Here is a 144,179-nt window from a genome sequence, read left to right as displayed (position 1 = left end):
GCAATGCATGCTGCGTTGTCTTCATATAAAACTGTTGGTCCCTCGTCTGCAGAAGAAATACCACAAGATCCACGAATGTGTTGTATTATAGTTCTCAACCAAACACATTCTCGACTAGCTTCATGGATTGCTAATAATTCTGCATGGTTAGATGAAGTGGCTGTGATTTTTTGCTTCACTGAACGCCATGAAATTGCAGTGCCTGCGTGTGTGAATAAATATCCTGTTTGGGATCGGCCAGTATGAGGATCAGACAAATACCCTGCATCTGCAAAACCAACCAAGCTTGTTTTTGATCGGTTAGTAAAATACAATCCCATATCTTTAGTTCCTTGGAGATATCGAAATATTTGTTTTACCCCATTCCAATGTCTCCTTGTTGGGCATGAACTATACCTTGCCAACAAATTTAATGAAAATGATATATCTGGTCGTGTATGGCTCGCAAGGAACATTAATGCACCAATTGCACTTAGATACGGTACTTCTGGACCAAGAATTTCTTCTTCGTCTCCTGGTGGTCGGAATGGGTCCTTTTCTACATCAAGCGACCTTACAACCATTGGAGTGCTCAGTGGATGTGATTTGTCCATGTAAAACTTTTTGAGTAATTTTTTTATGTAAGTTTCTTGATGCATAAGTATCCCACCTTTAAGATGTTCTATTTGTAACCCAAGACAAAACTTTGTCTTTCCAAGGTCTTTCATCTCAAACTCTTTTTTCAAATACTCGATTGCCGTTTGGAGCTCCCTAGGAGGTCCAATTATATTCAAATCATCAACATATACAGCAATTATAACAAATTCAGATTCTGATCTTTTTGTAAAAATGCATGGACAAACAGAATCATTTTTGTAACCTTCTTTCAACAAATACTCACTAAGGCGATTATACCACATACGCCCAGATTGTTTTAGCCCATATAATGATTTGTTTAGTTAAATTGAAAGATGTTCTCGAGAACTTGATTTACATGATTCTGGTAGTTTGAATCCTGCAGGTAGTTTCATGTAAATTTCTGTATCAGTGGGCCATAAAGGTAAGCTGTCACAACATCCATTAGACGCATATCAATCCCTTGTTGTGTGTGGACATGAGGTACAGGATGCTCCACGCTTATCCCAATAGACATGCAATAATCATTAAATGTTTGGGATGTAAATTCACCAGCATTGTCTAACCGAATTTTCTTAATGGGGTAATCGGGGAAATGTGCTCTTAACCTTATTAATTGAGCAAGTAGTCGTGCAAATGCCATATTATGACTTGATAATAAGCACACATGAGACCATCTAGTTGATGCATCAATTAGGACCATAAAGTATCTAAATGGTCCACTATGGGGATTGATAGGCCCACATATATCACCATGTATTCTTTCTAAAAAACTAAGAGATTCGGTCCCCACCTTAGCCGGTGATGGACGAGTAATTAATTTTCCTTGCGAGCATGCAGCACATGTAATGTCCTTAGTCTGAAGAACCTTTTGTGTTTTCAAAGGATTCCCGCATGTATTTTCAATAATTTTTCGCATCATAATTGATCCGGGATGGCCTAACCGATCATGCCAAATAATAAAATTTTCCCGATCCATAAACTTCTGGTTTATGACCATGTTTGATTCAATTATATTAATTTTAGTATAGTACAAACCGGAGGCAAGTGCGGGAAACTTTTCCAATACATGTTTCTCACCCGAAATCGTACTTGTGATTTGAAGATACTCATAATGTTCCTCACATGTTGTCTCAAGATGATATCCATTTTGACGAATATCTTTAAAACTTATTAAATTTCTTTGAGACAATGGGGCAAACAATGCATTATTAAATTTGAAATGTGTTCCACCCGGAAATACAACATTTGTTTCTCCAAAGCCTTCAATTAATTTTGAACTACCCGATATAGTACCAACGTTTGCCTCTTTTATAATTAAATTGGAGAAAAAATGTCTTTTCTTGAAAATTGTATGCGTGGTTGCACTATCGATTAGACATATGTCTTCATCATTAATAGGACGTTTTAAATGCTCCATACACTTCAAAACAATAACAAAAAAAATCACATAAATTAAATGGCTTATGCGTTTCAAACACAACAAGTCCAAAATATCCCATATTCTTAAAACGAAAATATTATTATAAAATAAATGTCCAGACATAACATAAAGAAAATCAAAACATCCAGACATAACATAGACATAACATAAAGAAAAACATTTATTAAAGTCCAATCATTCATATGTAATGGAAATTTGAAGCATCAAACTTGGGTGTATCATCCATGATATCACCGGAATTCATATCGATTGGATCAATAATGAAATCATCCACATCAAGAGCAGTTGTATTAGTATGCTCATTGTGACCATTGGGGATATCAATGTTGCCATATGCAAAGTTTGTTTCCATTCCTTTTCCTTTATTTTTGACTGATTGTTGGTAGAGTGTCACCAAGTGTTTTGGTGTACGACAAGTATGTGCCCAATGGTTATTACTTCCACATCGGTGACATGCATTTGATGTGGTTACATTTGTCTTTTTATCACTTTCATACTTGAGCTTCTTTCCATGTTCTTGCCCTTTATGATGGGATCTTGTGTTCTTAAATTGAACACCATGATAACTTCCCCGGTTATATCCATGTCCACGACCGCAACCACGACCACGATCCCGACCCCGATGGTAACCACGACCACGACTTCCACTTTTATCGTTATATGATGCCACATTCGCTTCAAGGAATGGGGCGGTGCCAACCGGTCGGGTCTCATGATTTTTCATCAAGAGTTCGTTGTTTTGTTCGGCCACAAGTAAATATGAAATAAGGTCACAATATTTTGTAAAACCCCTTTCACGATATTGCTGCTGCAATATCACATTCGGTGCGTGAAATGTGGAGAAGTTTTTTCCATCATATCCTCATCAGTAATATTTTGCCCACATAAAATCAATTGTGAGGTTATTCTAAACATAGCCGAGTTATACTCGCTTATTGATTGAAAGTCTTGAAACCTTAAGTTGACCCAATCATAACAAGCTCTTGGTAATATTACTGTTTTTTGGTGGTCATATCTTTCTGTTAATTTGGTCTACAAGTCAAGTGGATCCTTAACCGTTAAGTACTCGGTTTTTAAGTCGGCGTGGATATGATGGCGAAGAAAAATCATCGCCTTTGCCTTATCTTGGGTGGATGTTGTATTACCTTCTTTAATTGTGTCACCAAGATTGTTGGCATTTAAATGTATTTCAGCATCCAACACCCATATTCTTTCTGGTAATGTCCAAAGCTAAAAATTCAAGCTTTGCTAGGTTTGACATGTTGAACTATTATATCAAAACACATGAATTAATATATGTCACTCAAGTTATATTCACGTCAATGTCGGAACATCATTGGTTACAATTTTGATTATTATGAAAGAGAAACATAGCAATATGATGACAATATATACCATCGGTTTTGTGTAAAAAACACAAATGGGTCACGTAAAAATAATAATAATGCATCATTCTAACAAAATTATTCTAGCATGTATGATGACAATGAGATTTTGTCAAAAAAAATTGACATAGATCAAATTCAAACATGTACGTAAAATTCGAAATCAACTAAGTGAATGCGAATTATTTAAGAAAGAATTGAAAAAAAAACATTCAAAAATCTATTGTAAGCTAATTAACGAATGGATATAATGTTATCTAAATCATCCATAAAAATATTCAAAAGTATCTTTCGTTAGACATTTCATGGGGTTTATAAACAATGATCATTAACTACGATTTAATTAATTAATATAAAAGATGTTATGAAATTATGTATTTGATCAATTGAATCTAGATAAATATTGAAACAGTTTATAGTGGTTTCACCAATTATCATTCACCAAACTAAAATTATTATCACACGTATCAAAATCATTTAGTTAAATTGTTAACTTATCTAAATAATATCATTATATAACATATTATATGGAAACAATAAAATCTCTAACACGTCTCAAGATATGCATACTCACCGTATGATAATGTGGATTAAACTTTTAAGAGTCGTGCTGATAACGTATTATAAACCTATTAGCAATATAGAGAAGATTGGAGAATGAGTTCTTATTGATATCTTAATATGGAGTATGAGCTCTCTATTTATAGGCTCATTACATTGATTACATAATAAACACATAGATAAGTTAAGTACATAGAGAGTCACAATATAATAGTGGAGAGTCACCATAAATACATAATTCATAATAGAAATGAGTTTTACATATATTATCAAAATATTTATATTCTCTTTAGTTTTTATCATATTAATGAAATAAACCCCGAATTAAATGAAATAATTAGGACATGGTTTAAAGATTGGCCGACACGAATACGAATAAAAATCAGTCAAAAACATAAGTTGATTGTTGATTTATTGACTTTTTGTGTAAGAAGTCATCACTCATCTATTGATTACGATTAAAAAAAGCATAACGCGAGTTGTGGATTTGTTGACCAAGTCACTTTTTGAACCAATTTGTTGTGTCGATTAAGACTCATGGCATTAGAAGAAACAGACACATAAATGAATCGACGTATTCCCAACCCTAGTTTTTTTAAAGGAAAAAAGACAAAAGGATCTAGACGTAGAGGTTTACAACAAGTTATTCCAATAAAGGGTACGACTAGTACTGAGTTATTCAATTCATGAGTCAAATTGTCAGGACAATTAGCCAAGAAGAATTAAACTATGCATAAACTTTAATAACACTCGTAATGATATGTGAAATTCAACTAGATATAAGGAGAACGAAGAACAATTATATATGAGTCTTATCAAAATATTTTTATCCTCTTCACCTCATTATTGAAATAACTATAGCGCGGTCTTATGATTGCATCATTGTTAAGAACAACAAGCAGTCAAAAGTAGAAATGGGTTATTGACTTGTTTTTTAGCAACAAAATCATCAATCGTCAATTGATTACAATACAAAGAACACGTGTTATTGGCTTGTTGACCGAAGTATATCCACGAGATTTAGAACTAGTTTGTTGGGTTTATTGAAACTAACGGCTCAAGCAGAAACGGACAGGTATATGAATTGATGAATTCCTAACCTTAGTTACGTAGACGGAAAAAAAATGGACCCTACACGTCAAGGTATAAAGCAATGAGTTAGTTCAATAAAGAGTATAGTTGACCCTGAATTGTTGTAGAATTTAAATAGATTCACACAAATTTATAAGTATATTATAAATATCCAAATCAACACATTTGCCCGATTATTGGGCCGTTGACGAATTTCTAACCCTAATTTCTTAGAGAGAAAAAATGAGGACCTAGACATAGAGATCTAAAGCAATAAGTTTTTTCAATATAGACTAGAGCCGATACTGATTTGTGATGTAATTTAAGTGTGTAAAGTCACAAAAACTCACAGTATCTTAGAAATATCATACTCAACATCTTTACCCGATTAATGGGTTGATGACGAATTCCTAACCCTAGTTTCTTAAAAGAAAACTTTGTGGACCTAGACGTATAGGTCTGTCTAATTGAGTTGTTCCAATAAAGACTAGAGTTGATGTTGATTTGTTGTGTAATTTAAGTAAACTCACACAAACTTATAAATATATTAAAATTATCTAAATCACTTTTTTAATTAATGAGACAAATTGTCAGAATAATTAACCAAAAAAATTTGAACAATGTACAAAGTTTATAAACATTTAAAATGATATGTAAAATAAAACTAGATAGAAAGAGAACCGAGAACAATAAAAATGAGTATTACATATATTATCAAACTATTTACACTACTTGTTTGATTAATATGAAATAAACCCAATGAAATAGTTAGCACATGTTTTTAAGACTGCGACACAAACAAGTACAATAATTAGTCAAAGGCGAAATTTATTGACTTGTTGATTTTTTGGTAAGAAGTCATCACTCATTCATTGATTACGATATAAAGAACACGGGTTACTGATTTGTTAATTGAGATGCATCTACGAGATTTTGAACAAATCTGTAGTGTCAATTGAAACTAATGGCTCTAGCACAAACGGATATGGATATGAATTGAAGAATTCGTAACATTAGTTTGTTAGAGGAAAAAAAATTATGGACCCTAGACAATATGGTCTAACGCAATGAGTTATTCCAATAAAGTATAGTTTTGACCCGACTTGTGTAATTTAAATAAACTCACACAAACTCATAAGTACATTAAAAATATCTAAATCAACATCTTTGCCCGATTAATGGATTGTTGACGAATTCCTAACCCTATTTTCTTATAGTAATTTTTTTAGGACCTAGACATGGGTGGAGGTCTAAACAATTAGTTTTTCCAATAAAGACTAGAGCTAATACTAATTTGTTTTGTAATTTAAGGAAACTCATACAACAAACTCATAAGTACATTAGAAATATCCAAATAAATATCTTTGCCTAGTTAATGGGTTGTTGAAAGAATTCCTATCCCTAAATTCTTTAAAAAAAAGGTTTTTGAGAACCTAGACGTAGAGGTCTAAAGGAATGAATTGTTCCAATAAAGGCTATAGTTGATACTGATTTGTTATGTAATTTAAGTAAACTCTCACAAACTCATAAATATATTATTAAATTATACGAATCAACTTTTTATTAACTCCCGAGTTAAATTGTCAGGGCAATTAGCTAAAAATATTTGATCGATGCACAAAGTTTAGAAAAGGTCAAATGATATGTAAAATAAAACTAGATATAAAGAGAACCGAGAACAATCAAAATGAGTTTTACATATATTATCAAACTATTTTTACACTCTTTGCTCGAATAACGAAATAAACCCAATGAAATAGTTAGCATAAGTTTTTAAGATTGTGTCACACGAATAAGAACAATAAAGCGGAAATTATTGACTTGATAATTTTGTTGGTAAGAAGTCATCACTCGTCCATTAAATACAATAAAAACAAAATGGGTTATCGGTTTGTTAATTGAGATATATCTACTAGATTTTGAACTAATTTGGTGTGTCGATTAAAACTCAAGGATCTAGCAGAAATGAATAGGCATATGAATCAGCAAATTCCTAACCCTAAGTTGTTAAAGGAAAAAAACCTGTGGACCCTAGACGTCAAGGTCTAAGACTCTAAGGCTTCCAATATAAAATAGAGCTGACACAACGTGTTATGTACATCGTTATTCCAAAATTCAATGATCTTTAGGCTTAGTGGCATAATGTGTTTATTCTCATTGAAGTGGTGCGAGATTGATTTACACAAAATAGATTTTATGAGTAGTTTAATTAGAGTGTGTGTATCGTTGATCCAAAATTCAATGATCTTTAGGCTTAGTGGCATAATGTGTTTATTCTCATTGAAGTGGTGCGAGATTGATTTACACAGAATGGATTTTACGAATTGTAAATAGAGTATGTGTGTCCGCTGTTAAAAAATTTATTCCATAAAAAAGTATTTAATATAAACGTTTTTCTTTTTATGATTTTAAAATTAAAAGATCAGTTTAGTTTTTATTATTTGTCATTAAGTTACATTAACTCTTAAAAATATACATTTCTTTTTAGGAGAGAAAAGGGGGGGGGGGGAGATTTATTAGTTGATAGGGTTCGGCTAAATATAATAGACTGTGTCTCTATAACTGATAGAGATCGATTCAAGATGGTCAGTCTCCCGATAGTCCGTAGAGTGGGTTAGACTCCAAGAACAAAAGAGAAGAAGAGTAACCAAAGTTGAAACAATTTTCTTGATTATTTTTTTATTATTTTTCTCAGACAATATTACAATATACAAGAAAACCAAAGACATAACAGTAGAAAAAAATAAAAAAAATAACGAAACCTAATTATAATACAATAAGTATTATAAACGAATAATGTAAAACAATCCCGTAATACGAGGATAAAAGCTATATATATATATATATATATATATATATATATAGGTATTGGATCATTTCAGAAGTTTTTTTTACAACGAGAAGTGAATGTGTAACTCCATTAATCCCTAATTTTACTCTCTTTCTTATGTGTAGGTGCGTTGTGTTGGTGCATATGTATGTGTGTAGGTACATAGGTTTGAATGTGGCTCGGTGCATTTATATGTTTGTAGGTAGGTTTGAATGTGTAATTAAGACATAAATGCAACCAACCTACATATATGTATGTAACATCATATGAAAGAGAGTGAAATTAGGAATTAATGGAGTTATACATTCACTTATCGCACTTCTCGCAAGATCCATCCATGCAAGATCCATATATATATATATATATATATATATATATATATATATATATATATATATATATATATATATATTCAGGATACATAGCTATATATATCTACCAATACTTATAAAATAAAAGAAAATAATTCAGGATACATGGCATTCTGAGGTTAATTCTCACTATCGAATTCCCGTCAAAATCAGTTCTCTTCTATTGATGGAAAAGAAAAAAAAATGGTTTCAAATATAGTATTGATTATAAATTCAGTATACCGTATTAATTGGTCAATCTCCATTGATTGAATTATTAATGTCATAAATTATATTATAAACAAACTTAATATAAAAAAATATTAATAGAATAATTACATGTCATAAATATATTTTTCTTTAAAATTGATATGTATATATAAAAGAGTTTATGTTTAAAAAGTACATTAATATTCAACTTTTGAGACATATTCATATTGAAGAAAACTATAATAATTTTTTTATATTTTTTTACAACTATTCAGTCTTAAAAATCATAGACAAATTTTTCATTTTTTATATTTATTATAAGACTATTGAAATAGTTGAACAAGAGTGTGTTTATAGGGGACAAAATGAAAGTTGTTCAAAAAGGAAAATTTGATGTCTCTTTTGTCTATGGCTGGGTATGAAAAGTAAAACAGTTTTGTGAAAGACTTTAGCTTCAACTTTCACGCCTCGTTGTTTTAAATGTTGCTTTCAGTAGCATTGTTTCATTATTGTAAACCGATGGTAGAACAACTCATTCTCGATTTAAAATTCAAATATATTTGATGATATAAAACAACTATATTTGTAATACATTTTCTTACATAATATATAAAGAGACTTAATTATCTTTTTTTTTATTTGTATTAAATTATTCATTGTTATTTATATATTAATTTATCCCGTGTAATACACAGGTTTCTAAAGCTAGTATATATATATATATCGGAATTTTTTTTAAAAAATTATGCCTCCGGAAAAAACATGCCCTAGCCGGATGCCTACATAACACACCCTTAGAGCCGGTCATGCCGATTACATACATGACAGCGACATGATATGAGATGTAACATGTAAGTTTGTAACACACTAACACCAGCCTTGGGACCTTGATGTACACACATGCATCATTGCATCGTACTACACGTTTCCAGTAAGCCGTTAAAACATAAAACTTAGAAAAACCATGGTCACAAAATCCCATGGTTTCCTTAAAACAACCCGACAAGACCCCTGTTTTTTATTCCATATGCCAACCCCACCCTCTTCATCTCCTATAAATAACTTCACCTTCAAATGTTTCATTTCATCTATAACCAACATCATCATAATAATAACAACCAAATATCACAACTAATATCCACTCCTTAATAATATCAACAAAGGGTTTTCATAATGTGTGGTGGCGGTAACCACGGCGGATGCGTGTATGAGGCCGCTTTTAACGCCGCTCAGAAGCGAAATCAGCTAGCGAAAGGCGGAGATGGGACCGGACGAATTAACGGTGAGATGAAACCGGAGAAGAGGGACCAGAAGAGAATTAGGGAGTTAGAGAAGACTGAGAATGTACTTCACTTGATTTTGTGGGGACCTAAGTGATAATAATAATAGTAATAATAATAATAATAATAATAATAATAATAATAATAATAATAATATTTTAGTATCTTATGTGTTTGGTTAATTGGTTGTAGTTCGTGTTGTGTAATATATAAAATTAAGTTGCATACAAATTGCTATGAAGTACTTTTTTTTTATTTTATGTATTGTTATTGCATGCTAGTAAGTAGTAACTTATAAAACAATTGTTAGCTTGGTTTAGGGCTAAAAGTTTATAGCTTTCAACTAAAAATTGGTGAGTTTTAAACTCATATGGAGTAGAATAGGAATAAAAAAATAGATTAATTTCATATATGCCCTTACAAATAAAATAAATATCATACATATACAAGCAAAACTTGAAATATTATATATGTCCTTATAAAATAACTAAAATATCATATATGTCCTTATAAAACAGTTAAAGTATCATATATAACCCTATTCATTAATAATAATTTTATAAATAACTATTTTATCGTTATTTTTCAAAAAAATTAACTTTCATATATACTCATTTTTAACGAATATACCATTCTACTCCTTCCAATTACATAATATGTTTATACCCTATGCTATTATTTTAATTTTAATCGACTTTTTTCACAGTTAACGACAACCAAATCGTTTCTCGTCACTTCTTCAAATTGCAAACTATTTGAAGATTTATCACATCGAATGGTCTACATTATAAACCTTTTATTGCATCTACTCAAACTAGAGCAATATGGTCATTTTTTTAAATTTTTAATTAATTGGATATATATGATATATTAATAACTTTGCAATGACATATATGATATTTTTGTTTTACGTGGATATATATAATATTTTCAATATTTGTAAGGGTATATATGAAATTGCCCCTAAAAATATATGTTAGCCCTTAAAAAAAGTAAATCAGTATCCGATGGCTTTAACTGAAATTATAAATGGAAAAGTATTGATGTTTTAAGTGTGAAAAGAGGAATATTGGTTAAATGGTTATAAAATAACTTTTTAACCAATATTCCTCTTTTCACACTTAAAATAACTTTTTAACCAATATTCCTATTTTCACACTTAAAACATCAATATTTCTTTACGCTTAAAGGTGTGATCTGGACGAATCATGACTAGTAATGTTATAACCTAAGATCTATAAATTTTATTATAAATAAATTTTATTTTGAAACAACTTAGTTTCACTGTTTGAAGCGAAAAAAAAATAAATAAATTATAGAATTAGTGGTCAATACTAAAAAAAAGTTTGGTAAAATGAGGTCTCTCTAGTCTCTTCTAGTCCAAACCAACTTGATAGATATTTTTATATATTTTATTGATTATTATGGCATTTGTATCAATGATTAAACTATTGTCTTTTATTTCTACCTCATCTTCTTTCACTGTCCAATATAAAACATGTTTAAATTTTATATTATAGTTTAACGTAGTTAGCGCATTGCGGGGATAGCTCAGTTGGGAGAGCGTCAGACTGAAGATCTTAAGGTCACATGTTCGATCCACGTTCACCGCATTCAAATTTTTTTTGTATCGAATTTGTGATCAACAATAATTTGTGTAACAATAATTGTGGTAAAGGAAATGACTTGTGGTATAGACCATACCAAGTGAAGTAATCCGGATCCTTTTTCGGCTCACGCAAGTGTACATCAAAATTTTGCAGACCTAAGATATGAAATGACAAAAATACCTAGGACTTTAAACAACTTATAATAAAATTAAACTTATCTTTCAAACAACAATCACATAATAACCTTAAAAAATTCCAAACCCCCTTAAAACCAATCACATAGAACAACAATCGGGTTCGTATCACACAACAATCACATAGTAAAAACTTATATGGTGATCGTTTAATACCTAGGACCCTTGTCGTAATGCAATACGAACCAACGCACTAAACTTATCTTTCAAACTTCTTTCGGTTCAGCCACATTCTTGATTTTTCACATGTGAACTAATTAGAATTATCACAAGCACGCTTTTGTAGCAACTTCATTTGTTTATGTTCTTGAGTTGGCGAAAAAAAGTCGTTCTAAAAGAACTTAACAAATGAATCAAGTATCTAGCGATTTACAACTAAACTCGTTTTAAGAAAACTTAACAAATGAATCGATCATGATTTACAAACACAATGATTTGACATAAACGATTTCTAGTTATTTTAGATTTACGAACAAAATGATAGAAACTGGAAATTCAAAAGTAATAAACAATAGAACCGAATGATATTGTAATCTAATTCGAGAAGGATTAGACCTCCAATTTACAATGATTGAAACTAATAACATAAACACCGACAAACCAATAAAAATTAAAAACGGGATTGATTACCAATACTACTGCTAACTACGGTTACTGACTAAATAGACGACCGCGTACATATCACACAACAATCACATAATAACCTTAAAAATTCCAGACACCCTCTAAAATATAGAAGGTAACATGTTTTTACTATGTAACACAACATGTCCAACTTAAGTTCCCATAACTTTAAAAAAACAAACACCATATAAGTCTCTTCCATATAATACAAAACTTTTGACAACAAAACAACAAATCGCACACGCTCCCGACCCTACTCTTATACACAGCACGGGCCCGCACCCGCACACTACGAGCCGTAGCCACATGCAAATAATCCACCCCTCGACCAATGCCACAAAAATGTTCCCCAACACAACCCGCCAACGTTTAACGAATCTTGAAAATTATACATAGGGGTAAATCCGTAATTTCACACTACTCTCTCTTTCCCTCTCTTACTTCTTAACTTCCCCCACCATGTCCTCCCCCGCCTATCACCACCGCCGCCGCCGCCACCTCCACCTCCGCCGCCGCCAGTTTCAGCATGTACAAGTGTCGTTTTGGCCTCTCGTAACCGATGCTTGTATTCTTTTTTCCATATCTCGAATTTCTTTTTTAAACTTTTAAATTCTTCTATTTGTTTCGAAGAAGGCGGGCGACCGGGGTTCACATTGATAACGGATTTAACGTCGTTATCGAAACTTTGTTTTCTTTGCTCGAATTCTCTAGATAAGTTGTCGATCGCGTTGGAATGAACACCGTTGGTTTTATGTCCCGATCTGAGAGGTGTCATTAGCACAGGAGTTGGGATTCCTGATATGTTGTCTTCGGAATCATAATAAGGTGACACCGACCCTTCTGGTCTTCCGGTTGGACCATCGGATATGCCTGAACCGAGAAGAGTCTTCTTGGCTGCAGCAAGACTCATCTGCAAAAAGAAAACCAAATAAAAGTTATTATTTTATAAAAAAAAATTTATAAAGTTTGAATCTTTATGAAATTAACTAGTTAACCCACCAAAAAAACATTTTTTTAAAGGAAAGATTTTATTGTTAATTTGGAGTAAAATCTTTTAAAAGTAAAAAATAGTCAAGAGTTAATTACATGATGCATCTTTTATGAAATTATATAGCAGAAAGCCACCAATAAGATTTTTTTTTTTTTCAGAAAAAGGAGAGGTGTAAAATGTTTTAGAAAGTACAAAATAGTGAGTTAATATGAATGTTAATATATTACATAGTAAAAAAGCCACTAAAAAGAACACTTTTTGCTTTTTTTTGTTAATTTGAATTAAATCTTTTAAAAGTCAAGGACAAATTGCATAATGAATATTTACAATTAGTAAGTAAAAAGCCACCAACAAGAACTATTTTTGCAGAAAAAGTAAAGATTTTTTGTTAATTTTGAGTAAAATCTTTTAGAAAAGTCAAAAAAATAGTCAAAGTTAATTACACAAATAGTCTGTGTGTTCATGAAAAGTAACTATGATATCTAGCTTTAAAAAGTCGCATGTTTGAGATATGTAGTTGTCATTTTATAACATCTTCCGGTCTAACGCTAACTTTGTCAAAAACTATTTAAATTTTTTGAAATGACAGTTTTACCCTTTTAACAAGTCACATGAACTGTTTAAGACTTACACAAAGTACTTGGCGTGAAAGTAATATAAAGAAATGAAGTAAAACTCACTTGTAAAGACGCCATCTGACTGTGCCACATCTCCTCAACCGCCTTCGTTTTACTTTCGTATTCCGACAACCGTGTTTCAAATTCTCGTACTTGTTCCCGTAAAGCCGTGTTTTCAAGATCTCTTTCTCTCAACAACGCTTCCGCCTTCGCTACTCGTTTCTGCAACTCTTCCACACTTTCATGTGAAGAATCCTACGAAAAAAGAAAAAAAACCTAAATTAATAACAATAACCACATTCGCATGTTTTTATTAAAAAAAAAAAGGTTTAACAAAGCATGAATACCTTCGACTCGTTTTTACTTTGAGACTTTTGCTTGTTTCTTGAACTATTAATGGCTGACTTTTTCCATCTTTGTATGTGTTTAAAATACTTTCGAGCCAACCACCCACGAACCACTGTTGAAGGTTACGACCAAAGGTCAAAAAAGTCAACTGTAACAGTTTTAACCGAAAAAGGTTAAAGCTTTACATAACATGTACCTGATTGTATATGTACAATTATCGGCAAATGTCGATCGTACGAACTTAATGCAGCCCACTGATTCTGTTTCTTTGAAGCATTATACTCTCTTCTTGCATTTTCACCACGAATAACTGCAGCAAAACAAATTTATATAATTTAAACCGAAATCAACCGTCTTTTTGCGGTTTAACTGATCAAACGAATATATTCTTACATGATTGCAATGTCACAATTCCAGACTGTAATTCTTTAGGATCAGGAACGTTTGCCACGTCAAGCGAACCTTCTGGAATTTGTTGTTTCAAATTTTCCAATATATCAACTTGTGCCTATCAATAAAAACAAACATATAACATTTCTAAAAAAATTAATTACACGAATGGTCCTTGTGGTTTGGCCATATTACAACTTTAGTCCCCAAGTTTCAAAAGCTGCAACTTTAGGCTAACTGTTCGCACTTTGCACAAACATAACACACGTCCAAAAAATGGCAAAGGTTAACTTGTTCGGTTAAGCAGATGTGAAATGACCAAAATACCCCTTGACATGAAAAAACTATAAAAATGAATAACCTATTATTCATCGAAGAAACATAATTGGGCAAGTTTTTGAAGTAGTCATTATTTTTTGACTTTTGTAATATATACATATATATATATATATAAAAGTAGTGTTTACATCGATGCAGAAGGCAACCAGGCAATAAGTTGCGCCGCTAGCCCTTTTTGGATAGAAAAACTAAGTCGTTTATCGGTTAAAAAATAACATTCATATTACGTGGGGTCAAAACATCACTAGATTATGATTATTGAATAACACAAAATTGCATTCAAAACACACTAAAAGCCTCACCTGCCCTTGAAAAAACAAGTTTGTAGATCCAACTTGATATGTTAAAATGGGGAGACGATGCCTCCGAAGAATGGCAACCGATCTACTCAACGGGTCCATAGAAACAACATTGTCTGACAAAAGGCAGCCAAACCTGAAAATTTATCAAAATATATTTGAATAACTCGATAACCATTATAAGATAATGATAAACTGATAATAAATCAATGAGCTTTATTATTCTTTACCGAGTAGCAAAATCTTGATGTGTGAAGCTTATTGGATATCTTGATTTTGATATTTGAACTATATCCATAACTTGGCTACGTTTAATCTGTTCCCAAATGATATCATTTTCATAATTTCCAGGAAGTTGTTTGGTATTTGGTTTGATGCATCGAATGAAATGTTGCTTTGAGTTCTCCAATTGTTGAATTAATTTAAATAATTGATCCTGCACACATCAATAATATACTTATCATATTAAGAAAATTACAATAAGCACTTACATTATTAGAGGGGGCAAATTCGGTAATATTTTGTTGATTACTAAATAGTTTTTTGTAGTTATGTTTAATAAAATACTAATACTAATAATAATAATAATAATATATGAAATTCATAAACTTAAAACAAATAAATAGGGGTAAATCGAAAAATTCGTATTATATCCTTATTAAAGTTCAAATTTTCAATAGAGTAAACTGCGATTTTCATCCCTGTGATTTGTCAAAATTTGCGGTTTTAGTTCAATAGTTTCAAATTTGCAATTTTCGTCCCTGTGGTTTCATTTCACTTGCAGTTAAACCCGAGCCAACTAACCCCGTTAAGTCTGGTTTGTTAAACTCATCATCGTGCCCTTCACGTGAGGGGTGGTTTTGTCCTTTTTTTCCCCGAAATACACCCCAGCCCGGCATCCCCTCACGTGAGGGGGCTTGCGAATTAGGGTTGGGGTTTATTTGGAGACAAAAAGGACAAAGATGCCCCTCACGTGAGGTGCATGCTAATGGGTTTAACGACCAGACTTAACGGGTTAGTTGGCTTGGGTTTAATTGAAAGTGAAATGAAACCACAGGGACGAAAATCGCAAATTTGAAACTATTGGACTAAAACCGCATATTTGGACAAACCACGGGAACGAAAACCGTAGTTTACTATTTTCAATAATTTTCATATTTTATTGATAACAAGTCACATTTCGAATTTGCCTAAAGTAGATTCAAGTGTTTAAAACCTCCTAAATTTATAAAAACATCGGACCATTATTTTACTAAGTACTTTTTGTAATTATGTTTAATAGAATAATAATATATGAAATATATTCTTTAAAAAGTTCAAATATTTGCATATAACATGGTTCAAAAGAACTTTACCTTAAACTTTGCCATAACACTTTGACTGGATGTTTGATCCTGGTTGATCAGACTGGACACCAAATGGTTCAAGGGTTTTTTACAAGATGACAAAAGTTGGATAATATCAAATTGTAAATAATCACTGTTCTGTTCCAACAACCTTGAAGCATCATATTGGACCTGCACGCATTCCATTACTTAAATCACAAAAACATGAAACGCACAAGACTGTAGGGGTGGCAATTGTGACCCATTGGGTTGAATGGGTTGTATTAAAATGTATATAATGGGTCAGACTAAAAAAAGAATTTGATTGAAACGAGTCAAAAACGGTTGACATTTCTCGAGGGTTTTTTTTTAATGGAACGAGAAATACGGAGGAAACTTTTGAGTACTTTTACTTTTTTAGTTTTTGATTTATATTTCGAGTTACGTTTTTATTAATTATATTTTTTGAATTTTTTACTAAGGGGTTTCTGAAATCTCAACCCATTTTGACCCATTTCAAAAGCCCCTTATTAAAAAATTCAAAAATAATAATTAAAAAATCATAACTCAAAATATAAATCAAAAACTAAAAAAGTAAAAGTACTGAAAAGTTTCCTCCGTTCTTCTCGTTCCATAAAAAAAAGCCCTCGAGAAATGTCAACCCGTTTCAATCAAATTCTTTTTTTAGTTTGACCCATTATATACATTTTAATACAACTCATTCAACCCAATGGGTCACATTTGTCACCCTTACACGGGAGTAATAATCAAATGTATGCGCATGACAATGGTAACAATGGTGAACCTCTCCAGCATAATGCCGAACCCTAAGCATTCCTTTTTCGAAGCTAAACCGTAAATTAGAACTCAGGTGTTGTTTAATTTTATCGGTAAATGTCTCATCTGTGGTTTTGGAGGAATTTGAACCCTCATCGAGTAGTGATATTAGCCCCATGGGTTTCTGCAAATATCAAATTATGTAAAATTAAAAAAAAAAAAACACATGAAATTGTAATGGCAAATATAAATAAAATTAGATTACCTTCTCGAAAAGATCCAAACACTCTTCATTGTCTTCAGACTCTACCTTTTTCCAGTGAATTCCGTCCAACTCGTATTGCTGATAATTAGACAAGCCACAATTAATATCTTTGCATGACTAACATGAACTCAATATTATTTTAGTTAGTAATTTTGTGTGTAAAACTTGTATAGAAATGATAAATTTATATGTACAATCAATTTTATAAAAAAAATGATAATTGAAAGATAAAAGAAACTAACATAAATGATTATTGATAAAAATAAGCTAATATTACAATTTTTTAACATGATTCGCCCTTTTAATGAAAATAATAAACATAAAATTGCATGAAATAAATTAGGATACAGCCTTCTAGACTAACATGAACTCAATATTATCTAAACTAATAACTTCTCATGTGATACTTGAATGGAGTACAAAGATTAACTTTATATTAAGAAAATGTTAAACAAATTTATAATAATAAAAAAACAACATAAGTGCTCACTTATAAAATAAATTAAAATTATAAATTTTTAAAAAATCATTCACCCTTTTAAAGAAAATAATAACCTCTTGTATGACATAAAATAGGATACAAGTTATATCATTTATATATATACCTCTTGTTCAAGCTTACAAAGATGCTGAATGAAATGGCGTTGCAATCTCTCATTAGCATAGTTTATAAACAACTGCGAAAAGCTATTTTTCTGGATAAAAAACAAAGAGGAAACTTTAATATTACAAGATACGATTTTAACAAAGATGACTGTTTTCTAATTATAATTAAAATAAAAAGGTGTACCGGAAATGACTCAAATCCATAAATATCGACAATGCTGATTGTGTGTCGAGCATGTTGTGTGTCTCCTTTGAGCGAAGTATTAATTTCTTCCACGAGCCAATTAAACAAGCTCTCGTAAATAAACTTAGCCAATGCGTCTCTTTTAACAGTTGCCTAAACAATAAAGAAAATAAACTTTTAAATTAACTATTAATTATTTATATTCTAAAAATGTGATCTTGATGTACCTGTTGTAATGTCAACCGTGTGGTCGTATCGTGGATTTTGTTGGTGGATAAGAGCTCTATGAGATCATCTGTCTTGCAGCCCATTAACCTTGCAGCGGTTCGACTGGCTTCAAATACACAAAAGGCAAAAAAAGGAGGAAACAAAATTTAAAAAATGATAACAAGAAACACCATCTAAATCAAATTTCAAAGTGAAAACATTTTAAAAAAAAGTTGGTGTTAAAACGAAAAATTGGTGAAACTTTGAAAGTTAAAACAATAATATACTAAAAAAAGATAACCAAAATAACATGCGAGTGACAAGAGTTTTCGGAATTCCGGTTATATACTCAAAAAAATGGATATGCACACCATCATTACAATATTTTCTTTTATTTTTTATTTATACAAACACAAAAAAAATGTAAAAGACTGCAACCAAAATGGTACCAAGCACTCAAATAATTATAAAATCTACACTGATTAAAGAATTTTGTTTACCTTCATCAGCGACAGGCACAACATGTTCTTCTTTATCGATCACTCCAAACGAGATATTCCCGAGCCATAAAATCGCAGCAACCATATCAAATACAGTTCTTTGAACCTCGTGAGGAATCCCAAACGTATCAAAGGCATCCTGCTTAAACAATATATCTTATCATATTTCTTGTTCAAAAGTTAATAAATATTAAACTTTTAAAATTACCACTAGTGTTATAAAGTTGTTGGCATCATCGACACCGTTGATTTTCAAGCACCCACTCTGATTAAGAAACTTGTACTCGCTCGCCATTTTTAAACTCAACATATCTGTAAATGTTTAAAAAAAATAATAGTGAGTATAATGTGTGTACACATTGAACACAAAACAATAATAATATTAAAAATAAAAATAAAAACCTTTAAGAACAGGTGGGGCCCCCGCACAAATCTGATAGAATACATGATACGATCGTTCTCCTCGACGAAATTGAGATACTCTCGACTGCACAAACCAATATTTTACTTCAAATTTTAAATTTCTAAAAAATGTGATTTAACACAACAAAATCACTAATAAAACATTACAAAAGCAAATACCTTTTCAAGAAGAACTGTTGATGTTTGACATGAAAATATGAAAACGATAAGCAAGTCAGCAAGTTGAATAAAACTATTTTATAAATGAACATAAAATTAAATTGTCTTGTATATATGCTTACGTGTTTGAATACAAGCACCGGTTATTATCCCATCTTCATTATAATTAATCTCAATTAATTTCCCCTGCATCAAGAAAACTCCATATTAATAACAGCAATAACAAAAATAATAATAATAATAATAATAATAATAATACTAATAATAATAATAATAATAATAAAAGAACTCACAAATCGGCTAGAATTTTTATTTCTGGTTGTCTTTGCATTCCCAAAGGCTTCAAGTATACAATTGGCTTGAATTAATTTGTTTTTTATATCATTATTCTTGCTTCCAACTGATGCCAGATATTGCATTGCATATTTTGCTGTTTCGGTCTTCCCGGATCCACTTTCGCCACTATACAAATATATGCTAATCAGTAAAAGTGACACACAAAGGAGAGTGTTTGGATTTGCGGTTTAAAACTAATAATCTGAATAATACTATTAGCTGCAACGGAACCAATTATCCGATATAATCTGTTAGCTCCTAAGGAATGAACTAACCTGATAATAATAGATTGATTTCCACCATCTGCAATGATTATTATTAGGAAAAAAAATGTATTAACATTTACACTAAACAAAAAAACTCACTTAAAAAAATCATTAATATATTCTGCAAGCAGCACACCTTTCATCATATCATGGTATGCAGCATCAGCCATAGCATATACATGAGGCTTATTCAAAGTCTGATCTTTATAACCCGTCACGTAATCATTCCCAAATATTTTTACATCTTTGAACGGATTTACCGCCAATAAAACATGCCCTGCTTTACTCTACAAAAACAAACCACATAATTAATTATATGAACAAGATAACTATATGAACATACATCATCATATAATAAGATATCAATGATGACATGAAACACGTACATAAATTACATCACGGTTGTATCTACACTTAAGATTGTGAAGAACCGATGGCTCGTTTATATAACAAAGATCAATAACATCATCGACGTCAGTTCTTTCTGTATTTGCAGGTAAGAGCTTTCCTCTCGGTATTGTAATAGCCTAAAAATAATAATCAAAAGTAAATTAGCATTAAACATTCAAACTTGTGAGATTTTTATATAAATACTAAAAACATAATTAAACTCACACTTCCATCCGAAAGCATAACCGAGGCTTCTTCACCCGCAGTCGACTTAATCTTCGCTAATTCCCAAAGATCCTTCCGGGGATGCTTACACCATACTCCAAGTTTCTAAAACCAACAAAAAATTGATTAAAAATATAAAAAAAATGCAAACTTTAATATAATGTGATGAGATCAAGATTTTACATTTTTAACAAAATGTTGAATAATGTGATCCCACTCGGCTTCCGGGGACGTGGCGAGCGTGGCCCCACCGTTCTCCAACAATCTTTGCTCCGTCACCGGTTCCCCGGGATTCCCACCGGAGCCAACAACGCTTCTAAATTCTTGTTTTTTCGGTTTGTTCAAATCACGAGACCCCGCGTGCTGCATCGCAAGCTTCGCCTGGATCAACCGCTTAGGTAAACGTGCTTTGGATGTCGGCCGTGCCGGCAGCGCGGGCGGGAGGTCCTTCGGGTGCTCACCGTCGTCTCGCCGGCGAAGCGAATCCAGCATTTCCTCTAAAGAACTCCGAGCTATGGAATGTGGGGAAGCTGTCATCTTTAAAGAATCAAATACCCAACTCGTTAATTGGATCGAAAAACCCCTAATTTAACGAATCTTGATCAACTCATCAAAACCCTAATTCGTTGCGGAATCAAAATTAGGTTAAATTGAAGGTACAATTGAACAATTGGAATCAAACCAAGTGAAACCCATGATCGGAAGAGCTGTAAAACCCGGTTAATTGATCGAATTTGATGAAATTGAAATCGAATCAAGGTTTCAAGAATATGTAAATTATTGAAATTGAAGTGGGTTTAACGCGAAAATCGAAAGTGGGTGTGTTTGTAGTGATGATTTTGATGGAATTGAATTGAATTTGAAATTGGAATTGGTGGAATTGAAAACAGAGGAATTGAAATTGAAAAAAGAAAGAAGCTTTTAAGAAAAGGGTGTCTGTGACTGTGGATTCAGAAATGAAAATAATAATAAGAATAATAATAATAATAATAATAATAATAATAATAATAATAATTGTTATTGTTATTATTATTATTAATATTATGAATTTGTTGGTTTGATTGAAGAGAGATTTTGAATTGTTTCAAGGAGGAAGTGGTGGCGGGTGGTGCCGTACAAGAAAAACCGTGCGACTGCAAATAATAATATTATTATTATTTATTTATTTGGTGGTTGGTTTGGTAATAAGGTGAAAGTGGTGGGGTAAAGTGTAAGTTTTAGGTAATAATATGCGGAAATTACAAAAACAGCCTTGGCGTTCTGCTTGTGTGCCAATCCCTACACCGTAATTTTCCTTCTCATGAGCCATATGCCGCAACACATCACCTCCTGTGTCAACGGTTTTTCGGGTGCTAGGATGTTTGTTACCTTCACGTCTGAAGTTTCGAGTTCGGGTCATGTCATATGAATGATGATGATTTGTCATTACAATCACTACAACTAAGAGGTAGGTATAGGTTAGGAAATAGTTATGATTATGAAGAAAGTAATACATTGTTTGATAACTATTAAAAAATAAACAAGAAAAGCATTAATTTAATTGAATACTCTTTTTTTCATTTTGTTTTTAAATGCAACGCGTATAGATTGATGCTTTCTAATTATGGTCGAAATTACCGAGGGTTGACGTGCAAAAATCTTAATGGTTTGTCAACAAAGTGTGATTTTTGTTACATGTACTATGTATGTTCATACCTAAATGGTTGAGTATGTTTAAACGTCAGTTCCGAGTTTCTTGTCACATCCTTTCACTAGCAAACCATCAAACCAAACCTGATAATCTGACTAGCAAACCATCAAATCAAACTGCATCATTCTCAAAAGTCAAACCTATCGATTTATGTTGATTCAAATGGCTTGTTAAGTTTTAACGGTTTATAAACAACATATTAAAACTAAATGAGCATATTCATATTAAAATTTATTTTTTAAAATATGAAAGAGGAATGAACGAAAAGAAATTAGCGGGTAAGAATAAATGATTTTGATTGAATGTGATTAATTGTGTAATCGATGATTCTATTACATTGGCCAACCAATCAAACATTTTTTCATTACCTCATAATGACTTATTTTATTCCCTCTGTCATTGCATACCAAACATTATCTTAACTATACACATGTAAGGATTTAAACCTATCAATTTACTAGACGAACATCATTTTAAAAAAAATTAATGAATTGTCAAAACTAAAATAAAAGTTTGTGTTCACTTTTTCTTGTCCACTTACTACATTTTGAATATGCGTCTGGACTTATATTTGAAAAAAGTATACTATTTAATTTAATAATAATACTAAATAATTAAGCATGTATTTGAATCTGAAATGGATGTGAAAAAGACACGTTAATTTTGAATTTTGAGGCAATCATGTATGCACACACAATGGATTGTCAACAACTAAATTGAATTTGGCAATTAAAAATAATTTTTCAAAAAATCAAAACATAGTTTTAATCCTATTGACTTTCAAAGGAAGACGTGGTGAGATCCGTGTGTATTTTTATTTGACGGACATGTGAAATAATTAATTTAATATGTTATTATCGGTTGTGCTATTAATAGCTTATTTATTAAAATTTATTTATTTATTTATTTATTTAGAAGATATTATAACATGAAAGGATTATAATCCTACCATTGAACGATGCATCTACGCGATACGAATTTAATTAGATTATTTTTTCTTATAATATTATATACAAGTTCAGCTGAAATTACACATGATTCATGAACTAACCTGTTTAACCCATTTTTATAATCTACCATTATCAAAATAATAAATATTTGGATGAATGGTATATTCGAGTTTAGATCAAATACAAATGAAATTAATGTGCTAATTGTGGGAATCAAGTATATTAAGTATATATACAAGGAGAGTAATTATGTAATTTATATAATTACTCTACTTGTATATATACTTAATCTACTTGATTCTCACAATTAGTACGTTAATTTCATTTGTACGTTATTTCTCCCCCATCTTCACAAGGTTCTCTTTTATTTCCAACTGAGTGTAAAATTCATGTTTTATTTAATAAAACCCGGTCTTTTATTTCCAACTGAGTGTAAAATTCATTAATGTATTTCAAGTTTTATACGTTCATTTCTTGTATTTATACTCATTTTATTTTCATGTATTTCTAAGCAACAAGTTCGTGTTAAATTTTGAGCAGGCGAATCAAGAACACGAACACGAGATTTGATCAACACGCGATCGACTCTTTTATTAAGAAAACGACTAACGAGAAAAACTTAATAATTATGATACAATATATGGCTTATATAGAGCCCATACATGACTAATCCCATACTAACTTAAATACACAATTTGAATCTAAAACAAATAGGATTAAATAAAATAAGAATAACTTATCTTATAATAATAAACTAATTATTATATTAAATATTCTCCACGATTCTAGAAGCCTTAAATCTGGTTTGGTGTTGGACACGTTTAACACTCCCTCTCAACACCAAACTTCTACTAATTATGACACACACGAAGCACCTCGACTCGAAACAACCCGTGACTCAACACAGTCACGTCTTTCAACTTTGACTCAAGTGTCAAATTCAACACTCCCTCTATATTCATACTTGTTCCTTTAAGGTCTTTCACAACCCGCAACACTCATCTCTTTGAACTTAATTTTTCAGACTCGTCACACGCTTTCACACGAAGTTGCGTCTTGATGGGTTACTTCTTAATTCACAACAGATATATGACCTATGATAGATTCAACTCACCACCAAATAGCAATATCGCATGCCTTGATCATCTTCGGTGGTCTCCTTCAAACCCACGGTTCATACACATCGGTTTAGCCTCGAAACGGAAACCGAAACCATCGAGCCCGTTGTCTTCTATTTTGACAACCCCAAAACCATAACTACGTGGCCACTTTTAGCCACCGGTTCCTGCTCCAAAATTCATCCCTTGTTGTCGTCAACATTCTGAACCACTGCTACCCTGTACGTTACGATTTGGTCCCGAAACCAAACCCCGAACATATGATGATGTTGTCTCGTTTAGACAGCCCGATAACGCTACCGCTCGGACTGTTGGGTCATCGATTCAGCCCACTAAACTACCCCGACACATGGAGATTTTATCATCGACACACAACGATTTAACCATATCGACACACGATCATGGCACAACATCAATGCTCGACGCACAGAGATTTAACCATCCCGACACACGGTGATGACACATCATCACTGCCCCAACACACAAAGATCTGACCATCCTGACAGACGGTGATGACACACCATCAGTGAAACCTTCAACTCAACGAACACCAAAAACAAAGCTGACACACAACCTTGTTACACTTCGTTATACTAGCGGACCGAACCACCTTGTAACCGCTTGTAACACTTAGCGACGACCCTCACCATCATTGGTTTGTTCTCCAAGTCAAACCCAAACATTCACGGCTATTGTCCCGATATGACAGCCCGTTTCCGCTGTTATTCAAATTTATTTTTTTTATCTTCAAGGCAGGCCCGAAACAAACTCCGATCCACTGTCAACTACTACCGGAACCTGGGTACGTTTGATCAGAAACTCAACGCGGAACCTGGACACACCTTTCCGGCCCTCGCTTCCTTCGACTTCAATCGGTTCAATCACTAACCTGACAAACAGGTTGCAACTTTTTTCACGATCGGAACCCGGACACACCTTCGATCGGAAACTAAGTCACCTCGACCATAACCGGGACACGCCTTTGTGCGATAAGGAACTTACCGCGATCAAAACACGGACACACCTTCAATAAAAAAAACTTACAGCAATCGGTTACGTTCAGATAAATCAAACAGGGAACGAGAACACACAGTTGCAATTATTCTCTTTTTCTTTCAATCGAACAGAAAGAAAATCAAATAAAACTTGTTCGAATTTATATTCAAACTAATTATGATCTTTCTTTTTTAATTAATTAGAGGTGTATGGTAGCATGCTTGCTTCTAATATTCTTTCTTTCAATTTACAACCGTGGAACTTTTGAGGTGCCTGGTTGCTACTTGGCTCATGTTGTCTTTTCGATCCTACAGACTTCTTCTTGACGAACAGAAAGGATCTGGCTCCAAGCAATTTTGAACACACAATAATTGCTTCATGAAAAACTTTATTTTTTTTAACATGTGCCATTAGCCAACTATATCTTCTCTAACAACCACGGAACTAGATATTCATTACCGATCACTTGTTGTCCCAAACGGCACTCCCGCACGACAATGGCTCCGTCCACTACTGATGTTAGTCTTCTGTAGCGACCCAGACCCTTTCTTTAGCACCTGTTCTGCACCGACGGACACACCCGCTGATGTACATAGAAATATACATCTTTTCAGCATCAAATAATCTCTAAAAACTGCAATTTCTATCTAATAACATGGCATAAAAGGCTACTTATCATAATAAAACGTAATTTCAGGTGAATCCAAACCTCAAACGAAGAAACAAGCAAAAAGACGAAGAAAAACAGAAGAAAACACAAGAAAACAAAGAAACACGCCCCCATGTCTCAAGAAACACGCCCCCATGCTTATGGAACAAGAAAAGATAAAATCTGAGAACAAAAGCACAGGGTCGTGCTCAGCATGCATGAGGCCGTGGACGGAAATGCAGAAAAGACAAAGAAGAATTGAACACATGTCACTAAAAAGCACGGGACCGTGTCTGCTAACCACGGGGCCGTTGCCAGCTCACACAAAAGACAAAACAAATCTGGCACATGTCATAAAAATACACGGGGCCGTGCTCATCAAGCACGGGGTCGTGCCTCACCATCCAGATTGCCTATAAATAGTGGCTCATGTTGCATTCATCAAGTGTGCCTTGAAAAGATTTCTATCCGATTCTCTCTTATAAAAACACACACTAACACTCACCTTGAAGATCTAGTGAAGAGTTTGAAGGTTTGGAGGTCATCACCACTAATCATCATCATCAACCATCATCCCCATCATTAAGAAGAAGGATTCATCTACATTTGGTTAGATTGTTCCAAGTTTAATCATGTATTTGTTATTATCAATCATCTTAATGTTCAACATAATGCTCATTATGAGCTAAACTCTTTTTACCATCTAAAATCTATGAAGAAGCTTTGTTTACTTGATAATTAATCAAGACATGTGATGTAGTCTAGTTAAGTACATGGTTATATTACAATTATCTTTTGATGGGAAATGTTTCACCATCTTAAATCACTAATTCAAAGTTGGTGGTTGTCAATCTCTTTGGCAATCGTTCATGATCGATTCATGTGCTTGAAAGATAGAAATACTTTGATACATTATCGAAACATGGATCCTTATATTGTAATTAGAAATGATGAGATATAAGTTATGGTGTATTTTTCTAAACCTTGATAATCCGAAAATGGCTTTGCTTAGGATATCAAATTAGCTAAAGAAACCATATGTTAATGGAATGTGTAATCATAACCTACTTAAATCAACCAAGGGGAGGTTGTGTGATGAACTACAATCACCCGAAGTTGTTAGAATTGATATTCGAGAAATTGAAGTCAATCCTAATCTTTTTACTTAACGAAACTACTTGCCAACTTAAATTGACATCATTGAGATGGTATGACATTAGGAAAGGGTGGACTTTAAAATGCGCATATCATCTCCTTAGTGCCAAAGATGCTCACTTTGGGTTAAGGAGTTATCTATCATATATTGCTACGGTAAGTTTATCACATGTCTACATATTAATTATCAATGCTAAAATGGAGTGGATTCTTGATCTTAGATGGTAACCTTCGTATAATTGAACAACTCGTTTAGAATTTCTTATCTTGGTCACCTATATATTATATATATATATAATTATTTATATTTTATAAAAAGTTCAAAAATTAACCTCAAAATGATTAAAACCTCCGATTGAAGTAAAACAACGATTTATTATTAGAAACCTTTGTGTCCACGGATCGATACTTGGTTCTTACCAATACTATTCTACATATACGATAGGTACACTTGCCTATTTTGTGTGTGTTTAGTCTTTGTAGAAATCACTTTTATAAATTTAAAACACATTATTGTGCAAAAGCTAAATATCCAATCTATCATATTTTATACAAGCTACACAGCACGCATCACCCGCCGGCGGAGGCTGCCTCCGATCTTCAAACCGCTTCCCGGTATGAGCCCTAGGCTCTGATACCACTTGTTCTTGATCACTGCCCCAACGAACTGGTGCAGTTCTTGATCACTGCCCCCAACGAACTGGTGCAGCAACCTAGAGGTTGTTGCCTTCTTTGCTCCACGTTACGACTCTCAAAACGGCTCTATTCCACCAAGCTCTGATACCACTTGTTAAACTTTGAGCAGGCGAATCAAGAACACGAACACGAGATTTGATCAACACACGATCGACTCTTTTATTAAGAAAACGACTAACGAGAAAAACTTAATAATTATGATACAATGTATGGCTTTTATAGAGCCCATACATGACTAATCCTATACTAACTCAAATACACAATGTCAATCTAAAACAAATAGGATTAAATAAAATAAGACTAACTTATCTTATAATAATAAACTAATTATTATATTAAATATTCTTCAAGATTCTAGAAGCCTTCAATCTGGTTTGGTGTTTGACACGTTTAACCGTTCGTTGGCTCATATTGTTAACTTTAAAATTATAGTCCAAGTTTGGTTTTGATTATTAACTAATTAGTTAGTCAAACCAAACCAAATTGAAAAACCAACATACCAACCAAAATAGCATAACCGGTTTCAATTATAGGTCTCTCAAAAACAAATTACCGATTATCGTTTGTTGGTTACGTATAAAACCAAACCGAACCAATATTTGGTCACATAGCCCACCATGGAATTGTTGTTTTAGCCGTAACATACTATATTATTTTAATTTTAGATCTTGTAACCAAACACCCTCTTTATTTTATTTATTTTTTAAATAGGTGACTACATGCACACATAATTTGATGGTTACAAAAGAAGCAACATTCATTTACATTGGCATTAGCATTGGCATGTGGGTAAAAATCATGATCCACAAGAAAATGGAAAAAGAATTGGACACCACAAACTCATCATTCCATTTTATAAGTCCACCATGTGGAACTGCCAAGGAAGCATGATCACAAGGGCATTAAGGTAATTTCAATTCCATCATCACATTAGGACAAATTAAACACACACATAATCAAACACTCAAATTGCATGAAATAAACGAACACAAGACACAAGGATTTACGTGGTTTGGTCATAATATACATTCATTGGCTCCAACCATGAATTTCTTATTATTTTATGCTCTCAACACTTCTGATAAAAGATTAAAAGTATAAAAATTACAATAAACAGATACTAGTTCATAGTTTTTAGTTTAAAGAACAAGAAAGCGAAAACATGCCCAAGTATCCAATAAAGCCAACATCATCACCAGCCTTTGCATGTCGTCTACACCACCACTATCATCAACGTTGTCGACTCCGCTAACACCACAACCCTTAATGATCATGTTTAACTCTAAACTAACTTATGACAGACCAAATGAACTAAAATCGTGTCTAACTCTAAATTAAATTTATGGATTAAGGTCTTTAAACACTTAAGTAATAATATATCTATATAAAACTATTAATATATTTTAAAACGACTTTTTTCCCGTCAACATCTTTTTACCCACCACGAGTTTGAATCCTCACTACTTTCGAGATAGACACCTTTATTCTATGCATTTATACTACTAAGCCATAGTCCCTTATAGTTTTTTCAATAGACAAATAATAATGAAAATCGTCAAAGAAGAGAGTAACTTGTAAGTAGACATTCACAATCAATAATGCTTGAAAAATCGATACTTTTTACAAAAATGTTATTTGCTTTAACTAATCAGTGACTTAAGCATATAAATAATTCAATTATGAACTGATTAAGAGTTATTTTATTCATTAATAAGTAATAAACCTTTACCTAATACATTAATCATTATGGGGTCAACCCATCAAGCCCACTCAACATGGCCACATACCCCTATGGGGTCACTGTTTGGGCTAAATGGATGAGGTTAGGTTCCTAAACGTGCATTCTTGACTTAAAATACAAAGGTTAAAAACAAGACTAAAAAGATGGTTCTGGTTGGAAACTATTAACCACACACAACCAGTATTTTGGTTGTTTATTTTTGTTTGATAACTTTTTGTTGACAAATGCAGACCTTTATTTGACATTTTGTTTTGTTGTTCCATGTTTTTTTAAGAATTAGACTGGTCATCACACTGGTTAGACACTTAGACCAGTCAACCTTGTTGGAATCGTTAAAAAACATATATTCGGGTGTTCAAATTCAGATATTTGGAGTTTGTAATCTTAGATAAGTCAGATTTGATTTTGAACTCTCTTTTTTTTTTCGCAATAAAGTTTCATATTACGTTAAGACTTAAGACAAAACTATTGCGAACATATATTGAACCGTAAATTTGGTTTTTGAAAAGACTATAAACAAGACCATTAGTTTTAAGTTGAGTCCAATTATATTGTTTATTTTGGTTATGAGTTCATCTCACTTTAATGCACACATAAAATTTGATTAGAATGTGTCGAAAATAACTAAAGCCAATAATGTTTACAATTGTTTTAGAGCATGCGACTCATGTAGCATCAATGACTAAATGAAAAATACATAATCTATCTACATCTATAACTTTTAATAAAAGTATACAAACTTTTGTCTCTTGTCACTCTCTCATTTACCCTCACTTTTCTTAACCCGTTTTTCATAATATGGAGCCCGTGTAAAATTTTTGTCTAGTTGACTCGACCTGCTTAACTTATTATGAATTGTATTTATATGTTATAACCCAGAAATATCCTCATTCAACAAGTCCTAAGCGACATTTTTCAATACCATCGCCGCCTCTCGGTGACATTTACATCATGAATTTATATCTCAAACCCTAACTGCTTACAAATCCTCCTCGATTGATTTGTTTTTGTGAAAGATTTTTTATTCCATTGTTTGACTCTGAGCCAAACTCAACGGTTTGAATTTAAAGAAACGAACGATATGTTTATGCTTGAACTTAGTTTGGTTTAAAATCGAGCAACTTGGTTTCATACAAAGTTCACAATTTAGAATTTATAAAACCCCCAAATGTCATTAATGCAAGGCTTCAAACTCCAACATGTCTAATACTTTCAAGTTCAAAATGTTTAAAACTCAAAGTTAATAAGTTAACATACATAAAACGAGCGTTAGGGTTTAAAATTGAACTTTACAGTCAACACGAACAAGGGCAAATTTTAAAAAGTTTAAAAGTTATTTATTTTTACACACACACACACATATATATACGCGCACACACACAGATTGAACTGAACCTAATGCTAATGAATTTCCAAAACGAGCCAAAATTGAACGAGCATTTTTGAGCGAGTGGTGAGCAAACTAATTCTTCAAAACTTAATGCCTTGAAGATGGTTATTATATTTCAAAGCTTAATGCATCGGGTTTAGAGGTGCAAAAACTAGGTATTTTTAGGAACCAGAACAGGGTAGGAGCATGGTCAACAAAAGTCAAGACCGAGTTGGGTAGGAATCGGATTCGGGTATAGCCAGACTTGACCAGGTTTTCCGGGGTTCTTTTCGGGTTTCGGGTAGCGTAGGGTCGAGTTTTGACCGAGTATTTTTTATTCAGGTTTCGGCGTGTCCACATCAGTTCTGGTTTTGGGTATGGATCTAGGGAGAAGTCCTATATCAAGTTGTACCTGTTTCACATACGAGTAGAAATCGGTTCCGGGTCAGATCTGAAACAAGGTATTTTATGCACCTATTACTCATGCTTGCAAATTAAAACATAACAAAAAAAGCCCATTCCATTAAGCCCAACCCACTAACCACTTATTCCACATAGAACCCCAAAACTCAAAGATCAAAAGCTAGGGTTTCAAACTTCAAACCAAGCCCTCATTCAATATTATTATTATTATTATTATTATTATTATTATTAATCATGGCGAAGAACAGAAACAAGAATAAGCGAAACAATGCTTCAACGGCCATGGCCACAGACGAAGCCGCCGTTGCTTCACCTCAAGGTATACTTACTACACTTCATACATATATATAGACACCAGTGCTTACGTGGCATGTTTGCTCAAATTTGATATTATTATAATTATTATTTTGTAGCTACAGCAATGGATACGTCGGAGACTGTAGCGTTTATTCGACCGCAAGTTACCAGGTACTGATTTGATTATAAATTGTTTATGACGTCAGCACTGGTGTGTAAATGAGCTTGTTTAGAGCCTTTGTTTTAATGATTGAGCTCGAGATTGGCTTGTCAGTAGTTTTGTTGAAGCTCGAGCTCGGCTAGTTTGTTTATTGAGTATTTAATTATTTTATTTGTATAGTTTTTTAATTAACAGGTGCAAACGAGCCGAGCCGACTAGGCTTGAGCTTGGCTCGTTTAACTTACACAGAGATCGAGTGCGAGCTCGGCTTGTTTTGATCTCTATTTCTAAAGCTCGAGCTCGGCTCATGAGTAGATTTTGAAGCTCATTTCTTTGTTAATTTTTATATATTTATAATTATATATATATATATATATTGCAATTATAATTTTATATAAAAAATAATATATAGTATTTTGTTATTTTTTAGTAATATTATATTGATTATCATTAACTGTTAAATATATATTTATATATATTATAAAAATTATATTGATGACATGCTTGTTTAGGCTCGTGAGTTGGCTCGAGCTCGATAACTGAAGCTTGGGCTTGGGCTTGGGCCTGCTCATTAAACGAGCTTAGTATTAGCCTCGAGCTTGGGCTCGAGCTCGTCTAAGCTTGGCTTGCTCGAGCTTTTTACGAGCCGATCTCGAGTAGCTCATGGGCAGCACAGTGCGTTTGCACTTTTAATAATTGTTTCCGTATATATTATTTAGTTATTTTATCATATGTTTTTATATAAAAATTACATAACCGGCTTGAACTTGATATGTGAAGCTCGGGCTCAAGCTTGTTTAAGTTCATATCGATTTGAGTATTTAATGAGTCGATCTTGAGTAGCTCATGGGCAGATCGGCTGGTTGACACTCCTAATTAGTATTTATCGTTTGAAACTAGAGTAGGGTGAATTTTAATAGAATTGTTGGCTAATTTGTAGTCGGCGTTTTACTCCGTGAATTGGTTTTAGTCTCTGTTACTGCTCATTATGGTAGTACACGATGATTTAGATAAGTTTATTGTAGATGATACTTTTAGTTCTGGGCCCATGTGCTTGCTGAAGTTTAGTTTTCGTATCAGTTCATGCAACGATCCTAGGGTTTGCTTGTAAAACACAACAGGGTTGTAAAGAAATCAACCTAATTATATTGTTATTTTTATGGTACGAAAAGAGTTGAATCTTAGTCTTAAGAGTAGTTGACAGTTTAATTCATGAAGTATAAGATGTTACTGCAAAGGTGATTTGTTGCAATATGTATATATTAGTAGACCATGATGACAAATTTGTAGTGTAGGGATTTATATAGTAATTAGGTGGTTTATATAAACCACCTTATGTAATCCTATATGTAACAATGATCTAATGCATCACGTTAATAAGGTTTGATTTGGTGCCAGGTCACATGTGTACAAATTCGTTGAAAAATTTCTTTGACAAGGGTGGCTGGCCACCGCCGCTGCCTCACCCACAACCATCCTTAATCACAGCTTCTTAGACTAAATTTTTATTGTTTTCAATAACAACCATATTCAACAGTCACCACCTCTGATAAAAAACACGACAAAGACCACCATCTTTTTTATCTGTCACACCACCATCGCATAAAGCTAGATCCATCGTTGATGTCACCACAAATTACCACTGTCATGCCGTTGCTTTTGTCACAACACCACTTTGTTGTGGATAATGATAGTAGAGTGGTGTTATGACTGAAGCAGCGTCATCTTGGTGGTGGTTTGTGGTGATCTAGTCTTTTGTGGCAGTGGTGCGGCGGCTGAAGATGCGGGTGGTTTGTGGTGGCTGTTTTAGAGGTTGTGGCTGCTGAATCTAGTTGTTATTGGAAGCATTAAAGCTTTAGTTTAAAAGCTTAAAACAAAGAAGGTTGTGGGCAGCGTGGCCGGCTACCTTGGAATTTTCTCTAGTGAATTCCCTTGGCTGGCTATGATACCAAAATTAAATATTGCGATGAATTAGGTCGTGGTTAGACAATTATAATTTTATATAACCACCAAATTATAAGATGGTCTAATACATATATATATATATATGTTTGAGGATTGCTTTGAACACAAATAAAAAGGTTTTAAGTTTACTTTTCGTATTAGATTATGCAACAATCCTAAGGTTAGCTACTTAGCTTTTCTAAGATGTAGCAAGGCTGTGAAAAATGTGAAATGAGATATATTGTGAAAAGAGTCATACTCATAATCTTAAGAGGACTTAGTGCATGAAATATATGTTGTTTCTAAAACGGTAAATCCAATGCATTTTTCTGCTGACTAGTTAATATTATCTTTTGCTTGCTGTTTTGTCTTGTCTTTTAGTTTTTGGGATTTTTTTAGTAACCCTGAAAGTAGTTTATTCACGTAAAAGGTAGCTAATAAAGGTGAAAAAATAGAGGGGTCAAAACAAGTATTCGTTAACTGGTCAATATAGGCTGGTGTATGAACCCTGTTTTGTCCGAGGTGTATAGTTTTCTCTTGAAACAATTAGCGTCACATACGGTTACCAAGTATTTATCACTAACAATATTATAGTTTCTTAACTGAAATGATTTAGGAGGCTTTATGCATTATATATGCACTTTGAACGACTTTCAAGTTGTTGATCTTCTTTTTATCTATTTTTCTTGTTTCCGGTTAGAACAGTCAAAAGACGTTTAATATTATAATTTTAGTTTCCAGTTCTATATCTATTTGTGAGAGCATTTTTGTGATTAAAACTTGTGTGTTTAGAAAGGTGAAGGGAGTACAAATGAAGCGAAGTAAAAATGTTCGAAAGCTAAAAGCCATAGCAAAAGCCGTCTCTCAAAACGAGAAATCTGAAGCAAAGGTCAAGAAGAATGAAAGCAAGACTTTGAGAACCAAGTCTGCAAAAAACCTATATGATTGAAGTTATAGCTGACTTGCATTGTTTATAAATCCAACATATAGTGATGCATTTTTGTTTTACGCTTCCAGTGATTGATTTGTTTTGTATGATTATGCGTTTGTTTTGCAATACTTTATCGTAGGAGGTGTTTGAGATGGTATTTTGAAGTGATTTTTAGTTGATTGCATCTAAAGCCAGTTTATTTGCATGCGAGTTAAACTGGTTGTGTTTGGTTTTCGTCTTCACGGTGAGACTTCATAGAGTGGGCATGTGCACACAAAAAAATGCTACAACAAAGCGTTACAATCGATTGTACAAACAACGTGCTAAAAATGGTATTTATCCCGAGTTGCCAAATTTATTAGTCTTTTCGGTTCAGAAAGACAAATGGGTTTGGCTTGAAGATTCCTTCAGGAAATTTTCGATTGCTTATATGAAGAAGGTGTTTAATGTGTTAGGTCCAAACGCCCTGTTTAGCGTGGAATAACTGGTCCAGAAAAAAGTTAACGTATTTGTATGGCATGCAGAGATGTATCGTATTGCTACACGGGAAGGCCTAGCTTATAGAAATATTCGTATCACTAAGGCATGTTGGTGTCTTTAGAAGGCGAGACACGAAACTATCTTTAATAACAAGGCGTTCCCTGTTTCGAAAATGGTGGAAGATACCAAATCCTTGATGTTCTTATAGATAAAAAATAGATCTTCATTTTTAGCTTTCAACTGAAACGATTGACGTAATTTCTTCTTTTTTTTTAAAATTTTGTTGTCGTTTTATCTCTAGTTTTTTGCTAGTTTGTCGTGTTTTTAATGAAAGTTGCACATGGAAACGAACACTTAATCGGAAAATGTTTGCGTTCATGTTTGATCGTTTAAAAATAAACATGTTCGTGTTCATTTATGTTCGTTCATTTAAAATCTAAATGAACAGTTCATGAATATAAGTAAACATAGCTGAACAAAGATAAACAAAAACAAATGAACCTATATAAATTTCCTTAAACAAACAAAAATGAGCATAAATGATCACAAACGATGGTTAGATACTATTTTAGGGAGATATAACTGTAAAATACAATATTATGTAACTATTAAACAGATATAAACAAACTTAAACAAACGTCGATGAACATAAATGAATGAACGAAACAAGTGTTCATATTCATTTGTTTATTTAATGAACGATATAAACAAACTTCCACTAAATAGTTAACGTACATTCACCAAATGTCCTTTATGTGCCTACAAAAAGGTGCATTGGTTGTAGCTGCCGGTCCCAACTAATTAATTGATTGTTGGCAATCCCATCTTTAACGTATTTGTTCTTAACGGCCAACGACTAACGAAATCCTAACTCCGTTACTTACAAGTCGCCAACGCTTTTGGCCGGAAAACTCAACCTGAACAACACCGCCACCACCACCGATTCCGACGACCTTAATAATTGAGGCTTTCAGTAGAAAAAAATCTAAAGTTTCGATCAAAGGTTACAAAGACGTATGAGACGAAAATGTTGAGCTTATGGGCCAGAACCGTTTTTCTGGTGATCTGCAACTAAGATCATTAAAATTATGTTAGTCGCGTACCGTTGAGAACAAATATGATAAAAGATGAGATCGTTATTTATCCAATTTGTTTATTGATACCTGAAGTGGGCCCTACAAAAATATAGTAATCGGAGTCAAACAAGAGAAAAAAAGGAATAAAATCATAGGGCAGTCAACAAATACTGATCAGAAAATAAATAGTAAATAGATTTCAGTGATATAAAAAAAATCACATTCATTCATTTCCAACAATTAGCTGGTTGCTGCTCAACAGTCCGCCTGCAATTAAATGCTAAACTTATAAACATTTATTATAAGTTTATATATAATTATATATAGCACTATATTACAATTTCTAGGGTTTATTGACTGATCACAATTGCGATTGCAATGGCGTCAAATTCATCATCATCATCTCAATAGATTCATAACTTTTAGAGCACAACCAATCTCTATTCGAACCCCCTTTACTTGCTTGGATTTGTCAATTATGTTATGGCCGAAGTCCGGCTCATGACGACCTGGTCGAATTGGGAGAAGCTGTAGGTATTATTGCAGGTCAATCTATTGGAGAACCGGGCACTCAATTAACATTAAGAACTTTTCATACTGGCGGAGTATTCACAGGGGGTACTGCAGAACATGTGCGAGCCCCTTCTAATGGAAAAATCAAATTCAATGAGGATTTGGTTCATCCGACACGTACACGTCATGGACATCCTGCTTTTCTATGTTCTAGAGACTTGTATGTAACTATTGAGAGTGAAGATATTATACAGCTTCCAGTGTCATGATTCGACTTCCAGTTGCTTCCGTAACGGATGGAGACTCCGTAACGGCGAACGTGCTCACCTCTGCTATCGATGCGCATAAGCTTATTATTATTATTATTAATTTCATTTTAGTGTTTTTGTTTGATTTAATTGTTAGGTTTTATGTGCTAATAATTAGTTGATTCTGTATTATGTGCTAATTAATATCTTAGGGTTTAAGTATATGCACAATTGCATGTTGTGACTGATTACTGTAAATTTTTTGTGAATTGGATTTTAATAATCACACTTTTTTGCAGTTAGTCGATAATAATCCATTAATGTTATTTTTTGAGTTTCAAACTGAGGGGTTGATTGATGTAAAGCTTATATAATTATATTTTGAAACAGAAAATTACATATAAAAATGTGTGTGTAATAGCGTATATATAAAACTGAAAATTGTACATTAAAGTCCGATTCGATTAATTCCAATTAATCAGTAGTCCCCACTCCATTGCCGGACTAGCGATTTTTACAACCTTGGGCGCAACAGGTGAGCCTTGGGCCTAGGTGCATGGGGCTTATAAAGAGAGGGCCCGAGACAAGAAAGACGCTTTGCATAACACCATTTTTTTTGGGGGGGGGGGGTCAGTTTTGGATGTTTAAGACCCTGTTTTTCTGCAATTTGCGGAAGCTTGCCGGAATTTAAAGGCTCTGGCCACAATATTAACAAAGTCTGGTCGAGTGGTCGGAAATTCAGAATCTCACCCGAAGGTCGACTGATTGCTTGAATGGCAGCGTCTTGCCTGAGGGCCTAGGTGCATGACCAAAGGGCTTTTGACAACATAGAGATTGTGTATTTGGGAAAACTGCAACATATCGTGAGGGTTTAACTTAATCTTGTGTATTGTTACGCAAGTGTTTGAATTAACAACTTTTTTTTTTACTTTGGGGAGGATACATGCTAGGGGATGTTTGTGTTGTGATTTAAACAATCAAAATGAGATAATTAGGTATAGTTGCATGCATCTTAATATTCAATATTTGGAGTAGAATTATCAAATTCGGTGATATGTAAGGCTTCAAAATTTGCAACCTTGTTGAATCATTAATAAAAGATCAAGGATTTCGTTTCTTCTTGGAGCAAAATTGCTTTATGAGACAAGACGAGAATTTTGACATGAGCAACTAGTCGAGTATTGTAGATTGTTTTTTTGTTCAATTTAACAATTTGTTTTTTTTACTGAGTATGCATTCTTTTTTGTTCCATTAGCTGTGTTTACGAGGATGGAAGGTTCTGTGAAACGTTTCATTCAAACGATGATGGTTGGAGAGACTGTGCATCTTGTGGAAAGGTGAGTATAATTATGAAAACATGTAGTTAATGATGCGTCACACATAAAAAGTATTAATTAAAAAATAGTGGTTTTGTTTCCCCTTGATTTTGCAGTTGGTTCATTGTGGATGTGTTGTGTCATTCAATCAATATTTTCTGCTGGATTTTGGTGGTGTGATTTGCATGGAATGCTCTAAGAAAAACCTTGTTCAGGTAAGACGTAGTTTGTTTTTTATAAAGCACATATTTACTTCAATTTTGATTACTAACATCTCATAATAACTTTCATAAAAGCGCATCCAAACGCCCCTCTAAAAGTGCTGCAAGTTATTGATCTAGAACAAAATTTGAAGATTCTTTATCTTTTTTACTTAGAAATATTAAGTTATTACATGACCAGTATTTGTGATAATTTCATTTTTTCTGCTACCAGAAATGAAAACTAATTTTCTAACATTTTACATTTTATAGGCACGAAACAGGCGGTATGCACGGGAATTTCAAACAGAACCTATGGATTTGCCTGTTCTTGCCAAGAAAGTACAAACTGAACCTCATTGCTGGTCTGGTGGTATTGATTCAGACATACAACGCATCCCGATGACGTATCCTCTAGTTTTTATTTTACTTTTTAATTCAAATTATTATAAAAATATTTAATTAATGTAAATCTTTAATTGTAAATTAGTACCAAATCGGTGCTCACTCCTTTGTTTGAAAAGTCATTGACTGCTAGTGATGCTGACCTCAGATTAAGCCGTATAGTGATCCCTAAGAGATACGCTGAGGTAAGACGATAAAGCTGCTTATATAATTTAAAAAGTTATCGTTGTGTTAAAGCATTATAAGGATTTAATGACATTTGTAATATTAACATTTGTGCAGGCTTATTTTCCGGAAATTAATGAGCCCAAAGGGTTAATAATGAGTATTGTGGATATTGAAAACAAAGAATGGCATTTTCCCTTTCGGTATTGGCCTAATTGTGGCAGCAGAACATATGTTTTAGAAGGCCTCAGAGAATTTTTGACCGTAAAGAAATTGCATGCAGGCGATACAGGTAACTATTTCATTAATGCATGTGTTGGTTATTTTTACAAATATAATATTATTACAGTAATACTAATCTAAGTGTAAAAATAAAAATGATTTAGGAGGCTGTAGGCATTATAATTAACCTCTTACAGGCTTATAATTTGCAACGAGTTGAACACATTTTATTCAAGGTTGATAACAATTCTCAACCCAAGCTCATTTAAAGTAAACAGGTCGATTAAACTTTGGCAGACTTGCAATGTGTCAATTTAACTTTCGATTAAACTTTGGTGGACTTGTAATTTCTCAATTTAACTTGACTACTTTCACTTTGCGTAAACATGTTACTTCATTTATTTATTAACATACCATTATAACTTGAGCATAAGTGCTTACAATGTATTTCTTTTCAGTGACATTTTATCGAGTGGAACCCGCGGGAAATATTGCGATTGGAATTAGGAAGGCATCTGTTGCAAAATAGCCTATCCGGTATGCCATGCTATTTTCTTAATCCGGTGACAAAAAAAAATAGTAACTCTATCATAGAACTTCACTAAGTGGAGGTGCAATTTTGACCCGTTTCTTTATAAAGGAGACAACTTGAGTTATTTGATCTCTAACGAGTTAAATGAGTATAATAAAAAGCTAAAAGAACGGATCAGATTTATAAAGTGTTTTGTTTAACCAACTCGGCTCAACCTGCAAGTCTGTAACAAACAATTTACTGACTCGCATGGCCGTCTCTGAGAATCGTTAAATTTTTTTGGGCCGAAGGCGAATAAGAAATGGGCTTTAAGTAAAAAGTTTTTTTTATTGGGTTTAAACAATTAATTATATAATTGGGCTTATTTGGTTATGTACTTTTGGGCTGTGCAAAAAACATTTTTTTATAAACATTAAATGGGTTTTTTTTATAAACAATTTTTTTTTTAATTTTATAGCCGGCCCTGCTGACTGGCATGCAAGATTTAAATATCATTTTTATTTTTTCAGTCAATGTGTTGATTACCATCAGTTTTTGAAGGGCTGATTGTTTTAAATATTTGCAGGCGTCCACCTAATGCTGTCAAACGACAAATGCTGGTGATGATCGTACAGTGAACCGTTGGACGGTGTCTTCATGACACAGTCTTTAGTACTTATTATGTTTTAAACTGGAAATTTTTGCTATCTGAAATTGGTGTGATTTTCAGAGAAACTTGGATATATATTTTTTTTTTAGAAAATAGATCGAAAGAGAAGCTTGCGAGATTCCTTTCCGGTTTTATACTTCATAAAGATTTCTTGCTTTTATAAAAATGAAATGCTGTTCATATTTAAGCCACTGTTGCTATGTGTTGTTGCTGATATTCCATTGCTGTGTTTTTAACCACATTTTGTTAGGTAGTTAATTCAGTTAGATTACTAAAAGCTAGCTCGTTTTCTTTTAGAGGCGTATATTCGTAGATAGCTTGTACAATAAATCGATCAATTACAACACTTACAATTAATGGAACGTGCATAATGCCACATCGATTGTAGGTGTTGTAATCTTTGTTTTGAGTTTACGTCTATCCAAGTTGGCGGCAATTGTCACGATCACAATTGCTATTTAGAAAATTGCCCATCAATGGCTTCCATGGTTGTTGTTGGGTTGGCGGCACCACAACAGATGGGAGTTTACGGTTTAGTTGTATATATATCATTAGAAAGTGTATATATTGGGTAGGGGTGTGCACAGTTCGGTTCGGTTATTAGCATTAACCTAACCGAACCGACCGATTATCGGTTCGGTTAATAACCAATATCAAACTTGAGCTAAAATTTTGCTTAAAAATACATGAAATGAATGCTGTAAATATTATAATCAAGTAAATTATAATTTCAATACCGTTATACATTATAATATAAGAAACTGAATCAGTTTTGATATTTGATATTCTAAAAAATCCACAAAGAAGAGTAAGCCTAAATGGTAGAATTCTTTTTCTAGGACTGTTTTATAAATTCCGTTCCGGTTGCATCTCTTAAAATAAGTTCAGCATCAATTTTTATTTCACCCATCTCATAGATTCAAGTCAAAGATTCATAGAATCGAAATTCCATCATTGCTAGATCTATAGGATTTTATTTGATATTTGATACATGAAAAAAAGTCTAAATATGTGAAATTGGGATATTATTATATGAAATAAAGATATAAATAAATGAAAATGATAATATTAAACTATTAATACATATAATACATGAAACAGAGGAAAAAAAAGCTTGAGAATATGAAAAAAATGATGAGTTCGGAGCAGTTCGGTTATTGCTCACCAGTCACCCCTATTTAAATAATATTTGAAGTAAGAACTAGTGATTAATCAAAAAGAAATTCGCGCTTAATCGAGAATTTTACAACACCAGAGTCATGCCTATATGACAGATTGGCAGTAGTTTTGACACTTTCTAGTTAAACTTCCAAGTAAAATTAATGTAATAAATAAATATCTGATGTTGCTTGTTATAGAAAAATACCGTTATTATTAGAGTTTTAAAGATGTGGTTCAATTCAACTAAAGTAACTAACCTTCAACTCATCCAACAACCAAATTCATTCATTGATTGATTGATTCAGTCTCAGAAGGTATGAATTTGAGTATTAATATTATTAATTCCCGGCATGGCGTACCTCAACGTCTCATCTCAAGCTACCGTAGACCACCACATAACATCAACATCATATCCGGTTAGTTAATTACTTACTTATATTATTTACATGCCCTAATTTCTTCTTACAATCTGTTTATTAAATCAATTATTTAAACTAATTACATCTTATTTCTGAAATCAAAGCTAATTTCCAACTTCCATTATTCATCGAATAATAAAGATGATTCCACATCGCCTTGTTCGAAGGTTGAGCTGAATTTGAGCCCTAGTGTCACCGCCTTAACGACGACCGCCATATCTGGTACAGAATGAGTTATACTGTTTAATTTTATTCATTTCTGACTGACTGAATTGAGTTATTTTCATGTGAGTGTTTGTTTGGATTAGAAGCCCTAATTAAATCGATTACGAATGAGCAACCTAGTTGAATCAAATTTCATGTGTTATACTGTTTAATTTGATTGATTGAATTGAGTTATACTGACTGAATTGAGTTATTTTGATGTTAATCTTATGATTCAACTATTGGTGGGATTTACTGAGTACGATAATGATGATGATGATATCTGACTGACTGAATTGAGTTATTTTGATATGCTAATCTTATGGAGTGTTTGGATGCGCGTTTGGTACCGTACCAGTACGCGCGGCGCAGGGTTGTTTTCGAGAATCCCTCAAAATTTTGGTGCGAGTAGAAAAAAAAAAGCCCCCTAAAAGCAAGTTTTTAGTTATGTGATAACTGAAAAATAATTTGATAATTTTACCGGTTGAGTTGCATTTCCAAAGCCCATTTACGGACCAAAACAAAAAAAAGGTAAAATAAAAAATAAACTAAAATGACCAATATAAAATACAAAGGATTTTTTTTTTTAATTTTTTAAATTTAAGGATACCACTCATGTAATGAACTCATGACGTTTGGTTCCATGGACTAACACTCTTTCCGTTGCACTAATGAGTCATTTTGAAGGCTTTTGTTTTAAAACAAAATTGTATATGAAATATATGTAATATTTTTTAATAGTTATGGGCCTCTCGGGAGACTAGGCCTGAGTCGGTCGCCCTTCCTTTGGGCTGGCCTTGGGTATGCGTACCGATATTGTACCGGCACTTTTTCAGAAATTAGGTATTGGTGTTTTCGGTAATGGTAAGGTACAAATGACATATAGAGATGAACATTTTGTAACAAGTACCCCGTACCGATAGATTCGGTACAGTTTTTGGTACCCAGTTAGGTACCCACCTTTCAGAATTTCAGTATTGATATTTTCGGTACGAATTTCATCCCTAAAATCAACATCTCTAAAAATCGATTATAATTTTGATTTACTTATTTTGATGTTTTAGCTGCAACTTTGGCTTATAGTGAGAGTGCACATGCTTTGAATATGGAAGATATCATGGTATGGAGGAACCCTTTCTCATCAATATTATCCAACTTTAAGGCAGCTTACATTTTTAATAAGTCTCAATGAGGTCAATTAAACTAATGAACCTTCCTTGTTTAGTTTTTAAAAAACAGGTGTTTTGATGTGCATTTTGAAAATCAATATATGTACTCAATATTATTTTTGTTTAATTCAGGAAAGAACAGCTTATTCTGTTTACACATTGGCCGATGGAAGCCTTAGAGATTGGTTTGGAGGCCTCATGTATAACGCTGGACAACAGGCAAATGAAGCTGTTCAAGTTCAGTTAGGAGCTTTAAGTTTCACTAGGTGTGCTATATATATCTCAATATAAGTTTTTAAAATAACAATCATGCATTGTTATCTTGTCTCCTAATTATCTTTTCACAGTTTGGCAGTTATATTTGGTGCGGGCCTCGTGACGAGCCTTTCACCCTGCACATTAAGTGTTCTACCATTAACACTCGGTTATATTGGTAAAAACATTAACTTTGTAGAATTATATGGTTACATTGGTTTAATAACTTTGTTGCTGACCTGACATACTGTTGCTATTTTAGGTGCATTTGGATCTGGAAAAAGTAGAGCAGAGGTAATTAATCTTCTGTTTATTCTTTGAATTACCCCTCGGTTAATTTATAGATGTGGCTAACAGCTCTTTTATGTTACGGGCCAATTGGCTTGTGAACGAACACGAATGGAGCATGTTCATGTTTGTTTGTTAACTTTAACTGAACAATCGATCAACATGAACAATTAAACGAATGGAGATTTCTTATTCGTGTATGTTTTTCTAGAAAATGAACATTTTCGTGTTTGTTTATGCTTTTTCTTTAACAGTATAAACGAATGGTTTACGAACGAACATAATTGAACATAGACGAAGGTACATAACTGAGCTAACATCAGTTAAAAATAATGTGAATAACAATGTTGGACTAAAAAGTTATTAAAACTAAACTAACTTCTAATGGGCCAAAAATTTTAAATGAAAATATTAACGAACGCAAATGAACGAACATAAACAAACTTAAATAACGGACGCTCAATAACATAAATGAACGAACATACATATGTTCATGCCTCGTTCGTTTAACAAAATGAACATTTTTTTAGGTTCATGTTCGCTCGTTTATTAATTTAACGAACATAAACGAACTTCCATCATTAAGTGTTAGCACAAAACAGTATTATTGCATTAATAATCTGGATCTTGGAATAAAAACAATTTAGGAGGTTGTATGCATTAAGTATAGACTTCCTGGTTATTTTCAACTCATTTGACTCGTTTGAAATAAATCAAAACCCAAAACGATCTATTCATACGTAAATGGTTGGGAACTGCCACCTCTGTTATTTACCTAAATTTTATGATTGTCCATATGCGACTTTAAGATTGTTAGACCCGGTAATAATTTGAGACAATGAAATCCAAATCTGTGAATTTTTTTTACAAAATACATAGTATTTTTCTCACTTTTTTCATTGTTTGAACTTCACTTATATATAAATGGTTTGAATTAGGTTATAGGTGATTCGATCGCATTTGCAATGGGTTTGGCCACTACACTGGCATTACTTGGTGTAGCAGCTTCGTTTGCTGGAAAGGCGTATGGACAGGTAGGACAGGGTTTACCATTGGCAGCTTCTGGTTTGGCTGTTGTTATGGGACTAAATCTTTTAGAGGTAATTAATGAAATCATATTTTGATTTTAATCTGTATTACGCCTTAAAGAAGATTAAAACATGTAATATATTTTTGCTAATATTGCAGGTAATAGAGCTGCACCTGCCTTCTTTCTTCGACAACTTTGATCCACGTGCTGCTGCTGCTAATTTTCCTTCAAGTAATTAAACTTAAATTTATTCCTTAATCATCTATTATTAATCTATTTTATTTAACTTATGTTTGTGAGATGTAATTTAACAACCAAACATACTACTAATTTTTCAGGCATTCAAGCTTATCTGGCCTGTCTTACATTTGCTTTAGCTGCATCGCCTTGTAGTACGCCTGTGCTCGCCACCTTACTTGGATATGTGGCAGCATCCAAGGTATTATTATATAATATTATGTATTATTACCTTAATGTTAAATATAATAATAAGAATGCAACAGTGATGACCAGCCCTTTTATTATTTGCAACAGGATCCGTTAATCGGTGGTAGCTTATTATTGACTTACACGACTGGCTACGTTGCTCCTCTGCTTCTTGCTGCTTCTTTTGCTGGAGCATTGCAGGTATTGTTAGCTACACCACTATTTAATCTTTATCTAAAAAAAATCTACTTTTATTTTTCTATGTTACGCGATAAATATTTAGAGATAAAACATAACTCAAAGACTCATAACTGGATTTGCTAATGTGCACAGAGTCTGCTCTCTTTCCGCAAGTTCTCAGCATGGATCAACCCTATCAGGTAGCTTATAGTATATTTTTAAAAATATTCTCGCGACGTTAATTTTCACATATCATGTTCCTGTTTGCAGTGGTGCGTTACTGTTAGGCGGAGGTGTTTTCACGCTTCTTGACAAGGCTTTCCCAGCTTCCACAATGGTGATGTAGTTTACAGTGAAATACGTGACACGAATCAGATAAACACGTATAGTTTTCATTATCCTTGATGCACAAGTTTTAGTGTATTACCAGATGGTGTTTGTATACTAAATTAATATGACATTTGTCTATTTTTATTTAAAAGAAACAGATTTCACAATCTTGCATAAAAAACAATTTTGCATATATAACCCTTATATAATAAAGTAATAATACCGTCGGGCCAAAGGCCGGGCCGCCCATAAGAGAATGAAAATATGAAGTGAGAAAGAAACTGAAATTAAATTTCTCTACAGTTTTACATTTTTCAGCATTTGTTTCCTATTGGACTTACAATTTATGGTATCCTATAAAACTTGCATAAAAACAACAAAAAATGTTAAATTACGGTTTTGAGAACATCCCTTGTGTCAATGAAGAGAAATCATAGTCTTTGGCAGATTTTGTTGGAGATAAAGATGATGTCTGTGCAGAAGATTGCGGTTTTGACTGTCCAGATGGGCCCACATTAAAAGAAGCATCTTGACTCGTCGAACCATAAAGTGTCGTCCCACCTAGCCCCGTGGCGTAAAAGCTGTTATAAACATAAGCTAAGTAATTACTATCTAGATTTTACTCAGTATGTGACATGATATTATATGTGCCCTTTAATATGCAAGCCAAAACAAACTTAATATATAACCATAAGAGTTTTTTTTTTTTTTAACATATTCGTGTAAGTTTTTTATATTATTGGTACGAAACCATACCTGGATGTTGGAACCTGAACTAACTTCCCATCTGAATTTACTGCGCCCATGTTCGTCATCTAGTTAAAAACAGAGAAAATAATGATATTTACACACTAATAATTTATTGATAAAGTGCACAATAAGTGTTTTCGGGTCAACCCAATTCGACCCGTTTAGACCAAAATGACCCGTTATCTGTCTCACGACCGTCATAAATCAGTAAAGCTAACAGATGTTAAATATTATTATTATTATTATTATTATTATTATTATTATTATTATTATTATTATTATTATTATTATTATTATTACCTGCTGCAAGTATTTTTCTAGCTCCTCTTTTCCGCCAGCTGGCATTATCATTCCAGGCACTTGGTAACCGGTTGGCCAATTTTGATTGGATAAATTTGTGCCACCTGGCACTGATTGCTGCCAGTTGCCAGAAAATTTAGGCAGTCCACCTGATTTAGCTGCAGCTGCCATAATTAAGGATTGCTGTTGTGCCAGCATGGCAAGCTGCTGCTGATGATGAAGAGAATATGATGTTGTATTACCCTGCTAACATATATAATACATTAATATGTTATTTCAAAACCGATACGATATGAACATTAAACTTACCTTCTCGAAAAGACTCATAATATCACTTTTAACATCCTTTTGACACGTTTCTGATGCATTATTTTGTGAAACCGGAATTGGATCTTTGAATAAATCTTGAATTTCAGATGTGGATTTGGATTTATTTACAGATTTCGGGTTGTGTGGTGTTTCTGTTGCTGATGTGTCACCAACAGCTGCAAGATGAAACTAATGTCAATGAGATTTATTTTGATTTTTTATAATAATTAACACTTCAAATATTGTTACAAAATTATATTATACATTGGAATGCTGCCCATAAATCATCTGCAGAAGTTGCTTTTGAGCCACTTTTAACAGGACTATCTTCCATTGTAAGCATATCGAAAAGATCGGTCGCCACCTCAACTTTAAGCGGGACCACGCCAGCAGCCTCCTTTGCATTGTCAGCAGATGAGACCGCTGACTCAGCTTTCCGTATCACCTGTTTTATGAATATTTAAATGTTTGACCTTTCATATAAAGGGGTTGAAAATTGAAATTTGGATTATGCGAACTTACGGGTTCGTATGCTTTTGGAGGCACAGGGAGGTTGACTTTTGTAGTAGAAATGTTGTGTTTTGTATTATGTGTCTGCCGTTTCGTTCTTTCATCCGATGTTGAGGACTCGTGTTTTTGTAGTTGTTTATTTTGTAGCAATTTTGAAGGTGAAATTGGCCTTTCATCTTTAGCAGCCCATCTTTTTTCTTCATACCTTAGAACAAAAGTAAAAAATATAATTAACCAATAGAGTAAATTGCGGTTTTCGTCCCTGTGGTTTGTCCAAATCTGTGGTTTTAGTCCAATAGTTTCAAATTTGCAATTTTAGTCCCTGTGGTTTAATTTCACCCGCAATTAAACACGAATTCATTAACCCCGTTAAGTCTGGTCGTTAAACCCATCATCGTACACTTCACGTGATGGGCAGGTTTGTCCTTTTTTCCCCAAATACACCCCAGCCCCTCATGTGAGGGGGGCTTGCGAATTACGGCCGGGGTTTATTTGGGGAGAGAAGGACAAAAATGCCCCTCACGTGAGGGGCACACTGATGGGTTTAATGACAAGATTTAACGGCGTCAATGAATTCGGGCTTAATTGCAAGTAAAATGAAACCACAGGGACGAAAATCGTAAATTTGAAACTATTGGACTAAAACCGCAGATTTAGACAAACCACAGAGACGAAAACTGAAAAACGCAGTTCACTCTAACCAATGCATACAAATGTTCTTGACAGAACAAAAAAGATGCATACTTTGCGCGAATGAAATTCTCGATGCTTAGTCTGTCATACTTTGATGGTAGTTCCGCTTCCCAATAACTATTTGATTTCACATTTCCCATTGCTGCATAAAACATGAATTTAAATTCACAAAACATAAACTTTAGTCGTCTTCAACTTATTCAGAAACTAACGAAACTAAATTCTCTTACACCGGATAAATGCAACCTGTTCAGGAAGCCATGTGTCAAGTGTAGCAGATCTCACCTGCATATTTATATGTTTTTATACAGTAATGTTTATAAAAGGTGAGAATATGAAAAATATTATTACCTTTGATATGTGAACTCCAAGGCTTCTGTGGATACCGGAACATTGCATGCATATAAAGATGCCGAGATTCACGCTAGCCCATCGAGGACCTCTGCGTGACGAAAAGGCCAGCATTATATTTAGAAGTTATCATGTATGTATAGCTTGATAATATTCGACATTTTAAATATGATATGTTATGAATGAAACACTTACTTTGCTTTGCAATCAGCACATTCTCTATTCTCTGGTAATTTAAGAAGGCCTTCCAGTATCTATAGACAAGTTTTGCAGATATATCAAATTATGATGAGACATAAAAGATTACAGGATGATTTTGGAAAAAAAATCATACGACCTGTACACAACAATCAGTTTCAGAAAGTTATACGAGTCTGTATAACATCTCGTATAACCGAATGAATATTTTCACCATACAATACGGGCCATATAGTGTCATATGACCGAATGCTTTGGGAAAAAATCATAAGACCCGGCCATATGACTTTTGACACAGCATAAAACAGTCACAATAGTCAGTTTCAGTAAAGTTATACGAGTCTGTATAACATCTCGTATAGCACCTTATACGGGCTTAAATGAATATTTTCACCATATCATATGGGCCACGGAAAAAAAAGTCATAGGACCCGTATGACTTCTGACACAACATAGAACAGTCACAAGTCACAACAGTCAGTTTCAGTAAAGTTATACGATTATGTATAACATCTTGTATAGTGTCATACAACTTTTATGATTTTGGGAAACAATCATACTACCATATGATTTGTCAGTAGTGTATGAATATGTCAATGGTGTGCGTATAGCTCCGCGCCTCCGCCCTAACAAAAAAGATAACTAGTGCAATTTAATAAGAGAGTGGCTATTTGTTGATCTTAAATAACGTTAATTGTGTGATCAAGTTGGCACGAAAGTTACGGGTCAAGATGTAAATAGTCTAAAGTATAGTTTAAAGTGTTTTATGTAGTATTTGTAAGTCAAGGGGTCTGGTATGTAATTTAGGCGGTTATTGGTAGTTATGGTTAATTAACCACCGTTGTTGGTTAAATAACCACCAGGTAGTTATACAACCGCTATACATGTTATATAAATTGGTGGGGGTGGGGAGGGGGGGGGGGGGATTTAGTTGTAAATTGTTTTTTTATCAATAAAATTTCATGTTTCAGGTTTCACCCGTTGTTTTTCTTCTTGTTATGTTTTTGGTTATTTCGTTGAATCTTGATCTTCTGGGTCCTAACTGTCCTATACTATTTTCATTGTGAAAATACACAATATTTTGCTTTTCAAATACAAAGTTTGGTCATGAACACTAGACTTTGATAACCAAACTGCTTGACAAAAATATTATGGTCTGTTATATGCATCTTCATCAACCAAGTTTACCTTATATTAACAAAACCAATATTCTAACAAACTAGAATATTATTCCTGACATATTTCTAGATGCATATATATCAAACTATAAAAAAATTGCAATTAATATAAACATATTTGAATATCATGCATGCAGAATATCTTCCAACTTATATTAATAAATGATCAAGCCACACATGTTTTAGGTAATCACATTGTATGAAATATATTATAACGATAATATTATTAATTAATAAATCATACTTTTCGGTGCCTTTCATTAAGCTCCTTGGATACCTTGGCCTTCTGGTTCATATTTGCCAATTGATTATTAACAGAAATTAGGATTAATTACAGGAGATGATGAAATAGATAGATCGGATTCAGGAATTTGGCGGTTCTGATTTCCCATTTTGTTTAGTTTTGGGTTACCATGGGAGTCTTTAATGGGCTCCATTTATATTAAAAATTATAACAAAATAATAAATAGTACTTTAGAAAAAAAAAGTTTATTGGAAACAGTATTATTCGATAATAATCCATATTCATTTTATCGTCACTGACAGTCCCAAATTTGAAAAAGTTGCCCCCCACCGGTCTTCTATTTAGAAGGACTTAACGGCTAATACTTTTTGTTTGAATTTCAAACTAACGTTTTAGGGCTTTTGATCGGAAGGAAGATAACGAATTGACTGTTGTAAAACTTAACTCGAAACGATGATCTAAACGGCTTGATTTTTGTTAATTGTAAGTTTAAATACTCGAATTGAAGCATTATTTCGTCGTTTTGGAGCACCGTTTCGAATTAAGTTTACATCAATTGGTTTGTATTCTCCTTCCGATCAACATGAGTTTGAAAATCGGAAAAAGTATAACGCCGTTAAGTCATTTTTAACGGGGACTATTGGGGCCAACTTTATTAAATTTGGAGTGACGATAAAATGAAAAGGGATTATGATCGGCCAATACCATGCAATAGGGATTATTAAAATCCAATAAATCAAATTTTTTTTTTGAATTATCTAAACATGATAAGTCTTCCAAAGAGATCTCTATGGGTGCAAATGAGCTGATTCGAGCCTAAGTCTCGAATAAAACTCGTTGACTTATCGAGTTTGAGCTTGAGTCTTGTATGTATGGGAGCTCGTTTAGTCCCGTCCCTTATCGAGCATTGTGTATTTATAAGTTTTACGACTTTTGGACTTCTATGTATTATATTTCACACAACATATAGCCGAGCTGTCGCTTGTTTAAGGCACTACACAAGCTTGAGTCGAGCTTAGGCTTATTTAAGGTTTTTACCAGAAATCATGTACTTTTTGATTATATACAGTCAACCCAGTTGAACATGAGTTCAACCTGGTAAGGTTCAAAAACCGGGTTTTAAAACATTGCATCTAGGCAACATTATTTCACAACTTAAAGTTCTTACAGTCAGAATTATTTGACTTTTGGTTACAATAATACTTTAGATTAATGATAAAAGTTAATGTTTAAATCTATTTAAATTATGAGTTGATTGTTTCCACCTATACTTGGTTGATAAGTAAATATGTTATCTAGGTGGTTTAATAATGACTTAAATTGACTATATTAGTATTCCGTGATGAATATTAGATGTTAGAAGTTAATTCAATAAATTTATTTTAGGAAGATTTACTTAGGACTCTTGGTCCATAAAATCCTAGACGGTAACCTAGTCTTTTCCTTGATGAATCGTAGCCGTCATTGTGAGTGAAATGTGCAACGTGCCACTCTATACTCGTACGACTTGCAACATGTCTCTCTTTAATTGGTTGCGACAAGTCATCAATTGCAACGTGTCTCTCTTTAATTGCTTCGTAAAACCTGAGGTGGAAAATCCAGATTTTCTTTTATTAATTGAACGTGTCATTGTGAATGAAAGGTGCAACATGCCACTCCATGATTGGCCAAGTTGCAACGTGTCATTCTTTCATTCGCCATGACAAGTCATCAATTGCTTGTAATAAATAAATTCCACGTGGCAAGCATTGTGAACGGGTGCTTTCGGTATAAAACTTGAAAGTGAGGTGCCAAAAGATGTAAGCGGGTTGAGTGTCGAACCACACATTGAGGCATAAATCAAAGAAAGATCAATGGAGATCCCATTCAACATAGGATGTTTGTTTTGGGTACGAGTTCATTTTACTCTCAGAGGCGGAGTAATATGTGCAATGATTCATCATTGTCAATCGTAAGTTCTATCTATACACGGTCCTAGATCCACTCTATTGATATTGTTTATAACTTAGATTGTTGTACTACCTACAGGATAATAAGAAAGTCAAATCTTTGGCAACAAACACAACTTTTGATGATTTGCAATTTGTCGAGAAAGAAGATGGTAAGATACAGGTGTGCTGGGCGCCCCTAAATTGAAACACCTTGATTGAATGTGTTTGTGGCCGTCAAACTACTCTTTGACCAAACCTTCGGCGCTTACTGAAGCTCACATCAACATATGAATCAACGATCAAGATAAACCATCGCTCAACTCGTGACACATCTCTCATCTGTTAAAACATTGACATTAACTGATTCGACATTGATGATCTTGATGTAGAATACAACATGGAATTTTGATGATGTTTGAGGTTGTAAAATTTATGGATTAAATATTGACATTAACTGATTCGACTTTGATGATCTTGATGTACGGATTAATACAACACAAAATTTTAATAGTGTTTGTAAAAGTTTTCATGGAATTGGAGTTGTAAATTAAATTTTACATTTACTTTTTTGATTTTGGATTTTTTGGTTATTAATATCCCCATCAAATATATATTTTACCAAAACTGATAAGATAAATAAATCGTTTGATTTGATTTGGTTTGGTGTGGTTTGTAGAGTTTTTTTTAATACGATAAAATAATAATAATTAAAATCGATCACATAACCAACTATGATGGAAATCAAATTCAATTTAATTGAGACGACAAAAGATAACAAAACTAATGAAGTGAACTTTTACTGTTTTTATCATTTTATTCTTTTTACCAATTTAAGAGTTATTTTCAAAACTACTGCCTTTTAAACAAGTTTAAGGACATACAACGACTGACTTTTTCATTAGTGACTTGTATATAACAAAATAACTTGATCGTTTTTCATTAAATATAAAAATATGTTACTTTTTAAGGTATTAACTCTTGTTATAATAATTATAATTCTCTTTTCATATACTACATCATTTCATATCACATTACATCATGACATATCATATCTTATCACTCTCGTATCATACTAGATTGTATCATGTCATTTGGGATCATATAGTATCATAGCTTATTGTATCATGTCATGGTATCATATCGTATCATATTAAAAATATCATTTTATAACATATATATCATGTCAAATGATACCACATCATAACATATTATACCATATCATACAATATTACATCATAACAAAATGAAGAATATTAAGCCATATTTCATAATAAAGTCTTCTATTGGAACACCTAACTCACAAATTACTCAGGGTACTCCATGTTGTCATATAGTCAACAAAGTTTCTCTTATTTATATTAAAAAATACTAGACGGGTACCCGTGTGATGCGACAAGAAACAATAATCATAGTAATCATATAACAATTGTAGATATTCAAGGTTCGTTTGAAACCTTGAAAACGTTTGAACCGATCATCACTTTTGGTAAGCCGGTTTCCGAATGTTCAAACCATAGCAAGCGGTTTGGTTTATGGTTTATACAGAAAATTGACCATATAAACGGGCCGGACGATAAACTTATTATTGAACTCAATGCGTGAAACCAAAACCATTAGTATCGATTCAATTTAAAGTTTCTACGGTTCGCTGTCGTGCCGTTTGGCGGGCACGGGGGTCGGGTTTTATCCGGTGAATCCCTCAATAGGTGGACCGCTACGGGATCCGTCCGTCCGGACTAGTGGCCGGCTCGGGCTACCTTTAGCCAATGGGGGCCGCGTACGGAGTACCCGGCGTTACTTAATTGGCCGTTCAAAAAAAAAAAGTAACCATTTCTTAAATTTCAAAAGTTGCTTAAAGTTGAGGGGACAATGTTGTAACTATTTCAAGACATATTTTTTTTCTTACATGCTATATAAGTTGTATCTTATGCATTAATAGTTATAAATTACTTAAAAATGAGGTGTCTTAATTTGCCCATGTCTCATATATTATATATAGTATAGATATAGATATAGATTATAAGTTTATGACAGGTTCTGGTGGAGATCTCATAAAAGAAGTAAGTCGAAGGCTTATAGCCTTGTATACGGGTGTGGTAGATATTTGTGGCACCTCAAATTATGGCATAAAAGTATGACCAATAGTTGGCACTTATTTATAAACTTATCATACTTTAAGGTTTTAAAGCGGAAGTCTTTTGGTTAAAATAAAATATTATATTTCAAAGGTCCGAAAATAAAATATCCGATACGGTTACCAAGGAGTTTAACTGACAAACCATAATTTACATCATTTATAATTTAATAACTTTATCTGAGCTGTCAGATTGTCTAAACGGTTATCCACCATCTCTGAACCTCTATCGATTACCTGTAAAACAGTTTTATAAAATACGGTAGAAACACATGCCGGTGAACATGCCGACTTTATAATATTTATGAAAACCTTTAGTTCATATTCAAAACAATCAGCGGCCAATCACATTATTAGTCCAACCCTCACAGCTTTATAGACGCCTTATAGATTGGCTCAATGAGACGGAACTTGGTACCACATGTGGTGGGGTATGCCTACCCTCTGCCCATAGATGTAAAGATCCAAACACAATTGTAACTAGCCTGAACGCCAACATATACTAAAGTTTTAGGGATATTTAATCCCATGTAAAATTTGGTTTATGGGTAAATGACTCGATTAACGAGTTTTATAGATATGAGTGTATTCATCCTTGTTTTGATCATCGCTATCAGCCTATCACTGATTTATGCTTGAAGTTACCTCGAACCTATAGTACGAGAATAACCTTTGATAAGTATCTAGATCAAAATAACTAGCTTTAGACCTTTAGTCTATTTTGCATTACCTTTACATTGATAATCATTTGTTTACATAAAACATTTAGACATTTAGTCCCTTTTTATTTATTCACCATTTATGTAGTATATTTCTTTTTCATGAAGAAAGACAAATGCTAGGTTTCATCTTCAAGAGGATTTGTTAAGCTGACTATACCTCCGACATGTAAAACTTTATGTTTCTAAAACTATAAAGAAACAATATTTTAACTATACAATTAACTCATGAAAAGCTATATTCAAATTCAGTTTTGATCAAGGTATGGACTATATCCCGACTAGGGTCTATGGCACTAATAAAATATTTGAACACCTTATGCGGGTATTAGGAATGAAATCCTAAGCTTCAAGCGGCGACATTCCTACTAGTTGGTGAAGATTTAAGAGAAAATAGCGTCGGAAGTTGCACGCACTTCGAGAAATAAACTCGTCGGATCGTCGGGAATCAGGCATGATTCCCAAGACTAATTGTGATGTGAGAATGAGTTTTGGGATGCACAAATGCAGAGCCCGATCCTCCTATTTAAAGGCAAAAATGTTGGGTTCCTCACGCATCGTGATGGAGGAGAAAACACTCTAAGATGGATCAATAAACCGCCTTTTTATTATTTTAATCCGTCGGGTATCGTGATGGACCAATCACCAGATCGCTGCATAGCGGGACGTAGACCAACTAGGCCTGCTTCGTTACCCTAGACCTGCCACGTGGCGCACGTAGCCTGTTAGATCGTGGCACGTGGTACAACGCGTGTCTGATGATCGTGGAGCCCATGTTGCGTATCGCGTTAACTGGGGTTTGGTTCATCTCGTAGTGTGGCACAATCTGTTTCTTGAGTTTCGTGAAACATTCATCGCGTGCCACGATGGATTACCTTATAATCCATTGCGTAGTTCGATGGGTCATGAATTTCAAAAATGTTCATATATCATATCATATCATATCATGTGAGTTCACAGGTTTTAATTTGAAACAAGTTCTTTAAATATGTAGATAAAGTAAACAATGTTTTATCACAAGTTAATTACTCTAGATATCATGATACAGTAGTGTAGGATCCCATGAATTCCAGGGTTCTTCGACTATGGGAGAAAGTGGTGATTATTCCCCGCGGGGACGGTTTTCCCAGCCGGAGCCCATCGTTTTAAGCTATTTCCCGACTATGTCATTCCTTACAATAAATTAAAAAAAAACCTATAAAATGTTTAGGAAAATGTGGATTTATTTGTACTTTGGTTCTCATAATAAATTAACCAAAACACACACACACACACTAAAAAACGTCTAGGAAAATGTGGATTTATGTACAGTTTCGGTGATACCCGACAAAGCTAGGGTTTAGATGGGTGAAATCGACGAAGATCCTTATGAGGTTAGTTGACTTCTCTGTACATATTTGATTTCTATTGCATCTGTGATTTATGTTCTTGATTTTAAATAAAGTTGGCTCTAATTTGATTATTAACGTTTGTGCGTTTATGAATACGTTCTAGCTAGTTCATGACGGTATAAAACTACAAGAAATTGGTGAAAATAAAGACGAGTACATTTGCTATATGTTAACCTTTTAAAACTATTTAAACCTGTAAATTCTTATCATTTTAGATCATTCTATCATAACTTATAAGTTATAACCCAAACTATGGAACACTCCTTTTTAATGCAGTTTTGATCATACAGTTTGAGAATCCGACCAACGATTTTCGCGTTTTTCTTGAACACAAGTTAGCACCTTGAACAAAAACGACCTATAATGGCATTTTATTCAGAAATCATCATTTTGAGTTCTTGAACAAAAAATGACCATTAATGATTATTTTTGAAGAATATGCCATTAATTAAAGGTCATATTTGTTTCAAGGTGCTTATTTATGTTTTGATAAAAAAAATTTGGGAAGAATAACAAGTTATCTTTATGTTGATCTCCTTTATAGCATTTGAGAAGACATGCTTCTTTTTTCCCGATTTTGATCTTTTTACCGTTGCAATTGAGAAATATGTCCTCAAATATTACATATGGGATCAGTATGTCGGAGACCGCACTATGAAGTCCCTCCTTGACCAATTTTTCAGCGGAGCTTGCTCATTGCTGCAAAGGAAAACCGAATCTGACACGGTAAGTTGATCTGCCTACCTAGCTAGAACTTGAATTTGATTATCATTTAGTCCCTTTTTTATGTAAATCAGTCATTTATATCCATACTTTCTACTTTATAATGCATTTAGACATATCAGCTTAATACTTGTTACATTTAAGAGTTATTCAATATACGCATCCCAATAGTCTTTCATTGTCTTCATTAAATGCATGCTGTCTCATGATGAACTGATTACATAGGGCAGTTTAGGGGATATGAGTTAATGTACAGCTTAAAGAAGCCGCTCAAATCGGTTAATTGATTGTTTACCATCAAGCATCATATATTTTGTGTGTTCTATTTTACATGATAAATTTGAAAGTTAAAGTGACTATTTTTACCTGTGTTTAAGTTAATGGTCAAGAAATAAGTCATTTTAAATGGGATGGTGCATTACTGACATGGATAAACAGAGTGGTGGTTAGTAACTTTGATACTTTGAGAGATGATAAACACCATGGCTGTCCTGTTACCATTGTTTCTGATAAAAATCGTATATTTTCAAGTAATTTATGGAAGCAGTTTATGGCTTTGCAAGGAGTTGATTTAATTGTGTCCACTGCTTTCAAGCCTCAAACAGACGGACAAACTGAGGTTGTCAACCGCTGTTTGGAAGGATATTTGAGGTGTGATGTTATGGAGGGACCACATACTTGGTTCAAATGGTTGCCTCTAGCCCAACGATGGTGTAACACTTCTTATCGTGCTTCAATTGCCATGACCCCGTACGACGCCTTATATGGGATAGTTCCACCAATTCATGTTCCTTATGTTGCTAAGGATAATACTAATCCAAAAGTGGATTTGTTTGTGAGAGATAGGGAGACTAGCTACAATTCAGGTTCTCAGATTTTTTCTTTTGAAAGCTCAAAATCGAATGAAGCAGCAGGCGGATAAAGACCGTTCTGAAAGAAAATTTGCAGTGGGATCTTGAGGCTGCAACCATCTTCCAATTTCCTTATCAAATTTGCAAATCTAACATGATAATTTATCATCTATGTACTTCACAAATTCTAATTCTTTTGACAACTTCAAGCTCTGTTGTAAACTTCTTGTTTATTCAAATTCCATCTCTTTCAAAAACTTCCAGTTTATTTAAATTACCAAATTTGAATTTCTTTGCTGGTTTCATTTCAAATCCATTTTCTACGTAGTTTAATTCTTTTTCCAAAAGATAGTTTGCCAATTAAACTCTCCTTACATTTTGAGCAGTATATTGATTTTCCCTCATAAGTCAAACAAACAAATGTACAAAGTAATATCCCACTTAGAAAGTGGGGTCTGAGAAGGGTGGGATGGGGCGAATTTTATCTCGATCACAGGATAGAGCGAGGCTGCTTTCAGTGAGACCTCGATATATGACCATAAATGGTTTTCTTGTGAATTTTGTATTTCATATCAAAATTAAAATTGATGGTAGCTTCTGGGAAACTGAAGTTTAATGATAAGATATAATGAAAAAGAACAAAAAAGGAGCCGGATATTCTGGTATCACACTTTTCATGTCATTAGACATAAAACTCACGCGAATAAGAAATATACGAAACGGTGTCGTTTAAGATCTCTTGTGCTGATTTGGCAAAAACAAATTACAATTGATGGTGTTATAACGGAAATCTAACCGAGTTGAAGACAACTCTAGCCCAATATATTTCCTATAAATTCCAAACGGTGAGATTTGGAAGTTCAATCACAAGCCAAAGCTCTTCGAACACAATTGAAGGACACTCAATTTAAGATACATGGCGCAGGGTAATGAAACATCTCTTTATCCTTTTGTGTACTTCTTTCAATGTTACAAATCGTGTTTAATTTCAGTTTTGATTTTGCAAATTGAAGTTGATGTTGCTATATGTGCTCGATTTTGATTTAGGTTCATTTAAATTGCTTGAGTTGTGCTATATATGATTCAATTCAGTTGATGCTTTTAAGATCGTTAATCGATTGATTGGATCTGCTTGCGATTAAAGTTTGTGATAAAGTTGTCCTATTTTGATTTCTGATGAACAGAATTGTTTAAGTTGCTATTTTTGGTTCGATTCGGTCATGGTTTTGCAATCAGTTTTCTACATTTCAATCAGTTCAGTAGATCTACTTCAGGTTGATGCTTGGTGATTGTGTAATTGATAATTTGTCTGCCGATTGATGATCTTTTTACTAGAATTGTAACTACTGTGATAACCATATTTATAAAATTATAAATCAGACAGCATGTGTAACTAAATTTCCAGATCCAAAAAGATTAATGATAGTAGACACAATTAGCATTATTTCATTTGATTTTACATTAATATATGATTTTCGTTCAGCAATCGAAATTAGTTTATCATAAATCAGCACGATCTTTGAATCCACTTTAGCACAATCGAGGTATTTGGTATGTTAACAAAGATTATAAAGATTATGTGCCTATTTGTATAAATGCCTTCTCTTTTTATAACATTTAGGTATGATTAGGTATGATGATTAGATTCTTTTAATACTGTTTTTCCTAGTTCATAAAAGTTGTATGAAGTTTATATTATTTCAAGCATCTTAATAATTGAAATAGTTTTCAAAAAATATAAAATAAACCATGCTTATAGTTCTTTAAATTTTTAACCGAATTGAATTTGGTTGCACAAACAACAGGAAACGGGACTCTATTTACAGATGAGGAATTGGCTGCCTTTGCTGAGAAAATCTTGGTGAGAGCGCCGCATTATGTTGAAATAGCATGTGGGTGCACAAACAAAAGGTTGGGGGACTCGTTAGTCATCCTCAGAATCAGTGACGATGGCACCATCCGCTCTACTTGCCATTGCACTCTAGACTGCAAAGAAGGCATGATCAAACTCTCACACAACCACTTACTGTTATTATATCTTTTGTTATAAAATCTTATATATGGTACTTTTGGTTGTAATAGTGTTTAGCAGTGCAAAACTTGTGAAACACGCATCGGGTTGTATGAATGTGCCAAATTGGAGGACCAAGATTTGGGTTCTTAACTCCAACCTCAAGAAGATAAAATTAGCACAAACATGTTTACTGAGGTACTATAAAGGAGATGAATATGTTAGACCACGCAACAAAGTCTCACATGGAGACGAGTTCTTGAGTTGTACCGCGTGTCACAAGGTGCGTCGCTTTGAACTTAAGACAAAGGACGTGTGCAAGTCCTATCACTTTGCAGCTGCAAGGGAAAACCGAACTTGCAGTGACATGAGTTGCGGCAGGTAACTTTATCTATCTATCTATCTATCTAAGAGCTAATTTTTAATAAGTTGATTTGTTATCATTCATAAAACCTTTTTGATGAAGGTGGACATGCGAAGACCTCGGGCAGAGGAGTTCAAGACCACACAGCGGATGCCCAAAGAGTAGCAATTGCAAAGGTTGCAAGTATTGTGTGTGTTTTGGATGTGACATGTGCAGGTTCGTGGATTGTGAATGCCAAGCGTGTGCTGATTTTTATGCAAACACACTTACTTAACCAGCCATCTGTTCTTTTTATGCATTGGGTTTAACTATTTAAACATATTGGATAAACAATTAATGTTTTTAAATTTTGTGTTGCTAAAGAACTGCATACTGTGTATTTCTTTAGGTTATGCTTCACCACATTTCACCACAAAATCAATGGATATCCACTGACACTGAATTTGAAGGCCTTGGGATTGATTAATCAAACAATTAAAATGTAAATAACAATGATTAAACAAGAACAAATTGTATTATTGATTTGTAATTGAAACAGATGGATATACAACGGTGGTACCTCCGGCGGTTACATTTTACCGTCGCGATGGTTTGTAAATACGACACAACCCTCGTGTATATTCTAACTAATTACAACAATATACACCAACTATTAACTAATTACACTTTGCACCTTAAATTTCTTAACTGAACTTTTTAAAAAGTTTATCTATTCTGTAATAAACTAACGAAATATTTAACGAAACTTTAACGAGATCAATGATTAACCAAGAATCACCCCCTTAATCTCGATCTTCAACGCGGCTTGCTTTGCCTTCATGGTAATGTAGTTAAATTATGTATGAGATGAGCCTCCAGATCTTTCTCATTTTCTTTGTTTTTTCACTTTGGGCAATCATATGCAAAGTGACTATATTCATTAAATTCATAATTACACTTGAGATCACTTTTGTCTTTGTTTCCGTGACTTGCATTTCCGTGTCCTCTTTCTTCTTTGAAAGGTTCTCTTCCTTGCTCTTTGTCTTGGCTTCTATGCCCTTTTCCACGACGCCAATTCGTAGGATGATTACTAGCCATCAGGAGCTTTCTTTCGTGATCGTCTTCTTGTTTGTCTTGACTTTTAAGGCGTTATTCAAAGGCTATTATTCTTCCCACTGCTTCTTCAAATGACATTTTGTCAATTTCCAAATATTGCTTGATAATTGGTAGAAATTTCTTTGGAATTGAATTGAGCAATTTCCTTATAAGTATCTTATCCTTGAGATTGGAATCAAAACTTTTAAAATTTGGCTCTTATGCTTCTCAATTTTCCAGAGAAATCACTCACGGTTTTCATTTTCATTCATTTTTAGTGTTTATAAGTCGCTCCTTAATGTTTGTAGACGTGCCTTCTGTAAGGCCCCGTTACCGGTAACCCTACTTTGGTGTTGGATTTACTCATAAACACAGCTCTAAATATCAGAGTTAATTAAAACATTTACGCGGAATGTAAAACTTTCATAAAACATTACATAATTCATAATTTGTCTCAAAACATTCATTGTCTTTCCCATTAAAGCATTAAAGTTAAAACATCATAGGTCTTCAGATGCCAGATTCTTGTTCAGTGCCATGTGTCTTCTCAAGCGAGCTGCCTCATCCTACTCACCTGCGTGCATACTAAAAGTCAGCTACGCTGAGTGAGTTCTAGATAATCATATAATCATACCATTCACATAACATTATATTCTTTCATTCATACTTTTATACTTTCATACTTTCTTACATTCATACTTTCTTACTTTCATACTTTCTTACTTTCTTTTGTATTAACTTACTTTCATATCTTATGTTATAAAGAGCATTACGCCCTACATTCCTCGAGTATTATTAGGGCTCGGTACCCTCTTTCCTCGAGTATTATTAGGGCTCGGTACCCTCTTTCCTCGAGTATTATTAGGGCTCGGTACCCTCTTTCCTCGAGTATTATTAGGGCTCGGTACCCTCTTTCCTCGAGTATTATTAGGGCTCGGTACCCTTCTTCCTCGAATATTAGTAGGGTTCGGTTCCCTAGTTCTCGAATATTAGTAGGGTTTGATTCCCTCTTCGTTACCATACAACCATACATCATACCTCGAGTATTATTAGGGCTCGGTACCCTTTTCGTAACCATACAACCATACATTATCATTTCTTTCTTCTATTATCTCTATCATGTTCATACACATAAACATACATAACATACTTACCTTATACATAGCGTTACAACCTGACAGTACGTGCAATATCCGAAGATCGTTCACGTTCCATCAAGCAATCATTCATGCTTTCATATTATTCACACAAGGCATACACTTATCTCTTAGGATAAGCGTATTAACAAACATATCGAGTATGCACACAGCCCCGAGAACATAACACATAAATGGGGCTAGAAACTCACCTGGATCCTGTTACGCTCGCCGTTGATCGTAATTCCTTTCTTTAACTGGGCTCGGCTAACTGTATAATATTTACACATATCAATTAACTACTACTACTCGTTTTGTATTTCTATCTATATATGACCCACAACGAACGGGGGTCCGGGGGCAGCGCCCCTGGCAGCGGGGTTCTAGGGGCGGCAGCCCCTAGCGGGGTCCAAGGGGCAGAGCCCCTGGCTGGGGTTAAGCTGCCAGGTCAGCTTGGAAAAATTTTATTTTCGATAACTGCCTTAACACATTTTCCATTAGGTTTTTAATTTATTTTCTAAACGAACTTCACTTCAGGCGAAGTTAAACCTCGGGCGAACTTGGCTTCAGGCGAAGTTAAACCTTAGGCGAACTTGGCTTCAGGCGAAGTTAAACCTTAGGCGAACTTGGCCGTAGGCGAAGTTACCCTTAGGCGAACTTGGCTTCAGGCGAAGTTAAACCTTAGGCGAAGTTACGCTTGAAGGCGAAGTTACGCTTGAAGGCGAAGTTCATCAGGCGAACTTAATCTTGCAGGCGAAGTTATCGCGCTGCAGATCTGTTTGCCCATAAATCCTTCGTTTTTTAGCCAAATAACTCGATTTTGGTACCCACGGAATCGTATGATCGGCGCCTACAAATCCCAACCATCAAATCGGCCTAAAATCGACGTTTTAGGGGTCCGATTTGGGCAGTTTGGGTTTCGGGTCCGGTTAACCCATCCAATCCTAACCATTTTCAGTAATATTAGCTTTGGAGGATTTGTTCTTACCTTACCAACTCAGATCTATCAACAAAATCTCGGGTCTCGGCTTCGAATCTTGATCGGTTAGAATGTGTGTGTTTTGAGTGTGTGAAGAAAGAAGGTGGAAATGAAAGATTGGGTTTGGGATGGGATATTTATATCCCTCTAAGCCCACGGACTCGAGGCCCATTCTCATTTAACCCATCTTACGCAATCTAAGCCCAACTCCCTCCTTACTCGACATTAAATAATTAACAACGTGAAATCACTAAACATAACTTTCTTTATTTATAATTAAAATTTTAGGATGTTACACCTTCTGAACTAGAACCACTCCTACGTGCCGAACTTAATGCGTCCCACACTTCTTTTGTTGTCAAGTGTTGTGCCACTTGCATCAAAATATCTTCAGGCAATGTTTGTAGGATCATTGCCTTGGTCGTATATGCTTTCTTCTCATCAACTTCTTCTTCTGAGCAACTGCTTCCCAAAGACCATAAACCTTTAACACTGTCTCCACCAATAATGCCCATGTCGTATAGTTTGACTCAATTAATTTTGGACATTGAAGAGATATATATCCTTGCTCACGAAGTTTTGTTGATCTACTTGACGAATCTTCTTTGCTAGACATCTTATCTTATAATACTTGATTGAACCACATAAGTTTAAGGTTTTTGTTCTTACCACACATGATTTATCTGCCACTCAGGACTTAGTTGCCACACATGGGTCTTTGTTTGCCACACATATCTTTTTGCCACAAAGGTCTTAGTTTTCCACACGGGTGTTAGATGCCACACAGGTCTTACCTGGTTTCAGTGACCTGCTTGTAAGGTTCCGATCGAAACAAGAAGGTGAAACAATTATTTTTTTGGCTTCGTGACTTGTCCTTGGAATTTGTGGGTTTTTTTAAACCAAGAGTCCAATTAATCTTCAAAGATTGTGGAAGATTTGTGTACACCAACAAGACAAGAAGAGCAGAAGGTGATTAAAGTCAACGGTATTTTGTTTCGCTGTGGTCACAGGTTACGAGAAGGGAAAATTAATATTACTTTTAAGGTATTTAAAAGTTTTTTTCCAAACCAAAAGATAACAAGTCTATTATGACTCCATTCAAGAAAATTGAGGCGAGCCCGCTGTTGAATTAAAGACGAACAAGAAGAAAGATGGGAGACGGACCAAGTAATCAAGTCGGTTTTCCCAAAGAACTGAGTTCCTTCTTGATTCAATGTTTGATTCTTGCGTCCGTCAGTTACACAATTTACACAATTTGGATGATAAAAATCAAAGCAATCATCAAGGTTGAAGGGTTGTTGGAGGCTATTGAACCAAGAATGGAAATGATGGTCGATTGAAGATAGACGGGTTGACGATTGTGTATCTTTATTAGGCCATGGAGGAGGCTTTGGTGATGCAAGTGGCTCACCTTTCCACTGCTAAAGAGTTTTGGCATGCACGACTCGTTTCGTTGGTGGCGCAATTACTCCCGAGACACGATGGAAATTAGTAATTCTTAGTTGTTGTTGTTGTCTATTACACCCGCTATATGTGGGTTCCACGATAAAGACGAAAGACCAAGTTGCGGGCTTACTCATGGATATCGTGAAAAGGGTGGAAAACAGGCAAAAAACTTGAAACCATACGAACCGACAACATAGGTGAGTTTACATCCCATGTGTTGTAAGATTACTTGTCAAGTATAGGTGTGGCATATTAGTTACGGCCCGGACACCCCACATCAAAACGGAGTGGTTGAAAGAAGAAACCAAACCATACTTGGTATGACTCGAAGTTTGTTAAAGGCGATGTCACTATCACAAGATCTATGGGGAGATGCGGCTCATCACTCGGTTTATTTACTAAACCGGTCACCAATAAAATCCTTGAAGGATTCAACTCCGTAGGAGTGTGTTAAAGGAAGAAAACCGAACCTTTCACATGTTAAAGTGTAACATCTCAGATTTTTCGTATTTGAATTCGTATTAGTTCACCCACTCGGGAATATATTTCGAATATTTCATATTAATAAAAACTTGTATTTATAATATTTCGTATTATATTTCGAATATTTCGTTTGACAAGTTTTATATTTTAATAACCTTTAAACTTGTCAAACAATGCTTATAAATCTTTAAAATTGCTTAAAATGGCTAAAAATGCATTTTTGAAACTTTAGGGACTAAAATAACAAAATGGAAATTAGCTGGCCACCCTCCCACGTCGCGTCGCACGAGGAGGAAGACTATTCCTCGCGTGTACGGGCAAGGTCTTTGTAACAGTTTGATTTATTTTTTGTTTCGTTAAATCGTTTTATTTGCTAAATCCTTCCTTAATCGGTCCTAAATCACGAAAATTAAGCCCCAAGTTATGTCCCTTGATATTATAATATGTCCACATTCATTTTTCCTTTCTACAAGAATAAATTTATGTGTTTATTGAACCGATTTTGTCTTAATTATGTTATTCGTTTTCCTTAATCGAGTAATTACTAAAACAACTAACATAACTTTTGTGTATTTAACTGTCACACCCCGGCTTAAGGCCTAGGCGTATGACCAATAGTTGGTATCAGTTTTGTAAATATATCAGAGTTGTGGTTTATTTTAGCGGAAGACTTTGGTTATCATAAAATATTAATTTATTTGAAACTTTGCTCGGATAATAAATACCCGAGTGTTTGATTTATAAATCATGTTTAAATCTTGTTTATAATATTTTAATAATTTAAAACTGAGCCATCTCTACCTTGCGAGCGTCTATCTTCATGAATGACTATATTCCTTGATACCTGTGCTAATCTGTTCCCTGAAATGTGGGAAAAAATACGTTTGCTATATGCTGGTGAACACGTATGACTCTATAAAATATTTGAATGACAATTACAATACAAACATAGTTTTCTTAACAATCTCAGCGAAAGTATTTCTACTTCCGGTATATGTACCACTGCCCTACACACATAATCGTATTCTCCAAGCCACACGACCTTGAACAGAGAACTAATCATGACCGTTTAGCCCGTGGCTACCTAGCCTTTGATTGATTGATTGATTGGGCTTAACAGTTATGTATGGATCCAGACACATGCGTATTCGGTCTGAGTTGATTTTATTTTCTACTTTGTATTATAACGTTTTAGAAATCACATGATCTCATGTAGACATTGATTGACTCGTTACGACAAACACCCGTTCATCTTTATCTAGTATAAATATGTTTGACTGATTGAAAAGGTTAACATATTCACCTGTGATTGTCTTTTTTGAATGATACGGTGATCTCGCTTGAAACCTTAACTGTGAATGATTGATTGATTAATGATTGACCTATAAAATAGGTTTATATAAATACCCGGATCGTTTCTTGATTCGGCTAGAGACCTTTAGTCTGGTTTTAAATAGCTTTAAACTTTGATTGATCATTTGTTTGAATGAAATATTTAGACTTGTAGTCTTTCTGTTTATTTAATAATCATATGCTGAGTTTCTTCTTCATGAAGAAACATCTATAATCTGTTTCTTCTCCAATAAGAAACATTCATTGACTGCTAGCTTTGAATGTAAAATCTTATGTTTCTTACTTATAAAGAAACAATATTTTAACTATATTCCATGTATATAAAATGCTATGTTTCTTATATATTAAGAAACTATATTTTGACTATATCCTTATGAATGAAAAATATGTGTTTCTTAATTGTAAAGAAACAATACTATAATCCTTTGTATGTTTAAAGCTTATGTAAACATAATTATGATCAAGGTTTGAGTTATACCTCTGACTACGGTCTAAGCCATATAATATAATAATGAAATAATGACTTAGGCAGAAACCCTACCTTACACGGGTATTCGAAGTTCTATTACTAAGATTGGTCGAGCAGCACTTCCACTCTCTATCGCGTTCTAGAGCTTAAAATGTCGGAACCTCAGAGCTTGGTACACACTACGATGCTCGGCACGCAAAATGAGGCGACATATGGTGGTCGTCGTGTCATGCACGTAATTCGAGATAGAATGTCAGGTTATTTTTAAGTGGCACGCACTTCGAGGCACTGTCGGTATATGGCACGGATTACTAGGTGACAATTATCTGGTCTATCGGAAACCGAGGTAGTGAGAGAAAATATTCTAGATAGAGAAATATTTGGTGTGTGGAATGAATGTGTCGTGAGCCCCCCTTTTATAGTTGATTTTGGTCCCATCGCGATACGCGATGGGTCCTCATCCTTAGCCGTCGCGTATCGTGGCGTCGTATATTTACGCCGCCGTACCTTGTGTTGACACGTGTCCGCTGACTCATCAAGGTCCATCGCGATACGCGATGACCTTTGTTCTGGGCTCATCGCGTAGCGCGATGGCTTCCTGAAGTCAATTTTTCCATTTTGATCCCTTGTCTTATGTAACTTGTCACATCTTGGTTTTACTTTCATATTCCAAAAACAATAAGGCGGCTCTCAAGCGGCTCGCGTGCGAAGTGCGCCATCAAAGCGCCACATTGTGTCCAACGCCCCTCGGCGAGCGTGCAAAGTGCGCCATCAAAGCGCCACATTGTGTCCAACGCCCCTCGCCATCGGCCGAGGATCACTGGTGCATGCTAGGCATAAAAGAATATTACTATGGAAAATCTCTTCCTTATAAAGAGCTTCCATTTCTTTACCACTTTCCATGTGGGATGGGTTTTGATTTCCTTATTTATACCCAAATGGAAGGCTTTAATTTTCTTTCATCTTTCCATGTGGGATGAAATTTTCTTATTCCATATTCTTAACATGGGATGACTTTCTTTATGGAATGTATTTTATTTCCTTATAAAATATTTTTATTTTCTTTATTTAAATTTTTCTCATTACTTATTTTTGAGAATAATTTTGATCCTTCAACTTTACTAAGTTGTCATATTTGGATCGAAATTTTGGGGATGTTACATTAACCCTAAGACATTCTCCAAGCCTAAAACACTTTTCCTCAGCCACCCATATCAATAAACCCACAAAATACTTCTCTCCTTTCATCATCTTCTTCGAGAATTAATCAAGTTCGTCTTGCTATGTTGACTCTTAAGTTCAAGAACTCTTTTACCGCAAATTTCTTCTATTTCTAATAACTTTTCGGGTAAGTTATCTTCTGTAAATTCGTTCACTTTAATTCAGTAATTAACAACCCTTAATAAATTTCTAGGATTGAGGGTATTTAACGGGTCAATTGGACTCCGAATCATTAAGGGCAAATTAGTCAACAAAGTTGACTAATCAATTTCTATCACTTTTGGTCGGAATTAACTTTTGGTCTAGAAGACTTTTTGATTCACCATAAAATTTTGAGTGTACTGGACAAACCCAACTCCGGAATCGAAGTTCAGATTTTGAAAAGTACCAGCTCGCTTATTTACTGAAAACCTTATAACTTGAGTTATATACATCCGTTTGGATTGATTCATGCGACTATATTTTCTGTTTTTACTCTATTTTTATTTTGTATAAGTCTCATGTATGTTTGGAAAAGAATACTCACCTCGATAACCTTGCTCATTTTTTTATCTCTCAGTTTACTCTCTTAATCGTCAAGGTGAGTAATCACTCCCCTATTTTACCGTTTTCAAATACTTTTGGGGACCTTATGTTTATCTATTCTTATTTTTTATATTACATATTATTCATACTAGAAATTCATGATTATTGTGTTTTTGATCAATTAAATGTTTATTTGCTAATTGCTTACTTGCTTATCTGTTTAATTCTAGCCTTTGGAGAGGTCCATCATTGATACTAGCACGTTTTGATTCCAGCATGTCGTCTTAGTAGCCAAAGCCCGATTCACTAGGAAATGGCCAAACGACACCAATTACTTGCTTTCATTTAATTGTTGATATTCACAATTTTGGTTTGCAGTTTTTATCTTATATTGTATTTAGTGTAAAAAACTGGTGATTTTCTCACTCAACATATTGTTTATAAAATATATCAATTTTTTCGCAGGTTATACTTTGGTTTGAAGCTAAGGTGAAGAAACATTTAGAGATGCCTTAAGATTAAATAAACACAAGACTACTTGGAGTTTTTTACCAAAATAGGTGGAGGGGAAAAACTATTTACCAATATAGGTGACTTTAATTAAACTATTTATCAAAATAGGTTTTTTTTTATCAAGACCCACTTTAATAAGTTTTTATATTACTTTTTTATATATTAAGTTGTATATGCATATGCATGTCTATTATATCTTTGTATGAATCCATCTATATTTTAATAATTGCTTTTAGCAAAGCCAAATTATCAAAGTCTGCAACTCCATTTCCGTCACCATCTCCATCAGGCTTCCTGCCGGCCACCAATCCCACCATCATCATGCATCACTTGCATCGCTATCACTCGTGAGATGGTTATATTTCAGATCGTCGCAAAGTTGAAGAGATAGAGACGATAGATGTGGTGCAGGTCGAGTTACAGGTTTAGATCTTGGTTTTCCGGTGTTTTTGGCCTGTGTCGGATTTTACGTTTTTCGGCGAACAAAGAGGGGCGACGGCGGTTTGGTGGTTGTGAAACCCGCCTCCCCGAACAGAGGAAGACAATAGCATGGGTTTGTCTTCATCTTTGAATCTGTTCATGCCATATGAAATGGTGGTCGGCGAGGGGCTGTAGCCGGACATGTTGGCGGCAGTGAGGGTTATAGTTGGAGATGGTGGGGAAGAAAGAATGTACACATGTTCTTTTAGTTTAATAATTAAAATCAAATTAAAAAAACCTATTTTGGTAAATAGTTTTAAAATAACCTATATTGGTAAATAGTTTTTCCCCATAACCTATTTTGGTAAAACACTCAGACTACTTGTGTTGATTTGAGATTAAATTATAATTTGCTTTGAACTTGTGTACATGTATGAAATTTTCAATTTAATAAATAATTAATTAGATATTGCTGTGTTAACATTGCATGATAGTACCTTGTGAGCTGTGAAACACGGTTCGCACCCCGGCAATCCGTCGTAGGTTGGGGTGTGACATAAAGTGTTCGGATGCACGGGGTATGTAAAAGTCCTTCATACCGGTAAAAAGAAATTGGACGAACCAAGCATAGTGATGAGTCACTTAGGTACTCAATCGGGAACAAAAGCTTGCCATATGTTTGATCCGATAAAAAACTACTCGTTACTCGAGATGCCAAGTTTGACGAGTGTAAAAGGTACGCGTTAGCTGATTTTCACAAACAAGAGGTTGAAAAGGTCCAGAATGGACCGGGTTTATTTTCGGGTATGATATTGAACCCGAACCGGAGCAAGTAACAACCGGGTTTGACCCGGGTTCGTAGACCGACATGATACCGGCAAGTTAGTTCGAATCAGAGATAGAAGTGAGTCATAAAGTTCAGAAGGTGGAAGCCTACTTGTAAGCTCAACTAGGTCCGACACCGGTCTATATGAAGAACCATTACAAGTTACCCAACCGCGTTGAACTACTTGAAACACGGTTTTACCCAAGAAATTTAGCAATTTTCTTGTTGAATGTATACCGACACCTGCTGAGCAAGACCTGACAACCGACGAGCTAAATATCCTATTGCTATTCAATGACGAACCGGTAAATTTCTTGGAAGCGAATATTGAAAAACATTGGAAAAAGGCTATGGCAGTCGAGATCGATTCGATTGAAAGAAACAAGACATGTCGGTTAGTCAAAGCACCACCCATAGTAAAACCGATAGGTTTAAAGTGGGTATATAAATTCAAAACATATGAAGTGATGTATGGGTGAAAGTATTGGAAAACGGGAAAATAACTATGAGTTTACTTGCACTTTCCACTGATTCCTGTGGAGACGACCTTTCTTACCCGTACTAGTTATCAGTATTTAAGCTTATATATACTTGTTTTTTATTAGAGCACTACATCTACATTATGAAGCCAGGAATATAACCAAGTACAAGGCTCGACTTGTAGCTAGGGGTATGTCCAGAAATATGAGATCGATTTCGAAGAAGTGTCCGCACCAGTGGCGAGAATCAAAACAATTCGATTATTAATCGCTTTAGCAACAAATCGAGGTTACTTTGATGTAAAATCCGCATTTTATCATGGTGATTTAAAAGAAGAGGTGTACGTATTTCAACCGGACTCGTTAATAAGGGTCAAGAGAGAAAAGTTTACAAGTTGGCTAACGCGTTGTACGGTCTACGCTAAGCACCAAGGGCGTGGAACACTAGACTAGACGGGTCGTTAATGGAACTCAGTTTCACTCGATGTAAACAAGAACAAGTGGTTTACAAAGGCGTTCCGATAAAAGGCTACTAATCGTGGGAGTTTACGTGGGAGTTTAGATGTTATCTTTAAAAAAAAAGTTATTGTAGAAAATCGAGTCGAGTACTGTAGCGAATCGAGTCGAGTTACTGTAGCAAATAGAGTCGAGTACTGAAGCAAAAACATTGTAGCATTCGGGGGTACTGTTCACCCGGAAAAAATAAAATTAAGCACTCTTGGAAATAAAACTTTTTTTACTTTCTCTCTATAATCTTCATCTTTTTCTCTCCTTTGTATTTGCAAAACTAAGATCCGAGATTCGAGTTTTGTTGTGATTCCCACTAACTAACAACACAGATTGATCAGAGTAAAGTTGTGAGATCCATTTTGAGGACCTATAGTAGATCTGATCGAAAGCCCGCGGTATTTAACTCATACAAGACCCGATTTGAGTTACTCAGTTGGTTATGCAAGTCGGTTCATGCAATCACCAACTCAAGATCATGCTCAAGCGGTTAAATATATTCTCTGATATCTAATAGGTTCACTTGACTTTGGTATCACTTACTCCATGCGGAAACAGTTCATTGCACGGGTATAGTGATAGTAGTCATGCAATGGATATGGATGATGGCCGGACTACAAAGTGTTTGATTGTCTACTATGATACATGACCGATATCATGGGTTTCTCAGAAACAAGGAATGCGTGTTATCATCATGTGAGGTTGAATTTTTGGTAGCCACATCGGCTACATGTCAAGCCTTATGGCTTCGGGGTTTGTTGTCAGGAGAAAATGAGGAAATTATGACATTGATCGTGGATAATTCATCGGCTATTGCCTTGATGAAGAACCCGGTTTTTCATGGAAGACATAAACACATCAACACATGGTACCGATTCATTCGGGATTGCATTGAAATAGAACAAATTTAGGTGGAGCATGTTAGTGGAGATTTACAAAGAACAAATATCCTTTCAAAAGCGCTACCACTGTTGAAGTTTAACAAGATGTGAAGCTTCATCGGTGTTACAAGATTTGGGGGTGATTGTTAGTGTAATCTTGCGTAAGTGCGGGGACCTAGTGCTCGTAGTTACAAACTTAGAGGGTTTTTTAGTTACTTTTTCTCCTATTTTTGACTAATAAGTAATTGTATGGTTATAAAGAGGGCTATTTGTAATCAAGTAATCACAACATTAACAATCAATACAATTGAAGTTTAGATTTGAAATCTTATTATCTTCACAAACATCATATACATATCTAATTATTAGTAGTTTGTTAAGATACCAAATTAATTAACTCATTTATAAATTAAGTTAATTATTAGTAGTTTAAGATACCACGTGCCGTTTGGCGGGCATGGGGTCGGGTTTTATCGGGGAATACCTCAATATGTGGACCGCTAGGGGCTCCGTCTGTCCAAAATCGTGGCCGCCGGGCTACCTTTAGCCAATGGGGGCGCGTACGGAGTACCCGACGCTACTTAGTTGATTGTTAATAAAATTAACTTATTTATAAATATACATTCATAGAAGTACGTGAAGCATAAGATCCGCAACCATTGAGATTACCAAGAATAGCAGAGTGGAAACTTTTATAAGGCTTAATACCCTAAAAAGCCACTACATCAATAAACTAATGGATCTTTGTTTATAAAAGTCATTGACCGCATCTAAGAAGAACATACAATATAATGAAAATAAATAATACCATGTTATATTATTTTTCATTTTAATAGTTATTTTGAAAACGACTTGCGTTTTAAACAAGTTTAATGACATATAATAATTGGGGTTTTTTGTTAGTGACTAATATATAGAAAAATAGGTTATCATTTTTTTTGTAAAAATAGAGAAAATATGTTATTTTTTAAGGTACTAACTCTTATTATATAATTCTCTTATCATATCATATCATACGTTAACATATCATGTTAAGCTAAAAGTAGCATACCATATTATATCATATCATATCATATCATAGTGTTGTGTGTCATATCATGTCGCATCATTTCATATTATGTCGTATCATATCATATCGTATCGTATCATATACAAAAACATGTTATAACATATTATATCAAATGATAACACATCATATCATATCGTATTATCCCACATCAAATGCATTTTAATTGTTCGTATTTTGGTTCTAGCGTAGTGGGAAGGACCTATGACAGAAGGACCTATGACACAAAACATTTACCATTTGATGTAGAATTTACTTCCACAACAACAATATAATCAATTAAAATGAGAATTAAAATAAGGTTATTTGCTAAATATAGTAGTAAAGTAATTTGTTTTCTATATTTGCTCTTAATTTACCGTTAGTTGCTAAAATCTTAAAACAAAATGAAAAGTTTGTTGCCTTAGGTTTCCCACAACAAACATAAAAACAAGCACACGATGTCGGGAAGTAAATGGCGATATAGTTTGAGGTTACATGAGGAATCAATGATGGTGCCAACGTTTTACATAGTAACATAATACTCCAAAACTCAAACAAGATTTTATGGAACTACAGAGAATTATGCTCAATAAGACCAATATTCAAACGACATTGTATTGTCAACGAAGATGAACGATGAGACTGGTTTTATAGTTTGTAAAATACTCGTCCAACGAATGTTTAGTGTCCTAATTAAATGTACCATTAACAATATTAATCATAACAAATGATAACACGGTTGCATTTAGCGCCAATGGAAGTTTTTATGCACTAGCTTCGTCGTTATGTCCCTATTCTCAGTCCACAGACATAAGAGAAATCCTGACATTGTTGAAGAAAAGGATTTCAAGGCTTTTAAGATTAGAAAGAAAAACTTTGTACTTCATATGAAGTTAAATGACTTTTGAATGTTATATTGATGAAAATTATCAAACATACCACTAATTATCATATAGTAAAAACTTGTTACATAAATCATACGTTGAATTTATTATTTATTTTACCTTCCAATTATTTTTTTTCTAAAAAACAAGTTATTTACACCTTCACATACGACAAACATTTACATGATTTGTGTGTGATATGAAAAAAGAAAAATGAAAATTATGAGAGAAAATAAAAAGTAAAAATAAAAAGAAGAAAAACTTGCTATATATACCCATTACCTTCTTCTTCTAAGTCCCCACTCCTCACCACAACCAAATTTTAGTGTTTAGATTGGCCTCACAACCTACTAATATAAGCCATGAAAGTGAGTGGGATATTAGTCCCTTTCAAGATCCCATGGCGATCGATTATCATTCTCTTGTTGTTGGAATAGGTGGTCTCGGAAATGTTATGCACAAGGTAAAATGATAATTCTTTTTTTCTTTGCATAATTATTCATTTCTAGGGTTCATGTTTTTGGTTTGTTTTGCCCAAATTTCATTAGTACCGTATATTCTTTGGCATAACCGCCTAGGGTTTACAGTAACAAACCAAAAACAGGGTCTCATGCATACTTGATCAAACAAACATACGCCATATGAGTTGTTTAATGCACATATATTGCCTTCACCTTGATTGTTAATGAAACTATGAAAACAGCTCGTGTTTAGTCTATGAACATGTAGCGTATTAACTAATCAATCATGCTTTTTTTGTTATTCAATACATTAAATCTGTATACAACTCATGTTAAAGGGATTGAGAAAAAAAGAAAGAAAAATAAAAATACAGTATTTTTATGTATAGTCATCGTCTTAATATGATTTAGGTCTAAAGAATTTTCATTGTTTTGAAAATCAACGTGGTCACTTGTACTTGTTCATGTTTGTATAGGGTCCCTCGTGTCTTCCATACATGCCAAAGGGTCAGACTTTGGCATTCAATTACAAGCCAGAGTCTCTTTGAACGCGAGTGCAACATATCGCAGGGTAAATAATTTCTCTCTGTCTTCTTTCCATCTCATCCATTGTTGCAAACTGTTTTTGTTTTAAGTACATTAAAATTGCTTGAGATTTTGCTATATATGTATGTTATATATTACTTGCGATTAAAGTTTGTGATATAGGTGTTATATTTTGATTTATGATGAACTGAATTGCTTAAGTTACAAGTTATGGTTAGATTTGGTCATCGTTTTACAATCACTTTACTAATTTCAATCAGTTCACTTGATTTATGTTGGTCAGATTCTTTGTGATTGTGTAATTATTAATAATATAGACCACGCTCTAACAACCGTTGGTCTATAGCCTAATAACTGTTTGTTGGTTAAATCTGGACCGCGTTAAATGAGTGAAATTTATTTTTCAAATCAAATCTCAAATTAAGTTAATAGGAGAAAGATACGGTTTTAGATAGAGCACAAGATTTTCGTAATGGTAATATTGTTTGGGCCAAATGCACGGAGGGGAACCCGACCTGGCCCGCCATCGTTATCGACCCAAAACAAGCCCCGAAAGCCGTTAGGGAGGCGCGTGTTTCCAACACTATTTGTGTTATGTTCTATGGGTATACAAAGGAAGGAAAAAGGGTGATGTTTTTGCATATGTAAATATGTTACTTTCATTAAAATATTTTATGAATATATGGTTATGAAAGTTGAGTTTATGGTCTAATAATTTATGTTGTTTTGTGTTAGGATTATGGATGGATCCCTGATGGGATGATATACCCGTTTCTTGAGTACTTGGAAAGGTGTGTGTATATAAGTCATATTAATGCATATACTGTTAAAGACCGTTTAATTAACTAATTGTATTTGTTCAGTTTTTCGAGACAAACTCGATTATATAGCAGCATGCCTCATGATTTTCGTAAGGCAATACGTGAGGCGTACCAAGCAGGCAACGTGTATTTAAACACGAGATTTGAGTACATGGAGGGACGTTCTACAACACCTCAGGCCGTTAATATTCCCGTGGTTAATGTTTCTGACATTCCAGAATCAAGTCACCGTGGGCAGGCAAGTTGTTTTAAACATTTTTCTTCACTAAATTTGTACTAACTTATATGTCTAATTTGTATTTATGCTTCAGATTTCTGATTACCACCCACTGAACACAACAGTTTTGATTAGGATAATAGGATAATATTATATTGTTGTTTTTGTTACCGAAATTACATTTGTAATGTCTAGGATAACTGAAACAGTTTTGTTAGACAATGATGCATTAAGGCTATGTTGTGGTTTAGCGCCAACGGTGCCAACAACAAACCGCACCACCACCATATTATGATAATAAAATGACATTTGCAGAAATTAAATTATTAAAATGACATTATTTCCTTATTTTGCCCACACAACATCTTTAACAAAATGACATTTGCAGAAATTAAAACAACATTGTGGCATTTGCAAGAAGATTTTGCATTATTCTGATGGTGTGGATTATGTAAGTGATTATAACTTATATGTCATTATTTTGATTATTTATGTTATCATCTATATATTTTGTTGATCGGCGGCGGTGATGCTGAATCGGGTTTATCCGAAACACCTTATGGTGCTCCTCTCCCCTTAATGACTAGCATCTAACTTGTTTGGTTTTGGTTTTGGTTTGTCCTAGATATTTTGTGATGGTTGTAATAGTTGTGTACACACAGTGCGCCAAAGTATCCACCAAGGTCTTGAAGGTACTTATATTTTATGTTTTTAATGGTTTTTTCTTTTGTATATATATCTTAAAAGATTGTATATTTATATCACATGAAGGGTATGAAGAGGATTCAATATTACTGCCCAGCTTGCAAAGGTAAATCTTCAGCTGACCAACCGACTGTAAAGAAACACAAACCAAAACATATGTATCACTCTTTTTTCTAAAGATACGGTGTTATATAGAGCACAAGAAAGATACGGTGTTATATATGAAATCCATTCTTTTAATTATTTTCTAAAGGCTGTCTTTGGCTCATCAATGGAAGAAAATCAGTCTGAACCATAATCTGCTACAAGGTGTCAAATTTATAGTAGATCTCCTACTAAGGTAGATCACACGATGCCATTTTACTACATTATTATTTTTGAATTTATTTGGTACTCATTTAGCAAATATTCTTTGTTTTCTAACCAGTGTAAAGGAGGTGATATTTCATTGGCTAATGGGCCCAGTTGAACATAAAGAGTAAAGGTTATTTTATTTTGAATTGATCTATTTCTAGGATGAAGTATATATATTAATGTTTTTTTGCATCTGTGTAATAGAACAGAAGAATATGGTCGACCACGCAACCAAGTTTCCCACCGAGACGAGTTCTTGAGTTGTTCCACGTGCAGCAAGGTGCGTCACTTTGAACTTAAGACAAGAGACGAGTGCAGATCTTATCAATTTGCAGCTGCAAGGGAAAACTGAACTTGTAGTGACATGATTTGTGGCAGGTACCATGATCTACCTCTCTAAAAGTTCATTTTAATCACTTGATTTGTTGTTATTCTTAAAATCTTTTTGATGAAGGTGAACATGCGAAGACCTCGAAGACTAAGAGAGGAGTTCAAGACCACATAGCAGATGCCGAAAGAAGAGCAAGTGCACAAGTGCAAAGGTTGCAAGTACTGTGTGTGATTTTTATGTGAAATGTGCAGAGTGTGCTGATTAACAGCCGTCTATCATTTTCTTGGACGACTTTATTATGTAATAAGTGTTTTAATAATTTCATTTCATAAGGACTTGAGTGTTACTATATATGTAACTTCGGGTGCCATTAATTGTTTCTGTTTTGGTTCTGGCGTTCCGGTACCAGTCCTATTGTTGTCATTTCTAGCTAAATTTAGTTCCACATTAGCAATTTTATTATTTAAAATGTGGTTATTTGCTAAATTTAGTAATAAACTGTAATTTGTTTTCTATATTTGCTCTTTAAGTTACCTTTAGTTTGCCTCAACAAACATAAAAACAAATACGCAATGTGGGGAAGCAAATGGCAATAAAGTTTGAGGGTACATGAGGAATCAATGATGGTGCCAATGTTTTATATAGTAACATAACACTCCAAAATTCAAACTAGATTTTATGGAACTACATAGAATTAAGCTCGATCAATAAGACAAGTATTTTCAATGTCCTGTCAAACTGGATGTAGGTCCTATTGACCGATCAAACAACTCAACACTAGTCTATTTGGATCAATCTTAACACTAGCTAGCGGAAATCACTAGTAAGGAACCAAGATCTCGGATCTTGTTTGGTTATGTTATTACCGTGAGGGTGGAAGAAAGAAAGGAGAAGAGAGAGTTTGAAATATGGATAAGGTTGCACAAATTGACAAAAGGTTGACACTATTTATAGTGTGTACGCTCATGCATTTTCTTTTATTATTCACGGCCTAATGGGCTCCATATTACTAGGCCTCGGACCCAAACTTAAAAACAAACATAAACCAAGTAGCTAACTTACATTATTGTTCAAGCATTTTTAAATACAAAAGACTAAACACAAAATGGGCCTAACACTGGACTACTAACATTATTAATCATAACAATTGATAGCACGATTGCATGTAACGCCGATGGAAGTTTTTATGCACTAGCTTCAGCTCTTATGATAAAGCAAAGACGGACCATGTTGCCTTCGTCATCATATCCTTATTCTCAATCCATAGACATAAGAGAAAGACTGGTATTGTTGAAGAAAATTTTCAAAATTAAAATGAAAAACTTTGTAATTTCATATGAATTTATAAAACTTTTGAACGTTGATTGATGAATATTATCAAATAGTAAAAACATGCTACATAAATCACACGTAGATTCATAGAAGTAACACCTAAGTATGCTCATTCACCTTTCCTTTGAAAGAAATGCGTGCTTTCTCCCAACTCGTCTACATCTCTCCGTTTGTTTTTGTAACATGGTAATCACAAACGTACATTCACAAAAGTTGTACGTGGTGGAACTTGAATGTTTAAACTTGCAGGGTGGGGGACAAAATATATTTCAATAAATCCAAAAATTAATATACGTTCTTTAGTAGTGAAAGACATGTGGTCGGTGTTTGAAGAACATGAGATGGCGTATTTGGGTGTGAGTAAAAGAGTATCTACAAATAAGGTAAACGAATAAAGAAACGTCAGCATCTGCACATTCAATAAACTAGTAAAATATATAGTATAATAACAAATTTTATCTAACTTATTAACATTTAGTTAACAAGCAATCCGACAACATTGACTTTAATTAGTTTTATGGTAGACTAAATTAAATTACGAAAATGGCCCTATTTCCTATTATCGTCTTCACATAATTCCATTTCTATTCCATAAATTTCCTGCACATATCTAAAAACTCCTGTGAACCATCTAATCTGACGCAGCCTCCTAATCTCTTACCTAATGTATTCTTTTGAGCCGAAAAACAGGGGGGGGGGGGCACAATCTCTCCCCGCCCCAATATATTCCGCACTTACACATAAGTACCAAGAGTAGCGCATGATTGATCATTATAAGGTCCAATACCCTAAAAACCACTATATTAGTAAACTAATTAATCTTTGCATATTAAAGTCATTAACCACTTTTATGATCAACATACTTGTGAATTTTTTAAATAATGACTTGATACCTTTTGAATTGGCTAAAGTGTGGTAAAGAATTTTTTAAATAATGACTTGATACCTTTTGAATTGGCTAAAGTGTGGTAAAGGAAAATTGAATGTAATGAAAAGAAATAAAAACATCTTACTTTTGTTTTTACAATTTAATATTGATTTTGGTAACCATTAAACAAGTTTAAAGACATACAATAAAAAAATACTACTTTTTGATGTATTAACTCTTATTATAATAATTAAAAAAATTCTCTTGTCATATACTATATCATATCACATTATATCGTTATATATCATACCATGACATATTATATCATGTTTAAAAGTATCAAATTATATTGTATCGTACCATCTATATTATATATATATATACATATATATATATATATAAACAAAACCTCCATAAATCTTTCAAGTCACCAGATTGTTTTATTTGTAAATAAAGCTTCCAATGCATTTGACCGAATTCATGGGTATGGATCTCATCAAACTTAGTTAGCCCTTACACAGGTTATAATATCTCATTATATTAAAAATTAATCTCATTAAATATTTGACATGAAAAATTTAATAGGGATATATTTAAAATTAATATCCGTTTTCTAAAAGATATTATTTGTAATTAAAAACAATTTTGTAGTAAAAAAACGAGTCATGGATCTAACCAAAGCTTAAACCGGGTTATAACATCTCATTTATTTATGAAACTTTTTTATTCATAAATATATAATTAGCTTTCTTACAATAAAAACAATAAAATTTTAAAACATATAAAACAATCATGTAATACGGAGGTTAAAAAGCTAGTCATATTATATAAAAAATATCATCTTATAATTAACATATCATACCAAATGATATTACATAATATCACATCATATTATCCTCATATATCAAAAACATTCCGGATTGTGTGTGATATTGAAAAGAAAAATAAGAAGTATGAAGGAAAATTAAAAAAAAAGAAAAGAAAAACTCTCTATAAACCGTGACACTTTCATTGATCTCCTCACCACCATCGGCAATATTATTCGCAAGTTTCATCTCTAGTATCACCTTCTACAATATCCCTTTTCAGATCATCTTTTATCATAACCGCTTCGATTTTAGTGTTTGTCACAACCTACCAATATATGCCATGAAAGTGTGTTCGAGATCGATCCATTTGAAGATCGCATGGTTCTCATCTTTCTTTCCTTGTTGGAATTGGTGGTATCGGAATTGTTTTACCACGGTAAAATGCTGAACCCTTGTTTGTTTTGTGCAAATTTCAGTAGTATTTGAAATTAATAGAAAATATTTTTGATGGCAGACACTGTTTGGTCCGAATCCTCTATGCATCACCATCCACCAGCATCCACTTATTGAGAGGAGGAGGTAACGCGAGGTACTGAACAGGCAGTGGTTGTGGAAGAGGTGGCGGTGAACGGAAAGTGGCCCTGTAATTAAAGGCTGCAAAGAAGGGAAAAGGTGGCCCTCTAAATGGTTCCTGCACCTTCAAAGGTGTTAGGCAGCGGAAATGGGGAAAGTGCGTGGCGGAAATCCGTGACCCCAAATTTGCTGTCCTGGTTAGGGGCATGCGACTCCGCCCATGAAGCTGCCTTGGCTTATGATGCTCTTCTCAATCTTCCAGTAAGGGGGTCCGCGTGGTTGCTTTTGGTGGTATCTTAATGAAGAAGGCTTTAGAGTTGGATAAACATGACACTTAATGAAGATGTGTAATATAAGGAATGTATGTAGAGTCACGCGATACGTGACTTCTATTGTGTGTATTATAAAAATATAATTTTAGAATCAATTCGATCACGTTTATAAAAAAATTGCAGTTTTCATTCTTTATGTTCAAAAAACACCAAGTCTCTAATCAATCTTTCTGTTACAAATTTGTGTAAAATATCTTAGTGTTTACTGAAACAAACCAAACATATGGCTATGATGATTACTTGTTGAAATCTGGAGTCAGATTTTGTTAATACCATAATCTTAGACACCATATACTTGTTTATTCTTTAATGCTTATATATTGCTTCCACCTTAATCAAACTATGAAAATGGTTCGAGTCAAGCCTATGAGCATGTAGCGTATTAACTAACCAATCATGCTTTCCTGAGTATTCAATACATTTCATCAGTATAAAAACTGTTAATGCGAGCTTATTTACCAGCCATCCATGCTTCTATTTTTGTTTGAAAAACAATGGTGTCACTTGGACTTGTTCTTATACATAAGTCGGCCGTGTCTCCTATAAGTGTCTGAAATTTGGGCGTCGAATCTGCTTAAGGTATGATATGAAGTTCATCCGTTGTTACGACCATGTTTGATTTTACAAATTGAAGTTGATGTATGGGCTATATTCGCCGGATTTTGATTTTATATTTATTTAAATTGTTGAGTTGCAATATATGCTACAAATCTACATGCAACTAAATTTGCTTATGTTGCTATTTATCACTAGATTTGGTGGGAGTTTTTATAATCAGATCTGTTAATTTTGATCAGTTGACTAGACCTGCTTTGGACTAATGACGAATTATGACACTGCTTTTGATTTTGATAACTTTCAGGTATCAAGACTATTCCTTCGATCTATAAATCGTTAGATTCTTTTATTCAGTTTTTCTGGTTAGTAAAAGTAATCAGTAACTCGTGTTTTGATCAATATCCATTCTAGTAGAGTTTTAATGTCCGTAGCTGTTATAACTATTATCCCTTGTAAGTCTCTTAATTTGTCATAATAAATTACATAATAACTCAAACAATATTATGAACTCTATGATAATAATATGATGTGGAAATTAAATGTTTGAATATAGCTGAATGATTATTTTCCTTTCCAAGGAATTTGTCGGATTCTTTTATTACATAATTTCTTCCTAGTTGGTGAATGCCGTCTGTTGTTATAATTCGTTCGGTTTGTATATATGTAAATTGAATTTGGTTGAACTCACAGGAACTGCACTAGCTTATCAAGTGATGAATTGAGTGCCTTTGCTGGGCAAATCATAGTGAGAGCACCTGAGAATCATTGACGTTGGCATAATTCACACTTCTTGCCATTGCAGCCTAGGCTACACACGGGGCATGATCAAACTCTCACAAATCGCTTTCTTTCCTAGCTTTTTTTTACCCTAAAAATTTAATGAGGCACTACTAGAAAAATGAGCAATTGCGACCAAAATTTGCTACCGAAAAAAACCGGTTGCAATTTTAGCGACCGATTTAGCAAATTTGCTACCGAAAAACATAATTACTTGAAACGGTAGCTAAGCGGTCGGAGTTTTTGCAACCGGTGAGATTTTGCAACCGTTTTTTCGGTGGCTAAGTGGTCGGAGGTTTTGCAACCATTTATTTTAAGCGGCCGGAGTTTTTGCAACCGATAGCTAGGCGGTCGGAGATTTTGCAACAGTTTTTTCGGTGGCTAAGTGGTCGGAGGTTTTGCAACCATTTATTTTAAGCGGTCGGAGTTTTTGCAACCGGTGGCTAGGCGGTCGGAGCTTTTGCAACCGTTTTTCGGTGGCTAAGCGGTCGGAGGTTTTGCGACTGTTTATTTTAAGCGGTCGGAGTTTTTGCAACCGGTAGCTAAGCGGTCGGAACTTTTGCAACTTAGGCGGCTAAGCGGTCGAAGCTTTTGCAACCAATAGTATACCACGCAATGAAATTCATTACCTTATTTCAATGTTAAAGATGATTTCCATTGCGTTGTACATAAAGACCCACCCATCTCATGTATTATATATATATAGAACCTAACATCATTGTTTGTATGCTAATGAGTAAATAGGAGTGGGTTTCTCTTATATGTTTATGTCACTCCACATGATGATAATAAACAAGGACAAAACTGTAATTGGAATGCACAAATTCATGGTGATTTTTCTATGTAATGTGAAGAATGGCATTTAGATTATAAGTTTTGCAGTCAAGATCCTGTGATTGATTGAAGCCCAAACAAAAGCTTTAAAAGCTGGAAAGCAATATTATTATTATTATTATTATTATTATTATTATTATTATTATTTTGCTTGCCCCTCAACCAATCCACATTTAAGATGAATTCAGAAGTCAAAACCCAGGACTCAAGTTCAAATTCAGTTTCAATCGAGTTTTATCGCAGCGGGCACTCGGACGACGAGTTTTCCTATAATAAGAGATATTGGGCTTATGTTACCAAACGTTGTCTTCAAGTCGTCTTTTATCATTGGGTTACCTCGATAAAGAAAAACATGTAAGGCTGTTCAAAAAGCTTGTGGCTCACAGCTCGCTTGAAAATAACTTGAAAAAAGCTCGGCTCGAAAAAGCTTGTGGCTCGCAGTTCGCTTGAAAATAACTTGAAAAAAGCTCGGCTCGAAAAAGCTCGATTCTAAATGAGCTCGGCTAAACTCGGATCGATTTCTAAACGATCCGAGCTCGAGCCAGGGTCAGCTCGGCTCGGTCTTGGCTTGACTCGTTAGCTCGGCTCGTTTAAATTAAAACCTAAAGTTTAATAACTATATATAATAATAGCATACCAAAAAATAAATAAATAAAAATTATACGTATATTATGTCGCTCAATTTTTCAGCTCGATAAAGAAAATGAGCCGAGATCGAGCTAGCTCGATTAAGTCCGAGCTCGAACTTGAGCATACCCGGCTCGTTTACAAAATGCATTACTGAATAAATTTGCTTACATGTAAGGATAGGTTTAGGGACAACTTGACGGGCACAGAGCCACAGACCACTGTGGTAACTTTCCCAAACCTCCTTTAAAATAATATTACTTAATCCACATTTAATAAACCCCATAACCAAAATCACTCATCACTATTCATCGCTCCGACGTTCATAGCCACGGCTTCATCGCCTCCGACGACATCCACTGCCGTAAAGCATCGCTCCGACGATCTCCGCTGCCATAAACCATGCCGTAAACCATCTCTCTGACGATCTCCGCTGCCGTAAAACATCTTCTCCATCGGTTAATTCGTCTGGTTTGTTTTCTCATCACTCCTCGGTTAATTAGGTTTTGCTAGATTCATCGTTTAATTAGGTTTTGCTAGAATTGACATGAATGAATATTGATTTTAGGCACTAAGTGTTCTGTTGCTACAATTAGGCTAAGGCATGTACACTTTAGGTATTGAAGAAACACTAACCGGTCCCCGGACAGATTACTGGTAACCTGGGGGTTGGAGAGATGTTTCCCACGAGGGGTTAGACCCTTGGAAGATGGTTCTTCTGATAACCTGCAAAACAGACACCGTGAGCTCGTCACTGAGAAGGGGGGGGGGGGGTTCCTCCTTGTGACCACCCTACGGCGTGAGAATCAGACTAGATTGCTCTTTAAATATAAAAGTATATTAAGAGATTGCTAGAGCAGATATCAGGTATAATATGATGATAATGTAGTAAGGTATGATAAGATGAGATGATCATACCATTTGTGGTATTTATAGCCGAAGGTAGGTTTCCAAAGAGGTATGGCCGGCTGCAACAGTGTTCCTGTTCCACCAACAGTAGCCTACGCACGTGCCCTGCTGGTAGTTGGTGGGTAGGTAGCGGCTGATAGTGACCAGGCCTGCTGTATACTATTCCTGTTCCACCAACTGACGGCTACGCACGTGGTATGGCAGTAGTTGGTGAGTAGGCAGCGGCTAATAGTGATACAGTACAGGAGCATGCTGCTCGCCATACTGTATCAGTGAGCTGTCGTATCTCTGATCAGATCTTTCGCCCATACCTCGTCAGGTACAGTAAAAGATCCTTCAGTATACGGACTGGCTTATTTGGGCGGGAGTATTCCCCCTCCCGCCTCTGTGCGGGATTGCTCCCGGCTTGGCTCATTCCTTCAGGTGACACTGAATGACCGAGAGCTAAGTGCCTTGTGCGTGTAGCCATGCTGCGCGGGTGGCCTTCCCTAATGGCTTGTATCCGAGGCTGCGGGGACAGGCGGAGTCCTTCACCATTGGGAGGCATTTCCTGCGGGACCAGCTTGCGTACTGCGCGTAAGGACGTCACGTCTCTGAGCATGGTTGGTCCTGCGGATCCAGTTGGTCTCTGCGCAGACGTCCCTGTTTAAGGTGAGTCTTGCGGGTCCAACTGGGCTCTGCTGGGACCTACCTCTTCAAGTCCCCCCAGTCCAATGTTCTTCTCATGAGTGTTTAATAAAGTGAGGTGAACTTTTGGACTTGAGCAAAGGGTTTTGAAAAGGGTTTTGTAAGGTTTTCCATGGGGATTCTTTCCGCGGAAGTCCTTGTCACTTGCAGAAATGCCCGAGTTTCCTGCTTGGTCTTTGGGTATGATGCGGGTAGGTCTGTAACCTCCTCGCAAGTCAGGAGCATTGAGTCCCAGTTGTATGTATTTTCCATGAGGTTTTGGTAGTTTTGAACATAGTGATCAATTATGTTAAGACCACCAATTCCATCTTGGAGCTTCAAACAACGTAGTTCTCGACGTTCCCGCTATGCGGGGATGTTATTTCCGTTTCCGCAAGCATTGCCCAAAAGATCCTTCTTGGTTTCAATTCCCAGCGGAGCGTTAGGTATGTGAAGGGTTTTGCCTTAACACTGTACCTGCGCTCGTCTTACGGTTACTTTACTTCCAAGGTATTCCTGGCGTCAATTCCCTGCGGGTGCTAGGTATGTGAAGGGTTTTGCCTTTACACTGTACCCGCACCCGTCTTATAGTTACTTGGTTGCCGAGGTACTTGGCTTCAATTCCCTGCGGGTGCTAGGTATGTGAAGGGTTTTGCCTTAACACTGTACCCGCATCCGTCTTACGGTTACTTGTTCACCAAGGTTTTCTTGGCTTCAATTCCCTGCGGGTGCTAGGTATGTGAAGGGTTTTGCCTTAACACTGTACCCGCAGCCGTCTTACGGTTACTTGTTTGCCAAGGTTTATTTGGCTTCAATTCCCTGCGGGTGCTAGGTATGTGAAGGGTTTTGCCTTTACACTGTACCCGCATCCGTCTTACGGTTACTTGCTTGCCAAGGGGTAAGGGGTATTTTCCCGCTTACTTTTTAATATTTTCGAATTTTGAATTTTGAAATTCGAAGAGTTGGTGAAAAGATAACAGTCCATACCTCTGAAACGTCGTGCGACGGTTTCTTCTGACTGTGTCAGGACGTGCAGGAAGTTATGGTGACGTGACAGAACATGGTCATTCCAGTCGGTTTTTCAGTCGCGTGGGCGCGATTTTTCGGGCGCGTGGCCGCGAAATTACTGGCATACGTCCTTTCAACAGCTGTTGCCAGCTTGCTTTTTGCCACGTGTCATAGTTTCATTGCACCTTCGATTTCTCTCTCCTCCGCATTAAATTCAACGCATTAATTGCGATTACTATATAAAGGGGGAGAGGGTTATTTGTAATCCATACTTTTCACTCTTCTCTTCATCTTTAAGGCGATTTCCGGCGAATACTCTTTTATTCAATCGAGCATTCTCTCGAAATCGTTCTCTTCTTCCTCTTCAAGATGTCTTCTCGTGATGCTGAGGCTATAGCTGACGACAGGGGTACCGCTGGCGAGTGCCAGTGTGCTCTGCCCGGCGATCAGTACCGGTATGTTGTCAGGAAGTTCATGCTCGATCATCTCGAGCCTGAGTTTCCTGAATCCCACCAGACCGTGTACGATGCCCCCAGAGGCAAGATCGGGGTCTATGCTGCATTTTTTGTCTATGGGAATCTTAGATTCCCATTGACAAAATTTGTTTTCCGTGTCCTTGAGAGGCACGGTGTTCATTTGACCGAGCTGCACCCCATGGCGATCGCCAAGATTCGCCATTTTGAGTGGGTGTGCCGGATTTTGGGCATCGAGCCCCATGTGGACCGCCTGATGACCTTCTATACCTGGAGGTGCATCCAGGGGTGGTACACCTTGACGACCCGTATTAAGGGTCTGAAGATTTGCGACACCGAGCGCAGTCTTCGCTCGTGGAAGCAGGAATTCTTCTATATTTCTGCCCGCGCCATCCCCCTTGCCATGAAGTTTAAAAATGGCCAAGCGATACCGAGCCTTCACGCCCCCAACTACCAAGAGGCGGAATGGTTTTCGAAGATATCCCGGATCCAATCTCCGGTTTACCGGTTTGCGGAGTCCGGGATGGTCATGTTAGGGATGAGCCGGGTGTGGAAGGATGCGTCTCAGGTTCCCATCCTTCTCGAATACGGTTTGAACTCTATTCCCTATGGTATGTCTTGTCTTTCTTTTTGATACGCGTTTGTCTTCTAACTGTTTATTCTTTCAGAGGGAAATGATTTTGAGTCGCTTCTGTACCCGCGGGAAACCGACGGTCCTGCGCGGATGGGTACTCGTGCTCTGGACGAGGGCGAGTTGCCCATCCTGGAGCAAACGGCGGATCGGTTTGTGGAGGTCTATCCGCTAGGCCACGAGATCCTGAGCCACCGGCGGCCAGGTAAGGCGATATTCTTTCCTCAATCCCTCAATGCTGTACCCGCTGCTGGAATTCCTGACCCGTCTTCTTCTGAGGAATCCTCAGATGCTCCCCCATTGGTGCGGAAGAAGAAGGCTGCCGCCGGCGTGAAGGGGAAGGAGAAGGCCTCCACAGCTGATCCAGTGGTTCTATCTGACTCGGAGTCAGATAGTGAAGAAGTGGCGGGGAAGCCCGGTGGTGAGAAGACCACTGCTCCGGAGGCTACGACCGTTACCTCCGGAGAACCAACGAAGACGACGGTGACCGGTACCAAGAGGCCGGCTCCATCGGGTTCCTCCCCGCCCGTCCGTACGTTCAGGGTCAAGAAAACCCGTAAGTACAATCATAATGTCTTTGCAGATTTATTACTTCATAACTTTATCTAACACTTTCTTCTTTGTGCAGGCGTGGATGTTGACGCATTCCGGGGTGAAGCGCAGAGGAGTACCCTTCCGCCAATGACGGTAGGCTTGGTCAGCCTACCTGAGGCGTCGACCCAGGTGCCTGCGCCTGCTTCCGCTGGTTCAGTTGCTCCCTCTGAGCAGACTGTTCCAGCTGAGATGACGTCACCGCCGGCTGTGAGTGCGATTTTTACAGCATCCTTCACAGAGCCGGCGGTTACTGCTGTTGCCTACGAGGCGGCGACCGCGGCGGCGACCACAACGGCGACCTCGGCGGCTGCCACCATGCCCGCGCCACCGGCACCGATGGCCGGACCATCAGGTACGCGCAGGGCTTCCCGCCGATCTTTGCCACCTTCCCGTCTGCCTGACCTGTTGGATGGATTTCCTTTAGGTTCAGGTGATGGGTTTGGCGGCTATCGGCCTGTCATTGACCCTACAGGTGCGTAGGGTTCCTTTCTTTTCTTATGTTTTTTATCATCTTTTCCTTACTGCCTTTGTTTCTTTTGCAGTGTCGGATTCCAATGAAGTGTATGTTCCACGATGGAACATACGCCGAGGAACAACCCTTCGCACACCTGTGGAGTGCGTGGACTGGGCTCGCCACGCTGCTCCTCCGGGTGCGTTGGGGGAAGCCATGGTTAGCTACCAGGAGGGTAGGCTAACTAATGAGCTTCGGGTTCTCCAGGCCCGGACGCAGCCACGCGTCGAGCTGCTTTGTCGTGAAAACGACAAGTTGAAAGCAGCTCGCGCCAAGGACGTATCTGAGGCGCGTGCTCTTCGGGAGGAGAACCAACAGCTGGCGGCAGCTGCCGCCGACAAGGAGAAGGCCTTCAAGGCCCTCGAGGTTGAAGTTCAGGCGCGACTCGAGGCCCGCTCCAAGGCTGCCCAAGCTGTGAATGAACAGCTTCGGCTGGCCAGGGAGACTGCGCGAAACGCAACCGAGAGGGCTGCCAAGGCTGAAGCCGTTGCTGAGCCTTTGCGTGTGGAGAATGAGGAGCTCAAGGCCAAATTAGAGGCTCTCCAACGCGCTCATGATGCCTTGGCAATGGAAGATGCCAAGAAACTCCAGGAAATCCTGGACCAGAGGGGGGTGCTTGACCACACCGAGCGGAAACTCAAGGGTGTCGAAGAGGCTGCCGCAAAGGAAGTTTTACTTGCCAACCTTAACAAGAGCGAAGCCGAACGCGCCCATAACGAAGCTCAAGCTGCCCTCCAATGGCTTCTTCGAGAAGCGTTGCCTCAGGTATGTTTAGTTTTATCTTCACGCTTTTCTTTTGTAAGAAAAGGTTCTAATACTTGTGTTTTCTTTGTAGGTTGTGCGTCGGGTCTTTTCAGAGACCTCTTACGATGATGCTATGACCGCAGCCCTCAACGCTTCTCATGAGGATGGGGAAAAGGCCGGCTTCCTGCTTGGTCTAGGGTTTGTTGAGAAAGGCGTCCCGCCTTCCAACTTCCCTTTGTTCGATGTGGATACCGAAGCCATTTATGACCAAGCATTGAACCAATACGCCGCCTTCCCGCATCCAGTGGTGGAGAAGGTGGACGAAGTAGCTGCTGCTGATGATGGGTTAGCTGTCCTCAAAGCGTTCCTCGAACCACCCCGTTCTCTTGACGGAGCGGGTCCAAGTGGAAGCGGCCCTGAGGCTTGATCCTGAAGATCCCTTCCCATTGCTAAGATAGACTTGTATAGTTTTTTTTTTTCTTTTAGGCGGGTAGTTACCCGGCCATTCTTGTAATATATTCTTGAAATATTAATCTTTTTGCGTATAAGATTGTTATTTCCTTCTTTGGGTTCCTTGCTTCATAAACTTATGACTTGCATACTTAGTTTAAATTAGCAATTTTCCAAGTGTTTAGAATAAGAACCTTTGAACGTGGTTGATAATGGATTAAAGTTTTCGCTTCCTCTTTCGTGATTGTGCGGGTAGAACCGTCACTTGCACTTAGCAGGATGGCAAAACTTTACCCATTTCTGACCTGCGTGTAGGTTTTACTTTTCGAAATTTCTAAGGCATTAAGATAAGTTAACCTTTGAACGTGGTTGATAATGGATTAAAGTTTTTGCTTCCTCTTTCGTGATTGTGCGGGTATAACCGTCACTTGCACTTAGTAGGATGGCAAAACTTTACCCTTATCTGACCTGCGTGTAGGTTTTCCTCATCCTTTTGAGGATAAGTTAACCTTTGAACGTGGTTGATAATAGGTGTGAAGTTTTGCTTCCTCTTTCGTGATTGTGCGGGTAGAACCGTCACTTGCACTTAGTAGGATGGCAAAACTTTACCCTTATCTGACCTGCGTGTAGGTTTTCCTTATCCTTTTTAAGAATTTTGTTTTGAACCGTTCGACGCGCGGTTGTCGATAGGTTAGTGTTCGGTTTCCTTTCATGATTCATGCGGATAGACTGGCACTTTCATTTAATAGGATAATTGAACTCTTCCCCTTCAACTGACCTGCGTGAAGGTTTGTCAAGTTATTGGGTTCGTGCGGGTAGGACCGCCTTCCCACGCAACGACTTCACGTAATGTGAACGCCGTCACCAGTGTTGCATAGTTTAACCGTTCGACGCGCGGTTGTTGATAGGTTATTATTCAGTTTCCTTTAATGATTCATGCGGATAGACCGGCACTTTCATTTTTGGGTGCTGAACTTTTTCCCAAACTGACCTGCGTGAAGGTTTGTCACGTTATTGGGTTCGTGCGGGTAGGACCGCCTTCCCATGCAATGACTTCACGTAATTATGCGGTGAAAACCGGCATATTAGTGTTCAGAAAAGTATGAATGTAAAATCATCAGCTTCGATGTTCTTAAAGAGAATCATTTCCATTAGAAGTGGCTCTTGGCCTTTTCTTTACAAATTGGAATTGATTTACATGCAGACTGTGTAAATGAGCTCCCTTCCATGTTGGGATGGGAGTGCCATGGAGCCGATACGCACCTGGTTCGGGATCTCGTTCTTTACGCAGCATGTAGTCTCAATGTTGAAGCTGGAATTTTTATTCGTTTTCCCCAGCTGGGGTTCTACACGCATCCGCCTGCTCAGCCTTTATTGCGCCACGAGGTGTGCGAGCGTCCCATCTCTGACAAATGCTTCGACCATGTCTTTTACATCTATGCATTCTTCAGTGTTGTGGCCTTTTGTCTTGTGGAAGTCACAGTATTTGCTCCGATCAGCATCGTGACGATGTCGGATTATTGGAGGCTTTGGCCATGGGAGCTCTTCAGTGGCGAATATCTCAGTGACGCTTTTGGTGAGTGGCGTCCATCTAGAGTTCCGGTGCGACTGTACATTATCCCTTCCGCCCACTCGATGTTGCAAGCCGGATGAGGTGTCAAAGTTTACCCTTGACTGCCAAATGCCTAGCTTTCGCTTTTTATTTAGTCTGGCGGTGAGGACGTTGTCTTCTCTCGTCTTCTGAGTGTAGAGGTTTGTGCTCTGTGGGAGATCTCTACCCAGTTGCTTCTCCGTTTCCGCATAGCGTTTTGCTGCTGTCATGATGCCATCCCATGTGGATGGCATGCCATCTTTACCCGTTAGGGTGCGGATGAGCTCTGGGTCATGTGCGCCCTGGATGAAGGCAGCGCGAACAAGATCTTCGCTGATATTGCCCAAACTTAGCTTCTTTGAGTTGAAGCGAGTGATGAAGTTTGGCAGAGATTCATCTTCCTCTCGTATGCATTTGAGGATTGTCCATTGCTCCTCGGTATACTTCCGTTGCTGGCTGAAGTGTTGGCTAAACTTCTGCTGGAAGTCTGCCCAGTCGTAGATGTGGTTGACCGGTAGGCGATCAAACCAAGCTCTAGCAGCCCCCACCAGCGTCATTTGGAACATGTAACACCACGTGGGTTCCGTCCAATTGCTGACGGTTGCCCCCGCTATGAACCTGTTCAAATGATCGTCTGGATCAGATAAACCGTCATATGTGCCTATGTTAGGCATTTGTTTGGCACTCTTTGGGGCGATTGCTTCCGCAATGTCCCTTGCAAACTTGGACATTCCTGCATTTGCAACGTTTGGTCTGAACGTTTTTGAGAAGTCTCGTGGACTTCCACCTGTGCTTTTTGGTTTGAAGGCTTGTCCAAAATGCCTTTTCGGTTGGGATTCCGTTTCCTTACGCTTCCCTTTTGCCCTATGGCGAGGGTTCGCGTCGGAGTCGGATTCCTCCGAGTCATCCTCCCAGTACTCGAATTCGTCGGCCTGTTGCACGGAACGCAAGCGTTCGTCCAACTCAGCCTGGAATTCCTTTTGTCGTGCCTCCGCCCATGCCTTAACTTCATCGAGAGTCTGGCGGGGGAGTCTTCGTTTCTCAAACTGGGTATCGGTGGATCCCAGTAGGCGATCATTTACTGCACTTGCCCCAGCTTTGGTAAGTGGGGTAGTGTTCGTAAAATTTACTTCACTTGCTCCGGCTTCGGTAGCCGGGGTAGTGTTCGTAAAAACTGTGTTGCCGGTATTCCCCCTAGTAGCTGGGGTTGTGGTTACCGGAATTTCTCTAACCATCTTTGTAGAAGTTTGAAAAAACTGGAGAAAATTGTAGTTCTAGCTTTATGCACGGATGGCGCCAATGAAGAAACACTAACCGGTCCCCGGACAGATTACTGGTAACCTGGGGGTTGGAGAGATGTTTCCCACGAGGGGTTAGACCCTTGGAAGATGGTTCTTCTGATAACCTGCAAAACAGACACCGTGAGCTCGTCACTGAGAAGGGGGGGGGGGGTTCCTCCTTGTGACCACCCTCCGGCGTGAGAATCAGACTAGATTGCTCTTTAAATATAAAAGTATATTAAGAGATTGCTAGAGCAGATATCAGGTATAATATGATGATAATGTAGTAAGGTATGATAAGATGAGATGATCATACCATTTGTGGTATTTATAGCCGAAGGTAGGTTTCCAAAGAGGTATGGCCGGCTGCAACAGTGTTCCTGTTCCACCAACAGTAGCCTACGCACGTGCCCTGCTGGTAGTTGGTGGGTAGGTAGCGGCTGATAGTGACCAGGCCTGCTGTATACTATTCCTGTTCCACCAACTGACGGCTACGCACGTGGTATGGCAGTAGTTGGTGAGTAGGCAGCGGCTAATAGTGATACAGTACAGGAGCATGCTGCTCGCCATACTGTATCAGTGAGCTGTCGTATCTCTGATCAGATCTTTCGCCCATACCTCGTCAGGTACAGTAAAAGATCCTTCAGTATACGGACTGGCTTATTTGGGCGGGAGTATTCCCCCTCCCGCCTCTGTGCGGGATTGCTCCCGGCTTGGCTCATTCCTTCAGGTGACACTGAATGACCGAGAGCTAAGTGCCTTGTGCGTGTAGCCATGCTGCGCGGGTGGCCTTCCCTAATGGCTTGTATCCGAGGCTGCGGGGACAGGCGGAGTCCTTCACCATTGGGAGGCATTTCCTGCGGGACCAGCTTGCGTACTGCGCGTAAGGACGTCACGTCTCTGAGCATGGTTGGTCCTGCGGATCCAGTTGGTCTCTGCGCAGACGTCCCTGTTTAAGGTGAGTCTTGCGGGTCCAACTGGGCTCTGCTGGGACCTACCTCTTCAGGTATATATTGGTTAAATTTTTAGTAGCACTGGTTATTTGTATTTGAGATATAAGTATTAATGCACATGCCCTATCTAAAGATGATTTTATAATTGCTTGTGAATTGTTTGTAAGTTTAAATTCATCTTTTAGATTATTTTAGTGCTCGTTCATTAATTTTGTGTGTGAGTCGGCTTTTAACGGTGGAGGATTTTGAAATTGCAGTTAAATTTATCAAAAGGCGTGGTTAATAATTGGTTGTTTGATATTACAAATCGTTTTGGACAAGCTGCAAACGTGCTGGTTAAATTTTATTTTGACATGGGTCAAATTTTTGAAAACAAAAAGGAAATCAATACAGTTATATTTGAATTGATTAGCTCTGATCGATATTAACCATTGGTTAGGGACCGGTTAAGCAGTAATAGGTTAATAAGGTTAATTTTAATAGATTAATAAAATTAACCAGTTATTAATAAAATCAATACAGTTATATTCTGAACAAGCCCTATTTGTGTTCGTGTTTGTGTTCCTTCATTTCTTCCGTTTAAGTTAAATGGCCGAACACGAACGCAAACACGCCACATTTGTGTTCGTTCGGTTCGTTTATAGACAAACTAACGGTAATAGTTTATCTTATTGTTTAATTTTTTGACTAAAGGGTTCCTGGTAGTTCACTAACAAACTGTCGAAGCATAGTGGAAATTGAGCCGGAATTCAGATTAAGGTGGAGCAATGAAGGCAGTGGACAGCGGTTTTGATCCTTAAAGGATCATGATCAGGACTGAATCATAGATGGATGAAAGCCATCGGTCAAAGATCATGTGGTCTGCAGCTGCTTATATGGACAACAAACGAGGCAGCATGGGCGTGCATTCAGAGTGGTTTTGAGATCAAATCATGGTGTATGGAGCAGTAGTGACTCAATATGTTTGGTAGCTGTGTAGGAGGCGCTTTGGGGCTAAAATTGATGATCAAACCATCCGGATATGGAACTGGCAGTTGCGTACGTGTATATCTGTTCTGACTGGACACAACCATTATGTGATGTGTGCTTTGTTCCATCCGAAGGAGGACCTAAAAAACATTTTTAGTATTATACGTCTGTAAAAAAAATTTCTGGGTTCGCCACTAGAATCGGTTAGGTTGTAGGTGTTTTTCTAGTCTTAACTTTAGTTAACAACTTAACATTGAAAAATCATTATTTAGCTTTTGACTGAAACTGCATTCTTTTGTATGTTTATGGTCATACAGATGGAATTACCAGTGATACTACTGAATTGTTTGAAAGAGTTTCACATAGTATAAAGGTTAAACGTTATAGCAAAGCAATCAATGATCTTAATGCTGCCATAGAAGCCGACCCCTCACTTTCAGAAGCACATTGGCGCTGTGCTTCTGTTCTTCTCGAGCTGTGCAGGTTCTGTTTTAACTTTTCAGTTAGTTATAGAGTATTTTCAGGCTTTCGCTGTCCGTTAGTAGTTCATATAGTTCCTGGTTAGAAACTTATCATTATTTAGCTGATCATGATGTTGCTACTAGGCATTACCAGAAAGGGCTCCGCCTCGATCCAGAACCCGGTGAATTGAAGAAAGCATATTTTTCATTGAAGAATTTACTCAAAAAGACAAAACTTGTAAATCCAACTACTGATTGAATTTTGTATGTCTCATAGTCTTTGACTTTTTGTCTAGAAGTCAAACTTTGACTTTTGTTGCAGGTGGAAGATAATGCAAAGAAGGGGAAACTGCGTGTTGCTGTGGAAGATTACAAGTCTGCCCTTGCTTTAGACACATAATCATGATCATAATATTAAAAAGTTTGAATGTTTTTGTAACTTAGTTGAATCCATTATTCTCAGAGGGGTGAGGCCAAATTATTGACTAAAGATTGGGAAGGAGCCGTTGCAAATATCAAATCAGCTGCAAAAAAATATCCTCGGGTTTGTTTAAAGTTTAAACTCGGTTATATTATTGATGTTAGATGTATATGTGTGTTTGTAATTATAGAAATGATATTTTTTAAAGGATATGAGCATTCGGGAGTCACTTATGAAGGCGGAGAAAGCTTTGAAAATAAGTCAAGGGAAAGATTGGTATAAGATTTTAGGTGTGTCGAAGACTTCAACGATATCTGAGATAAAACGAGCTTACAAAAAGCTAGCTTTGCAATGGCACCCGGATAAAAATGTGGATAAAAGAGAAGAAGCAGAAAATAAATTCAGAGAAATGGCTGCTGCATATGAGGTTCTTTCTTTACCCTTTTGAGTCAAACTGGTGTCTTTTATTGGGTTGACCGTTGACCCGATTACTGTTTGCAGATCCTTGGAGACGATGACAAGCGTGCACGATATGATCATGGTGAAGACATTGAAGTATGTAATTGGCTAACATTCAAAAGTATGGTAGTTATGGTTTTTGATTTTTGATTAGCTAGGGTAACATTTTTTTGTTTGTTTATAGAACTCGAATAACTTTTTGTTTATATTGAATTTCTTTGATACAGATTTATAGTTTGATTTGTGTCTGTGTGTTTGTGTCTATATTTATATATATTTTGAACAATTATTTTTGGTTGCCTCGAGATCAAAAATACGGTAGCAAGATTTGCAGATTTGCGGTTGCAAGACTTGCTACCGAGCAGTGGTAGCAGACTTGCGACGGCTGCAGTGCAAAGTGGTAGCAAGACTTGCGACCGCAGCAGTGGTAGCAAGACTTGCGACGGCTGCAGTGCAAAGTGGTAGCAAGACTTGTGACCGCAGCAGTGGTTGCAAGACTTGCGACCGCAGCAGTGGTAGCAAGCTTTGCGACCGCAGCAGTAGTTGCAAGATTAGCGACGGCCGGAGTGGCTTCAAAATTTGCGACTGCTGTAGCAAACGGTCGCAATAGGGCAATTGCGACGTGTATTTTTCCGACAGCATTTTTGGTTGCAAAACGGTCGCAAAAGGGCAGTTGCAACCGTTTTGCGACCGGAAAGGTCGTCGCAATTGCCCAGTTTTCTTGTAGTGAGGGTTTACATGTCCTGCAAAGTTTGCAAAACATGCATCTCACAGTACAAACATGTTAAACTGGGGAAATGAAGGTTTGGGTTCTAAATTGCATGCAATGTCAAGCTAGTAAAATTGGGTGAATCGTGTTTTCTGGGATACTTTATTAGAGATGTGTTGGAATGATAGCTTGGAGTTGTACTTTAAAGTGGTAATTTCTTATTTGTTTCAATTCAATAAGCTATATTGTAACATGTTTTATATTTCTAATTGTTTGTTCTTAATGTTTATGGTTGTGGCTGAATATTGGACACGTTTGGAATTATCGGGCTTGGAGGCTTATTTGGACTCGTTGCTGTTGGGCTTGTTGCTGTTGGGCTGGATAACAACAACTCTTTAACAAACTCAATCCTCACGTGTTATTGGGAAGTTGAGTTTGTTATAACCGGGTCTATATTAACTGGTGGTTGATGATATTCAACACACAACAATAACAATCGTCTTCTTCGATATAGAGAGAAAAAGAGTTCTAGTTTGTAATCTCTGATAAGTCTTGTAATCTAGGGTTTGATTCATCACCTTGATTGAATCTTTAGTCTGTTAGATTGAGAGAAAAGAGATTTGTATCATTGTGTTTGTGATAGTTCTGTAATAGTCTTCCGCTGTAATCTGGTGTTTTGTGATCGAAGTACTAAACGATTCAAGCTACTGTTTATCATATTTTGACAAGATGATTACCTGGGACCATACAACCAAGTCTCACACGAAAAGTGCAGAGGCTTGAGGACAGTCGATGCAAAGGTAATTACAAGTACTGCTGGTGTTTTTAAAGCGAAAAAAGCAGGCTTGAGGACAGTCGATGCAGAGAGTGAACTAACTTGTATGCAAATGCACCTAATTAACTTGGCGTCTATCACTTGCTTGTTCTGGATTTATCTTTATAATCATATTCAATAAACAATTTCAATTGAAAGTGGGATTGTTTTGTTTGTATGCTTATGAACACTGATATGTATATAAATATAAAATCCAAGAAGGGATGAAAATAATGAAGATTACAACAAGTTGAAGACGAAGATTTGTGATATACTTTTGTTTTTTAGGTACAATTTTTATCATTCACACCTACAGATACATTAAATCTTTACATGTGCCCCAATAATCAACACGCGCATTTTCGTTCCATTTGCTTTTTATACATTTTCTTTTTTTATTATTATTTTTATTTTTTAATACATTTGGGTTCCTTACTCTGAAGCTGTTGTGCTCCCAAAAAGAGTTGATCGAGTTGTACACAATAACTCATTAACAGCTAATACACATAGCTTTGCTTTCGGTATGATCAGTTTTATCACTCAAGAGAGGGTTGCGGCACAGTGTGTTGCCCGATTACAATAGTAAAACAAAAAAAAATATCAGTCTATTTTATTAAGAATATTCAATATTGTAAATATAGTTAAACATTCCAATAGTAAAAAACTAGCTATATGTACCATAACCCGTCACACCTTCATCTCTAAACTGCTATCACCGCCGTTGGCAATAATCTTCACCACCAAGAGCCGTCACCATAGTGTCCTTTTTCCGATCATCTTAACCATTCTGATTTTCTTATTTGGATCGATCTCACAACCTACATATATATGCAATGAAATTGGGTTCAAGATCTATCCCTTTCAAGATAGCATGGTGATTATCTTGATCTCTCATTGTTGTTGGAATCGGTGGTCTCGGAATTTTTATACACAAGGTAAAATGTCAATTCCCCCCCCCCCCCTTTTGGCATATTTATTCAATTTTAGGGTTCATGTCATTGAGCATATATATCCCTGCAAATTTCAAAGGATGAGATTTGGATGTTCACAAGCCAAAGATTTTCAAACACAATTTAAGGATAAATAAAGATTTATGACGCAGGGAAAAGAAAATTCTCTTAAATTACAATCGTGTTCATTTAAATTGCTTGATTTGTGCTATATATGCTTCATTTCTGTTGGTGTTTTTAAGATTGCTTGAATTTTATTCATTGATTGGATCTACTTGCGATTGGCATTCATGATATAGGCATCTTATTTTTATTTCTAATGAAAGGAATTGTGTAAGTTGCTATTTGTAGTTTGATTTGGTCGTGGTTTTACAACCAGTTTTCTACATAGATCTACTTCGGGTTGATGATAGATTTGTAATGGTGTAAATTGGTCTGCCGATTGATGATCTTTTTACTTGAACAGTATCTCTTGTGATACTTAATCACATATTTATAAGATTAAGAATCAGACTGCAGGTGTAAGAAAATTTCGCGATCCAAAAAAATTAATGATAGTAGACGCAAATAGCATTATTTCACTTGATGTTACACCAGTATTAGTTTTCTTCCATCAATCGAAATTAGCTAGTTTATCATAAATCAGCAACTTTGGGCAAAAGAGGTTTGAATTCATAAGTAAGAAGGTTTATACCATTTTATGATAATAAAATGACATTTGCAGAAATTAAATTATTAGAATGACATTATTTCCTTATTTTGCCCACACAACATCTTTAACAAAATGACATTTGCAGAAATTAAAACAACATTGTGGCATTTGCAAGAAGATTTTGCATTATTCTAATGGTGTGGATTATGTAAGTGATTATAACCTATATGCCATTATTTTGATTATTTATGTTATCATCTATATATTTTGTTGATCGGCGGCGGTGATACTGAATCGGGTTTATCCGAGTCACCTTATGGTGCTCCTCTCCCCTTAATGACTAGCATCTAACTTGTTTGGTTTTGGTTTGTCCTAGATATTTTGTGATGGTTGTAATAGTTGAGTACACACACAGTGCGCCAAAGTATCCACCAAGGTCTTGAAGGTACTTATATTTTATGTTTTTATTGGTTTTTTCTTTTGTATATATATCTTAAAAGATTGTACATTTATATCACATGAAGGGTATGAAGCGGATTCAATATTACTGCCCAGCTTGCAAAGGTAAATCATCAGCTGACCAACCAACTGTAAAGAAACACAAACCAAAACATAGGTATCACTCTTTTTTTCTAAACATACGGTGTTATATAGAGCACAAGAAAGATACGGTGTTATATATGAAATCAATTCTTTTAATTATTTTCTAAAGGCTGACGTTGGTTCATCAATGGAAGAAATCAGTCTGAATCATAATCTGCTGCAAGGTGTCACGTTTATAGTAGACCTCCTACCAAGGTAGATCACACTAAAGATGCTATTTTACTACATTATTATTTTTGAATTTATTTGTTACTCATTTAGCAAATATTCTTTGTTTTCTAACAAGTGTAAAGGAGGCGATATTTCATCGGCTAATGGGCCCAATTGAACATAAAGAGTAAGGGTTATTTTATTTTAAATTGTTCTATTTCTAGGATGAAGTATATATTAATGTTTTTTTATCTGTGTAATAGAACATAAGAATATGGTCGACCACGCAACCAAGTTTCCCACCGAGACGAGTTCTTGAGTTGTTCCTTGTGCAGCAAGGTGCGTCACTTTGAACTTAAGACAAGAGACGAGTGCAGATCTTATCAATTTGCAGCTGCAAGGGAAAACCGAACTTGTAGTGACATGATTTTGTGGCCGGTACCTTGATCTACCTGTCTAAAAGTTCATTTTAATCACTTGATTTGTTGTTATTCTTAAAATCTTTTTGATGAAGGTGGACATGCGAAGACCTAGAAGACTAAGAGAGGAGTTCAAGACCACATAGCGGATGCCGAAAGAATAGCAACTGCAAAGGTTGCAAGTACTGTGTGTGATTTTTATGCAAAATGTGGAGAGTGTGCTGATTAACCAGCTGGCTATCATTTTCTTGGACGGCTTTATTATGTAATAAGTGTTTTAGTAATTTCATTTCATAAGGACTTGGGTGTTACTATATATGTAACTTCAGGTGCCATTAATTGTTTCTGTTGGTTCGGGCGTTCCAGTACCAATCCTATTGTTGTCATTTCTAGCTAAATTAAGTTCCACATTAGCAATTTTATTATTTAAAATGTGGTTATTTGCTAAATTTAGTAATAAACTGTAATTTGTTTTCTATATTTGCTCTTTAAGTTACCTTTGGTTTGCCTCAACAAACATAAAAACAAACACGCAGTGTGGGGAAGCAAATGGCAATAAAGTTTGAGGTTACATGAGGAATCAATGATGGTGCCAATGTTTTATATAGTAACATAACACTCCAAAATTCAAACCAGCTTTTATGGAACTACATAGAATTAAGATCGATCAATAAGACAAGTATTTTCAATATCAGATCAAACAACACAACACTAGTCTATTTGGATCAATCTCAACACTAGCTAGCGAAAATCACTAGTAAAGAACCGGGATCTCGGATCTTGTTTGGTTATGTTATTACCGTGAGGGTGGAATAGAGAAAGGAGAATAGAGAGTTTTAAATATGGATAAGGTTGCACAAATTGACAAAAGCTTGACACTATTTATACTGTGTGTGCTCATGTATTATCTTGTATTATTCACGGCCCAATGGGCTCCATATTACAAGGCCTCGGGCCCAAACTTACAAACAAACATAATCCAACTAGCTAACTTACATTATCCTTCAAGAATAATTAAATACAAAAGACCAAACACACAATGGGCCTAACACTGGACTACCAACAATATTAATCATAACAATTGATAGCACAATTGCATGTAACGCCGATGGAAGTTTTTATGCACTAGCTTCAGCTCTTATGATAAAGCAAAGGTGGACCATGTTGACTTCGTCATCATATCCTTATTCTCAGTCCATAGACATAAGAGAAATGAAGAAAATCTTCAAAATTAAAAAGAAAAACTTTGTACTTTTATATGAATTTATAAAACTTTTGAACGTTGATTGATGAATATTATCAGATAGTAAAATTTGTTACATAAATCACACGTAGATTCATAGAAGTAACACCTAAGTATGTTCATTCACCTGGTCTTTGAAATGCTTGCTTTCTCCCAACTCGTCTACATGTCTCCTTTTGTTTTTCTAACATGGTAATCACAAACGTACATACACAAAAGTAGTGGTGGAACTTGAATGTTTAAACTTGCGGGGTGGGGGACAAAATATATTTCAATAAATCAAAAAATTAATATACGTTCTTCGGTAGTGAAAGACATGTGGTCGGTGTTTGAAGAACATGAGATGACATATTTGGGTGTGAGTAAAAGAGTATCTACAAATAAGGTAAACGAATAAAGAAACGTAAGCATCTACACATTTTTAAACTAATTTAAATAAGCTAGTAAAATATATAGTATAATTTTATCTAACTTATTAACATTTAGTTGACAAGCAATCTGACTACACTGACTTTAATGAGTTTTATGGTAGACTAAATTACGAAAATGCCCCTATGTTCCTATCATCGTCTTCACATAATTCAATTTCTACTCCATAAATTTCCTGCACATATCTAAAAACTCTGGTGAACCATCTAATCTGACACAGCCTCCTAATCTCTTATCTAATGTATGCCATCGAGCCGAAAATTGGGGGGTGAGGGACCCCTTCCCGCCCCCACTATATTCCACACTTGCACATAAGTACCAAGAGTAGCGCATAAGGGATCATTATAAAGTCCAATACCCTAAAAACCACTATATTAGTAAACTAATTAATCTTTGTTTATTAAAGTCATTAACCACTTTTATGATCAACATACTTGTGAAATTTTTAAATAATGACTTGATACCTTTAAAATTGGCTAAAGTGTGGCAAAGGGAAATTCTATGTAATGAAAAGAAATAAAACCATCTTATTTTTGTTTTTACAATTTAATATTGATTTCGAAAACCATTAAACAAGTTTAAAGACATACAATAAAAAAATACTACTTTTTGTGGTATTAACTCTTATTATAATAATTAAAATTCTCTTGTCATATACTATATCATATCACATTACATCGTTATATATCATACCATAACATATTATATCATGTTTAAAAGTATCAAATTATATTGTATCGTATCATCTATATAATATTATATATATATATATATATATATATATATATATATATAGGGGTGAGTTATAAGAAAAAAAAAGTAGTTTTCTAGGAAGTGTAAGAATTGGATTTATGATCTGATGGTTGAGATTGATAGTTTTTAAACTACCAAATAGTTTCTTACGATTAAGGATTTATGCTATATAGTTTCTTAACTCTAAATTTTGTGTTATTTCTACTCTTCCTACAAAAATATGTATTTTTATTTTAACCCTTTATATATATATATATATATATATATATATATATATATATATAAACAAAACCTCCCTAAATTCTTTCAAGCAACCAGATTGTTTTATTTGTAAATAAAGCTTCTAATGCATTTGACCGAATTCATGGGTATGGATCTCATCAAACTTAGATAGCCCTTAAACGGGTTATAACATCTTATGAAACTCTTTTATTCCTAAATATATAATTAGCTTTCTTACAATAAAACAATAAAAAAACAATCCCGTAATACGGGGGTTAAAAAGCTAGTCATATTATATAAGAAATATCATCTTATAATTAACATATCATATAAAATGATATTACATAATATCACATCATATTATCCCGTATTTAAAGCATTCCGGATTGTGTGTGATATTGAAAAGAAAAGTAAGAAGTATGAAGGAAAATTTAAAAAAAAAAAACAAAAAACAAAACAAAACAAAACAAAATTACTCTCTATAAAGCCGTGACACTTTCATTGATCTCCTCACCACCATCGGCAATATTATTCACAAGTTTCATCTCTAGTATCACCAAGCACCGTTACCATCACCTTCTGCAATATCCTTTTCCGATCATCTTAACCACTTCGATCTTAACCACTTCGATTTTAGTGTTTGTCACAACCTACCAACATATGCCATGAAAGTGTGTTCGAGATCGATCCATTTGAAGATTGCATGGTGCTCATCTTTCTCTCCTTGTTGGAATTGGTGATCTCGGAATTATTTTACCCACGGTAAATTGCTGATCCCTTTTTTTCTGTGGCATAATTATTCATTTTTAGGGTTCATGTTTCCGGTTTGTTTTGTGCAAATTTCAGTAGTATTTGAAATAATAGAAATATTTTTGATGACAGCCACTGTTTGGTCCAAATCATCTTCGCATCAATCTGGGCGAGGTCCCTCCACCATCCACCAGCATCCACTTATTCGGAGGAGGTAACGCGAGGTACTGAACAGGCAGTGGTTGTGGAAGAGGTGGCAGTGAACGGAAAGTGGCCCTGTAAAGGCTGCAAAGAAGGGAAAAGGTGGCCCTATAAATGTTCCCTGCGCCTTCAAAGGTGTTAGGAAACGAAAATGGGGAAAGTGGGTGGCGGAAATCCGTGACCCCAAATTTGGTGCCCTGGTTGGGGACATTCGACTCCGCCCATGAAGCCGCCTTGGCTTATGATGCTCTTCTCAATCTTCCAGATGAGGTCCCTCCACCACCACGGGCACCTACTGATTCCAACTGCTGGGTACCATCCTCTAGAAGGAAGCAAGCTAGTGGGGCCTTTGGGGTGCCGAATACCGACATGACTGGCCATCCATGGAGCAACCATCCTTTGCTGCCATACCTTCGATAATGCAGTCGATGTCGAGCTTAAACACACACTGCTGGGTTGATCTTGGTGATATTTAAGAGCCGTAGTCAGTAAGGGGGCGCATGGTTGCTTTTGGTGGTGTATCTTGATGAAGAAGGCTTTATAAGAGTTGGTTAAATATGAAACTTAATGAAGATATGTAATATAAAGAATGTATGTAGAGTCACGCGATATGTGACTTCTATTCTGTGTTTTATAAAAAAATATAATTTTAGGATCCTTCGTTTACGTTTATCCAAAATTGCAGTTTTCATTTCTTATGTTCAAAAAACACTCTAATCAACCTTTATGTACAAATTTGTGTAAAATATTTTAGGGTTTACAAAAACAACCCAAAAACTGGTTTCCACATAGACTTGATCAAACAAACATATGCTATGATGATTACTTGTTGAAATTTGGAGCCAGATTTTGTTATTACTATAATCTTAGACATCATATACTTGTTTATTATACTGCATGTATAAGTTGTTTAATGCTTATATATTGCTTCCACCTTAGTAGTAAATCAAACCATGAAAATGGCTCGAGTCAAGCCTTATGCATGTAGCGTATTAACTAACCAATCATGCTTTCGTGAGCATTCAATACATTTCATCAGTATAAAACTGTTAATGTGAGCTTATTTACCAGCCATCCATGCTTCTGTTATTGTTTGAAAAACAACGGTGTCACTTTAGTTGTTCCTATACATAGGTCGGCCCGTGTCTCCTATAAATGCCTGAAATTTGGGCGTTGAATTTGCTTAAGGTAAAGAAACAGTCTTCGTATCATCTAGCTGAAGTTCATCCGTTGTTACAATCGTATTTCATTTTACAAATTGAAGTTGATGTGTGGGCTATATATGCCGGAATTTGCTTTTATATTTATTTAAAAAATTGTTTGAGTTGCTATATAAGTGTTTCTATTATTGCTCTGACTTTGAATATGATCGATTAGATCTACATGTTACTAATGGTTGCGATATTGGCGCCGGCTTAATGCTTGCAGAATTTGATGCAACTGCAAGGGAAAACCGAACTTGCCATTACATGAAATTGGGCATGTAAATTGATTTGTTTATCTAAAACTTATGACTTATTTGACTTCATAATCGCATCAAACTCAACCCTTTTCATTATTCATATGTATCACAGATGGATTTCCATCAACCACATAAGTTTGGAGTTTTGTTTCACAGGCAGTTAATACGGAGATTGCACTGCTATCAGTGTAAATGCACCTAATTAAGTTGGCATCAATCGCTTGCTGGTCCTAGGTGCATCTTTTCAATCATTTTCAATAAACAATTCAGTGTTTTTAATTGAATTCTAATGCCACAATAAAAATAACTGCAAAGCTTACAGGTACTGCAGGTGTTTTGAATGCGAAAAGTGCAGACTTGAGGACAGTCGATGCAGAGGGTGAACTGATTTGTATGCAAATGCACCTAATTAACTTGGAATCTATCACTTCGTTGTTTTGGATTTATCTTTATAATCATATTCAATAACAGTTTCAAATGAAATTGGGATTGTTTTGATTCTAGTTTGATTAATCTAATAAATAAGTATTGCTGTTTGTATGTTTATGAACATTGATTCATATATAAATATAAAATTCCAAGAAGGCAAGAATATGATGAAGATTAAGATAAGTTGAAGACGAACATTTGTCTGTTTACTTTTGTTTTAGGGAAAGTTAGATACAAATTTGGATACGAATTTTGACATGTTCAACTTTCATTGAAGATCAACAAATTTTGATCTATTCACACCTAGATAAATTAAATCTTTACATGTTACTTGAATCATAAGTGTAATTATATTACCTAGTCAGGAAAAGTTGCCAAGCATAGAGAGCATGTGTTGATAGTCAACACGTTTTCATTCCATTTGCATTTGCTTTTGATACATTTGGGTCCGCAGTTGTTGTGTTCTTAAAAAGAATTCAACGGAATTGATAGCTAAGAAACATAGTTTTGTTTTCGGTAGGAACGGTTTTATCATTCAAAATGGGGTTGATGCGCAGCTTGCTACCCGTTATCGTCTCTTTATTGTAATTGGATAATTTTATTGAGAATATACAAAATTGTAAAACGTTAATAGTAAAACAAGAAAAGTTCTTTAAATTATCTGGAAAAGTAAAAATGAAAAGTATGAGGAAAACAATAAAGAAAAATAAAACAACAAAAACTAGCTATATATACCCTAACTTCACCACCAAGCGCCGTCACCATAGTGTCCTTTTTCCGATCATCTTAACCATTCTGATTTTAGTATTTGGATCGATCTCACAACCTAAGGATTATTCATAACAATTGTTAGAATACTAAGGAATTTAGTATTATGATATATGCAATGAAAGTGGGTTCAAGATCGATCCCTTTCAAGATAGCATGGTGATAATCTTGATCTCTCTTTGTTGGAATAGGTGGTCTCGGAATTTTTATACACAAGGTAAAATGTCAATCCTTTTTTTTTTTTTGGCAAATTTACATTTCTAGGGTTCATATCATTGGGCATAACACTCACATGTTTAATTTAAGTTTTGATTTAACAAATCGTTATGTTATAACGGAACTCATATTTGATTTAGGTTCATTTAAATTGCTTGAGTTTCTATATAGGCCTAGGCTTCAATTCTGTAGGTGGTTTTTAAGATCGCTTGAATTTAATCGATTGATCGGATCTACTTGCATTAAAGTTCATGATATATGTGTCTTATATTTATTTCTGATGAAAGGAATTGTGTAAGCTGCTATTTATAGTTTGATTCGGTCGTGGTTTTACAATCAGTTTTCTACATTTTCATCAGTTCACTAGATCTATTTCGGGTTGATGCTTAGTTTGTGATTGTGTAAATTGGTCTCCTAATTGATGATCTTTTTACTTGAACTGTAAATCTTGTGATAATCACATATTTATAAGATTATAAATCAGACTGAATGTGTAAGAAAATTTCGAGATCCAAAAAGATTAATGATAGTAGACACAAATAGCATTATTTCACTTGATGTTACATTAATATTAGTTTTCTTCCAACAATCGAAATTAGCTAGTTTATCATTAAGTAGCAATTTTGGGCAAAAGAGGTTTGTGATGCATTAACAAAGGGTATAAAGATTACGTGTGACTGTTATGTATAAATGCCTTTTCTTTTCATAACTAGGTATGATGATTATTCACTCTTATGTTGTTAGATTCTTTTGTAACTGTTACTTTTCCTAGTTTGTAAAAGTTGTTCAAAGTTCAAATCATTTCAAGCATCTTATTAACTGGAATAGTTAAAAAAGATATATAAACAAACAATGCTTATCGTTCTTTAAATATCTAACCGAATTGAATCTGGTTGCACAAACGACAGGAAATGGGACTCTCTTTACAAAAGAGGAATTGGCTGCCTTTGCTGAGAAAATCTTGGTGAGAGCGCCACATTATGTTGAAATAGCGTGTGGTTGCACAAACAAAAGGTTGGGAGACTCGTTAGTCATTCTCAGAATCAGTGACGATGGCACCATCCGCTCTACTTGCCATTGCACTCTAGACTGCAAAGAAGGCATGATCAAACTCTCACAACCACTTACTGTTATTATATCTTTTGTTATAAAATCTTATATATGGTACTTTTGGTTGCAATAGTGTTTAGAGTCCTGCAAAACTTGTGAAACACACATCGGGTTGTATGAATATGCCAAATTGGAGGACCATGATTTGGGTTCTTAACTCCAACCTCAAGAAGATAAAATTAGCTCAAACATGTTTACTAAGGTACTATAAAGGAGATGAATATGTTAGACCACGCAACAAAGTCTCCAATCGAGACGACTTCTTGAGTTGTACCGCTTGTCACAAGGTGCGTCGCTTTGAATTAAATACAAGGGACGTGTGCGAGTCTTATCACTTTGCAGCTGCAAGGGAAAACCTAACTTGCAGTGACATGTGTCGCGGCAGGTAACTTTATCTATCTATTTAAGAGTTAATTTTTAGTAAGTTGTTTTGTTATAATTCATAAAACCTTTTTGATGAAGGTGGAAATGCGAAGACCTCGGGGAGAGGAGTTCAAGACCACGTAGCGGATGCCCAAAGAGTAGCAATTGCAAAGGTTGCAAGTATTGTGTGTGTTTTGGATGTGACATGTGCAGGTTCGTGGAATGTGAAAGCCAAGCGTGTGCTGACTTTTATGCAAACACACTTACTTAACCAGTCATCTATCCTTTTTATGCAAACACACTTACTTAACCAGTCATCTATCCTTTTTATGTATTGAGTGTTACTATATATGTAACTTCAGGGGCCATTAATTGTTTCTGTTTTGGTTCTGGCGTACCAGTCCTGTTGATGTCATTTCAGTTGTTAGCATGAAGGACCTATGGCTCAAGACTCTCTACCATGTGATGTATAAATTAGTTCCACATTAGCAATTTTATCATTTAAAATGTGGTTATTTGCTAAATTTAGTAATAAACAATTTGTTTTCTATATTTGCTCTTAAGTTACCTTTGGTTTCCCTCAACAAACATAAAAACAAACACGCAATGTGGGGAAGCAAACGGCAATAAAGTTTGAGGTTACATGAGGAATCAATATGTTTTACATAGTAACATAATACTCCAAAATTCAAACCAGATTTTATGGAACTACATAGAATTAAACTCGATCAATAAGACAAGTATTTTCAATGTCTTGTCAAACTGGACTACTAACAATATTAATCGTAACAATTGATAGCACGGTTGCAAGTGACACCTATGGAAGTTTTTATGCACTAGCTTCAGCTCTTACGACAAAGCAAAAACTAACCATGTTGACTTCGTCATCATATCCTTATTCTCAGTCCATATACATAAGAGAAAAACTGGTATGGTTGAAGATTTTCAAAATAAAAAAGAAAAACTTTGTAATTTCATATGAATTTATAAAACTTTTGAACGTTGATTGATGAATATTATCAAATAGTACAAACATGTTACATAAATCACACGTAGATGTAGATTCATAGAAGTAAAGCCTAAGTATGTTCATTCACCTAGTCTTTGAAATGCTTCCTTTCTCCCAACTCGTCTGCATCTCTCCATTTGCTGTTGTAACATGGTAATCACAAACGTACATTTACAAAGCAGTGGTGGAACTTCAATGCTTTTGGGTGGGGGGGGGGGGGGGGGGGTTGATATATTTCAATGGGACATTTACATATATTCCCTTGCTAAGTTCCTTTATTACATATTTACCTATCCCTTAAAAATTAATTACATATTTCCCCTTCTTAAACCACATATATTGCATATCTCCCCATTTCATTAAAATTTTCTAATTAAATGACTATCTTACCCTTAATTATTTATAGCATATAATAGTTTATTGTAAGTATATTATACTTGATGTTTAATTGCTTAAATATGTTAAACAAGAAATTGAAGTTTCCTGTATGGTTTGGAGGAAGAAGCAACAGTAGCCATGTCGGCTATGTTGAGGGGAAATCCAAGAGTCTAAGTAACCAATACATACTAACAACAATTACCGTTTCATCATCTTAAACTACCCTACACCATTGATGCTTTCATCAATCAAACCATTTCAGATTTCTATGGTTTCAACAAAACTGGCGGTATAAATGGGAAGGAAATTCCGACAACATCTCCGGTTACCGTCTCTGAAAAGCCACCACCACACTCAAAACCCTAGCCCTAATCTTCTCCCTGCCGCTCTCAGCCACCACTATCTGATTCCACCATCTCTAATTTTGATATCCGCATGTGGAACAAGCGCCGCCGGTTAGGGATAGCCGCCGCCGACGATGGCGACGGCGGCTTAGGGTTGCTTGCAGGTGGAATGAAGTAAGGGGTGAGAATGTGAGATGTCTCTACAAGCACTGAACGATGATACAGATATAAGAATTATAAAAGCGCAATAGGGTGATTACAAGTGAGATGGGGAAATATGTAATTAACTTTTAAAGGTTGGGGTAATATGTAATAATGCATCTTAGTAAGGGGATATATGTAAAAATTCCTATTTCAATAAATCCAAAAATTAATATACGTTTCTTTGGTAGGGAAAGACATGTGGTCGGTGCTTGAAGAACATGAGATGACATACTTGGGTGTGAGTAAAAGAGTATCTACAAATAAGGTAAACAAATTAATAAAGAAATGTAAACATCTACAAATTTTAAACCAATTTAAATAAATTAGTAAAATATATAGTATAATTACAAGTTTTATCTAATTTATTAATATAGTTGTCAAGCAATTTGACAACATTGGCTTTAATTAGTTTTATGGTAGACAAAATTACAAAAATGCCCATATTTCCCTATCATCATCTTCACATAATTCCATTTATACTCTATATATTGCCTGCACATATCTAAAAACTCCGGTGAACCATCTAATCTGCCGCAACCTCCTAATCTCTTACATAATGTATACTTCTTAGCCGAAAATCAGGGGCAGAACCCTTTGTAACATCTCGGGTTTTTCGTATTTGAATTTGTTTATGTTTAACCCGACTCAAAATGTAATTCGGATCTTTTGAATTATTTAAATTTTGTATTTTTTAGTATTTAACTTGGTTAAACTTAATTTATATTTTCTTAACTTTCAAACTTGTCAAACAACTCTTAAAAACCCTTAAAATCACTTAAAATGCTAAAAATCGCATTTATAAAAGCACATGGACTATTTTTGACCCAAATCCCGAAACTTATGCCCCAAGATGAAATAATATTATAACATGTACACATTCTTACCTCAAATATTAAAAACGACTTTCGACTGTTAATTGGTTCGATTTTGTTATAATAAGCTATTTCGGTTTCTTAAACAAGCAATTACCTAATAAACGATTTTGAGATGTTTTAATTAATCAAAACACATCATAAAACCTTAAATAATATTGAAAACATCAGCCTCCATCTCTTAATCTCAAAATCCCTCTCCTCCTTAACCAATTTCATAAAGATTGTTCAAGTTCTTTCATCTACAGTTTGACTTAGGTGTTCAAAACTCTTTGACTCGTCTTTTCCCATCTCTCCTTTATGTTCCAGGGTAAGTTGTCTTCATTAAAAACATTTATTTTTATCTATCTAACAAAGCCCTCGATCAATTTTACTGATTAATGGTGTTTTTTGGGTTAATTGCTCTCCGACCTGTTTTAGGCATAATAGTTGACTATCTGATTTCTCTATCTTGTGATTGAAATTAGATTAAGGCCAGAAGAATTTTATGTTTATTTTGAAATTTTGAGTGTACTGGTCAGAACCCAACTTCCGTATCGAAGTTCGGATTTTAAACAGTACCAGCTCGCTTAAATCGTTAAAATCTCATAACTTGAGTTTTATACATCCGTTTGATCTGAATTCAGCGGATATGTTCTTGTTTTTAATTATAGTTTACTTTCTCAAAGTTCCAGGTCTGTTCGTGTCGGATCAGTCAGCTCGCTTAAGGCTCAGGACTCGTTTAATATCTTACATTTCTCGTTCAACTTGCCTGAATATTCAGGTGAGTAATCACTCCCCTATTTTACAGAATTTAAACCTTTTGGGGACATTATGCGTACCTTATAATATTTTTATATATTACATTACTTGCAAATCTCAAGTATTGTGGTGTTGATCAATCGAATGTTTATATGCTAGTTGCTTACATGCTCATTTGTTTACTTATCGCATTCAGTGAGGTCCTTCATAATCACATTAACGTATGATCATACATCGTCTCAGTAGCCAAAAGCCGATTCGCTAGGCAATGGTCAACCAACACCCCTACTTGTATTTATTTCGTCTTAGTAGCCAAAACCCAGTTCGCTAGGCTATGGTCAAACAATACCAATTATTTGCTCTTTATTTGCTTAATATTTAATTGTTGACACTCTTAATACTGATTTGCATAATTTTATATATATTATATTATCACATAAAATATGGTGATTGCTTACTCAACATGTGTTGTTGACAAACCTATTTTTACGCATATTGCAGGATGTTTATTTTGAATGTTTGAAGTTATTGAAGAACTTAGTTTATTTGGATTTTAGGTTATTAATAAAAAGACAAAATGTTACTAGTATATATGTTTTCTCTTTATTTGTAATCTCTTTTGAATAATGTGTACTTAATTTCAATTTAATAACATAATTAGATATTACACTAATATTGTATGTTAGTGCCTTATGAGATGTGAACAAACAGTTCGTGCCCCGGCGTTTCCTTCGTAGGTTGGGATCTGACAGATTGATATTAGAGTTGAATGCTATAAGATTAGGGCATTAGAACTTGTCTAGTAGTATGTTTTTTTCATTAGTGACTGATATATGCAAAATAGCTTGATCAGGTTTTCGTAAAAAATAAAGAAAATATGTTACTTTTTAAGGTATTAAGACGGTGTTTGGGATTGCTTATTTTAGCCGGCTTATGCCTTATAACTTATTGAAAAGTTAAAAAAGGTACTTGGATTGTCTGATATATGAGGGGATAACTTGACAAGTTGCAATATTCTAACTTGTGAGTTAGAACTTATAGGAATCTCAAACAACCCCTAACTCTTATTATAATAATTAAAATTCTCTTACCTTAAATCACATCATATCATATTACATTATATCATATCACAGTACATCATTATATATCGTATCACAACATAATGCATCATGTTTAAAAGTATCATATTATACTATATAATATCATAGGAAGAATTAACGTATAAATTAAATTAACGTGCTAACTATGAGAATCAAGTAGTGTAATTATATATACAAGTAGTGTAATATATAATGCAATTACACTACGCGGTAATTGCAGCATACTATAATCACACTATATTGTATATATAAATACACTACTTGTTTCTTACAATTAGCATGTACATTAATTTGTATCTATCCAAACTCATGAGAGAGGACGTGACACCCATATGGGAAGAGTGTATGGCTTCCAAACCACATGGCAACACCACCTCATCCCATGTGGGTAATGTGCATGACTTTATTTCATGGCAAATGTTTGCCACACAACATTGATTCATTAGTGATAATTGAAGAATTAAAATGTATTAATAAAGTTTTAGATTACTTGTGGGTAGGTGTTGCCTGTAAGTTTGTGGTTTGTGTGTAATTAAGGGTAGAAATGAGGTATTATTACATTATTGACCAATGCATGGGTAATACACATAAGTGCCCCTTCCCCTCTAATATCATATTAATAAAAAAATATCATCTTTATAATTGATATATCATGTCAAATAATATTACATAATATCACGTCATATTATCCCCATATCAAAAGCATTCCAGATTGTGTGTGATATCAAAGAACAATAAAAAGTATGGAGGAAAAAAAAAAAAAAAAAAAAAAAAAAAAAAACTCTCTTTAAAGCCGTGACACTTTCATCGATCTCCTCACCACCCTCGGAAATATTATTCACAAGTTTCATCTCTAGTATCACCAAGCACCGTTACCATCACCTTCTCCAATATCCTTTTTCCGATCATCTTAACCACTTTGATTTTAGTGTTTGTCACAACCTACCAATATATGCCATGAAAGTTTGTTCGAGATCGATCCCTTTGAAGATCGCATGGTGTTATCTTTCTCTCTTTGTTGGAATTTGTGGTCTCGGAATTGTCTTGCCACGGTAAAATGTTGACCCCTTTTTTCTGTGGCATAATTATTCATTTTTAGGGTTCATGTTTCTGGTTTGTTTTGTGCAAATTTCAGTAGTATATGAATAACCGAAAATATTTTTGATGACAGACACTGTTTGATCTGAATGGTCTCTTCATCAATCCTAGTGGGTTGTGGAAGAGGTGGCGACGAACGGAAAGTGGCCCTCTAAATGTTCCCTGCACCTTCAAAGGTGTTAGGCTACAGAAATGGGGAAAGTGGGTGGAGGAAATCCGTGACCCCAAATTTGGTGTCCTGGTTAGGGACATTCGACTCCGCCCATGAAGCTGCCTTGGCTTATGATGTTACTAGGAAACTGTTTGGTCTTGATGCTCTTCTCAATCTTCCAGATTAGGCCCCTCCACCACCACGGGCACCTACTTTTTCCAAGTGCTAGGTACCATCCTTTAGAATGAAGCAAGCAATAGGTATTGAGCTTAAACACACACTATTGGGTTGATCTTGGTGATATTTAAGTGCCTTAGTCAGTAAGGGGGGCCGCGTGCTTTTGGTGGTATCTTGATGAAGAAGGCGTTAGAGTTGGTTAAATATGACACTTAATTAAGATATGTAATATAAGGAATGTATAAGGTCACGCAATACGTGACTTCTATTGCAATTTGTTTATGTTCAGAAAACACCAAGTGTCTAATCAATCTTTATGTTACAAATATTTGTGTAAAATATCTTAGGGTATAGTGAAACAAACCAAAAACAGGTTTCCATATAGACTTGTTCAAACAAACATATGCTATGATGATTACTTGTTGAAATTTGGAGCCAGAGTTTGTTATTACTATAATCTAGACATCATATACTTGTTCTTATACATAGGTCGGCTTGTGTCTCCTATAAATGCCTGAAATTTGGGGATTGAATCTGCTTTAGGTAAAGAAACAGTCTTGATATATATCATCTAGCTGAAATACATGATCCGTTGTTACAATCATATTTGATTATACAAATTGAAGTTGATGTATGGGCTATATATGCCGGAATTTGTTTTTATATGTATTCAAATTGTTTGAGTTGCTATATATGCTACAAATCTGTTGGTGTTTCTATTATCGCTCTGACTTTGAATATAATCGATTAGATCTTCATGTAACTAATGGTTGTGATATTGGAGCCAGCTATTGATTTCAGCTGAACTAAAATTGCTTAAGTTGTTATTTGTTACTAGATTTGGTGGGAGTTTTTATAATCAGATCTCTTAATTTCGATCAGTTGACTAGCTAGACCTGCTTTTGGACTAATGCTTGTGATTGTGTATTGATAATTGGCTCGCTAAATGACGAATTAAAAATACAGTTTAGATGGCAAACCAGGAGGTTATGGATGCATTATCAGTCTTCTCATATATGAAATGTATGACAATGGTTATGCTTTTGAAAACTTTTAGGTATTAAGATTATTCCTTCTAAAATCGTTAGATTCTTTTATTTCAGTTTTTCTAGTTAGTAAAAGTAACATATCAGTAACTCGTGTTTTGATTAATTTCCATTCTAGTAGAGTTTTAATGTCCGTAGCTGTCATAACTATTATCCCTTGTAAGTATCTTAATTTTTTCACGATTTGTACGCTGTGGATTTTTTCACGAGCATTGTTTAGAACTCTATGATAATATTATGATGTGGAAATTATATGTTTGAATATAGCTGAATGATTTTTTTCGTTTTCAATGAATTTGTCAGATTCTTCTATTACAGTTCTTCCTAGCTGTATGTTGTTTAAATATATATTTTTAATTGTATTTGTTGCCTATAATTCGTTCGGTTTGTATGTAAATTGACTTTGGTTGAACTCACAGGAACTGCACTAGCTTATCAAGTGATGAATTGAGTGCCTTTGCTGGGAAAATCATAGTGAGAGCACCCTATTACATTGAATTAGTGTATGGTTGCAAAAAAGAACAGCTGGGAGACACGTACATTCGAGAATCATTGACGTTGGCATAATTCGCACTTTTTGCCATTGCAGCCTAGGCTGCACACGGGCATGATCAAACTTTCTCACAAAACGCTTTCTGTTCTCCTAGCTTTTCCCCCCCTAAAAACTTAATGAAGGTTATTGTCCTGCAAAGTTTTCAAAACATGCATCTCAGAGTACAAGCATGTCAAACTGGGGGGATGAAGGTTTGTGTTCTACATTGCAATGTCGAGCAAGTAAAATTGGATGAATCGTGTTTTCTGGGATGCTATAAAAGAGATGATTTCCTGGGACCATACAACAAGTCTCACACCAAAAGTGCAGAGGCTTTGAGGACAGTCGATGCAAAGGTTACAAGTACTGCGGGTGTTTTGAAAGGGAAAAAAATTAGCAGGCTTGAGGACAGTCGATGTGGAGGGCGAACTGATTTGTATGCAAATTGATGCAGCAGTAAAATGATAACGAAGATCAAATCACGTTGATTCTACGAATTCCCGTGATGAACTTCAAGTAACCCCCAAATCCCACCTAAAGGTCTAAGGGAAAATGAAGAGAAAAATCAAATTTATTAATAATCAAGTCTCTCTCTTCAGATTACATCAACATAATATAAATAGAGTTTCAAATACAAAATGGGCCTAAAATGGGCCATGGGCCAAACACAAACCCAAAAACAAAAACATAAAAACTAACAAAAAAACAATAAAAGGCCCATAACTTTATTTAGGAGTCGTTTTTGGGCTTCAGACAGGGCTAAACCGCCGTAGGCGTTTGCCACAATGTGCTCCTCTTCTCAAGCTTCGATTTGACTGGTAATGGGCCTGAAACGGAGCTTCGTGGGCCAAGTTATGCCCGTTTTCGTGGGCCACCCTTTGTTGCGCGATCTTGGGCCTCCAGAAACATAATAGCCCGGTCTTCAATACTTGGGCCCACATCACAAATGCACCTAATTAACTTGGCATCTATCACTCCCTTGTTCTGGGTTTATCTTTATAATCATATTCAATAACAATTTCAAATGAAAGTGGGATTGTTTTGTTTGTATGCTTATGAGCAGTTATTCATATATAAATATAAATTCCAAGAAGGAAAGAAAATAAAGATCAAGACAAGTTGAAGACGAACATTTGTGATATACTTTTGTTTTTAGGTACAATTAATTTCTATAATTGCATCATAACTAACGTAAAAGAATTTTTATATGAAGATCAACAAATTTTGTTATATTCACACTTACAAATACATTAAATCTAGTAAGGAAAAGTGTAATTTTATTACTTAACTAGGTTATTGACCCGTGTACGACACGGGTGAAAATATAGAAAATTTCAAGTACACACATATACAATTTGAAAGGAAAACATATTTTTGAATATGCTTTTTGAGATGGCAATATAATTTATAATTGCAATTCATATTGATATGGAAACAAAGCTATTAAAAACATAAATTTACGAAAAAGTAAGTTTTATAGTACAATGCTTACAAACATAACTGAAAACTTAAAAACATAAAGTTCATAAAATATTAAAAGTTTTTTTATAAAACATATTTGTTGTTTTGTTTGTAGCTATACAATGTTGTCTAAAATAAGCATTTTAACACCGTATTTACTTTTCACTCTTGATCAAGCTACATACAGATGACCATGTGTAAAAACCGGGTCTCTAAAGTATATTTCAATCTTGTAAGAGACTGGCTTTTACTTTTGTTAATGGTAATTGCAAAACAAACTATAACGTGAAACTGTCTTCTGTTTAACTTGTTCTTCTTGATCTCTTCAATCTTCACTAAGGGTTATTGGAGCAAGAAAAGTATACTATGGTACTATAACTTGATCGAGATTGAACTTTGCTTGGAGAAATACTTAGAATAAATCCACTTACTTCTCACAGGCAAACTTGAGATCCTCATTTATTTTATCTTTGCTCGACCCACCAAGCTTTGCTTGTAAACTTGGTTTATGCTCAGACAATCAAGTGTTTGCTTGTGTGAAAACTGTACTCGATAGAATAACAACCTTGCTTGACGAAGTGTAGCTTGCTCGAAGCTTGACACTTAGAAAACTTCAAGAAGATAACCTTACTCGCATAATATAATTTGCTTGGGATTGTGAAAACTTTGCTCGAAGTGCTGAATTTGCTCTCAAGTTCCATACTTAGCTATTATTGAGGAGGTTGAGAAGATTTCAGCCTTTTCTTATAAATTTTATTGACCCAACAAAAAGGTAAAAAAAGTATATAAATTAATGATATGATTTCTATCTGAATAACAAATTGGATTAAACCAAAAATACCTCAATACACGTGGATATAAATTCAACTCTTTTATTATTAATTCAAATCGGCACATAACACGACACATAACACTGAATACATATACCAACCATTTAATTTTAACTCTAAGCTTTATCTTCAAGGCCCATAATTCAATTCACCTTTTGTACTTCTCGGTTGTCCAAATTAAACCGATGTATCTATGTGAAATCGATATTATATCATTTAACTTATGTGGACATAAATTACGCTAAGTGCATAAAAAGTTTTATTAAGTGTTGGACAAAAACCATTATAGGTCAATCCAACCCGTGCCAAAATGTACATGTAATTGGTTAGTTACTCAACCTATTTTGGATCGTAACTTTATTAAAACAACCTATCAACCCCTGCATTAATATTTTGAACAAAATATGCAAAGATTAAAAAAAACATTAATCAGGTTATAATTATTTAGTTAAAAAAACAACCATATCAATTACTACCTCTCAAATATCAAACATCCCTATCAACTTTATTATGAAATAGATAGTAACCTTTCATCTCCAACAAATTATGTTTTAAATCTAAACGTTCCATAACTAAACCAACCATATTATTGAAGTGAAAGATCCAAACCGACCAAATTTCTAGAGTTACCAAAAGTAACGATAAAGGTTCGAACTTCCATACGGGCCAATTCAACACCGAACTTTTGAGGGTCAACATGCCCGCCCCTATGGACAACAGGTTCATCATTGTTTGACCATTCTATTTTCAACACACATATATATTTTCTTTGCCATTTCTTCTCTTTCTAGATTAGAAGATTAGCTTATTTATTTTATATACTTTGAATATCTTAAATATTTCAATTCGTAATATCATGAACCCGTCTAACACAAAGTAGATTATGGTGTAGAGAATGTCATATTTTACATTCTTCTTGGTTAATATTTTCTTCAACTTGACGCATGCCAATATGCCATAACTGATATATCCTTGTCCTCTTTTATCCAAAACCAGAAAACAAAATAAAATAAGATACAAAAGAAAAACTCGTTGAATTAAATATTCATTGTTAAAATGATAAAATCAGAGTATTAGTATTATGAACCAACAAAAAATAGATTATGATGTAGAGAATTCCATATTTTACCTTCCTCTTGGAAAATATTATCTTCAACTTGACTCGTGTCGTGACTGATATATCCTTGTCCTCTCCTATCTAAAACCAGTAAAAAAACAAAATAAAATATGAAAGAAAAACCCGTTGAATGACATATTGAACTTTAAAATCACCGTATCCTGAACCAGTCTAAACAAAAAGTCGAATATGGTGTAGATAATGCCATATTTTACCTTCCTTTAGGAAAATATCGTTTTCAACTTGGCACGTGCTATGACTGATATATCTTTGATCTCTCCTTCTAAAACCAGAAAGAAAAAAAACAAAATAAAATATGAAAGGAAAACCTGGCCGATCATTTTGCCATATATGTTACGCATGAATACACATATGTGCTTAACATCGTTTGCCTGTAATTCAAATCCACGTTCAGTAGAGTTCGTTACTGTCTCTTCCTTTTTTCAAAATTTTATATATTAATGAAACGATACTGAAAACATAACTTGATACGATGTGGAAGATGTGAGTCTTAGACCCAAATATATACAATTAATCGATAGTGAGACATGGGATAGATGAGTATTTTAAAACACATAAACAAAAATAGAATGTATTTAAAAGTTTTTAATTGCGATATCAAACAACTGTAATTGTATTAACATCATTTGTAGAAAAAAAAGGAAAGGTTGCGAGATTAAAGGTATAACACAAGACAAGTTTTAAAAGTAATTGTCTATTTTGAATTTTATACATAAAATAAGAAAGGTCAAACCAAAATTTAGTCGGTTACTGTCTATATAATAAAAGTTCTAATTTAATAAGTAATATTTTGTTGTTTCCAAATATATAAAGCCAAGTGAGTGTCTAAATTTTTAAAAACTATTCAAACTTAGGTCTATTTTTTATACATAGATACAAATAACTGAAATTTAAAATAACAACTTTAATGTTGTTATTATAGTATTTGTTAATCTTAATGTTCATATAACATATAATAACTATTGAACACAAATAGATGCATAATTAATAAATTGTCATATTTGGTATCTTCAATGTGTATTATTTAAAATATAATCAAAATGATCAAATCATAAGACCTGTAAACATTAAAACCAACTTTATTTACTCTCCTAAGTCCTAACTACCGATCTTATCGTCCATCACGATTATTTAGCCAAACTCCGGTGTCGATTATATTTGCAGGATCTAATGAAATCATTATAGGATCGATGTAAAATAATGGCCGATTAAAAGAGAGATTTGGGTGATTAGGCTAAAAGGAATTGAATATCAAGGAAACCGGGTATTGAAATTGAAACAATTGAATATTGGAAAGCTGGTTTTGAAACTTAAAGTTAAATGATTACATTAATTATTAGTAATTTAATTTCTTTTTGATTTATTTAATATTTAAGAAAATTAGAGAAGTGTAAGATATATTTGGAAACAAAGGTAATGGACCAATAGAGAAAGGGCATGTGAAGACAATCTCATTTGTTTTAATAGTATAGCAGGATCAGGAAAAATTGCTAAGCATAAGAAAGCATGTGTCAGTAATCTAACACACGCGCTTTCATTTCATTTGCTTTTTATATATTTGAGTCCCGTACACCGAAGCTGTTGTGTTCCTAAAAAGAGTTGAGCAAGTCGTACATAGCAACTCATTAACAACTAAGAAACATAGCTTTGTTTTCAGTATGATTGGTTTTATCATTCAAAAGAGGGTTTCGGCGCAACTAGCTTATTGCCTGTTTTCCTGTCTATTTAATGTAATTGGATATTTTGTTGAGAATACTCAATAATGTAAATATTGTAAAACATTCCAATAGCAAAACAAAAAATATCTTTACATGATATTTCAAGCGATTTGTCTGTGTACGTCATGGTGTTTGTGGAAAAGTAGGAACGCGTTGGTGCATAATGGTGTGCGTAAGTTCCTCAACGGGCTGGTGGAAGAAGTTAAGGTTGTAAGCTATTTGTGGGTTAAGAACCGAGGGAAGAAAGCTAATATTTCCTGGGAAAAGTGGAGGAGATTTGAGGTGTAAACGGTCCTGGAAGTGTGATTCTTGCTGCTGGGTGTTTTATTATTTACTTGTTTTTTGGATATGTAGGTGTTTATTTTGGGGTTGATTGTAAAATTTGATGATTGTATCTTTCTAGCCTCTAGCTAGTTATATATAAAGCTTTGTTGATCTTAAAAAAAAAAAGTAAAACAAAAAATATCTTTACATGATTGGATGTGATGTGGAAAAGAAAAATGAAAAGTACGAGGAAAATAAAATAGAAAAATAAAAAGAACAAAAACTAGCTATATATACAATACCCTAACCTGTCACACACTCACACCTTCATCTCCTCACCACCAAACCACTATCACCGCCGTCGGCATTCTTCACCACCAATAGCCGTCACCATAGTGTCCTTTTTCCAATCATCTTAACCATTTTGATTTAATTAGTATTTGGATCGGTCTCACAACCTACGGATATATGCAATGAAAGTGGGTTCAAGATCGATCCCTTTCAAGATAGCATGGTCATTATCTTTTTCTCTCTTTGTTGGAATCGGTGGTCTCGGAATTCAGTAAAATGTTAATCTTTTTTTGGCATATTTATTCATTTCTAGGGTTCATATCAATTGTCAACACATGAATAACAAATATATGGAACAATATCATTCAGGGTTTCTTGAGCTGATTTGGCAAAAAAGAATAACACTTGCCGGCGTTATAACGGAAACCTAATCGAGTCGACGATAAATATAGCCATATATATCCCAGCAAATTCCAAAGGGTGAGATTTGGGAGTTCAATCATAAGCCAAAGCTTTTCGAACACAATTTAAGATACATATGGCGCAGGGTAAAGAAAATTCTCTTAAATTACAAATCGTGTTTAATTTTTGTTTTGATTTAACAAATCGTTATAACGGAACTCATATTTGATTTAGGTTCATTTAAATTGCTTGAGCTTCTATATAGGCTTCAGTTCTCACTTGAATTTAATTGATTGATTGGATCTACTTACGATTAAAGTTCATGATATAGATGCATTATTTTTATTTCTGATGAAAGGAATTGAGTAAGTTGCTATTTCTAGTTAGATTCGGTCGTGGTTTTACAATCAGTTTTCTACATTTTAATCAGTTCAGTAGATCTACTTCGGGCTGATGCTTAATTTGTGATTGTGTAGATTGGTCTGCCATGCCAATTGACGATCTTTTTACTTGAATAGTAACTCTTGTGATACTCGCATATGTATAAAATTAGAAATCAGACTGCATGTGTAAGAAAATTTCCAGAACAAAAAGGATTAATGATAGTTGACGCAAATAGTATTATTTCACTTGATGTTACATTAATATTAGTTTTCTTTCAACAATCGAAATTAGTTTATCATAAATCAACAATTTTGGGCAAAAGAGGTTTGCGATGTATTAACAAAGAGTATAAAGATTACGTGTGTCTGTTATCATAAATGCCTTTTCTCTTCATAACAATTAGGTATGATGATTATTCACTCTTAAGTTGTTAGATTTTTTTATAACTGTTTTTCCTAGTTCGTAAAAGTTGTTGGAAGTTTAAATCATTTTAAGCATCTTATTAACTGCAATAGTTAAAAAAAAACAAAATCAAACCATGCTTATAGTTTTTTGAATTGAATTTGGTTGCGCAAACAACAGGATACAGGAGTCTCTTTACCAATGAGGAATTGGATGCCTTTGCTGACAAAGTCGGGGTGAGAGCATCGCATTATGTTAAAATAGTGTGCGGGTGCACAAACAAAAGGTTGGAGGACTCGTTAGTCATCCTCAGAATCAGTGACGATGGCACCATCCGCTCTACTTGCCATTGCACTCTAGACTGCAAAGAAGGCATGTTCAAACTCTCTCACACAACCACTTACTGTTATTATATCTTTTGTTATAAATCTTATATATGGTACTTTTGGTTGTAATAGTGTTTAGCAGTCCTGCAAAACTTGTGAAACACGCATCGGGGTGTATGAATGTGCCAAATTGGAGGACCAAGACTCCAACCTCAAGAAGATAAAATAGCTCAAACAAGTTTACTCAGGTACTATAAAGGAGATAAATATGTTAGACCGCACAACAAAGTCTCCCATCGAGACGAGTTCTTGAGTTGTACCACGTGTCACAAGGTGCGTCGCTTTGAATTTAAGACAAGGGGCGTGTGCAAGTCTTATCACTTTGCAGTTGCAAGGGAAAACCGAACTTGCAGTGACATGAGTCACGGCAGGTAACTTTATCTATCTATCTATCTATCTATCTATCTATCTATCTATCTAAGAGTTAATTTTTAATAAGTTGATTTGTTAATTCATGAAACCTTTTTGATGAAGGTGGACATGCGAAGACCTCGGGGAGAGGAGTTCAAGACCATACAGCGGATGCCCAAAGAGTAGGAATTGCAAAGGTTGCAAGTATTGTGTGTGTTTTGGATGTGGCATGTGCAGGTTCGTGGAATGTGAATGCCAAGCGTGTGCTGATTTTCATGCAAACACACTTACTTAACTAGCCATCTGTTCGTTTTATGTATTGGGTTCAACTATTTAAACATATTGGATAAACTGTTGATGTTTTTAGATTTTGTATTGCTAAAGAACTGCATATTGTGTATTTCTTTACGTTATTCTTCACCACATTTCACCACAAAATCAATGGATATCCACATTGAGACGAGTTCTTGAGTTGTTGAACGTGCAACAAGGTGTGTCGCTTTGAACTTAAGACAAGGGATGTGTGCTGGTCTTATCACCTTGCAGCTGCAATGGAAAACCGAACTTGCAGTGACATGATTCACGGAAAGTAACTTGATCTACCTATCTAAAAGGTAATTTAAACACTTGATTTGTTATTATTCATAAAACCTTTTTGATGAAGGTGGACATGTGAAGACCTCGAGGAGAGGAGTACAAGACCACATAGTGGATGCCGAAAGAGTAGCAAGTGTGAAGGTTGCAAGTATTGCATGTGTTTTGTATGCGAAATGTGCTGGTTCGTGGACTGTGAATGCCATGTGTGTATTGATAATTATGCACACACTTAACTAGCCTTTTATCCTTTTTGTGTATTGGGTTTAACTTTTTAAGCATATTGGATAAACAATTAATGTTTTTAGATTTTGTATTGCTAAAGAACTACAGTTTGTGTATTTCATAAAGTTATGCTTCACCACATTTCACTACAAATCAAAGGATCTCCACTACATTGATTTACCATCAATGATCCCTTGGTGTTGGTGTGTTACTAAGTTGTCTGTTAAGATTCTTGAATGTAAGACTATCAATGGAAGTATCATCGATGGTTGATCACGAAGAATATGGTCAGATGGTTGTGGCAAATTGGCCGATGAGTTAGTGGTGGTTATGCTCATCAGTGATATCCATTTCTTCTATTTTTTTTTTTTTTTTTACCTTTGGCTGATATTTTACAAATGAATTTCTACACTCTTAAGTACAAGTAAATGGTATAGAACAAAAAAAAAAGTCAACTATAATTCATTTAACCAAATGTTGTCATAATAATACACAAAATACATTTGATAAAAACAAAGCTATTTAGCTAAGTGTCCGAGCCGTAGCATCTTAAAAAAGCCTAGTATGTTCATTCACATGGTCTTATAAATGCTTTGTCATCTTCTAATCCCCTCTCCATTTGTTATTGTAAGGTGGTAATCTTCAAGCCTCAAATATTGGCTAAATTATTAGAAATTATTTATGATAATACATTAACAGAAGTACCAGGAGCATTCTTGGTATCCGCAATACCAAGAATGGCATGGTGGCTTAGTGGGAATTATTATAAGACTTAATAACAGATAAAACCACTAAATTAGTAAAATAACACGCATTTATTGAAGTCATTAATTAGGTTTGTAGGTCTCGTGTTGGATCTAACAACTAATCCCGGATCAATCCGTAAACTTAGCGAGCAAAAATCACAAAATTTATCTGGTTCTCGGATCAAAGAACACACAAACACCAAATGAGAAAAAAGAAGTATAAGAATAGAATAAGTATTTCCAAGAATGTTACCTATGGAGTATAACATGGTATTTATACACCATACCTAGGTTGATTACATCATGGACCCAAATGGGCTTTCTCATTGGGCTTGTTACACCCAAAAATGTCTTGTACCCTTACAATGATTAAACGAAAACAAAATTAAACAACAAATTACATTTAAAACTATCTAATACATAATACATAAGCTTCCAATATTTAGCACTATAGTCTCCCACTAGGCTTTTGTATAGATAGTTTCTTTCGTCTCTAACCATGTTTGGTCTTCCATTCTTAACATTTGTCAGCTCGAACTCTGAAAGTGTTTCAAAGTTCAATGGATCCAAACTCTTATTGGACTCAGATGATTCTTTATTTCCATTCTTGGAGATTTGAGTCTCAAACTTTTCCATTCTTATTCTCTGGGAATGACCGGCAACAGTAAATTTAAGAACATCATATGCGGGAGGCTCGACATCTAATCCCCTTCTTATGTTGATTTTCTTGAGCCGACTTGTCTCTTTCCTTTACGTCTTGATGGATCTTCAGACACGATCAAATTATGTTCATGTTCAACCAACAACTTCTCACGTTCTCATGTTCTTTTACGCGCTTCACCAACTGCAACTTCAATCTCTTCAAACTAACACTTGTTCTTGATCTGATTGTTTAATGTCAATTGCACAAATCTAGAAACAGATAAGATGCGTTCGCAAACCCTATTTCAAGATCAAATAAGCGTTAAGCTTTCAAAGCATACCCTTGAAATGGAAAATTTTGCACTTTGTAACAATTAACTCATTGACCTCTCTAGCTCATAAAGTCTATACAGCCCCAAAGGTTTTAATGTTTAAAAAAATAAAAATAAAACACAATTAAAAATAAATAAGAATTTAAAATATTTATTTATTAGCAAAATAAAACTAAAAATAAAATATTTTTGACATTTTACAAACCTTTTATATAGAAAGAAACTATATATTTGTGGAATTTTCTTTAAGGAGGAGTTATACAAATAAGCAAGCTACAAAAACTAATGCAAGTTACTACTTGCGAGATACATTGAATCTATACATGTTTGTTTCATGTGATATGGAAAAGAAAAATGAAAAGTACGAAGAAAAAAAAAGAAGAAGAATAACACTCTCTATATATACCCTAATTAGGTAAAGCAGGGGTACACTTTCAATTCTCGTCTCCTCAGTCCTCACCACCATCGGCATATTCACACCTCCTTTTTTCGATCGTCTTAACCATTTCCCAATTTTATTGTTTGGATCGGTCTCACAACCTACAATATAAGCCATGAAAGTGTGTGGGAAATCCGAAATCCATCCCTTTCAAGATCCCATGGCGATTATCTTTTTGCCCTCGTTGGAATCGGTGGTCTCGGAAATATTGTTATACACATGGTATAATGTTAATCCTTTTTTTTTGGCATATTTATTATTCATTTCTTGGGTTCATGTTTTTGGTTTGTTTTGTGTAAATTTCAATAGTATTCGTATATTTTTTTGACATCTTTGATGTTATCAGAATAATAGAACAAACTTTTGTAAATGGAACTATGTAAACTGCCCGAGTCTAGTCTATAAACATGCAGCGCATTAACTAATCAATCATGCTTTCCGTAAATCTGTATACAACTCATGTTAAAGGGATAGAGGAAAAATAAAAATAAAAATAAAAAAGCCCTACGAAAGGGAGTAAAACTTGAGTTGCATCTATCAGTGCATTTCATCAGTTGTTGCAACAAATTGTTTATTTAAGTTCATTAAAATTGCTTGAGATATTGCTCTATATATGCTTAAATTCTGTTGGTGCTTATAAGATCGCTTTGAATTCTAAATCGATTGAAGGGATCTGCTTGCGGTTAAAGTTTGTGATATAGGTGTCTTATTTTGATTTCTGATTAACGGAATTGCTTAAGCTACTATTAATGGTTAAATTTGGTTGTGGTATTACAATCAGCTTTCTAAATTTCAATCAGTTCACCAGATTTGGGCTGATGCTTTGTGATTGTGTAATTATCTATAATATAGACTACAGTTTAGCAACCGTTGGCCTAATAACTGCTTTTCGGTGTAATCTGGACCGTATTAAATAAGTGGTTCAAATCAAATCTCAGCCATTAAAATGCCAAAATTGACGGTTTTATTATGGAACAAGTAGTTCTTAATGGTTCCTGAATTGCGCGCTTTGGTTTTATTATGGAACAAGTAGTTCTCATTGGTTCCTGAATCGCGCACTTTGCCTAGTATTTTGCAATCCTTGTAGCCTAATTACTGCCATTTGGTGAAATCTGGATTGTATTAAATGAGTGATTGCTATTGTTAGTTGTATTTAGTTATAATTAGGGTTTTAGCCCATGTAGTTGGTTAAAGCCCATGGGTTTTTATGGGTTGCAAGCTAGGGTTTTTTTGTGTATAAATAGATGTAGTTGTCTTTGTATTATTCACACATTCAAGTAATAAACATTACTTTCACTACAACCATCTTCTTCTTTACATGGTATCAGAGCCACGGCTCTCGATCCAAACCCTAGCCGCGATCTGACCCGAACCCGAGTCTGACCGGCCGTCACCAGCAGCCTTCAGATCTGAAACAAGCTCCTGCCTTGTTGTTCTGTCCTGTCACAAAATTCTTTTTTTTCGACCGTGAAAGTACTGTTCACCGACGAACACTGTTCACGTTGGAATCACTGTTCATCGGAATACTGTTCACGCCGGAATCACTGTTCACCGGAGTACTGTTTATCGCCGGAATTACTGTTCCCGCCGGAAATTACTGTTCAGACCGGAAATTACTGTTCCCGCCGGAAGTCACTGTTTACTGCCGGAAGTTACTGTTCGTTTGCCGAAATTTCTGTTCACTGCCGGAAAGTTACTGTTCGCTGCCGGGATTTACTGTTCACGACGAGTAACTGTTTGCGCCGGAATCTGTTTTCGCCCGCCACCCGCACTTGTTACTGTTCACAGTCAATTCTCAGTTTCGTGTATCACTATGGGCGAAAATAAATACATGTATACATTTACTAAAGAGGAGCATGATCTTATTCAACGGTTTCTTACCTCCCAGTTGCCTCATCCTCAAACTAGCTCGGCACATTCAGGTAAACCTTCTAGCCTTGACTTATCATGGGTGATTGATTCTGGAGCCACACATCACATGACTGGGAATCGGGGTATTTTTTCTAGTCTTCAAAATGTTTCCCATGCACCGGTACGTCTTGCCGATGGATCTTCATGTCCCGTTCTCGGTATAGGATTCATCAGTAACTCGGAAAACCTAAAACTGTCTTCTATCCTATTTGTTCCTAAATTTCCTACCAGTCTTTGTTCAGTGAGTCAGATTACCAAACAAAACAACTGTTCTGTGACCTTTTACCCAACTCACTGCGTTTTTCTTGAACTAGGAACAAACCGGGTAATTGGTACTGGTTTTGAATCAGGAGGTCTCTATCGTATATCCCCGTTTTCGCATCCTGTAGAAAACTTATGTGATTCCGCTGTCAGGGAGGCTCACTGTCGGTTAGGTCATCCCTCTACAGTGGTTCTGAGGCAAATGCGACCAGATTTACCACTTTCGTCTTTTAATTTTCATTGTGAGTTGTGTCAACTTGGTAAACATACCAGGCGTCCCTATCCCCCTAGGGTGCCCAATCGAGTCAGTTCTTGTTTTGAACTGTTGCATTCTGATGTATGGGGTCCTTGCCCTATCAAATCTACGTTGGGTTTTGAATATTTTATTACCTTTATTGATGACTATTCTCGCACTACTTGGGTTTATTTGTTGAAATCTCGTAGTGAGGTATTGTCCATATTTCGAGAATTTAATGCTTATGTTCAAAACCAATTTAACACCACCATTAAAACTTTACGATCTGATAATGCTAAAGAATATTTTTCCACCGACTTTTCTTCATACTTAAAAACCAACGGCATTATTCATGAATCATCGTGTGCTTATACATCTTAACAAAATGGTGTGTCCGAATGCAAAAATCGTCACATATTGGATGTTGCTCGCACAATCATGATTCAATCACGTGTTCCTCATCGTTTTTGGAGAGATGCCGTTCTCACTGCCACATATCTTATTAACCGCATGCCCTCAATCGTTCTTCATGGTAAAACACCGTTTTCTGTACTATTTCCCAACGATGATCCATTTCCTCTCGCACCTAAAGTATTTGGTTGCGTCGCCTATGTTCATGACCATCGTCCGAAAACCATCAAAGTTGATCCCCGAGCCATTCGTTGTGTCTTTCTTGGTTACTCACGGGTTCAAAAAGGGTATCGATGTTATAGCCCATCACGTCACCGATACTTTACTAGTGCCGATGTAACTTTTCACGAGTCTCCTTACTTTCCCGAGTGTTCCACTCATGTTTCTGACCAGTTTCCCGACCTCGATATACCCACATCTTGTAACACCCCGACCAAAGGCGGATTATACATCGGGGCGCCACATATTGTTTCATTACTCGTGACACTATTGGTGTCAATATTTATTAATACACATTTTATCGCGCACGCGCAGCGGGGAAAATAAAGAACATAAATTAAACATAAATCAATATATTATAAATTATAACATTCAAACAACATTAACTTGTCTTGATACATTTTAATTCTAGGTCCAAAAGTAAAAACGTCCTACGTGTCCACAAGCTCCAAAACAGCTACTGCAAACCTGAACATGTGTTAAAATAAACGTCAAACACTTGCGTGTTGGTGAGAAATCAAGTTTAATAGATAATCATAGATAATCACAGTAAATCTGCGCGCAACACGTGTATGTCTAGAGTTTAACAAGGGTGTAATCAGATTGTGATCAAGCCTAAGATAGTTCATAGATCATAGTTCAATCCATGCTCCCAATTGAGCATAAAAACGAGAAAACATCTGTGCAAGTGTAAACAAAGAAAACCGTAAACGATAGGTCTCCCGTGTTCAACTAATGGTACCAACGGAACTGCGGAATAGGCCGAACAAAGCGGTTAATGATACACACATACAAATAAACAGCCAAGTAAACGTCCTCAACACATGGGATACTGCGCGACTAAAGCTCATAAACAAGTTTAAGACTCTAAGTTTGTATGAACACACGAACATCCCAAAACATTAAAAGCAAAAAGGGATTAGGTACGAGATTACTCACATGATAAACGATGCGGTGATAGATAAAGCAAGAACCAACTTTAAACAAGCACAAGTTAACCTATAAATAAGATTATTGTTTTAATGATTTGTTTTAAGTCTTGATTATAAGTTAGCATAATTAATAAGTAAATTATAATATATATTACCGGAAAAGCAGGAAGAACAAGGAGGAAGACGGAGGCAGAGAGGAAGACGGCAGAGAGAGCAAGGAGCAAGAGAACAGGAGAGATTAAGTGTTTTGTGTGTGATGTGTTAGGAAAAATAATACTATTATTTATAGAGAAACCCTAGGAGACATAATCCCTAGAAAAGGGGAAAAGATCTCAAAAAGCAAAAGATATCAAAAAGCATAAGAATCCAAAAGCAAAAGATATCAAAAGATATGGCAGCTGCAGGGGGCAAGATAAAGCTGACAGGGAACAGTAACAGGCATGGGCGGTTCAGATAAAGGTACTAGTCAAGCATGGCAAAAGCAGATCTCAAAAGATAATGTCAGTCACTTTTTCTACCAACCAATGGGGGTTGGTACGCATGCTGCGCCGAAAGTAACTATTCAGACATTAGATAGGTTAGGTCAACAGCACAGAAGATAAGACAACACACAGCATACAGGCTGGAATAAACAGAAGATACAAGGGTTAAGCGCGGGAAGGCTGAGTGCGCGAGCGCGAAGGCTGGCACAACAATCCTTAGCGCACTGCGGGAAGAATCACAAATCCTTAGCGTGCTGCGTGAAGAACAAGAATTCTAAGCGCATCGCGGGAAGAACATACATTCTTAGCGCATTGCGGGAAGAACATGCATTCTTAGCGCGCTGCGAGAAGAGTTCTCTTCACGCATCGCAGGAACAAGATGTCTTCACGCAGGCTTCCATGAGTCTGGCGCGTGGAGCTGCAGACATCCTTAGGCGGGAAGAACCAAAGGACAAGCAAAGAGAAGAGGGAAACAAAGCGTAAGGGCGGGACGGCGACAAGAGGGAAAAGAAGGCGGAAAGAAAGAGAGAGAAAGAGGCGGGAAGGAAAATATATATTATTATTAAAAGTAAAATATAAGTATAAATATTAAATAATAAAAGAGAGATCGGGTCAGAGAAACGGGTACCTGGGTCGGGTCGGATCGGGGCAGATGTCACAGTCTCCCCTACTTTAAGAAATTTCGTCCCGAAATTTATCTCGAAGTAGGTTGCGCAGAGAACAGGTGCGGGTACTTGATCTTCATTTGATCTTCCCTTTCCCATGTAAACTCGGCTCCGCGCTTGGACTCCCAGCGAACTTTCACGATAGGGATACGACTGCGCTTGGTTTGCTTAACCTCGCGATCCATAATCTCAACAGGCTTCTCAATGAAATGCATGGATTCATCAACTTGAACTTCATCAAGTGGAATGTGAAGGTTCTCGTCAGCTAAACACTTCTTGAGATTGGAAACATGGAACGTTGGATGCACATTACTGAGCGCGGGCGGCAGGTCAAGTCTGTAGGCAACTTTTCCCACACGCGCGAGAATCTTGAATGGACCAACATAACGAGGAGCAAGCTTACCCTTCTTCCCAAAGCGGACAACACCTTTCCAAGGCGACACTTTGAGGAGAACAAGATCACCAACTTGAAATTCGAGAGGCTTTCGCCTACGATCTGCGTAACTCTTCTGTCGGCTTCTGGCAGTCAGCAAATGATCACGGATCTTGGCGATTTTATCGGTTGTCTCTTGAACAAGTTCGGGTCCTGTGATTTGAGTTTCACCCACTTCGCTCCAACAAATTGGGGAGCGGCATTTACGACCGTAAAGTGCTTCAAATGGGGCCATACCGATACTGGAATGATAGCTGTTGTTATAAGAAAACTCGATCAAAGGCAGGTGTGAATCCCAATTACCTCCAAAATCAAGAACACAAGATCGGAGCATATCCTCAAGAGTTTGAATAGTTCGCTCAGACTGACCGTCAGTCTGAGGATGATATGCCGTACTCATGTCCAAGCGAGTTCCTAGCGCAGATTGGAGAGATTTCCAAAAGCGAGATATAAAACGGCCATCGCGATCGGATATGATGCTCAAAGGAGTACCATGGCGGCAGACGATTTCCTTGACATAAAGCTGCGCGAGATGCTCAACACGGTAGTTTTCACGAATGGGCAGAAAGTGAGCAGATTTAGTCAAACGATCCACTATTACCCAAATGCTATCATGTTTGCTTGCTGTCAAAGGTAACTTGGTAATAAAGTCCATCGCTACACATTCCCATTTCCACGTAGGAATTTCTGGTTGTTCGAGCAAACCAGATGGGCGTTGGTGTTCAGCTTTAACTTTAGAACAAGTCAGGCACTTAGCTACGAACACAGCAATATCCTTTTTCATGCCAGGCCACCAATAAGTAATGCGCAAATCCTTGTACATCTTATCAGCGCCGGGATGAATAGAATACCGAGATTTGTGCGCTTCACTCAGGATATCAGCGCGAAGATTCTCATCACAAGGGATCCAGATGCGATTGAGATAGCAGAGAATTCCACTCAGATTAGGGACAAAGAGTGCTTCCGCGCCACACGCTAACTCGGCGCGAAGGTTACCATTACTGATGGATGCGCGCTGCGCGTCACGAATACGCGATTCAAGGTTGCTTTGAATCGGCGCGAAGTGAAGCTGGGTGCGCGGCAAGATACAGTTAAGCTGGCAGGGTTTTCGGCTGAGCGCGTCGGCTACCACATTAGCCTTACCAGGATGATACCGGATCTCACAATCGTAATCGCTGATGAGTTCGTTCCATCGGCGTTGCCTCATGTTAAGTTCCTTTTGATCAAAGATATGCTGAAGGCTTTTATGGTCAGTGTAGAGGATACACTTAGTACCATAAAGGTAGTGTCTCCAGATCTTCAAGGCAAAAACAACTGCACCTAGTTCGAGGTCGTGAGTTGTATAATTCCTTTCATGAACCTTAAGTTGCCTTGATGCGTAAGCGATAACCTTGCCTCGTTGCATAAGAACACAACCGAGACCTTGGTTGGATGCATCGCAATACACGACAAAATCATCATTACCCTCAGGTAGCGCAAGAACAGGAGCTTCACACAACAAACGCTTGAGCGTCAGAAAGGCTTCTTCTTGCTTCGAGCCCCAAATATATGGTTTACCTTTGTGCGTAAGAGCTGTTAAAGGCAAAGCGATCTTTGAGAAGTTCGAAATGAAACGCCGGTAATAACCAGCTAAGCCCAGAAAGGAACGGATCTCAGAAGGGGAGGATGGCGTAATCCAGTTCTTGATTGCTTCAATCTTGGATGGGTCGACATGAATACCCATCTTGTTTACAACATGACCAAGAAACTGTACTTCATCAGACCAAAATTCACACTTGGAAAGCTTAGCATAGAGTTGCTCGGCTCTAAGCTTTTGCAATACCAATCGGAGATGTTGCTCATGCTCGGCCTTGGTCTTAGAATACACCAGAACATCATCGATAAACACGATCACGAATTTATCCAAGAAAGGCCTACACACCCGATTCATTAGATCCATGAAAACGGCGGGTGCGTTGGTTAGACCGAAGGACATGACCAAGAATTCAAAATGGCCATAACGAGTACGAAAAGCAGTCTTCGGAACATCTTCATCGCGGATGCGCAACTGGTGATAGCCAGAGCGGAGATCAATCTTCGAGAAACAAGAGGCACCTTGGAGTTGATCAAAGAGGTCGTCAATACGCGGTAAGGGATACCGGTTTTTAATGGTGAGTTTGTTCAACTCGCGGTAATCAATACACATGCGAAACGATCCGTCTTTCTTTTTAACGAACAACACCGGAGCACCCCAGGGCGAAGAGCTAGGGCGAATGAATCCTTTAGCAGTCAACTCTTGAAGTTGGCTGGCCAATTCTTGCATCTCAGCGGGTGCCAGACGGTAAGGAGATTTAGCAACGGGGGAAGCACCAGGGACAAGATCAACACGAAACTCGACTTCACGAGCGGGAGGGATACCAGGAAGATCATCAGGAAAAACTTCAGGAAAATCACGCACAACAGGGATATCGCGAAGCTTCTTTCCTTCATCGGGTTTAACCACATGGGCTAGAAATGCAATACACTTCTTCCGCATGAGTCTTTGGGCTTCGGCGCAAGACATAAGTTTAAGACCACTGGAGGGTTTTTCGCCGTAGATATGAAGATCACCATTTTCTCGAGGTATGCGAATCAATTTCTTGGCGCAAATAACTTCGGCGCGATTCTTCGAGAGCCAGTCCATACCAATGATAACATCAAAGCTTCCAAGAGGCATAGGGATGAGGTCGATCAGAAAATCGTTTTCGTTAAGGTTAAGCGTGCAATCTTTAATTACCGAGTTTATTAAAACAGTTTCGCCATTAGCCAATTCAACTGAAAAATCTTCTTTTAAGTTATCGCGCGGTCGCGCAAGCTTCCGCTCAAAGGCGTGAGAGATAAAACTTCTATCGGCGCCAGTATCAAAAAGCATAGATGCATAAAATCCATTAAGCAAAAATGTACCATTAACTACGTCGTTATTCGCTTGCGCTTGGTGCGCGGTTATGTTAAAAGCTCGGCCACGCGTCACTTGGTTCGAAATTTGGTTCACCGGATTCGCTTGAGTAATCTGAACTTGTAGCCTTGGGCACGCGTTCCGGAAATGACTGGGATCACCGCAGTTAAAGCACGATCTGGGTCGTGGGTTTTGGTAAGTTGGCTGTGGGTTCTGCGGGTAGGCTGGTGGTGTTGGCGCAATCGGATTGGAGGGAGGGGTTCTACAGTACTCAACGGAGTGACCTACGCGGCCACATCGGTTACATTGTCGACACGGGACTTGAGGTGGGTGATGAAGTCTACAGGTTGGGCAAAAGGGTTGGTTTCCTGTGTAAGGCTTCTTAGTTGGCGGGGCAGGAAGTGCTGGATTGGTTAAGGCATAGTTGTGGACTACAGGAGGTGCTGGGTAGGTTGACAGTGGGTTAGGCGCGTAAACTGGAGGTTGGTAAGCGGGTTGCTGGACAATGGGCGGGTTGGTAAGCGCATAGGCTTGTCTGCGCCTACGTTTCTGGTTATGGTTTGAGGGTTCTGGTTTGGTTTCTGTTGGTTCAGGGACAGTCTTGGGTTTGGTCTTCTCAGTTCCCCGCAGGAACAGGGTTCCTGCTCTGACATGGTTGTCGCTGAGCACAGCGGCCAATTCGATGGCGTCAGAGAGGGTTACTGGGTTTCTGGCCCATACAGAATCTTGAATTTCCATGGGGAGACCCCCAAGAAATTTCTCGATTGCTCGGCGGGAAGGGGTAACAAGGTGAGGGACCAGTAAGCTTAGCTCGTGGAAGCGCGTCGCGTACTCGCGCGCTTCACCGCTGTATTGCTTCAAGTTCCAGAATTCTTCCTCCAGGCGCTTAACTTCGTTGGGAGGGCAGAATTCTCGCGTAAGAATTTCCTTGAATTCCTCCCATGTCATGCTAGAAGCAGCCTCTGCGCCACGCGCATGAGCTACTCCATTCCACCATGTAAGCGCTCTGGATTCCAGGACACTGGAAGCATATAGGGTTCGTCTTTCTGAGGGGCATTGGGTATGGAGGAAAGCGTTTTCAATCTTCTCAAGCCATTGGAGCATCACGGTGGCTCCTTCAAGACCTGTGAACTTCGGAGGGTTACCCGCATTAAAGGACTTAATGTTATAACTGGAGGTATTAGCATTGTTTTGGCTCAAAGCTTGGGCTATTGCGGCGGCCATTTCCTGGGAACGTTGCTGTCTACGCATGCGCGAGGCTTCTCTTCTCTGAAATCGGCGAGATAGCGGAGGCATTCTATAAAAGTTTTAATTTTAGTTAATATCTTGGTTTTAGCGCAAAGTTTTAATCTTATAAAGCTTGGTTTCACGGAGTTAGATACTATCAAAAGTTAAAGTAAAATAAATGACTTTAAATGCAGACTTAATAAGGGTAACAAATTCGAATCAAGAACCGACAATTCACGTATCACCGTGACTTTCCGAGTTCTCAATTTAAAATAGCTAGTAAACGAGTATTGGAGATTGACGATTCATGTATCACCATGACTTTCCAATCTTCAATATAAAATATACAAGAAAATGAGTATTGGAGGTTGACAATTCATGTATCACCATGACTTTTCAAGTCTCCAACCTCAGAACATAATCGTAAATGGAAATTGAAAATCAACTATTCATGTATCACCATGACTTTTCGGATTTTCAAATTCAACAAACGAATATGTAAGTAAAATCAATAAAAATCGAAATTCAACAAAAATCGAAATATCGCGAAATAAAACATAAAATCATATACTGCGCAAGCGCGAGCATATTCATAAATAACGAGTAATTAACAATAAGCGCGCAAACATGAGATTTCTCTCATGCGCGAGAAGGGACTCTTAGGTATTCTAGGCCGTTACGTCTAACCACCTATCCTAAAGTCAACCTGGCTCTGATACCAATCTGTAACACCCCGACCAAAGGCGGATTATACATCGGGGCGCCACATATTGTTTCATTACTCGTGACACTATTGGTGTCAATATTTATTAATACACATTTTATCGCGCACGCGCAGCGGGGAAAATAAAGAACATAAATTAAACATAAATCAATATATTATAAATTATAACATTCAAACAACATTAACTTGTCTTGATACATTTTAATTCTAGGTCCAAAAGTAAAAACGTCCTACGTGTCCACAAGCTCCAAAACAGCTACTGCAAACCTGAACATGTGTTAAAATAAACGTCAAACACTTGCGTGTTGGTGAGAAATCAAGTTTAATAGATAATCATAGATAATCACAGTAAATCTGCGCGCAACACGTGTATGTCTAGAGTTTAACAAGGGTGTAATCAGATTGTGATCAAGCCTAAGATAGTTCATAGATCATAGTTCAATCCATGCTCCCAATTGAGCATAAAAACGAGAAAACATCTGTGCAAGTGTAAACAAAGAAAACCGTAAACGATAGGTCTCCCGTGTTCAACTAATGGTACCAACGGAACTGCGGAATAGGCCGAACAAAGCGGTTAATGATACACACATACAAATAAACAGCCAAGTAAACGTCCTCAACACATGGGATACTGCGCGACTAAAGCTCATAAACAAGTTTAAGACTCTAAGTTTGTATGAACACATGAACATCCCAAAACATTAAAAGCAAAAAGGGATTAGGTACGAGATTACTCACATGATAAACGATGCGGTGATAGATAAAGCAAGAACCAACTTTAAACAAGCACAAGTTAACCTATAAATAAGATTATTGTTTTAATGATTTGTTTTAAGTCTTGATTATAAGTTAGCATAATTAATAAGTAAATTATAATATATATTACCGGAAAAGCAGGAAGAACAAGGAGGAAGACGGAGGCAGAGAGGAAGACGGCAGAGAGAGCAAGGAGCAAGAGAACAGGAGAGATTAAGTGTTTTGTGTGTGATGTGTTAGGAAAAATAATACTATTATTTATAGAGAAACCCTAGGAGACATAATCCCTAGAAAAGGGGAAAAGATCTCAAAAAGCAAAAGATATCAAAAAGCATAAGAATCCAAAAGCAAAAGATATCAAAAGATATGGCAGCTGCAGGGGGCAAGATAAAGCTGACAGGGAACAGTAACAGGCATGGGCGGTTCAGATAAAGGTACTGGTCAAGCATGGCAAAAGCAGATCTCAAAAGATAATGTCAGTCACTTTTTCTACCAACCAATGGGGGTTGGTACGCATGCTGCGCCGAAAGTAACTATTCAGACATTAGATAGGTTAGGTCAACAGCACAGAAGATAAGACAACACACAGCATACAGGCTGGAATAAACAGAAGATACAAGGGTTAAGCGCGGGAAGGCTGAGTGCGCGAGCGCGAAGGCTGGCACAACAATCCTTAGCGCACTGCGGGAAGAATCACAAATCCTTAGCGTGCTGCGTGAAGAACAAGAATTCTAAGCGCATCGCGGGAAGAACATACATTCTTAGCGCATTGCGGGAAGAACATGCATTCTTAGCGCGCTGCGAGAAGAGTTCTCTTCACGCATCGCAGGAACAAGATGTCTTCACGCAGGCTTCCATGAGTCTGGCGCGTGGAGCTGCAGACATCCTTAGGCGGGAAGAACCAAAGGACAAGCAAAGAGAAGAGGGAAACAAAGCGTAAGGGCGGGACGGCGACAAGAGGGAAAAGAAGGCGGAAAGAAAGAGAGAGAAAGAGGCGGGAAGGAAAATATATATTATTATTAAAAGTAAAATATAAGTATAAATATTAAATAATAAAAGAGAGATCGGGTCAGAGAAACGGGTACCTGGGTCGGGTCGGATCGGGGCAGATGTCACACATCTCCCTTCCTCCCTACCATTCCTATGTCGACTCCCTCTACTGATCCAATCTCTGCTGATTCTGACCCACCGACAGAACCTCCGCCACTGCTTTTCACATATGCTAGGCGAGGTAAGGGTCAAATATCAGAGACACTTGATTCACATTCATGCCACAACCCCGAAATACCCTCAGATCCTCCATCTGCATCCGAACAATCTACACCTCTCACTGATACATCCTTACTCGATCCGACACCTTTACCAGAAGCTACCCCTGATACACCCGTTTATGATCCTCCTGGTGCACCACTACCCGATATACCTATTTCTTTTCGCAAAGAACCCCGGAAATGCACTCGTTACCCAATTCAGGACTTTGTTGCCTACACCTACCTATCTCCTGAATCTCATGCGTACACCACTACTCTTGATTCCTACCCGATTCCCAATATGTAACGAGCGCTCTCGCTCACCCAGGATGGCGAAAGGCTATGGAAGACGAACTTGGGGCTCTAAAGTCCAATCATACATGGGATCTTGAAACACTTCCTAAAGGGAAGCGTATTGTTGGTTGTCGTTGGGTGTTTACGGTTAAACTACACCCGAACGGCTCCTTACACCGCTTGAAGGCTCGGTTGGTCGCAAAAGGGTATTCTCAGGCATATGGCATTGATTATGATGAAACCTTCTCGCCAGTTGCTAAAATGCCATCTGTCCGTATTTGTATTGCTCTTGCTGCCATTAATCATTGGCCGCTCCACCAGCTTGATGTCAAGAACGCCTTTCTTAATGGTGTTCTTGAGGAGGAGGTATATATGGAGCAGCCACCGGGGTTCGTTGTTGAGGAGGAGGCCTCGAAAGTTTGCAGACTACGTCGTTCTCTATATGGTCTTAAACAGTCTCCCAGGGTATGGTTTGGTCGATTCTCTAGTGTTATGGGACAGTTTGGGATGACTCGGAGTGCCTACGATCACTCTGTCTTCTTTAGACACTAGAAAGGAAAGAGGATTATCGTAGTTGTTTATGTGGATGACATTATAATCACAGGTGATGACGAGGTCGGGATCACCGAACTCAAGCAGTTTCTTCAGTCTCAGTTTCAGGTCAGCGACTTAGGTCGATTGAGGTATTTCCTTGGCATAGAAGTTTCTCGCTCTCCACAAGGAATACTTCTCTCCTAACGAAAGTATGTCCTTGATATGTTGACTAAATGTGGCTTACTGGGTTGTAAACTTGTTGATACCCTAATGCTTCCTACAAAGAAACTCCTCCCAAAGGAAGGAGATCCAATGAAAGATCCTGAGCGATACAGACGGTTGGTTGGTAAACTTAATTATTTAACCGTCACACGACAGGATATCTCCTTTACTGTTAGTGTTCTGAGCCAATTTATGGCTGCGCTATACACCGGTCACTGGGATGCTGCCATTCGTGTCTTAAGATATCTTAAGACCTCACCTGGTTTGGGTATATTATACTCTGATCAGGGTCATTGTCGTGTGGGTGCCTTCACGGAAGAAGGAGATGGTCGGATATCAGGGTTCTCCGATGCAGATTGGGCAGGTTGTCCGATTTCTCGACGATCTACCACCGGATATTGTGTGTTTGTTGGAGGAAATCTTATATCATGGAAGAGTAAGAAGCAACACACGGTTTCCCGATCGAGTGCCGAATCGGAGTATAGAGACATAGCAGATGTAACATCAGAGATGACATGGGTACGTCGTCTTCTCATAGAACTCGGGGTTGTTTCTAATGACTTGATGCGGTTATACTGTGATAGTCAATAAGCCATTCACATAGCCAAGAATCAAGTATTTCATGAGAGGACAAAACGTATTGAGGTCGACTGCCACCTTATCAGAGATCGAGTAGTAGGCACACAAACTGATCCTCCATCCATTCAACCAGTTCATGTGAAGACAAATTTTCAGCTAGCAGGCATTCTAACTAAACATCTCCGGAAAGCTCAGATAGATTTTATTTGTAACAAGTTGGGATGATTAACATCTATGCTCCAACTTGAGGAGGAGTGTTAGTTGTATTTAGTTATAATTAGGGTTTTAGCCCATGTAGTTGGTTAAAGCCCATGGGCCTTTTATGGGTTGAAAGCTAGGGTTTGTTTGTGTATAAATAGATGTAGTTGTCTTTGTATTATTCACACATTCAAGTAATAAACATTACTTTCACTACAACCATCTTCTTCTTTACAGCTATATATGCATTCAATTTGGTTTTGGTTTTACAATCCGTTTAGGGGTAAAATAGTCATTGAGTAAAAATTCATTAGTCGGGTATACATGTTGTATTTAGTTTTGCTTGGGTATAAGAGAATTTTTCACGTTTGTAAGGGTATATATGAACTTTATATATACCTTTATATCTGACTTGGTGCTAATTACTACAGGTGGCGCTCCGAAGCCAACTGATATAGACACATTGTGGGTTCATGTTAACTGTGGGTGGTTCCAGTCTGAAAGTTCTTTGGTAAATGTTAATAAAATGGAACCTGCAACCGGACTTCTTTGGATTCCACCTGATTCTTTTAAGAATGTAGAGATATGAACATTCAAAAGCTAATACGATGCCTAATTTAATTAAATAGTAATACAATATCATCTAATTGTTACCTTTTTTTGTTCTATTTCAGGTTCATGGGTCTTGCATACAGTGTCGCAAGTGCGATACCTACTTTCATACGATGTGTGCTTCAAATGTTGGCTGCTATGTTGAGGTAGGTTCTAAACTCTTAATTACACAACTATTTTTATTGAGCATTTGTGGCTAATTTTAATTTAACTTGTTTACTCATTATCTTCGTTAAATATGCAGCTGCATTCATCGGTGAAGATGGGATACCTTGCACAAAATGGAATATATATTGTGCTGTCTACAAGTAATGCCTCAACTATTTCATTCCCATTTATTTTCTTTATTTGTGTTGCATCATTTTATTACATTATTATTTTTGAATTTATATGGTACTCATCTAGTAAATATTTGTTGTTTATAGACTAGTGTAACGGAGGCGATATTTCATCGGCTAATGGGCCCAAGTCAACATAAAGAGTAAGGGTCATTTTATTTTGAATTGTTCTATTTCTAGGATGAAGTATATATTAATGTATTTTTATATGTGTACTAGAACATAAGAATATGTTTGACCACGCAACCAAGACTCCCACCGAGACGAGTTCTTGAGTTGTTGCGCGTGCAACAAGGTGCGTTGCTTTGAACTTAAGACAAGGGACGGGTGCAGGTCTTATTACTTTTCAGCTGCAAGGGAAAACCGAACTTGCAGTGACATGATTTGCGGCAGGTTGATTTACCTATCTAAAAGTTAATTTTAATCATTTGATTTGTTATTATTCATAAAATCTTTTTGATGAAGGTGGACATGTGAAGACCTTGAGGGGAGGAGTTCAAGACCACATAGCGGACAGCGAAAGAATAGCAAGTGCAAAGGTTGCAAGTATTGTGTGTGCTTTGGATGTGAAATGTGCAGGTTTGGGGACTGTGGAATGTGCTGATTTTTATGCAAACGCATGTAATTAACCAGCCACCTATCAATTTCTTGGACAAACAAGTAATGTTTTTAAAATTTGTTTTGCTAAAGAATGACGGTAGGCTCTTGGGAAAATAAAGAGGAGTGAGTAACGACTTTTAACAATGGATCATGCATGTACATGAATGAAAGATTATCAACGGAAGCATCATTGGTGGTTGATGGCGGAAAATATGGTCAGAAGATTGTGGCAAACTAGCGAATGAATTAGTGGTGGTTGTGTTCGTTAGCGATATCCATTTTTTTTACATGTAGCTGATATTATACAAATGAATTTCCACTCTCCAAATACAAGTAAATAATATAAACCAAATAAAAAATACTTTGCAGAAGAAAATAAACTATAATGTATTTAACCAAATGCCGTCATAATACACCGAATACATTCTATATAAACAAAACTTTTTAGCCAAATACCCGATCTAGAGGGTCTGGGGTTGGACTCGCATGTGTTATTGTTATTGTAAGG

General features: G+C 35.9%; 3 protein-coding genes, 3 long non-coding RNA genes, 1 other non-coding gene and 2 pseudogenes across 12 annotated transcripts; 7 read left to right on the top strand and 2 right to left on the bottom strand.

Annotated features, from left to right (window-relative positions):
• The first annotated feature begins 11,286 nt into the window (after window positions 1–11,286).
• Window positions 11,287–11,359, top strand: TRNAF-GAA (transfer RNA phenylalanine (anticodon GAA)). Its single transcript has one exon. It is a non-coding gene; the product is annotated as a tRNA-Phe (tRNA).
• A 934-nt stretch (window positions 11,360–12,293) lies between these two features.
• Window positions 12,294–21,780, bottom strand: LOC143608659 (myosin-2-like). The gene is made up of 24 exons (XM_077083637.1): window positions 21,005–21,780; window positions 20,822–20,926; window positions 20,593–20,733; window positions 20,343–20,493; window positions 20,216–20,243; window positions 19,898–20,066; window positions 19,727–19,790; window positions 19,605–19,618; window positions 19,425–19,509; window positions 19,231–19,334; window positions 19,023–19,161; window positions 18,543–18,649; window positions 18,316–18,468; window positions 18,131–18,220; window positions 17,526–17,603; window positions 17,289–17,444; window positions 16,514–16,675; window positions 15,389–15,594; window positions 15,162–15,294; window positions 14,524–14,638; window positions 14,327–14,440; window positions 14,130–14,242; window positions 13,846–14,037; window positions 12,294–13,084 (listed from the first exon to the last, which is right to left on the bottom strand). The coding sequence occupies exons 1-24, from the start codon at window positions 21,356–21,358 to the stop codon at window positions 12,587–12,589; spliced, it is 3,471 nt and encodes a 1,156-aa protein (XP_076939752.1). The 5' UTR covers window positions 21,359–21,780; the 3' UTR covers window positions 12,294–12,586.
• Window positions 21,781–31,766: 9,986 nt separating this feature from the next.
• Window positions 31,767–35,093, top strand: LOC143608632 (uncharacterized). 2 transcript variants are annotated; one of them, XR_013149294.1, is made up of 3 exons: window positions 31,767–31,927; window positions 32,022–32,076; window positions 34,802–35,089. It is a non-coding gene; the product is annotated as an uncharacterized LOC143608632 (long non-coding RNA). The 2 variants fall into 2 exon arrangements; XR_013149295.1 differs by having other exon boundaries at window positions 31,814–31,927; window positions 32,028–32,076; window positions 34,802–35,093.
• A 2,102-nt stretch (window positions 35,094–37,195) lies between these two features.
• Window positions 37,196–40,094, top strand: LOC143608602 (B3 domain-containing transcription repressor VAL2-like). Its single transcript, XM_077083605.1, has 7 exons — window positions 37,196–37,229; window positions 38,488–38,594; window positions 38,690–38,788; window positions 39,047–39,180; window positions 39,264–39,363; window positions 39,461–39,635; window positions 40,024–40,094. The coding sequence occupies exons 1-7, from the start codon at window positions 37,196–37,198 to the stop codon at window positions 40,092–40,094; spliced, it is 720 nt and encodes a 239-aa protein (XP_076939720.1).
• A 2,075-nt stretch (window positions 40,095–42,169) lies between these two features.
• Window positions 42,170–46,375, top strand: LOC143608665 (cytochrome c-type biogenesis ccda-like chloroplastic protein; annotated as a pseudogene). Its single transcript, XR_013149305.1, has 12 exons — window positions 42,170–42,323; window positions 42,431–42,548; window positions 43,595–43,650; window positions 43,832–43,965; window positions 44,047–44,132; window positions 44,217–44,248; window positions 45,181–45,342; window positions 45,431–45,503; window positions 45,611–45,711; window positions 45,807–45,899; window positions 46,032–46,078; window positions 46,149–46,375. The product of XR_013149305.1 is annotated as a cytochrome c-type biogenesis ccda-like chloroplastic protein (transcript).
• Window positions 46,376–46,485: 110 nt separating this feature from the next.
• On the bottom strand, window positions 46,486–50,792 carry LOC143608664 (ADP-ribosylation factor GTPase-activating protein AGD5-like). The gene is made up of 11 exons (XM_077083641.1): window positions 50,742–50,792; window positions 49,317–49,375; window positions 49,122–49,212; window positions 49,001–49,055; window positions 48,822–48,912; window positions 48,090–48,282; window positions 47,832–48,012; window positions 47,568–47,743; window positions 47,259–47,501; window positions 46,965–47,023; window positions 46,486–46,789 (listed from the first exon to the last, which is right to left on the bottom strand). Exons 1-11 carry the CDS (start codon window positions 50,790–50,792, stop codon window positions 46,600–46,602), a joined length of 1,389 nt encoding a protein of 462 aa, XP_076939756.1. The 3' UTR covers window positions 46,486–46,599.
• Window positions 50,793–76,086: 25,294 nt separating this feature from the next.
• Window positions 76,087–77,389, top strand: LOC143608648 (uncharacterized). Its single transcript, XR_013149302.1, has 3 exons — window positions 76,087–76,141; window positions 76,852–76,907; window positions 76,980–77,389. It is a non-coding gene; the product is annotated as an uncharacterized LOC143608648 (long non-coding RNA).
• Window positions 77,390–77,518: 129 nt separating this feature from the next.
• On the top strand, window positions 77,519–101,961 carry LOC143608638 (uncharacterized). 3 transcript variants are annotated; one of them, XR_013149298.1, is made up of 4 exons: window positions 77,534–77,605; window positions 77,780–77,846; window positions 77,926–78,168; window positions 101,267–101,961. It is a non-coding gene; the product is annotated as an uncharacterized LOC143608638 (long non-coding RNA). The 3 variants fall into 3 exon arrangements; XR_013149299.1 differs by having other exon boundaries at window positions 77,519–78,168; window positions 101,267–101,297; window positions 101,389–101,961; XR_013149297.1 differs by having other exon boundaries at window positions 77,780–78,168.
• On the top strand, window positions 96,610–97,737 carry LOC143608560 (dnaJ protein P58IPK homolog A-like; annotated as a pseudogene). Its single transcript, XR_013149285.1, has 4 exons — window positions 96,610–96,732; window positions 96,817–97,038; window positions 97,124–97,342; window positions 97,417–97,737. The product of XR_013149285.1 is annotated as a dnaJ protein P58IPK homolog A-like (transcript).
• Window positions 101,962–144,179: the final 42,218 nt, after the last annotated feature.

The sequence above is a fragment of the Bidens hawaiensis genome, unplaced genomic scaffold (assembly GCF_021521415.1).
Source record: "Bidens hawaiensis isolate Kalapana, Puna unplaced genomic scaffold, B.hawaiensis_p1.1 tig00419396_1, whole genome shotgun sequence".
NCBI classification, from domain to species: domain Eukaryota; kingdom Viridiplantae; phylum Streptophyta; class Magnoliopsida; order Asterales; family Asteraceae; genus Bidens; species Bidens hawaiensis.
This window is presented reverse-complemented; position numbering and strand designations above follow the sequence as displayed.

Coding starts and splice junctions, on each gene's coding strand:
- LOC143608602 (XM_077083605.1), top strand. CDS start 37,196: ATGGACATCCTGCTTTTCTATGTTCTAGAGACTT. Junction 39,364..39,460: donor TCCCTAAGAGATACGCTGAG/GTAAGACGATAA, acceptor ACATTTGTGCAG/GCTTATTTTCCGGAAATTAA. Junction 39,636..40,023: donor ATTGCATGCAGGCGATACAG/GTAACTATTTCA, acceptor ATTTCTTTTCAG/TGACATTTTATCGAGTGGAA.
- LOC143608659 (XM_077083637.1), bottom strand. CDS start 21,358: ATGACAGCTTCCCCACATTCCATAGCTCGGAGTTCTTTAGAGGAAATG. Junction 20,927..21,004: donor TTCAACATTTTGTTAAAAAT/GTAAAATCTTGA, acceptor TGTTGGTTTTAG/AAACTTGGAGTATGGTGTAA. Junction 13,085..13,845: donor GTCAGATGGCGTCTTTACAA/GTGAGTTTTACT, acceptor TTCTTTTTGCAG/ATGAGTCTTGCTGCAGCCAA.
- LOC143608664 (XM_077083641.1), bottom strand. CDS start 50,792: ATGAACCAGAAGGCCAAGGTATCCAAGGAGCTTAATGAAAGGCACCGA. Junction 48,913..49,000: donor ACAGGTTGCATTTATCCGGT/GTAAGAGAATTT, acceptor TGTTTTATGCAG/CAATGGGAAATGTGAAATCA. Junction 48,013..48,089: donor CTCCAAAAGCATACGAACCC/GTAAGTTCGCAT, acceptor TTCATAAAACAG/GTGATACGGAAAGCTGAGTC.